The sequence below is a fragment of the Balaenoptera acutorostrata genome, chromosome 7 (genome assembly GCF_949987535.1).
Source record: "Balaenoptera acutorostrata chromosome 7, mBalAcu1.1, whole genome shotgun sequence".
In the NCBI taxonomy this organism is placed as follows: domain Eukaryota; kingdom Metazoa; phylum Chordata; class Mammalia; order Artiodactyla; family Balaenopteridae; genus Balaenoptera; species Balaenoptera acutorostrata.
The window spans coordinates 24,160,147-24,266,464 of record NC_080070.1 but is presented as its reverse complement, the minus strand read 5'-3'; the positions used below and the strand labels follow the sequence as shown (position 1 = coordinate 24,266,464).

The 106,318-nt window shown below is 40.8% G+C and overlaps 2 protein-coding genes across 7 annotated transcripts; one reads left to right on the top strand and one right to left on the bottom strand.

The window, feature by feature from the left end:
- The first annotated feature begins 991 nt into the window (after positions 1 to 991).
- IRF5 (interferon regulatory factor 5) lies at positions 992 to 13,090 on the top strand. Of its 3 annotated transcripts, none has more exons than XM_057550521.1 (9): positions 992 to 1,111; positions 6,371 to 6,576; positions 8,563 to 8,752; positions 9,189 to 9,253; positions 9,741 to 9,774; positions 10,001 to 10,222; positions 10,448 to 10,840; positions 10,930 to 11,048; positions 11,353 to 13,090. In XM_057550521.1, the coding sequence occupies exons 2-9, from the start codon at positions 6,382 to 6,384 to the stop codon at positions 11,596 to 11,598; spliced, it is 1,464 nt and encodes a 487-aa protein (XP_057406504.1). In that variant the 5' UTR covers positions 992 to 1,111; positions 6,371 to 6,381; the 3' UTR covers positions 11,599 to 13,090. The 3 variants fall into 3 exon arrangements, with proteins under 3 accessions (XP_057406504.1, XP_057406503.1, XP_057406505.1); XM_057550520.1 differs by having other exon boundaries at positions 9,953 to 10,222; XM_057550522.1 differs by lacking the exon at positions 10,001 to 10,222.
- Positions 13,091 to 16,502: 3,412 nt separating this feature from the next.
- Positions 16,503 to 99,641, bottom strand: TNPO3 (transportin 3). 4 transcript variants are annotated; one of them, XM_057550068.1, is made up of 24 exons: positions 99,500 to 99,628; positions 87,125 to 87,285; positions 72,196 to 72,396; positions 71,127 to 71,200; positions 69,675 to 69,831; positions 59,675 to 59,818; positions 57,028 to 57,203; positions 56,361 to 56,499; positions 55,002 to 55,148; positions 52,191 to 52,298; positions 50,393 to 50,484; positions 48,292 to 48,431; positions 45,389 to 45,580; positions 43,625 to 43,716; positions 42,661 to 42,737; positions 41,102 to 41,162; positions 40,088 to 40,228; positions 37,261 to 37,377; positions 36,300 to 36,394; positions 34,909 to 35,065; positions 33,219 to 33,386; positions 27,193 to 27,305; positions 19,337 to 19,428; positions 16,503 to 17,710 (listed from the first exon to the last, which is right to left on the bottom strand). In XM_057550068.1, exons 3-23 carry the CDS (start codon positions 72,316 to 72,318, stop codon positions 19,368 to 19,370), a joined length of 2,574 nt encoding a protein of 857 aa, XP_057406051.1. In that variant the 5' UTR covers positions 72,319 to 72,396; positions 87,125 to 87,285; positions 99,500 to 99,628; the 3' UTR covers positions 16,503 to 17,710; positions 19,337 to 19,367. The 4 variants fall into 4 exon arrangements, with proteins under 4 accessions (XP_057406051.1, XP_057406052.1, XP_007177244.1 ...); XM_057550069.1 differs by lacking the exon at positions 99,500 to 99,628 and adding an exon at positions 99,155 to 99,291; XM_007177182.3 differs by lacking the exon at positions 87,125 to 87,285 and having other exon boundaries at positions 99,500 to 99,641.
- Positions 99,642 to 106,318: the final 6,677 nt, after the last annotated feature.

Sequence of the window (106,318 nt, the reverse complement as noted above, 5' to 3'; positions counted from 1 at the left end):
TCAACTGATGTAAATTTCCTTCGTTTAAAAAGATTTTAATTAAAAATTACTATAGAAAATAGAAGACGAAAAGACAGGAGTGGTCCCTGAGTAAGCTGATTCCAGTGGGAATCAGACATTAAAATCCTAAGTGAAAACCAGCGAGGACGAGCCTCAGAGGTCGGGAACCCGACCTAGGAAGGGAAGTCAAGGTAAGCTTTCCAAAGGAGGTGATGCTGAAACAACATTTGAAGACGAGCAGGAATTCCCAAGCGAAGAATGCTCCTGAAGAGGGAACAGGATGTGTGAAGGTTGAGGCCAGCGAGGAGGCCCACTTGTGGAACCGAAAAGCGTTCAGAACGGCAGACGGGTAGTCAAGATAGCGGTGAGTGAAGAGGTGGGACAAGCGACCAAGGAGCTGACCCTGAGAGGCCCGGAAGGTGATCAGGGAGGGGACCTGGGGCAGGCAGGTGCGAAGGTTGAGAATTAGAAACGAACAGAGTAGCCTGAGGATCCCTGTCTGCAGGCACGTCGTGGAGGGGGTGTCTGAGTCTGGGTGCCAGCGACCCTCGGCTGGGTGCCGGCGATCCTCGGTAGAGTTCGCAGGCTGGCGGGCGAGGGCCGGGGGCTGTCTATCAGTCCGCCCCACCGCGCTGGTACGTGGCTCGGTTGATCGCCAAAGTCCGCACCGATCTTGAGCTCCCGGAGGGACAGGCTGGGAAGCTCCCGGGCCCAGCCGAGCACCGCGGCAGGGTGGGGTGGGAGGCTAGGGGTGTCGAACGACTATTTCGCGCTTCCCGGTTGCTGAAGGAGCCCAGTAGTCAGTCCAGGCTACCTCGCCGCCTGGCGTCTCCCCCAGGCCCTGGGCTGCAGGGGGACCAGCCTGGCCCGAGGCTCAGCCCGGCCCCTCGGTCGCTGGGTCTGCGCGGAGACCCCACGGTGGCTTCGCGGGGCAGGGCGGGGCGCTGCCCGCGCACCCAGGCTCGGCGGCCTCGGCCCAGGGGCGGGGGCGGTGATGCGGAAGTGCCGGGAGGGCGGGCGGACAGACAAGCGCGGCTCCGGGAGGGCGCAGTTCGGCCCCACCGCCTGGCCCGTGCTCCCGGGCTCAGCCAAGCGGGCGCACCGCAGACAGGTAGGTCCCGGCTGCCGCGCGCTCCTCTCCGCGCCCGCGGGGCACCCGCCGGCGGCGGGCGGGGGACCGGAGCGGGGCGGGCGGGCGGGAGGGGTCAGCGCCGGCTTCTCCTGGCGCCCGAGCTCGGTGGGGGTACGCGGGGGTGTCGCGTAAGGCAGGGCGCGCCCCGCCGTTCTGGCGGCCTCCAAGATGCCTCCTACGTCCTGATCAGCGTGGGGTGCCCCGCACCAGCAGCCTTCGTCCCGAAGGCGCCCGGGGAGCCCGGAGGCGCGGGCGGCGCAGTAGGCACTGCTGCCAGGGGCGCCAGCTCTGCTGCTTCTCTCCCTTCGTCTCGCCACCGCCAAGGATGGGCAGCGCCCGGGCGCCCGGCTTGGGCCATGGGAGGGGCAAACCCCGATTCCCCCTTTCTGTGCACTCCGATCCCTCTTCCCCTGGCACCTCTCATCCTTTCGAGTAAGAGAATGAGTTTTAAAAAGGTTCATCCTCCCTGGATCTTAAGGCCAATGGCAAGAATTCGGGCAGAGAGTGTGTAGTAAGATGGTGTCAGGCTGAGGCGCCGGCCGTCCTTCGACTCGTGGCCGAGAAAAGAAGGCGCTGACCCTTCTCTAACAGAGAGGAACCACGGGCGCGATACTTCTTAGACTAGTTTCTTTACGGCCTTCCCCCGAACTTAGAAACGAAACAATTAAGAGTCTAAAAGCGGAGGGAAAGTGAGACCAGCGTGACCGTGATGCGGGATAGGAGATGATGAACACCTGCGCCGGGGTTGTCTCCGCGACCCCAGAGCCGCCGGATCCGGCACTCGGGAGCAGGGGCGAGGCGGACTTTCCCGGCCACGCCGCCACCCTGGGCACATCAGAGGGGGGACGAGGGCGGGGGCGCCACCAGCCGGAGAAGCGTCCGAGAGGCAGACCCTAAGCCAGCGCCCGGGCGGGGTAGGGGGGTGGTGGTTTCGTGGGCTGGCCCAGGAGGCGCGGGCAAGCCACCCGGGGAGCACCGGCGGGGGCGGTCCAGAGGGCAGGGCCGGGCCTGGGTTCCACGAGCGCCCAGACCTGGGACGAGTGACCAGGACCAGTAAGGACGAGGACGGGGCCGATGGAGGAAGCTAGAGGCCCTCGGGAGGGGCAGCCGGGCCAGAGCAGAGCTATCGGGCTAGGGCGCTCGGGCTTCCAGCAAGTCAAGAGAAGCTATGGGAAACCACCCTTTTTTACCTAAAGGGCCTATCTTGGGGTTTTCCCCCTGCGCCTTGGCCTTACCCCACCGTGCCCCCGAAATGAAGCCGAGAAAAGCTTCTTTCGCCGCATCAGCTGCCCCAGAGCCTCAGCTATTCTCAGGGTGTGGTCAATTCACCATGAGGGGGCGGGGCTTAAGGTCTTGCCGGGGGCAGGGAACCCCTTGCCTTCTCCAGGAGCCTGGTGTGGAGACAGTGGGGAGACGTCTGAATCAGAGAAACTCGGAAGGTGCAAGGGCTTGCTGATCTGCCCACTATTGGGGGCTGCAGAGCTTCCTCCCCTAGGGGGTCCCTGGTGCCCACAATGTTCCAGGCTCCTCTGGTGGCTGGCTCCTGGGACTTCAGGAGATGTGGGGCCTTCCCCCCTCAGGAGGAGCTCCTGGGCTGCCCCTTCACCTCTGGGGGCTTCCTCGGGTCCTCAGCAGGCCACACCTCCTTTGATGTTCCCATGGAAGCACTTCCGCCTTTCCGCTCTCCAGTGCTCAAATCCACAAGGCTAGGTCTGAGGGCTGCAGACCAGCTCAGCTGTCAAGGAGTCAGGGCAGACCCCCTGACTAGCCTGACCTCTGATGGAAAATCAAGTCCTCCTCCCAGCAGCAGGTAGGGGGTGTAGGATGGAATTTCTCAGCGATGTGCTCTAGCTTCTGGGACACCCTGGGAATCTGGGCTACTGCTTCTACGTGGAGGGAAAGTAGGGATGGAGCACAAAGGCACTGAAATTCGGAACTCCTGGCATTGGGATAGTCTGAATCAGATCTAAGCCTGTCTCCCGGTGGGAGGAAGCCTCCTTGGGGAGCTGATGCTGAGCCTGGTCCTGGTGCACCTCGAGGCAGGCAGACCCCCTGTGGCTGAAGACACTTCTGTGGCATGCTGGACAGACTCTCTCTTGGCCCTGGTCAGGCTCGTCATGGGAGGCTCTCTCCACAGCCCCTCCCTGTACTGCTTGAAGGGGTTGCACCTTACTGTCAAGAGGTCAGAGTTATAATTTCAAAACCTTTGTGTTGAAGAGCAGTGTTGGCCCAGGCCAGGCAGTGTTCCTCGCCCTGACTTCCTTCTTGCCCTGGGCAGAGGACTCGACCTTTCTGGCCTCCCAGCCGCACCACCTTTGGCACAGCTGCGGGCTGACCATGTGTGTGGGTCATCAGGAAAGCTTGCCTTGTCCTCTGTGTCAACAGAGCTTTCCTCTGTCCACCTTCTCTTAGCCAGAATGGCCTGCTACTGGTGACTGCCACCCCTCTATTCTAGGACCCAGGCCTTTGGGAGGGTGGGGATGCTACAAATACATATTGGGTGAGGTTCTCCGGTGCTGTGAACCACACAATGTACAGTGCCTGCCAGCGGGCTTGGGGGGTGGGGGATGGGCTACAAGGTGAGAGATTGAGAATTTGGTCTGGGGGACCCGAATGTGATTTTCTCCACATCCCTTCCCTCCCCCAGCTCACAGTGAGTCAGGTTTCCGAGTTGTCCGGTCTGGCCACTTTCATTTCCCTTGGGGCTGGGTGGAGGCTAGTGCAGAAAAGGGAACCGAGCCACCCATCTTCTGAGGCCTGGGGGCAGGGCTGGACGCTCTCCCACCTTCCCGGTCCCGGCCCAGCGCTGGGCACTGCTCTGAGGAGAGGTCTGCAGATGAGACTCCTTAGCGGCGTGGAGGTGGCACTTAGCTGCCACAACCCAGCAAGGTACTGGGGCAGGGAATTTCAGGGGAAATTCCAAAGCAGGCCTGGGAGGATGGGGTGTGTGTGTGTGTGTGTGTGTGTGTGTGTGTGTGTGTGTGTGTGTGTGTGTGTGTGTGTGTGTGTGTGTGTGTTTGTGTGTCCCAGTGCAGGCCAGGAAGCCCGCCAGAGCTTGTGTACTCCCAGAAACCGTTGCTCCCAGCAGCAGTCCGGCCTGTGGTTGGGTGGCTTTAGCTGTTGGAAAGTTCTTCAACCTGGGTCTAGTCTGTCTCAGTGGAGGCTGTCCGGGTGTTGACTTCAACCCTAGTCTCTTTGTCACACGGTGGTACCTCTCATTCCCACCCCACTGAGTGTTCACTTCACCTACCCAGATACCCCATTTCCTTCAGTCATTCCTTCCCTGACAGGCCTGACCCCCCTGAGACCCTCACCTGCATCACAGCCCCTGCAGCCTTCCTCTTGGGTCTGGTCTCACCCTTGAGTCAGAGGAGGATCCTGGGGAGAGCAGGGCTGGTTGTGGGGCGGCGGTGGGGGGAATAAACAGCTGGAGGACAGATGCTTCCAACATCTGGTTGGTATTTCTTAAGTCCTATTTTGGTCCACTGAATGGCAGGGTGTCCGGGAGGGGGGCGAGTGGTGAGGAAGAAGAGCAGGAGGCACTCCTGCCCTCGAAGAGGTCGCCCACCCACCTGGAAGGTAAACAAGATGGGGAAGAGGCAGTGCAAGGCTGAGTAAGAGCCCCAAACCACTCACCTCAATGGAGAAGAGTTCAGGACCGCCCACGGCACTCTGGAGAGGGGCATGTGAGTGCTGGGGGGCCCACCCCAGAGGCCAAGTGTGGGCACCCTTGTTCCAGGAAGCACGGCCTCTGGGAAAGACCCTGGCCCACCCCATCCTCATTGCCACCACTCCCTCTCCATTACTTGTGGAGCATCTTCTGTGAGGGACAGTGGTACCAAGGAAGTGGGAGAGGAGCATGGTGCCGGGGCAGTGTGTGCCCTCTTACACACACGCTTGCACACCCACCTAACTCACATGTGCTCAGAAACTAGAGCCCCGGGCGGGAGGCAGCCTCATTTCTCATGGTGGCTCAGCCCTTTGTTCCTTCCTTGACCAGCGACAGAGTCCCCTCTGAGTCTCAGGACGGGGGTCTATGATGGCTCGGTCCTTTCTGTCTCTGACCCTGGCTCACAGGTTAAGGGCAAGGGCAGGGGAGAGACTACCCAGGAGTGGAGCGGGGCAAGAGGGGGCTCAGGACAGTGAAGAGAAGTTTCAGTCCTGGGTCTGGAGAGGGGCTGGCAGGTGGAGGGAAGGAGGCAGGGGTTCCCTGTGGCCAGCTGGCCTCTGACAAGGGAGGCGGAGACTGCGGCCCGGGGGGGTGGCACTCACTCCAGTGGGGACCCTGCCTCTGTGGATCCCACAGCACAGGGCCTGCAAACATAAGGTGCTTACTAGGTGCTGCTGAATGAATGCATGGTTGGTGGGAGGAACCAGAGTCTAGGAATTGATGACTTGAAAAGGGTAAGTTCTAAATTTGGTGGCTGCTGTCCTTGCCAGTGGTGCAGGCGGTAGAGGGAGTTGGCTGATGGGATTTCTCTCAAGCTGTCCAGGTCAGGGGAGGGTGGGAAGCTTCATCCCTGAGGGAAACTGAGGAAGAAAGGAAGCTCTGAGGACTGGGTGGGAAAACCCTCCCTGACTCACAGGTTCTACCTTTGTCTTAGCCGGCTTTCCTAGAAGGTGGTTTGGTGAGGGGTTCTCTGGAGGAGAGGGAGGGAGCAGGGCTGGGGCAGGAAGAAAGCTAAGCCAGGATGTGGACTCAGCTGGAGGCTGGCTTCAGCCCGAACCCACGAGGAGCCTGGAGTGCACATTTGCTCCACCTGAAGCCAGGGGACCAGCCTTCTGTCCCCGTGTGTCAGTCACCCACTGGCTGTGGGCTGTTCCCCCAGAGTGGAGGGGTGGGCCCGGCCCGGGAGTGAGGCAGCCGAGGGCGGTTCTCTGGCGACCGGCGGCTCTGTGCTGTGCCGCCCTCACAGCAGCTGGGGAATTGATGCCCTGCCTGGCACGGGGCATCCGGGTGGGGCACCCACAGCATCCACTAGAGCTGTACACCCCCTCCTTCCTTCCCCCCAAACACAAAGCCCACATGCAGGGACACTGTGACAGGAAAGCTGGTGGCTGGAGAGGAGAACTGACTTGAGCACCTGGATGGACGGCAGTGACTCCGGCCACCCGTGCTGGAGGAAGGGAAAGCCCTAACGGCCCCGTGCCTCGGCCCCCCGAGCGCCCCCACGTCCCCTGCTGCAGGGAACGGCCAGCTGACGTGCTGATGTGCTCCCCCTCTGCTCTCTCCGGCAGACGCCTTTGCCATGAACCAGCCTGCCCCCGCTGCCCTTCCTCCGCCCCGCCGCGTACGGCTGAAGCCCTGGCTGGTGGCCCAGGTGAACAGCTGCCAGTACCCGGGGCTTCAGTGGGTCAATGGCGAAAAGAAATGCTTCTATATCCCCTGGCGCCATGCCACGCGGCACGGCCCCAGCCAGGATGGAGATAACACCATCTTCAAGGTAAGCCCTGGACAGGCGTACCGCCTGGACCTCTGAGGCCCCCCTCCCTAGAAGAGAACTCCCTCTACATCTCAGGCTGGCCACTCTCCTAGCTGCCTTGCTGCAGGTGACCCCAGGCCTGGGCTAAGGGGCCACAGGCATCATCACAGTGCACATCTTTCTAACCTGATCCCCAGAGCAAGGTGAGGACTGAAGGACCCCCCAGGAGACCTTCCTGTAACTCTTTCTCTTCCTCCTTGTTCTTGTGTCATTTTTATCACACGTGAGTGCCTGTCCAGGGTGCACGTTTGGTGTGCACATACACTAAAAGAAGACCACAGAATTCCCCCTTAATCTTAATACTAGGAGGTAACTACTATGAATATTTTTTGCTTACATTTTCAGTTTTCTGCATGTGTGTGTATATGAAGTGCAAACATGGAATCAAACCATAGATTCTATTTTATAACCTGTATTTTTCACCCCACATCAGGACTAGCTTTCCTCTCCAACAAATGCCACAGCACCTTTAGTGACCACTGAATGTTCCATTGGAGGGGTTAGCACACTTTCGTCACCCAGTGCCAGTTTTTGGACACCTCAGGTGGCTTTCAGGGTCTCTTGTGTTGAAGACCACATTGCCATGGACGCCCTCTAAACTCTTACCCTTGGCACATCTTAAATGATTTTCTTTGGGGTTAGTTCCTCGTTAAACATTTCTGGGTCAAAGGGAATGCTTCGTTTTAAAGCTTTGGCTATGTATTTCTTAGTCTTTGCACTTGGTATTTACCTTTTCAAGGTTCCTTTCAAATCCATTTCTTATTTTTGAATAGGTAACATGGTCACACAATTCAACATTTAAGAAGTGCAAAATGGTTAACAGCAAAAAGTCTCCCTTATGGGAGACTGTCCCCCAGCCACCCAACCCCCTCCTATGGGGCAATTAGTATTATCAGTTTCTTGTTTATCCTTCCTGAGAGATTTTTGTGCATATACAAGCAAATATATACCTAGTCTTTCCCCAACTTTTGACAAAAATGGTAGATGTTTACATACTCTTCTGTACCTCATTTCTTGAAGATTACAACATGTTAGTATATCAAAACTTCCCTGTTTTTTTTTTTTTTTCTTGCTGCCCAGTATTCCATTCTATGGGTTGGCCATAATTTAACCAGCTCCCATTAATGGACATTTAGATTATTTGGGGTCTTTTTCTTTTGTAAACAGAGCTGCAGTGAATAACCTTGTATGTGCAAACTTTTGTGCGGATGCTTCTGCATCCGTAGGATAAATTCCCAGAAGTCAAATTGCTGGGTTAAAGGGCAGAAACATTTGCAATCTTGATATCAACCAAATTGCCCTCCAAAATAATAATACCAGGAGTTCCCTGGTGGTCTAGTGGTTAGGATTTGGCACTTTCACTGCCACGGCCCGGGTTCAATCCCTGGTCGGGGAACTGAGATCCCGCAAGCCGTGCAGTGAGGCCAAAAAATAATAATAATTATGATAATTATAATAATACCAACAGCTGAAGTGTACGGAGTCCACCCCAAGTGCAGACACAGTTCAGAGAGCTTATGTGCATTAGCCCTGAGTCTTCACCGCTACACTGTGAGGTAGGCACTGTGTTGGGGAGATCAAAGCAAAGAGAGGCAAAGTAACCCACCCTGGCACACAGCGGGCGGTGGCAGATTCTGGATTCAAACCCAGTTCTGCTCCAGATCCCATGCTCTTATCCACCATGTTACCCCATCCTCCTCAGAGATTGTACCTATTTGCCACCTTAGGACCAGTGGGTACAATGCCCTTCAAAGCACCTAGATTTCCTTTAGCTTGTTGGAGCCCCAAGGGACTGGCCTCCTATCTCCCACCTTGCAAACGGACACTTGGGCTCCACCAGTGTGTCGCTGAAGGTCTCACCGCACAGCAGCGACTCCCACTGGCCAGGAGGGGCTTTTGTGAGGGGTGAGGTTCTCTGTGGTCGCCTGTCTTGTCTTTCTGACCTAGGCCTGGGCCAAGGAGACGGGAAAGTACACCGAGGGGGTGGACGAGGCTGATCCGGCCAAGTGGAAGGCCAACCTGCGCTGTGCCCTTAACAAGAGCCGTGACTTTCGCCTCATCTATGATGGGCCCCGGGACATGCCGCCTCAGCCCTACAAGATCTACGAGGTCTGCTCCAATGGCCCCACTCCTGCAGGTATCCTGTCTGGCCCTGTGTGGGACACCTGGGAGGCTATGCAGGAAGGGCCAGGGGCCCCTCCAACGAGCAGTGGTCGGGGGCATGCTGCTAGGTCATAACATCCAGGGCTCCCAGGAGTGGATCATTTGTGAGGCCAGGATTGGCTTGGCATGGACCAGGCCCCCAGGTTTGTCTTCCTCAACCCATCCTGGTTCTTGGCTCTCGGCTCCAGTGAATGTAGGTCGGGTGGCCCAGGGAGCAGAGTGCCGTGGGGTCAGGGGCGTCCCTAGTGATTGCTGGTGGCTGTGCGGCCCTTCACTCACTCTGTGTTTGGGCAGCTCTGGGCAGGGGGAGAAGCCGCAGCAGGAGCTGCCACGTGGAGCCCTGGTGGCCTTCCTCCTCCTCCCCCACTGAACTCCCTTCCTGTCTTTCTTTTCTCTCCCTCACTCGGCAGAGTCACAGCCCAGTGAGGATTACACTCTCGGTGCAGGAGAGGAGGAGGAGGAGGAAGAGGAAGAGGTGAGCTCGGGGGCCGCTCTTCGCAGCATCTGCCTGCGCTGATGCGGTGGGCCTTGCTAGGGCGTTTCTGCTGTCCTACTCCGCTGTAGGATGGAGCAGTTCCATTCCTCTGGAGCCCTGCTGCTGTTTCTGCAGCTCTTCTCTGAGTTTCTTCTCTCGGGATTCTGGAGACAGGAACAAAGTCACCACCTTGAACCTCCCTGGGACTTTGTTGGTATAAAGCATGCTCACACATGGTCTCACCCTCAGCAGTTGGGGCTTAGTAGGTATTACCACCTGCAGAAGGCGGAAACTGGGGCACTGAGAGCCTACTGACATGCTTGGGATGGCCGAGCTGGGCCTGGAGGCAGGGTCTGGCCTCACCTAAGCGGAAGGCCAGGGAATTGCCTTGTGGGTCTCATTCTTTAGCATCAGATCAATTTAATAACCTGTCCTCCCTTCTCTCTCTCTGACCTCCTCCCTCCTCCTTTGCCCGTCTTCCTTTCAGCTCCAGAGGATGTTACCAAGCCTGAGCCTCACAGGTGGGGCTGGGAGGCGGTGTGGTTGGGGGTTTAGTATAAGGAGGAGCTGCAGGTACCCCGGGTACCTGGGAGGGGGCTGAAGGGAGGCTGGGGGGCGGCCCAGGGCTGGGAGTAGGTGGGCCTGGGAGGCAGCTCCTGGAAGTGGCATTGAAGCTTTGTCCGCCGCCACCTTCCATAGAAGCAGTGCAGCCCGGCCCCCCCATGGCACCCTATTCTTTACCCAAAGAGGATGTCAAGTGGCCACCCACTCTCCAGCCGCCTGTGGTGCTGGGTCCCCCTGCTCCAGACCCCAGCCTCCTGGGCCCTGCCCCTGGCAACCCTGCTGACTTTGGGGAGCTGCTTTCTGAGGTCCTGCCGAGCCCACAGCCTGGGACCCTGGCTGCCAGCCTGACCCCAACAGGCGAACAACTCCTGCCCGACCTGCTGATCAGCCCTCACATGCTGCCTCGTAAGGACCCCGGGGGGCTGCGCAGGGAAAAGCAGCGCTGGGAAGGTGGAGGATGACGAGGAGAACAAAAACGCCCACGCCAGTCCCTGCTTGGGTGGAGGAAGGAAGTGGGAGAGCTGACGATGGCCTGGCCATGGGGCAGAGAAGGCAGAGAAAGTCAGTGGGTTGCAGAATGGGGAGGTGTGGGGCTCACGGGCGGGGCGGGCCTGCCCCTCTGCCCTGCAGTGACCGACCTGGAGATCAAGTTTCAGTACCGTGGGAGGCCACCCCGGGCCCTCACCATCAGCAACCCCCATGGCTGCCGGCTCTTCTACAGCCAGCTGGAGGCCACCCAGGAGCAGGTGGAGCTCTTTGGCCCTGTGAGCCTAGAACAAGTGCGCTTCCCCAGCCCCGAGGACATCCCCAGCGACAAGCAGCGCTTTTATACCAACCAGCTGCTGGATGTCCTGGACCGCGGGCTCATCCTCCAGCTACAAGGCCAGGATCTGTATGCCATCCGCCTGTGCCAGTGCAAGGTGTTCTGGAGCGGGCCCTGTGCCTCAGCCCATGGCTCACACCCCAACCCCATCCAGCGGGAGGTCAAGACCAAGCTCTTCAGCCTGGAGCATTTTCTCAATGGTGAGGGCCCCACATCGTGTTCCTCTTGGTCTCCTTTCATCCAGGGGCATGGTGCCAGCCTCTGACTAAGGGTCTCAATCTCAATGCAGAGCTCATCCTGTTCCAGAAGGGCCAGACCAACACCCCACCACCGTTTGAGATCTTCTTCTGCTTTGGGGAGGAGTGGCCTGATCGCAAACCCCGAGAGAAGAAGCTCATCACTGTACAGGTATACTCCCACCCCCCATCCCCCAACTCTGCTTTGGTTTGAATATTGGGGAATCCTGGGGCTAGGCCCTTGCCCCAGGGTGGAGGCGCAGGGCCCTCTGGGTAGTGTGAACTCAGTGATCAGAGTTAATCAAGGACCAGTGCTGCCCACACATAAGCAGCCTTTTTATGAAGTAGAAGTTGGTGCCCTGTCTTCCTGGTGGATGCAGCCCACCCCCCGCCCCCTGGAGGACGCCCTCATGCACAACTGGATTGGACAGCCCTGCCAAGGTTCTCCCTGTCCTTTCTCCTCTTTGCCCCCCCAGGTGGTGCCTGTAGCAGCTCGGCTGCTGCTGGAGATGTTCTCAGGGGAGCTTTCTTGGTCGGCTGATAGCATCCGGCTACAGATCTCAAACCCAGACCTCAAAGACCGCATGGTAGAACAGTTCAAGGAGCTCCATCACATCTGGCAGTCCCAGCAGCAGCTGCAGCCTGTGGCCCAAGCCCCTCCTGTGGCAGGCCTCAGTGCTGGCCAGGGGCCCTGGCCCATGCACCCAGTTGGCATGCAGTAATGAGGCTGCAGACAGTGACTGGCCCAGGCTTCCAGGGTGGCTATGCAGACTGATGTGGAGGTGCAATGGCCTCAGTGGGCACCTGGTGGGCAGCAGGGTCCTACCTCTGGGTCCTCTGGAAGTGGATCTGGGTCACGAATAAGAGGGAAAAGAGGCCCGAGTTCCAGGTTCTCCTCAGAAGCTGATGGAAACTGGAAGCCAGTTTTGCTTTGAGGACTCTGTCTTCCTGGACATGCCTCTCCTGGGCTGGCTGTGGGGGAACTGAGCCATCGGCACCAGTGAGGAGGGAAGGAACTCCCCCCGACTCCAGGGGGCCTAGTTGTACAGAGGGAGTTGCCCCAGAGTGACCCATACTTGCGGTTGCCCCCATTTCTTCTGGCAAAAAGAGCCAAGTGCTGTGGGTCAGGTCTCCCTGGCAGGTCCTCTGCAGGGCATGGACCGGATATTGGGGTTCCCTAGCTTGAGCCCCACTTCCTCATCTTTCTTCCTCCAGAGATAGAGATGAGCACTTGGGTATTACACCAGATACTTAAGGCTGGCAGCTACCTCCCTTCAGAGTCCAAGAACCTGGGGTACAAAGTGGAATTTTACATATTTTTGGATTAATAAATATTAAAAAACAGACTCAGCTATTATTTTCCAGTACTGGTTGCTCCCATGCTATCCTACTAGACCATATGTCTCATACCAGCTGGCCCTCTTTCCCCCAGCACCTGCCCTCCTGCTCTGGGGCCGCTGACACAGGGAGGGCTTGCCTTCCAGGCTGATGAGTCAGTGGGGCCTTCATAAGCACTCAGGCTGGCTGGCTTTGCTTTCCAGAAGGAAGCCGGCTGAAGCAAGGGCGTGAACTTTTTAAATGTGTGCAGTCTAAAATCCTGTCCAAATCAATTCCCATAATAAATGGTGAAAAAGGAAGGGGTGGATTTCAACTAGGGACCATTACAATCTGTTACCCTCATGTATATTCATATGCTATTAAATATATTAGGACAATGCATACAAATTGGTAGCTGACTGTTTGAATCTGGCTCATAGATGTAATTTTCTGACCTGAACAATTCTGCTCTTACCTTTTTATTAGGGAACGTTTTAAACGTTTGTGAAAGTAGGGAGAATGGTATGAAATTCCCATGTAGTAGCTCCAACAATAATCAATTCATAGTCTTTCTCATCTAAACTCCCAACCACACCCCCACCCTGAGATTATTTTGAAGCAAATCCTAGACATATTTCAGGTATAAACAGTATATATCTCTAAAAGACAAGCACATCCTAAAAAACTACAATATCGCACCTAATTAATTTTTATCAAATATCTAGCATTTAAAAATTTAAGACAACTAGAGAAATTTTATTCCCTTGCCATTTAATTGTGGAAGAAATTGCATTTTTTGTTCTGCATTTTGTTTTCGCCTAGATGCTCCTGACTGCATCTGTTAACATATTTTGTCTCCTGTGTTTCCTATAAATTGGTACTTTGATCTGGACCCTGGATTCTAGAGGCTTAATTGGATACAGGTTTTTGTTTTGACTACCTTTGACTAGTGGGTATTGGAATTGTTTCCAATCTTTACTTATTATACATAACGCTGTAGTGGATAGGCTTGTGCATATTTATGTATTTTCATATTTTTGCCTGTATATCTTTAGGATGGCTCCACAGAAATGGGATTTCTGGGCCAAAGGATAAATATGTGTCTAATTTTGCTAGATATTGGCAAAATTCTGATAAATCTGTGAGTGTGGCTGTTTCCCCACTGTCTCAACAGATTATAGTGTCAACTTTTTGGATTTTTGCCAACCTGATAGGTGAGAAATAGTATGTCTACCATTTCTCATTATGAACAAGGCTTAGCATCTTTATATGGTTAAGTGCCCTGTGCAGATTTTAGTGATTTTTTTTTTAAATAAACAAATTTAGAATAGTCTCAGATTTACAGGAAAGTTGCTAATCGAGTGCCTATATAATCCACAGCCAGTTTCCCCAGTTGTTAACATCTTACATTATACCTTACATTACTATGGAACATTTGTCACAACTAATGAAACAAAATGAATACATCATTATTAACTAAATTCCATTCTTTATTCAGATTTCATTAGTTTTTATCGCATACTCTTTTTCTGCTCTAGCATCCCATCCAAATGATCACATTACATTTAGTCATTATGTCTCCCTAGCCACCATTGGTCTGACAGTTTCTCAGACTTCCCTTGTTTTTGATGACTTAGATGGCTTTGAGGGTACATTTTAGAATGTCCCTCATTTGGGATTTATCTGATGCGTTTCTCACGGTTTTTGTAAGGAAGACACTGAGGTTAAGTGTCATTCTCACCAGTCATATCGAGTTGATGAATTACAAAGCTTGGCAGGAACATCTGACTGACTTCTGCAACACTGCAGGCAGCTCAGTGGCTGCTGAAAATCTTCCTTGGGCTTCTACTTGTATTTTGATTTCTTAAAAATAAAACAAAAATGAAAGCAGAAACAAAAAAACAGCATACCTGGCCGTCATTTCTTGTAGATCTGTGTGTTGTAGCCAGTGGTGGATGAACACTACCCCTCCCCGCCCAAAATAACAGATACTGTAAGTTCCAGAGGTTAAAGGCAGGACAATGCGTTGCCATTCACTGCTCCCTAGCTATGCTAAAGTTCCGGTTGGTAGTGGCCTCTGCTAGTGTTTAAGTTGGAATCCACAGAATACTGATGCTCATGGCCCGGGGGATGAATATACCCCTCTAGCACCCTGTAGTTTACCTTACATCCTTCCTGCAGGCCCCTCATCCCCACCAAGTTCATCCTTGTACCCAACAAAATATTCCCTTTTAATTCAAGACTCCTTCCCCTTATTCAGCTTTTCACTGACCTAAAGAACTTTTCAGTCTTTGTCGAGTAGGAGAGAAATATTGACAGCTTTTCCCCATTTTTGTCAGAGGAATGTTCTCACAGGCAACTTTCTCATTTGCTAGTAATACATCTCACAAAAATCAGGCATACCTTGTTGCATAATCTTGAATGTTTAACTTCTCTGGATTTTGGCTTTCATCCCTGTAAAACGATTTAGTACCCGGGCTACACAAGATGGACACATACTTTGCATTCATGAGGTCTTGATGCCATTCAAAAGTTCCTGTCTTATTTACCCTACATTCTCAGTTATTGATCTTTATAGAACAGGTACATAAAAATTACAAGTTACTTTAGTTTAGTACAATCTTGCTGGGAATAGCCCCAGCGGGTGATTTGTGTTTCACATAATCATGACTAAAATTTCTTGGCTAAGTCAATCATGGAAATAAGGGAACAGATCCATGGGAACTTTCAGACTTAGTTAAGTTCAGGTGCAAGACTCTCATTCTACTTCCACTAGACAATGTCAAGCAGGAACACAATATCTACATTAGGGTACCTGATCCCAAACAGTTCCCTTTTAAATTGAAATTTAGGTTGGTATCCTTGCTATGCCCCGAAGTAACAAGACTTTGTAAGAATTCGTCTGAATCAATCTGTTAACACTGCAGAGTAAGCAGTGAGAACCATTAATAAGAGTTCTGGATTTCAAAGCTATAGCTGTGGAGAGGATGTTCTTGACATACACTAGGATATATATTCCAAAGGCTACTTTTCAGTGGCTGGGGAGAGTTATATTAACCCTTCCACATGTTTTCCAGTCCTAGACACAGCTTTTGGTGATAAAAGCCGAACTCCTTAAACAGAGAAAAGTCAACTGGTCGTTGCAAGGACCTAGGGTTGGACTAGGCTTCAAAGTTTTACTGTTTAACCAGAAAATGAGCAGGATGGTGAGGGCAACGTGCTGATCCCCAGAATTTGATAATCTTACTCCAAACACCGTTCCATATTCAAGTTATTTTCTCCCCTTCCAATATTGCCTTTTCAGAGAATAAAACTCTGAGTACCATTGATGTTATGCAGGGAGGTTTGTTTCATGGATTCCAAATACTAGATGTAACTCTGTGGTCAAGGTTATTAGCTCAAAGCCCAATTACTATAATATACTGTGTGATCTCATTTATATAAAACTCAAGAAAATGCAAACTAATCCACAGTGATGGAAAGCAGATCAGTGGCTACTTGGGCATGGGAGAGGATGGGAAGAGGCACGAGGAGACTTTTGGGAGTAAAAGGTATGTTCACTGTCTTTTCTCTTGTTGCGGAGCACGGGCTCTAGGCGCGTGGGCTTCAGTACTTGTGGCTCACGGGCTCTAGAGCGCAGGCTCAGTAGTTGTGGCACACGGGCTTTGTTGCTCCGTGGCATGTGGGATCGTCCCGGACCAGGGCTCAAACCCGTGTCCCCTGCATTGGCAGGTGGATTCTTAACCACTGCACCACCAGGGAAGTCTATTACCCAACACAGCCAAAAATAAATAAATAAAATAAATTAATTAAAAATAATAATTTTTTACATATATACATACACAGGTGTATCCTATGTCAAAGCTTATCAACTGTATACCTTAAACATGTAAACCTTAAACATGTACAGCTTATTGCATGTCAATGATACCTCATTACGGGGTTTTTTTTTTAAGATCAAATAAATACTCAGTAGGTTAGGAAACAATCTACTTGGGTGGCCACTGTAAAAAGAATATGCTACATTTTGTTTAATATGCCAAGTGACCCATCCTCCTTCCCACTTAGGCCATATGAAAGGACAGAATGTAGCAGGAGGAGTTTTAGGGTAAACCAGAAGAATAGAAGATGCAGAAAGAGCCACTCCCCTGAAATATGAAGGGTCTGGGGAGGTAAGGGCAGGGGCCTGAATTTCAAACTCTGTACCCAGACGTCTATTAGAGAACAACTAAGACTATTCACTTAGGAGGTTTAGCCGTACCATTTCAGATCTATAAGGCAGTGAAATGAAGTAAAAACAAACACTGATTAAATTTTTTAAATTTATTGGTTTTTTTTTTTTTTTTTGGTTGCTGTTGATTTGTTCTTGTGATGGCTACAACACCAGACAGAACAGTGCCCTAATATCTAATGCCTGTGCAGGGCTGCAACTCCTTTAAAATATTAGGACTTGCTTTGGGCCTCCCTCTTCTGCCTCACTCCCCATGAAGTCAAATAATTTCTGCATTTTTTAGTAAAATACAGTTAGCCCTGTAAACACTTTCTTCCATTCTCCCACCCTGTTTTCCTCTCTCATGTCTATGGGTGAAAAATTAATTTAAAAAAAGAAAAAAAAATCTTAAAAAAACTACAACTTAGAATACATATTTATATCCCATTCACCCTAATTTTGGCTCTTCTCTCCAAAGATGACGACAACCCAATGTAGGTGGGAAGTGGACTTAAGAGACTGAATAGGGTCAGGATGGGGATATACATGAATTTTGGCCCTGGCAGGTCCTAGTATCATTGATGTGACCATGATATAAAACAGAACAGGCTCCTTGCTTATTTCTCCTTGTCTGAAGAACTCTAAAGGTGAGAAGAAAACAGTTGGGACAGTAGGAAAAATTTCTACTCACTTTCATTAAAAGAGGAGGGGGAAAGGGAAAGAAGAGAGGGTGGGAGAGAAGGAAAGGACAAAACAGCAGAAAACCTTAAGAGATGATCCTGACCCTTTCTTTCCAATTGCAGTTATTTAATTCATTTGAATTCCCATCTTCCCTAAGTAAACGTTTTTGTTTCACAGAAAGTTTTGTACTTTATTTTTCTGTGTGCACACATGCGTGTTAGCATGTGTGTGTGCGTGCGTGTGTAGGTACGTGTACATATGTGTGCGTGTCATTTGCTACCAGGAGAATGTTTCAGTTCTGATTTCAGTTTAGTTTTCCTTTTTTTTTTTTTTCCTTTTTTATTTCTTTAAAATTATTTTTCCTTTTAGAAACAAGTTCACCAGGAAACCAGCTCACCTCCCACCACGCTGCACAGGCTGCAGCCATCTTTTTTAAACCGCGCTGATTTTCCCTCACACCCCCAAACAGGAACTCCTCAGGATGGCCTTGGAAGGCTGGAGTCTCTCCCTGTCTGGCGGGAGGCCCTGGTGGCGGTGAAGGCCCCTCTGCCACAATGGAGGTTTCTGATTGTGGGACACAGTCTGGTTTTTGTTTTCTTCCTGTCTTCTAATTAAAAAAGACATTCCTGACAAAAGAGAGAAGATAGTCAATAACTGTGGTCCAGGAGATAGCAAATACTTCAGAAAGTCAACCTCAAGACAGAAGTTTCTATACTTGCTCAGACACCTCATTCTGGCCTCTGCTGTAAGAACTCAGTTAAAAAAAAAAAAAGAAGTTGGATTTTTTCACTTGGATTTTAAAGGAGCTACTGTTTTAATGAAATACGTCTGTGGTGCTTTTCCAATTCTGAGTGTCCTCAGTGATAATATGTGGGGGTAAAGAGTAAGCCAGCAGGTCCAGGCTGCCCACTCCAAAGCCAACCAGAAAACCTCCACTTAAGTCTTTTTAAGTATTGGGGTTTCATGCAAGATTTTATTTTGAAAGAAGGCTTTGCCTACTAACAAAAGGTTTAAGAGCCACTGATTTAGACTCTATGTAAAGGGTACTATGTAAAAGTATTAAGTAGAGTGGTTAAAGGTGAGGACTCTGGCACCAGAAAAGTGAATTGTGGCTCTATCAATTACTGACTGTGACATCAAGCAACTTACTTAACATCTTCGAACCTCAATTTCCTCATTTGTAAAATGGAAATAATAATAGTAACTAATCCAGAGGACTGTGTGAGGACTATCTTATAGCTAATACATAACGTGCTTTGTACATAATACAAAGCACTCAGAACAGTATCTGACACACAGTAAGGGCTCCATAAACATTAGCTATGAACATCCACAGCTATGCACAAACAACCCTATGTGTATCAACGTTAGCTATTACAGACACTGCAAAACCTGAGGATCCCAAATGATATCACTACTCATCAAAGGACCAAAGTTTAGAAATAATTTCTGGTATGGTGAGGCATTGCTCAACAGCATCTTCACCCGCAAATGCATTTAATCACAAAACCACCAGTGAGAGGGCTGCACATTCATCGAGAATTGCCTCCAGGGAGAATAAATTCTGCTTAAGACGTCAAAGGGTGGGCTTACAGGAGAGATGCCTTTCTTCTCTCAGTCAAGAAACTGGCACCCAAACCCCACCACCCAGTCCTTTCCTTCCTCAGCTAAGCTTCTTGCTTTACTTCAGAATCAGAAGCAAACGGAGAAAACTGATGATCAGGGGCTAGACAAAGAGGCTAGCTCTTTTCCTTTACCTCCTGCCTTGGTCAAAACCCTAGCATTTCAGCGTTAAAATTGTAAAAAATGATAAGAACAAGCATCTTTATTTATCAGATCTGAAAGATCAGTTTTAGGAAGGCAGTGCCATGTATCACGGTCTACTTTAGGTCAGCACTGTTTTCACCAAAGTTGCCAGGTTGAAAAATATTCATTTGTTACCACACATACTTACCATCCTAGAGGTATCTGTAAAGAGAAGAGGGGAGGAATTTTCTTTTTGAGATATTCTGCAACAATAACTTTCTTATGGGGGTAAAACTGGCATCCAAAAGAAGCTGACAATTATTTGGCTGCCTTGACCCAAGAAAATCAGGCCTGTGCATTTCTCAGCTGTGCAGCAGCGTTCAACTGTTAAGTCCTTCCCTGACTCTAGCTATAGTACTAGTCCTATGATGGGCATTAAAAACCTATGCCCATCCCCAAGTACTCCCGACAGCCAGGGGAAAAGCTGGGAACTATATACCACTCACCTGGGTGACAGGCACAGTGCAGGAGTATGAGCTATCGAAACAACCTGGTGAAGTCTCGCAAGGCCCAGCAAACTTGTTTACATTCCTCAGCACTAGAAAAGAAAAGGTAGGTTGGTCCCTGACTGATGAGAAAGATATAATATGTTGAAAAGCAACCACAACCTTGAGGTATACTGAGAACTGTCCCAGCTCTGCTCTCTCCATCATCTCTTGACCCCGCTTTCAATCTTTCTGTAACTCAAGAGTAAATATTAACTATTGTACATGAGAATAATTATAAGCTGTGTGGTTGTTAAATAGTGGGCTTTGGAGAAAAATTGCTTAGGTCTGAATCTTGGTTTCATTGTGTCCTTGAGCAAGTTACCAATCTGCCTCAGTTTCCTCATCCATTATCTACCCCATGATGTTTTGAAGATTAAATCAATTCCTATATGTAAAGTGCTTAGGATAATAGAACAGTGAATAAAATAGTATTTGACAAATGTAGGCTGCTACAACAAGAAAACCTGGCTATTCCCTGGCGGTCCAGTGGTTAAGACTCTGCGCTTCGGACTTCCCTGGTGGCGCAGTGGTTAAGAATCCGCCTGCCAATGCAGGGGATATGGGTTCGAGCCCTGGTCCGGGAAGATTCTACATGCTGCGGAGCAACTAAGCCCGTGCGCCACAACTACTGAGCCTGTGCTCTAAAGCCCGCGTGCCACAACAAGAGAAGCCACCACAATGAGAAGCCCACGCACTGCAACAAAGAGTAGCTTCTGCTCGCCGCAACTAGAGAAAGCCCGCGCACAGCAACAAAGACCCAATGCAGCCATAAATAAATAAATAAAATTAAAAAAAAAAAAAAAAAAGACTCTGTGCTTCCACTCTAAGGGGCACGGGTTCGATCCCTGGCCGGGGAACTAAAATCCCGTGGCCAAAAAAAAAAACAAAAAACAACAAAACCTGGTTAAAGTCCTTGACATAAATAAAAGAAAGCCAGAACCCTCAAAGTAAAAAAGCAAGCATATTCACCTAAGGTTGATCATTTTAACTCTATGAGCTGAGCTAACTTAGGTACCCTGGTTTCCTCATTCTTTCCCAAGAGCAGATTTTGTTTATAAAGCCCAGTCCAGAAAGTGAGTCTCAATCAGCGATTTTCTAGTTGAACAGGCTGCTCAAGGTTTCCTCCTGTGGGAGGAGGAGGGAGAGGAGAGAGGAAAGGGTTAAGGCATGAAGAAAGGGAGGAGGAGGAAGCAGGTCTTGGTCCTCTGGCAAGCAATGAGATGCCTAGGTGGCATGAATAGCCCAATATTCATTTGACCCTGTTTTTTCAAAAGGCTTCCTTTATCTAAGATTGTCACCAAGAAACCAGCTGATGCCAGCTTCATTCTTTTGTGTCAGTCTTCATAATAGTTTTTGGTAACTGAACATGAGGCTAAGCTAAAAACAGTGGAAAAGAAAGCACATCCTGGGCTTCCCTGGTGGCGCAGTGGTTGAGAGTCTGCCTGCCAATGCAGGGGACGCGGGTTCGAGCCCTGGTCTGGGAGGATCCCACATGCTGCGGAGCGACTGGGCCTGTGGGCCACAACTACTGAGCCTGTGTGTCTGGAGCCTGTGCCCCGCAACAAGAGAGGCCACGATAGTAAAAGACCCGTGCACCGCGATGAAGAGTGGCCCCCGCTTGCCGCAACTAGAGAAAGCCCTCGCACGAAACGAGGACCCAACATAGCCAAAAAAAAAAAAAAAAACTTCCCTAAAAAAAAAAAAAGAAAGCACATCCTAATAATATGCTCACCCTTCTGTGGCCCTCTCTTTGGCTCAGAAAAACTCAGGGAGCACAGCCTATAGCTTAGCATTCAATGTCAGAAGAAAGTTCTCTCTCCTTCTTGTAATGGTTAAAAGTCAGGGAGGGAACCACTAACAGTGATTCAACATAAAAGAAGGTAATGAGAGCTATCTTCTTAAGAGCCTACATCTGGATTTCCCCAGCTATTATAGGGTCTGAAACATCACTAAGAACCTTGATTTAGACTCTAGGACTTGATTCAACAGAGGCTTTCTTCTAGTCTCCCTCCATCCTAAAAATGTAAGGTAAGTAAAGAAGGTCTTCTAGTTTTATTGGAATTCTGCCATTTGCTCTGTGAATTTAACATGCCTCAATAAAAGCATTCCATTTCTCTATTTCCAAATCAATACTGACTATAAGGAGGCAGCCTTGGTGAGTGAGCCCGATCACTCCTGCTTCCCAATGTCATGAAGGAGGAAGATACGTAACCCCAGAGAAGTCACTGTGTGGTGTATTATTATAAGGGACTAAGACGACAGGAGAGAGATAAACTTAGGATAATGCTGGAGACTCAAGATTCTTTTGCTATCTTAATGCCTTACATGTTGTTCAATACTACCCTTCTTCAACCAGAGATCGTGGTTAAATCTGGAAAAGAAATGATAACTCCACTCTTAGCCTCTTTCGTAACATGAGAAAAAGTACTGAAACCAAAATTCAAGTACAGGAGAACTGTCGTGAGACACGGTGAGTGAAATGAGCGATGGGCCACAATCTCTCAAATCAGCTCAGCTTCTGCTCCCAATCCTGTCAGCAACTGCTCTGGTGTCAAGCGCTTTAGCCAAATGTTTAACTTAAGTGTCCCTGGTGATTAAGCCCAAAGAAATGGATTTTTAAACAAACAAACAAACCTCCTTAAAAACTAGAACTATTTTCTGTTTCTGCCTCAGTCCTCCTGGCACTTAATATTTCTGGGTTGTTTTTATATTCATTTACACTTACTTATTTATATTCATTCATTCATTTAAAACTGCCACTATTTTTGTAGGTTCTATTTTCTGGCTTCTAGTCCCACCATCCCAATTCTTCCTATACTTTTTTTTTTAATTTAAAATAATCCAAGTATAGTTGATTTACAATGCTATGTTAGTAATTTATCCCTCCCTGATCCCCTTCCCCTTTGGTAATCATTAAGTTTGTTCTCTATGTCTGTGAGTCTGTTTCTGTTTTGTAATTAAGTTCATTTGTGTCATTAGATTCCACACATAAGTGATATCATATGGTATTTGTCTTTCTCCTTCTGACTTACTTAGTGTGATAATCTCTAGGTCCATCCATGTTGCTGCAAATGGCATTATTTCATTCTTTTTTAAGGCTGAGTAGTACTCTATTGTGTATATATCACATCTTTAACCATTCATCTTTACATGGACATTTAGGTGGCTTCCGTGTCTTGGCTATTGTAAATAGCGCTCCTATGAACTACTGCACTATTGCATGTATTGGGGTGCATGTATCTTTTCGAATTATAGTTTTCTCCAGATATATGCCCAGAAGCCTTCCACTACACTTTTGAGTAATTTTATGGTCACTATTCCTCAAGCCCCGTAATCCTAGTGGTGCGCTGAGAAATGCAGCCCTTTTCCTCTGATGTGCATAATGGAGAGTAACCAAGCTCTAAGTAATGACTTCAGCAAGAAGACACTCCCATACTGGCCCATTCTAGTGTCAATGCTCCCTATGCATGTCTTTGACTTTGAGATCCTCATGCAAGTGACAGTCACAGAATAAATACCAAGACAGAAAAATGGGAAATGATGGCAAAATTTCTTCTAGACATAATTAGTGGTATTTGGAAAGCAAGAATGATATTTCAGAATGAAAAATTCCAGCTTTCTTCAAGTTAGCCAACTAAAAATGCCAGGGAATTAATTAATTACCAGTACCATTTGAGAAACAGGCTTGGACTTGCTGAAATGACACTGAACCAGTTTACCCTCCCTGCTAGGATGGCAAACAAAGTAGCATGTTGAGGCAGGAGTAACAGGACCTTAAAACCAAAAGGGAGACTGAGTCATGCATGGAACAGAAGGTTCAAGGGCAATACACACACCAGAGAAAGAGAATTACTAAGAAGAGGTGAGCAATCTCAAATCCTTTCTCTAGCACCTCAACATTTCCTCTTACTTCTGTTCATTTCCCACCATTATGTCACAGCTTACTACAGGAGGAGTTGCAAAACTTGTTTAGTGGTGAGAGATCAAGTAGGCCAGGATGGTAAATACCTTATTTTCCCATATCACAGGACAAAGATCACAGATATCTTTGTTCAAAGCAATGCATTATTTGGGTTCATTTTCCTAGCCTCAAGATTTTCCTTACACTATGGAATGTCCATGACTTTTATTTCAGACTTACACTTTGTTTCTACCTGTCATATATTAGCCTGGATGAGGAAATATGAGCTTGGTGGAAACTTATTCCAGAATGTGTGGGTGGTTGCCTTACAGCTGAAGGAGACATGCTCTAGCTAGTTTTGCAAGTATGTAATGACATTCTGGCAGGTTCTTCTCCAAGGAAAAAGTTAACATTCACTGATCACCTACTATGTACCAGATCGTCTTTAAATTTCCACTTGGTATTTCACAATAACCCTATGAGATAGGTATTACTAACCCTATTTTACAGATAAATAAGCTGCAAAGTAACAGTAAGTGGCAAGATTCAAACCAACAGCCTTGACTCTAAGCCCAGTCCTCCTTTGAGGGTTCTCCTCAGGCTCTCATTCGCTCTAATCTAGAGTCAATATGATCCTGCCCTTCTAATGAACAACACTAGATAAAATAGAGCAAAACAGAAGCAGGGAGAAGCAACTGTTATACTTCTTTCCCCTGAGACAGTTTGTAGGTAGAATATTACTTCTACTGGGAAGATTCATAGTAAAAAAAGATAAAATAGTTTTTTAAGGTCATCCCAATAAATATATGTCTACCTAGTAGAGGGGAAATCCCCTCTTTTGGCAAAATGTGTCATGAAGGCAGTCACATGCTATTTTAAAGTCATGCATGTCACTTGATCTATGGCCCAAAGTCAGTTACTTCCGGGACATGAAGTTAGGCCACTTAGTAAACTACAAAAAAACAGCACTCAAAGATTTGGGATTTTACCATTAACAGAATTATTGGAAACTCTTGGGAATAAGAAAGTAAACCATTTTGGAGAGTGACAAGAAATCAATTCTCAGAAAAAAAGATTAGCATTTAATTTTCTCTCCCTTTTAAAAACTAGGTCTGGTTTTAATTGTAAAAGCATACCATGCTTATGAAAAAAATGCAAATAGCACAGGTTATGAAATGAAAAGTTCTAGTTATATATCTTTCCAGAAATTTACTATTCATAATAAAGTAGCTTGCATATATATATCACATATAATAGAATAGCTTTTAAAAGTACATGTTGGTTCATTTATAACAGCATCAAAAAGAATAAAATACTTAAGCTATAAAATGTTGCTGAAAGAAATTAAAGATACCAATAAATGGAAAAACATCTCATGTTCATGCACTGGAAAGCCTAATATTATTAAAGGTGTCAATACTATACAAAGTGATCAGAGTCAATGTAATCCCAGTCAAAAATCCCAACGACATTTTTTTGTGGAAATAGAAAAACCTATCCTAAAACTCCTATGAACACAGTTCTCCCAGTTGTGCTGGTATTCACTGTGGTCATGCAGTTACCTTGGCAACGTGTACATTGCTTTTTTGGCTTTTATTGTATAGTCAGTACTATAAATTTTCTGTTTTGAGTTTTGTAACTTTGTAGCATTTTAGATAATGTCGTGTTTGTACTTTGTTGTGTAGAGTAAAATGACTGTGTTGAATAAACCTAGGATTAGAGTGAAAAAAAAAAAAATTCATATGAAATCTCAAGGGACTCCGAATAGCCAAAATACTCTTGAAAAAGAACAAAGCTGGAGGTCTCAATTTACCAATTTCAAAACTTATTACAAAGCCATAATAATCAAAACAGTATGGGACTGTCATAAAGACAGATACATAGACCACTGGGATAGAATAGAGAGCCCAGAAATAAATCCCTTACATATATGGTCAAATGATTTTTCAATAAGGGTACCAAGACCATTCAATGAAAAAAGGACAGTGCAGGGAAAACTGCAAAAGGATGAAGTCAGACCCTTAACATACATCACATACAAAAATTATCTCAAAATGGATCAAAGACATAAATGTAAGACCAAAAACTATAAAACTCTCAGAAGAAAACATAGGGGAAAAGCTTCATGATATTATATTTTGTAATGATTTCTTGAATGTAACACCAAAAGCACAGGCAACAAAAATAAAATAGATATGGAGAAATTAGAACCTTGTGCACCGTTGGTGGGAATGCAAAATGGTATAGCTGCTACTGAAAAGAGTGTGGCAGTTCCGCAAAAAAAATTAAACATAGAGCTGCCATGTAATCCAGCAATTCCACTTCTGGGTATATACCCAAAAGAACTGAAAGCGGGGTCTTGAAGTGACATTTGTACACTCATGTTCATAGCAGCATTATTCACAATAGCAAAGAGGCAGAATCAACCAAATGTCCATCAAAGGATGAATGGATAAATAAGATAGGATATATACATATAATGGAGTGTTCTTCAGCCTTTGAGGAAGGAAATTCTGATACCTGCTACAACATGAGTGAACCTTAAGAACATTATGCTAAGTCAGTCACAAAAGGACAAAAACTGTATGATTTCACTTATATGAGGTATCTAGAACAGTCAGACTTAGAAAGTAGAATGATGGTTGCTAGGGGCTGGAGGGAGGGAGATATGGTCAGTTGTTTAATAAGTATACTTTCAGTTTTGCAAGATGAAAAAGTTCTGGTGATTAATCCCACAACAATGTGAATGTACTTAACACTACCAAGCAGTTCACTTTAAAATGGTTTTAAAAAAAAGGTTAAGACAGCAAATTTTGTATTTTATCAAAATTTAAAAAAATTTTAAGTACAAGTTGGGTTATACAAAATTGTTATTTTTTTCCCTTTATAATATATCTTATATATTTTTCTGTATCATCACATGCATTTTTTTCCTTCTTCTTTTTCACCATTACCAAGCTCACTGCAACAACTCATTCTTGGACCTATAAATCTTTCCACAATTGTATGAATATAAGCCATTGCCTAAAATTTAGTCAAAATTCTAAAGACTCTACATAGAAAAAGGAATATCAGAGGAAGGTAACACACAGTTACAAAATCCAATTTAAGTTGCTGTCATTAATACTATCAAGGACCATAAAAGTCTCATAACTTCTCCTTCAGTGATTGCATTTTAAGGAAAATAATCAAAAGAAGGAAAAGGCTAGACATTCAATATTATCCATAATACTGAAAAAATGAAAATTAATAGAGGCACTGTAAGGAAATCAATCAACACCTTATAGCTATAAAACTGTAATTAGGAAGACTATGTAGGTATATTTTAAATGTTTATTATGTTTACAGTAAAAAAATAAAAAAACCCACACATGTACAACTTAACATTTTAACTAAGCTGTAAGCAAGTGGCTCATGGGCCTAATGCATCCCAGAGAGATATTTTGGTTGGCCTGAATTAAATTAGAATTTGAATATCTTTAGGCACAGCAAAAATTTCCTAATTCACTGCATTCCACATCACTCTATAATATTTTACAACCAATGCTTCACCTATTCAGACACCTGCATTCTTGACCCCTGAATACGGATAAGAACTGGGAAGGAATTTAAAAAGATACAGACAGATTTCCTGAAGGGTAGTGGGCTGTTCAACGCACTGTTCTTTTGGAAGAACATCAGGATATGTATAATACATATGTACAATAAAACTGAGGCACACATGTACAGCATGGTGATACTTTCCCCCAGATTGGTTTCCAATGCCAATTTGTGCAATTCAAGGCTAAACAGACACAAAACTTTGAATTTACAAAGACACACAAAAAAATACTCCTGGGTACATCTATAACTAAGGTGGTATAAGAAACAAAGATATTTTTTCTGCATACCTCTGCTGCTGATCATCACTCACCTAGTGACTTGTTTGTGGAAATCTGTAAGTTGTTTGTGTGTCACTGTGACAGCTCCCACGGTTGTCTCCTTTGGCAAACCTTTCAAGGAATTCTCTAACCATCGACAAAAAGTCTGTACAAAGAAGAGGGAGAAGCGTTTTAAAAGAAGGCAGGGCTTACTCAACTGAGATCCTACAGGTGATAACCAAAACCCACAGGTTTTCCTTAGTAGCATTAGCTCCCCAAACTTGGAAGCAAGTAAAGGACTTAACAGAAGTACTATTTCTGGCCTTCCAACCCACTGGAGGTTGGAACAGCCTACAAAGGCATGCCTAGACTCCCTTCAAGGGGGCAGCAGGCATCATTTCAGACAGAGCCTTTCAACCTTGGAAGTGAAGTCACTTCTGGATAAAGCTATTGTTCTGTTTCTGTCATTAAACTTATGTAATATTTTAAAAATTAAACAGCTGCCAGAAAACTCTTGAGCTTAGAGATCAAAGGCAATCCAAAGCAAAAGTTCAGGTACCAGAAAGAGCAGGGACAAAAAGTAGAGTAAGTAAACATTTTTAAAAGTGTATACACATAATATGAATCCAGAATCTAAAGGATTTTAAGGTCACTTCTCTCAGTAGGAGTCATATCCAGTCAGTTCCTTTGTGATACCTGCCTGTTCTGTGGGTTAGAAAATTCTTTTTTTTTTTTGCTCACTCTTGTTGCTCTTTTTTTATTTTTCTTTTTTTTTTGGCCACATGGCATGCAGGATCTTAGTTCCCTGACCAGGGATGGAACCCATGCCCCCTGCAATGGAAGTGTGGATGGAGTCTTAACCACTGGACCACCAGGGAAGTCCCTCTTGTTGCTCTTTAAAACAATTTACTTACATCTGAGCATAGTCTCTTTATGTCTTTCATGTGTACAAAAACTGTTTGCTCCCATTCCCCTTCCTCTTCAAACTTAAAAATCAAAATTCTAGAGACTTCCTCTGGGTTCTTATTTTCATTTGAATTGTTATTCTTTGAAAAAGCTCTAATTTTTCTTCATGCCTTTCTTAAGTAGGATGTATGCCTTGGTCACAGTTTTCAGTTGTAAAATAACTTTTTTATACCTAAATTTTTTACATTATGTGTTTTCCCATTGTTAATTTATGAACACAATAGACTAGAGCAAAAGTAAATATTCCACTATAAATGCTTAAAAAGTACTGCATAATTCTCCAAGTGTTGCCCCTTCTCAGCAGAAGACAACATTCTACTCAGACAAAAACAAGCAGAGGCAAACAGCATGAATGAACCCTTAACTGACAAAGCTTTGGCATCCAAAACAACCCACGAGTTAACTATAAGTATCCCCCAAAACAAAAACAGTAAGAAACTAAACTATATACTGTCAACTAATATTTGACAAAGGAGATGAGAATACCCAATGTAGAAATGACAGCCTTTTCAATAAATAGTGCTGGGATAATTGCATACTCACATGTAGAAGAAAGAAACTGGACTCATGCCTTTCACCACTCACAAAAAGTAACTCAACATGGATTAAAGACTAAATGTAAGACCTGAAATCATGAAACTCCTAGAAGAATACAAAGGCCTAAAGCATTCTGACATGGGTCTTGATAATGATTTTTTGGCCATGACACCTAAAGCACAACCAGCAAAATAAAAATAAACAAGGGAACCACATCAATCTAAAAGCTTCTGCACAGCAAAAGAAACCATCAACAAAGTAAAAAGACAACCTAAGGAATGGGAAAAAATATTTGCAAACCATATATACCTGATAAGAGGCTAGTATCTAAAATACATAAAGAACCCATACCAGTCTAGCAAAAAGCCAAATAATTCAATTAAAAAATGGGCAAAGGACCTCAATAAACGTTTCTCCAAAGAAGAAATACGAAAGGCCAACAGGTACCTAAAAAAAACGCAAATTAAAACTATAAAGAGGGGCTTCCCTGGTGGTGCAGTGGTTGGGAATCCGCCTGCCAATGCAGGGGACACGGGTTCGAGCCCTGGTCTGGGAGGATCCCACATGCCGCGGAGCAACTGGGCCCGTGAGCCACAACTACTGAGCCTGCGCGTCCGGAGCCTGTGCTCTGCAACAAGAGAGGCCGCGATAGTGAGAGGCCCGTGCACCGCGATGAAGAGTGGCCCCCGCTTGCCGCAACTAGAGAAGGCCCTCGCACAGAAACGAAGACCCAACACAGCCAAAAATAAATAAATAAGTAAATTAAAAAAAAAAAAACTATAAAGAGGTATCATCTTAACACCTGTTAGAATGGTCATGATCAAAAAGATAAGAGATAACAAGTGCTGGCATGGGTATGGAGAAAAGGGAACCCTTGTACACTGTTGGTGGAATTGTAAATTGATACAGCCACTATGGAAAACAGTTTGGAGGATCCTCAAAAAATTAAATATATATACCATATGATCCAGCAATTCTACTTCTGGGACATATCCAAGGGAAACAAAAACACTAACTCGAAAAGATATCTACACCCCATGTTCACAGGAGCATTATTTACAGTAGCCAAGACATGGAAACAACCTAAGCGTCCATGGATGGATGAATGGATAAAGAAGTTGCAGTATGTGGTATACACAATGGATATTATTATTCAACCATAAAAAACGAGGAAATCCTGGGCTTTCCTGGTGGTGCAGTGGTTAAGAATCCACCTGCCAATGCAGGGGACACGGGTTCGAGCCCTGGTCCGGGAAGATCCCCACACGCCACAGAGCAACTAAGTCCATGCACCATAACTACTAAGCCTGTGCTTTAGAGCCTGTGAGCCACAACTACTGAGCCCACGTGCCACAACTACTGAAGCCCGTGAGCCTAGAGACTGTGCTCTGCAACAAGAGAAGCCACTGCAATGAGAAGCCCGTGCACCACAACAAAGAGTAGCCCCCGCTCACCGCAGCTAGAGAAAGCCCACATGCAGCAACGAAGAGCCAGTGCAGCCAAAATAAATAAATAAATAATAAATTTATTAAAAAAAAAAACAAACGAGGAAATCCTATCATTTCTGACAAAATGGATGACCTTAAAGGCATTATGGTAAGCAAAATAAGTTAGACAGAGAAAGACAAATACTGTATCATCTCACTTATATGTGGAATCTAGAAAAACAAAACAAAATTCATAGAAAAAGAAATCAGACTTGTGGTTACCAGAGGCAAAAAGTGGGGGGAGAGAAACTGGAGGCAGTGGTCAAAAGGTCAAACTTCCAGTTATAAGATAAATAAGAACTAGTTAAGTAAGTAAATCCTATGAGTTTTCAACAAAAGGAGAAAAATTTTTTCCTTTTTTCCTTCTTTTCTTTTTATTGTGTCCATAGGAGAAGATGAATGTTAGCTGAACCTACTGTGGTAACCATTTCACAATATATGTAAATCAAACCATTATGCTGTATGCCTTAAACTTACACACTGATGTAGATCAATTATTTCTCAAAATATTCAAGTCAAGAGACAAAGCTGGTACGTCATCTTCTACTGAAGAATCTGTGTTGAACTTTGAAAATGTATGACTGAGAATGTGCTCAAGAATGTTAATTTTCTTCAGACTTATACCCTTAGTTACGATTTCAATCAGTTTACAGAGTACAGACAACCTAAATTTATGTAAGAGTTCCTTTACAAAAACTCAGTTTTAAGTTGGTGTTTATAGAAAACAACCACTTTTTAAAAAAATTTTTTTATTTTACACTGGAGTATAGTTGATAGTTGATTAACAATGTTGTGTTAGTTTCAGGTGTACAGCAAAGTGATTCAGTTATACATATACATGTATGTATTCTTTTTCAAATTATTTTCCAATTTAGGTTATTACAGAATATTGAATAGAGTTCCCTGTGCTATACAGTAGGTCCTTGTTGGTTATCTATTTTAACAATCACTTTAAAATTATTTAGCAGGGCTTCCCTGGTGGCGCAGTGGTTGAGAGTCTGCCTGCCAATGCAGGGGACACGGGTTCGAGCCCTGGTCTGGGAGGATCCCACATGCCGCGGGGCGGCTGGGCCTGTGAGCCACAATTACTGAGCTTGTGCATCTGGAGCCTGTGCTCCGCAACAGGAGAGGCCGCGATAGTGAGAGGCCTGCGCACCTCGATGAAGAGTGGCCCCTGCCTGCCACAACTGGAGAAGGCCCTCGCACAGAAACGAAGACCCAACATAGCCATAAATAGGTAAATAAATAAATAAATAAATAAATAAAAACAACAACAAAAAAACCCATTCATTTGGCCCACTATCCCCTATTAAAAAAAAAAATTATTTAGCAATTCAGTGGGTACACAGTAAACTTAACAGCACAGGGCTACCTGGCTTCTATTCCTGCCCCAAATTGCTGCTCTCATTTTCTTCTTTAGCCCTTACGTGTATGCTTACAAACCCAAAATTTTTTGTAAGGTTAAATGTACATAATAAGTTTTTTGCTACCTGGAAACCAAGTATATTTATTTAAAAGTAAGAGTATGGAAATTTTATTTCTCTTATCAATAACGTTTGGAATAAACTTGTTGGTCCCCATGGGTTCACAGAATACTTTTTAGAAAAACAAAAAATACTACTGTATTAGATTGAAATAGAACAGGTGTCGTGAACAGCCAGCAAGGGAACTACAGGTACTATTCATTCCTGAAGCACTTGAGCTAATGGAAGAACTGCAGAGCTATTTGATGAAACCAAAGTCACACAGGAGCCTCACAGAGTTTGATGAGTAAGAATTAAGGTTCATGGAGGGGACTTCCCTGGTGGTGCTGTGGTTAAGACTCCGTGCTCCCAATGCAGGGGGCTCGGGTTCTATCCCTGGTCAGGGAACTAGATCCCACATGCATACTGCAGCCAAGAGTTTGCATGCCGCAACTAAGGAGCCCATCTGCCACAACTAAGACCCGGAGCAACCAAATGAATAATTAAAAAAAAAAAAAAAAAAGTTAAGGTTCATGGGGCTGTTTCTGAAGTAGAAACCTAGAGAAAATGTTAGAAATCCATTACACATCTACCATCTACCCTACATGTGATTGTTTTTCATTTGAGTGAGCTAACGATCAAGTAATGCATATGCCTAAGACAATTTACACAAATCATTGAATTTTGGAGATGAACACACAAATCCAAGACTAGGCAGAACTTTTGGCTCAGTAACATTAGGGCCTAAGAGTGAAAGTGTACTCTTTTTTTGTGAAACTGATGAAATTGAGGCTAAGAACTGCAATCAGTGATATAAAATAGGAGATAACATTAAGATGTACATGGACTTAAAAGTTATAAGATACTTATGTATCTGGATTTCTGTGGTTCAATCAAGTCAGCTCACGTTAGGTCCAACTGTGTACTTTTCTGAACTGCTTTTATATTAATATTACAAATTATAAACCTCATTTAAAAAATAATTTACAGGCTATACACTATATGCTACCATTATGCTCAAAACTTTCATGTAGTACACACAACCTGATTTATAATCATGCGGCCCAGTACTAAAATTAGTTGGACATTACTGGATAGCCTAAAAAAAACTTGCATGCTCAGGTGATAAAGAACCTGGTTCAAGAACTGAAACAGGATATAAATAAATCCAAAGGGGAAACAAATCCAGCTATAGATTGTAGGCTAGTTTTATATGCATATGCCTCCAAACGCTCTGGCTAGATTTATTACCAAGGAACCATATAGTGCTATTTAAGGAACCTGAAATGAATTAACACTTCTTGAATAACCTGTAATATGGGCATCTCTCACAAGTGAACAAATTTCCCACTGGCCAGCCACATAGCTGAATTCAATGCTTAGTATTCACTTTTGGTAATAAATAAACCCTATGACAGTGACACAAACATATTTTCAAGAACCCTTCTATAGGCCCCTTCATTTAACAATTAAACTTAGCAATATACCTAAATCAGGTTCCACAAACATACAACAGGACTGGTTTCAAAGTTATAGTCAGCCTCTCAAGGAACTGTTTAGGACTTGTTAGGGTTAGGGACTAACCCTAACTCTAACTCTTTAAAAAGATTATGAAAACAATCTTACCGGTCTGTCAACCTGCATGATCTCCCAGAGCACTTCGGCCACATCTGGTAGGGTGTATGGGGGGAGACAGAAGCAGCACGTGTGAAGCAGCTGGCTTACAAGTTGCTGTCCAAGCTGGTTCATCACCTGTCCAATCAGTTCTTTCCGTAATTCAAAGTCTTCTTCATGCTGTAAGAAAACAGAACAGGAAAATTCTAATTTCAACTTTCCAAAGAGCAAGTACTCTTTCCCCTTTAGTCTAGTAATCTCTCTTTCCCAGGGAAGAAAATATATATAACAGCTGGATTCACAAGGTCCACTAAATGTTCTGTCACCAGGAAGAAAACATTAAGAGTTTAGTTTCAAGGAAATGGGCATGGGCTTCAGCAGAGATTAACCTTAACCCTTAGGTTTTTTTTAAGTTTTTTTTTTTTAATAAATTTATTTATTTTATTTTTGGCTGCATTGGGTCTTCATTGCTGCGTGTGGACTTTCTCTAGTTGCACAGCGAGCGGGGGCTTCTCTTTGTTGTGGTGTGCGGGCTTCTCATTGCGGTGGCGTCTCTTGTTGTGGAGCACGGGCTCTAGGCACGCAGGCCTCAGTAGTTGTGGCACTCGGGCTCTAGAGCGAAGGCTCAGTAGTTGTGGCGCACGGGCTTACTTGCTCCGCGGCATGTGGGATCTTCCCGGACCAGGGCTCGAACCCGTGTCCCCTGCATTGGCAGGCGGATTCTTAACCACTGCACCACCAGGAAAGCCCAACCCTTAGGTTTTTCATGAATAGAACACAGAAGAGAAACAATGGTTAGAGATTAAGGGTAGCAATTTTCTTAACCTTTTTTTTCTGTTAAAAAATAATTTAAAGTATCTGTATTTTCTTTTTTAAAAAGCAACTGAAAAAAAGAAGACTTCTATCAGGTATCTAATCTCTATCAAAAAAAATCTTACTTATTTTCTTCCTTCTTAGTCTTTGAATATACATATTTCTAATATGTTGGGAAAAAAAACTTTTAAAGTGCCTTTCACGTCTAGTTATTTTCTTCTTTTCCCTCTTTTTACTGTCAAAATTCGTCAGTAATTAGCCTAGTCACATACTTAATTCTTCACTGCTCTCCCTTACCTTCAATTCTACTCCACATCTAGTCAAACCTACCTTTGAAAATTTTGTGAACCACTTTACTCCTCCAGCCAAAAAGGTCTCTTAAGTGTCTACTAGTATATTTAATACTATCCTGACTTTCTCTGATTTTGATTTATACCCCAGTTAGATTTTCCTCCCCTCTCCAATCCATCCAAATAGCTCCACTGAGGTCCTTCCTCTTCCAGAAAGTTATCCCAACCTACTTCTTTCCAAAGAGTTTTCCCTCCTCTGATCTCATAGCAATCATGACTTTTATCACTTATCTGACAATCAAATACTGCTTTGTTGCTGTTGTTTAATTCTTTATAACCGTATCTGTTTCTCTCTTCAATTAGACACCAAATGGCTTGGGAGCAGAGATAATTTCAGACTAGTTGATACAGCTTACAACACTTAGTACAGGTTGTCTTAAATCTACTAGTTGATATTTTGGTTACTGAATGATCCACTATGGAATATGCCTACTAACACAGATCAAATAAGGAGATGCTGGTTTTCCCCTAAGGAATGAGAAAGAGATATGAGAAAACAATGAGCTACAAAGTAGAAAGACTACATTGTTTATACTTACATCATTGGCTACCCCTGTGTGGATGAGGTCTCGTAGGAACCTCATGACACTACAGTTGGCATCCCGGTGGTCCAGGGTAGTAGAGGCAATGGCCCATTGTAAGATAGGGATGACAACCTGGCTCCTCAGCAAGGTAACAGGGCTACGCTGAATAAACCTGGTGTGGAAAGACAAGCTAGGTATAAATGACAGGATTAGGCTATAAAAGCAGCCAGTGTAAAAGGCAAAACTATGGAGACAGGAAAAAGATCAGTGATTGTTAGGGATTGAGGGAGTGGAGGGTAGGGGGATGAATAGGTGAAGCACACAGGATTTTTAGGGTAGTAAAACTATTCTGTATGATACTATAATGGTGGATATATGTCATTATGTCATTACACATTTGTCCAAACCCATAGAAAGAACACCACCAAGACAGAACCCTAATGTAAACTATGGACTTTAACAATGACGTGTCAATGGAGGTTCATCAATTCTAACAAATGGGCCACTCTGGTGGGGGATGTTGATAGTAAGGGAGGCTGTGGGGAAGGAGGGGGGAAGCTAGGGGTATATGGGAACTCTATACTTTCCACTCAGTTTTCTCGGATCCTCTAATGTTTACAGAGAATCTCCAAGAAAAAGATAAAACACAGTTCCAAATTTATTTTACCAGGCAACCATTTGTGTAAAGAGCATCTCTAGAGATTGATTTTTCAAGGAACACACCAGGAAAACAGGTTGACAACCCACCCAACAATTCTCTCATACCAACACACACACACACAAAGAAAAAAAAAAAAGGGTTTTCTAACTTGTCCAAAAATTAACAAAAAAACCAGTGTTCATTACTAACTGATCTGGTTCAAATTCCTGAGCTAAGGACTAAGAATGAATATAAATGTCAGTGTTACTAGTAAAAGGAATTTAAGCAAAAAGTGGGGTGGCTGGCTAGGGGTAGAGGTGGGAAGTACATACCAGATAACTTCTAAGGCACATTAAAAGCCTAAGGATTTTTTATTCTGAGATATGATTATATCTAAAGGATGCTAAGCTTCTCAAGGAAAAAGTTTAAGTAAAGCATGACATCATAGTACCATAAAATGTTAAAACTACATGGGATTCTACAGACTGTCTAGTCAAATATTCTTGCAAAGCTCATTTTTATTGTCTTGGGCATGTTCCCTCCTTCATACAAGGAAATCAGTTATTTTCCCCTGTTCTCATCCAACTCTTCTTCATTTATGGGAATATTCTGGTTCACGATTTAACTTTGGGTTATGAACCATTAATCTACCTACTCCTCTTATCTCACTTTACAGAGAAGGAAACAGTTAACTGTTAGGTGACAAGATCAAGCAGTGATGAGGATGAGCAATAAAAAAAAAGGGTTGCTCTTCAGAAGGACTGACCTGGTGGCTAGCCTGAATAGGTCGTCCACAGTGTCAGGGTGATTCTGGAGCCCATTCTGCTGTTCTAAGAGCTGAAAGGTGGGCATGCACAGTGCCTAGAAAAGAAGTGATTTTAAAACAAATGCTTGTAAATTAATGCCATGGGATTCAGACTTGCTAAATATCATAACATATACAAAGAGAACAAAGAGGGAAAGCACAGATAAGTAAGAAAAGAAAAAGACTTTGATGAGAGATCAAGAAAGGGAAGATATAAATCTTTCTCAGTTGACAAAAACAGTCTTCACACATGAAGTCCACATTTCAGAAGAGGTTGAGGGTACAGATTTCTGTGGATGAAACTGGGTAGATGTCACCTCAAATTTTTAGAAGCTTCTGAAAGTGAAGACTGTGCTTATGTACTAGATATGGTCTGGTCCACTAAGGGAGTAGTTGATGTTTTAATAATAATAACTATGAAATGTCAATTTTAAAGGGAAAGACGTCTTGGGAAAAGGAGCATTATGATTTAACTCCCTAATATATTTCCCCGCCCTGTGAATAGGAGAGGGTAAAAGCAGTGTATCAGGAGACTTTTCCAATGTCTGCTATTTACCCTAAGACCATCCCTCCTAAGTAAACTAGTTCATTGGCTGTTCCAGGCAAGAAATTAAAAACAGAATCGTGCTTGAGCTTAGAGATCCTTTATTTTAAATCCACTTGCCCACTTCCCACCCTCCAAAAAAATCCTATCTCTGGATAGCATAAATCAGACAGTAATAACTGTAATGACCAGTACATTTGTGTGGTCAATCTCTCTCTCATTCTCCCAAGCAGGCCTGTCCAGAGAACAACTAGGAAGTTCTACCTCCCTATTATTAGGACATCATCATGCCTGGGAAGGAAATATGAAGAAGCAACAGAATTAAAGACATGGCGAAGAACACACTGCTAGGCCTTTAGACCCTCCAAGAAAACATACCTGGAGCATGTCTAGTAGTCCCTGCCGACAGCCCTCTTCCATGCCATACTCATCCACAAGGATACTACCAAGGTACAGGAAACAGGAATGCTGATGTACATGGTAAACATTCACCATCTGCCAAGGGAAAACCCAATTAGTTCAATTCTTTACCCCTCAAAAAGTATCAGCTTAGGACTTCCCTGGTGGCGCAGTGGTTAAGAATCTGCCTGCCAGTGCAGGGGACACGGGTTCGGGCCCTGGTCTGGGAAGATCCCACATGCCGTGGAGCAACTAAGCCCATGTGCCACAACTACTGAGCCTGTGCTCTAGAGCCCGCGAGCCACAACTACTGAAGCCCGCCTGCCTAGAGCCTGTGCTCCACAACAAGAAAAGCCACCGCATTGAGAAGCCCGCGCACTGCAACGAAGAGTGGCCCCTGCTTGCCATAAGTAGAGAAAGCCCGCGTGCAGCAACGAAGGCCCAACGTAGCCAAAAATAAATATTAATTAAGTAATTAATTAATTTTTAAAAAAAGTATCAGCTTAGGTAGCTGTCTGGAGGAAGAAATTCTGAGATACACTGGTCTCTTCTCTTTAAGACAACGTAGTAAAGCTTGTTGGCAACATTTTCTAAAACATAGGGCTCAATTCCTCAATTATTTTCAAGTACTCTATTTAGAGTTCTTTCAAGCCTTTGACCTTTTTTTATCTTTCCAAAACAATGTTGTAGGAGGGTTGTGTAATATTTACTTCAAGCTGGAACCATTAAAGAGTTATTATCCAAGGCTTGTGTAACATTTACAAAACCCTAACAATATACCTTAATTTTCCAACCTACAAGTTGCTCTTATTTGCATCAAAGATAATTCTTTTTTAAAAAAACAACCACAGCAGGAACAAAATATCCAATGCCCTTCATATTAGAGGAGACTCTGAAAGCATTGTTTAAATTGGCTTCTAAACCCCTCTATTTAATCTTTTGAGTAAAAACAGCGTTTCCAATCAAGATATCTGAATCTCTACAGAATAAAAATTTTAATATAATATAAATATTTAAATTAAATTATTTGTTTAGGATTTTTACCCTACTATCCTCCAAAAATTAAGAGGCCACCGTACATTCATCTATTTAAAATGCCATCACATGGGAATTCCCTGGCAGTCCAGTGGTTAGGACTTTCACTGCCATGGGTCCAGGGTTTGATCACCGGTCGGGAAACTAAGATCCCACAAGCTGCGTGGTACAGCAAAAGGGAAAAAAAAAAGCCCATGCAACACGTATGTATTCATCTTATTATATAAATTCAATTCTTTGAGCTTGGTGGGAGCAGAAGAGTAGAGTAACTGGCGCTTATCAGCATATACCATGAAAAGAACACGAGATGGGAGCTATGAATCTGTTCAGTGTTGTATACTCAAAACTATATGCTGTACTTAACGAATGATATAAGTTACGGGTTGGCAAACTTTTTCTTAAAGGGCCAGATGGTAAAAGTTTTAGGCTCTGCCGGCCTTACAATCATTTGACTACTTAACTTTGCCACTGTAGCACAAAAATGGCCAATAAGCAATAATTAGATGAATAAGCATGACTATCTCTCAGTAAAACTTTATTTACAAAAACACGTGGCAGGCCCACTGGCTGTAGTTTACTGACCTCGAATTTATGGGATTTTTGTCACATAAGATGCTACCCTATGCTACTGGAATAAAAGAATAACATAAAAGTCATGAAGGTATCCTCCAATAGCAAAGGGGAGTTAAATCACATTGTAATGGACCCAGAACGTATTTCACTGAAGGGGACACTTGACCAGAGGTGGACACAGCCTAAATGCAAAACATATACTGTTGTACTCAGGGTACAGTAAATGCAGAAAATCACTAAAAATTAAAATTCTGTTAAAATATTTACCTGTACAAACTTTAATCAAATCTACAATTTAAGGAGGCATGGTCATGTAAGTACCGACTGACACTGCAACAGCATGACCCTGGCTCGGGGTAAGAGCTTCCTTAAGAGTGAGGCAGAACTTGAGGGGGCACTCACTGTCAGAGTCAGCCTGATAGATGCCCAGGTGGAGAAGGGTCACTTCAGGTTGGCTGGGTGGGGTCTAGCCTGAAGCCCTGTGGTAGTTCTCCTCACAGCATGAGTGCAAAATTTGAGAAGGTACTTGCTCAGAGTCCTGCAAATGCAGGACTGGCACTTTGCCTCACCTCCGTCAATTTTGTGCCCATGGCACCTCACTTGCTTAAATCTAGTTCCGGCCCTGCTGTAAGGTTCACACCAACATAAATTACTTAGTGAATTAAGTCACTAGTCATAGGTGTCTCATACAGAATATTCTAGACATGAATATGATCTCAGAGAGCCATGTACAGTGAGGCACACCATCATAATTACATACCAATCTTGGTGACTGAAAGAGTCAAATTTATTTCTCGACAAATAAGACTTATGTAAATAACTAACTATGGTGAAGAAAGAAGAATACCTCTTTGGGCCAGAAATAGCAAAGTTTGACTTGCCACATTTTTAAAAAGGAAATTAACATAAAATGCTTAACATGGGTATATAAGAGCTGAGCATTAAAGTCATTCCCATTTCTGAATTCCACACTGAAATGTGCTGCTATTTAGACTATCACTATACAGAACAGATTACAGGCTATTTGCCTTATAAATAACATACCTACCACAGGCACTACTTATCTCTTTCAAATATATTTTAGTTTGTATTTAAGAAATACAAAAATGTTTCATTTCATCAGCAGAGTTTTTGTTCTAAAAGGCTCCTATTTCAAAATTCTGTATACTCTACATTTTCCCTCTTGTAGAGAACTCACCTGTGTGACTAGTGGCTGCAGCAGGGCTGCAGATCCTTTGCCTACACAGCGAACAGCAAAACGGAGGCACCTGCAACAACGTTCTACAATCCGATTATCAGCCCGGTGCTTATTTAGAGTCTCAGATAAAACTGGCCATATCTGAGTCAAAAGTGAAAAGAGCACAGAAAGAAAATGAACAACTAAGTGCTGAAAAAAAATGCTCCCAAGTTGGTAACAACTTATTTGGCTTTTAAATAATTTGGAAAAATCTTTCTTTATAGAAACACACATGGTCTGATTCTGGTCAGTGGGTGTGTGTAAATGTGCTGAGGTTCAATACACTACCCATCACTGAAACAACCACTTCTTAACGGAAGCACAATGACTCTTTACAACACAAGAGGAGCATGTCTAACTTTACGAAAAGACAAAGATACATATTTTCCTAAATTCTGGACTTCCTGATTTAGGATGGGAAGAAGCAGAATGAATTATAGAGGAAGAGATATTTAAAGACAGTTCCAAGAAGTTGGAAGACCTTGAACAAAAGGACTAGAGCTAAGGAAATGGCAAGATTTGATATCACTGAACACTTAAGGATATTTGGTGTTTCCCCCCTGAGGTCTGAAAAGGACTTCTCAAAACATGCCCTCCGATCCTCACATTACCCTCAGTTTTTAAAAAAAGTACAAAGGAAGTACCTTATCAAAGAGGAAACTAACTATGATGGCTAACTGGCTTTGTCAAAAACATTTTGCCGGTAATGATCATGCCTCCCAGCAACAATAAGATTCACACAGTTAATCTCTCCCTACTTTGGCCTTTCAGTGCATTTCCCTACAGCCTGTTTTCTTACCAAATCTAAAATCAAAAATATTTATCTGGATGGTTCTGTTCCTCTTTTCATTGATATTTAAAGCATATCAACAAATTGAATCTTCCTGTGAACCTAGAAGACAGTACCTTCACACTTTAGTTACCCAGAGCCTTATAAGGAAAAAGGAAGCTCCACAGGCATACATTAGCACTTACTTCCTGTATGACTTTTTGGCACGGATGAGTCTGTCCATTTTCCACAATGGGATTGGTGTGCCTGGGGAAAGACAATGGCCCAAATTAGCGAAAGAAGAGCAATTTCATCAAGGACCCAGGGCCCTAATCCCTGTTAGTTTACTTAGTATCATTCTCACCAATTAAAGAAAACCAGAGTATTTTTAAGACTCAATACCTTTTTCTCCCACTCTGTTCAAACACAAGCACAGTTTTAATCATCCCATCAATTTTTTCTCACCTTTAAGCCTCTTCTACTGTAACATGTAAATTCAATCCAACTCTGGCTACGTGGCTGTGGGTGTGGGGCGCTACAACTATCCTTTCCATCTTTTTTCCCTTAATAAACCTGAATATGTAGTTTCTTCCAAACTAATAAATATATTCAGATTGTCTGAATCCACTATGAGAAACTAAGTACTGCTTCATTCCCAGCATTAAAAGGCAAAAGCATTAGGAACCCTAGTCTACCAAAGATGTTTCTCATGGTTCTAGTCTAAATCCAATGATACACAACATGGGCCCACCCACAGTATATCCAATCCAACTATTTGTCTAGTTCTAGAATCCACTAATTTGAAGGAAAGCAGGAAAAAACCAAAAAAAACAAAAAAACACTACGATTAGCTACCTACCTCTTCAAAGGAACAAAATTCTTTAATTTTAAAAAGCTCAATAGCAACTCAATAAAAATCTAATTTTTTAAAAATCAGGGCATGTCCACCTTTTGCAGATTTTCTTTCATTTATTGTGAAATAGGAGTTATTGTTAATAGGCTCTCAGAATGGTATGCAACAGGGCTCCCCTAATTATATAAGGAAAGCATTATACCAACTCAGAAAAAGATACTTGTAGACAAGAACTAAAAAGCTAAAACAACACCTCAGTTTTAATTTCTTCCACATAGGTTTTTATGCAACTATTAACTGATATTCCAGTTATACCTACAGGACTCACAAATTATGTTATGCAACTAAGAAAGGATCACTCTTTGAACACTGTCACTCTAATGCTGTTTTAATCATTACGCTCCTCTTGACTTCAAAGAAAGTTTAATTTCACCTGGTTACTGAAGAGGCTTCATTATTTTTTTGCACCCATACACTATATAGCAATGACTCTGAAAGTGTAGTCCTTGGAATAAAAAGCAACAACATCTGGGAACTGATTAGAAATGTAAATTCTTGGGTCCTATCCAAGATCCAATCCATCAGACACTCTGGGAATGCGACCCAGCAATCTGTTGCCTTGGTAATTTAAGTACTACAGGCAACTTTGATGCATGTTAAAGTTTGAGAATCACTGATCTAGAGACCTAGAGAATTAATTACATTTTAAAGGGTCTTTTGACAAAGGTCTACCAAAAATAAATTCTTAGTATTTGCCTTTGCAATTTTAATAGGACTAAATTAGTCTCCTGACAGAGGGAGTTTATAGGAGGTACTTGGAAGTTGGAGGAAAAAACACTTCCTTACTTCAATACATAATGGTCTCATTTGAGCTTTTAACCCAGGGCAGGAACCTGGCATCTCTCTTCTTACCTAAATATCACTGCAAGGCGATCTAAGAACACAGTGGGATCTGAGGATATGCCGTTGCTGGGCTCCTGAGACAACAGCTGAAGAGACAGATATTAACACCCAGTCATTACACATACAAACCTACAGCAAACACTGCAATATATACCCTTGTACATCAACCTCTGTCTCAATCTCTGATTATTTCCTTATAACAGATTCCTAAAAGTTACTCAAAATGGTAAAAACTTTTAAATTCATATTAGCAAATTATTTTCCTCCATCTTACTGCATCCTGGCCAGGAATGCATATTAACTTTTACTATATGATCATTGTGGAGTGGAAAACAGTATCATTTAATTTTTTCCCATTTACTTTTACAATGATTAGGATATTGTAGACATTATACATTATAATATAGATTATATGTATTATACTATATAATATATATTTATATTATACTTTTATAATATAAAGCTTCAAAATCATTATAGCTTTATAATATATTTTAAGAGGTAAGGCAAGTTGCCACCTCTTACTCTTCTTTCCTAAAATTTCTTAGATACTTCTACCAGCATATTATTAGAGATAAACTTTAGAGTCACTTCGTCAAGTTCTCCTAAAAATCCCACTGGTATGTTCATTGCTATTGTACCATAAAAGTAATATGAGAAGAGCTGACATTTTTACAACACTCTTCAAGGAAACATGGTAGGTTATGGTTTTAGTTGTTAACTTGAATGGTGTTTTTCCCACTGTCATCTTGTAAATGGTATTTCTGATACAGTGAAAATCTACTGATTTTGGAATACTTATTTCATATATATAGCTACTTTGATAAACTTATTAATTTTAATAACTTCTCAGTTCATTCTCTTGGCTTTTCTGGTTAGATAAAAGATCACCTGCAAATAAAAAATTTTGTCTTTTCCTTTCTAACATGTAAACATATTATATTTGTTTCACCCCTTACTTAATTGGACTCACCTTTTTCAATGCCATAACCTGAACAGAACATAGTTCACTAAGACATTCAGTAATCTTATCCAAAGGTAATCTGGCTAGGACAAGTGCTGTCCCTGAAAGACAAAAGAAGATACAAATGAAGAAAATAAAAGCTGAACTGAGGTAATTCATTGGTCTACATCATATAGCTAACAGAAAAGGCTGACTGGTTCCATTCTTTCAAAAAGATCAGCACTGTTTTTAAATTATAATAGTTTGTTATTTATGGTTGGGTTTTTCTTCATTTGGCTTAGAAGACCATACTGACTTTCACATTGACATTTACAACTGAAGTTAATATTAAACTATTTCTCCTCAGCAGCCATTGGTTTAAAGATGTTTAAATACATAGCCCCACTTCCAATTCTTCAAAGACTTAAATGAGTGCTTTGAACAGAAAAGTAATAGTTAAGTTTGTCTTTCTTTCATTTTTAAATAGTTGCAAAAATCTCCCCTCTCCCTTTTCCCCCCAAATAAACAGTAATAAATCCATAAACCTTCACATTTGAATAAAAAACTGAATGATTTTTCTTGACAGTCTATAAACCATGGACGAATTAGATTTTTTATTTAAAACTAGGGGGAAAAAATCTAACAAATACAATTTTCTCCTTTTAATTCATCTCTATAGAAAAGAATGTTACTAATAAGTTTCCTATATCTAGAAGATACCACTGATATAGCTGGGATGCCACATTCTACTATAAGTTAGACGTCACATTAGCATCAAGGTTAAATTTCACTAGAAAATGACAAGATGGCAGCGATACCCACTGGCAGTAGTTAAGAAAAATCTGACCTGATTTAATGCCAGAAAATGTGGCAAAAGAAGATTGAAAAGAAAAGAAAATCTGTCTTGAAAATGCATAGTTACATTGGCTGGTAGGGAACCTGACCGTAGAAGTGAGAAAGAACAGTTAGTTGACATTTAACAGTCATCTAATCTGGACAAGGCTGTCTGCCACTCACAGAGACTTAAAAGATGCTGCACAGGCCATATTACCCAATCTTTTATTTAATATACCCCAATAAAAGATTGCTCAATCTTTTATTTGATATACTAGCTTTAAGGATTTCACTACCTCACAGGACACCCCAATTTGTTTTCAGAAAGTATGGTTACAAAGCATTTTCTTTCTAGGAGCCAGTAAACTGTCAACAATCAATTCCTCATAAAATAAATCTGTTCCCTCTTTTCTAAGATAATCTTTCAAATATTTAAAAATAGCCACTATGTTAAAGTCTCCTCTAAGTCTTTTCCCCTAGCATAATATCTCTAGTTCTTCCATTACTCTGAGTTTCACCACCACCCTGGCTGTTTGCCTCTTGATCAGTGTAAACTGATCAGTAATGGTTAAAGACCATTAAGCGACCAGAACCCTTGGCTTCTAGTTATAGGACTGAGCCAGGCACACTAGCTTTAAATTTCCACTTACTTCTTTGGTATAGCAATGCTTATTTGGTCTCCGTTTTTATTCTTTGCCCCAACTCAAAAAGGAACTATGTTTAGTTCCAATGTGTTGTCTCCACCCAAAATCTAGGTTCGTGCTATAAATACTGTAAGCACTTTGTATTAGTTACATAGCCTTAAAATATTCTAAGAATGCATGTACACATAATCAACACCCTCCCCTCTGAGTGACCTTCCCCATAACTGAGTAAACTGCACTGAAAAGTGGGATACAACTGATATAACCCCTAGAATTGGCTTAGAGACTGTTCCTTCTTAATATCTTAAGTAAATACCTTTTAGCAAGCCCACAGCAGCTTCTGGAGACAACATGAAGGAATCAAGGGAACGGGCAATCTCTAGGAGTCCATGAAAGTGCTGAGCCATGTGGTCTCGGCAGACAGAGCAAATGTTATGAATGGCTTTGGCTGCAGCAGAAGCCAGAGGTTTTTCACACAGTCCTTTCATCAAATAGCCCAACACAGGGTCTAAGGAGAAAATCCATACGTAAAGATTACGTTATTTGAAACTCAAGAAAAATTTCTATTTGTTAGAACAAAGGTTTTACATTCACTTTTTTTTTTTACATTCACTTTTTAAGCAAAAGAACCATTTTTAAAAAATGAAATGTGTTTAAACTCCAATGTTTTTACATATAAAAATGGAGCTGATCTCACTGACAAGTGGTGTCAGAGAGTCCTATCTATTTATCTTCCATTTCTTTCCTTGTGGAAATCAACTGTTGCTTGTTGCTAGGGCTTCACAGAGCACGGTTTGAAAAGCACTGATTCAGTCTGAAACCACTGGTGGATATAACCATCAAGTATTAATAGGGTAATGTAAGAAAAACGATAAAGCTCAGAGAGTACCATTATACTCAGAGATTAGTCACTTTGTTAAAAAAAAAAAAAAAAGCAGTCTACATTAATCAGGACAATGACAGTTATCTAAAGCTGACACTTTTATACTTGCTTCTTTATAATTATAAAAGGCCCCCAAACCACACAGATGGATCTTTACCACTTCTAAAAGAATTAATTCATTATGTTTTACTTTCTGCCAAATGTAAGTGTTCTAAGAAAAGTGATTACAAAGGCGAATTCCTATAAAGCAAATCCTAGTTATCCTTTACCTTGCTTCATAAAAATCAGAATGTTTTTCTATGAAAAAACCCTAAGAAAAATCATACATGGTTAAAGAGCATTTTATGTGTACTACAGAGTAACCGCATACCAAACCTTATAAAAGAAGTAATCTCTGAAAGCCCATTTAAAAGTTATCTCCATTTCTAGTCTAATGACAAAAACAATGCACCAACCCAGCATGAACCTGCTCCCCTCCACAAAAAAAAAAAAAGGTCTGTTTAGCATGAGAATCAGAACTAGAATCTAAAACCTAGCCCACACAACTCTAATACTATAGGCTTCAATGATTCTCAAATTAAATATTTGTGTTTTTGACTATTCTAGAGTAAGTATGAACACTCAGCAATTTGTCTTCTAATTGAGGCACAAATTTGAATGAGATACTACAGGTGGTACTGAATGGTAAGTCTTAACAAACAGATAAACCCACTTAGTTTCTTTGTGGAAGAAGTGTTCAGAAAAGAAAGCCAAATTTTGAGACAGATAATGGAAGTGAAGAGATTTAAGAATTAGAAAATAGGTATTTTGAAAAAATTTGTAAATGGTATGTTGAACTTGAAAGTGGCTCAGCTATGATGTAATAAGCCTATCTATCTTATATGCTCTGTATACAGAAACAAGAAAATAGGAACACACACCTCTTTTTAAGTAAGAGTTTCAGTCAATAAAAAAAGATCACGTGTAAAATAAAATCAAGTCGAAAGGTGGCAATAAAGATTAGTACAGGGCTTCCCTGGTGGCGCAGTGGTTGAGAATCTGCCTGCCAATGCAGGGGACACGGGTTCGAGCCCTGGTCTGGGAAGATCCCACATGCCATGGAGCAACTGAGCCCGTGAGCCACGACTACTGAGCCTGCGCGTCTGGAGCCTGTGCTCGGCAACGGGAGAGGCCGTGACAGTGAGAGGCCCGCGCACCGCGATGAAGAGTGGCCCCCGCTCGTCGCAACTAGAGAAAGCCCTTGCACAGAAACGAAGACCCAACACAGCCAAAAATAAATATAAATAAATAAATAAATTTATTAAAAAAAAAAAAAAAGATTAGTACAGCACAAACTTAATGATATTCACGAATTTGAGAATTCTTAAAATTCTCAGAATATATCAGTCTTGAATATCAGGTGAACTTAATATATATTAACCTAGATAAATTATTTAGTCTCTCTGGATTTCAGTTTCCTCATCTGCAAAATGAGGGGATTAGAAGAAATTATTTCTAAATTTACTTTCAATTCTAAAGTTATTTTATATGATCTTTAGTTATTTTTTCAAGTCAGTAAAGGCAGCCAGAGGTTATATAACACAACATTCTTCATTCTAGTTTGTACTTATTTATTTTCAATAATAATTCTTGGGGCTTCCCTGGTGGCGCAGTGGTTGAGAATCTGCCTGCCAATGCAGGGGACAGGGGTTCGAGCCCTGGTCTGGGAAGATCCCACATGCCACGGAGCAACTGGGCCCGTAAGCCACAATTACTGAGCCTGTGCGTCTGGAGCCTGTGCTCCGCAACAAGAGAGGCCACGATAGTGAGAGGCCCGCGCACTGCGATGAAGAGTGGCCCCCGCTTGCCACAACTAGAGAAAGCCCTCGCACAGAAACGAAGACCTAACACAGCCAAAAATAAAATAAATAAATTTAAAATAATAATAATAATATTTCTTAGTTTTTAAATGGAGCATGTATTTAACACTGAAATAACACCCCCCACCCCTTTGCTTTAGCCTATTAGCAGCTTCTAGTTTAGAACTACAGGACAGTCTGATTAGCTCAAGCCTATGCCAAAGCCTAACAAAGACAGAAATAGTTATGTTGAAGCAGAGTACTAGTAGCAAACTGTTTCCCTATCTAGAGATCTAATCTTTCAAAGGTCCTTTCTCCAAAGTCTGATCAGATTATAAAATGTTGTATCAACTAAGCAATAACTCATATATTTAGTCTCAGTGTCTAGAAACATTCTACCTATCAATAAAAGAGAAAGTAGGAAAACAAAAGCAAATGTAAGAGAGAGAAAGAAAGAAATCAGAAGCAGCAGCTGCAGAGGGGAGTGTTCACACATACCAAGGAACTGAGGATTTCGATCAACCACTTCGCTCATCTCTCCAACCAATTCAATGCTGGTGTATCGCACAGCTGTATGTACGGTCTCTGGGAGACGGACAACTCCTTCTAGGACCTCCACAAGTGTTGGATTGTTCTCCCTGAGTTTAGAAGGCAAGTACTCAGAGTTACCAATTTCAGAGGTTAGGTTCTGGCTAAAAAACAGGCTGCAATGACACAAATCATTGCTAAAGGGTTTCTTTCTAAATAAATAACCATTTGGATAAAAGTGCTTAACATCTGGTATGAAAGTTTTTTAACCCTCAAAAAGGGGGAAAAGACAGAAATGGAAGATATCATTGTTTCAGTTGAGAAGCATACTACTGCTCCTTAATCTTCTGAATGTCAGTGAAGTGTCTAAAGACACATCCTGCTATCAAATAAGGCTCTTCAAATTGGAGAGGCAGGCAGTTACTGTGGATCAATGTCTTCTTTTAATGAATCCATTTTATTTATTCCTATATCTGCAGCACCTAGAACAGTGCCTGGCACACAGTGGGCACTCAATAAATATTGCTGAATGGCTAAATGAATGAATAAATAATTCTAGACCACTTGCTATTAGTTGTTATTCTCCAAAAGATTTCTTATAGCTGGATAATGGATACTTTAAGAACAGGTAAGCATGGGTAGGCCAGCTCACTAATTAAAGAAACAAGAACACAAGCTGTAGGAATAAAGGTGCCCTGACTTAGAACATGAGGGAAAATTAAAGTTATCCAAATACTTTCCACAGCTCCATGAATTAACTTTTTCCCTTTCCTTCTCTTTTTTTCACTCCCCAAGAATACTGGCTGAAGTTCTTTAAGCAGAGTGGAGGATGCCCCCAAAGTGGTAGAACGTAATCCAGAAATGAAAGATGTTTAAAATGCAAATAAATCCTGGATTAGTGCAAGAGCACTCCTTGCTGATACACTAAGTCTATTAAGTCCTTCATACACTAAAAAAAAATTGTAATCATGCAGTTGGCTTGAAATGTGCATAAACAAAAAACAAAATAAAATCTTCTCTCATTTATGCCTTATGCTTCCTATGGGCACTAAGCTAATTATTGAGACTCTCTTCCCATCCTTTCTCATACCAACACAAATCAGTTAGATTATTAGTGTAATAATCTTCAGACTGTTACTGAAGGTTCCGAAAGATACCAAATGGGTTTAAGAGCAAATAGTATGATATGTGATTCAGGACCAGAACTTCTTAATAGAGAAAAACAAACCTACTCTATCTCCTTAAATATTTACTGGATTAGAAACAACATAAGATTTCATTGACTAGACCCTGTAAGACAGCTAAGAAAGAAGCACTGTACATTTTATGAATACATGCCTTAACCATCTCTCCAACCAAGGCATGGACAGAGAGCTCAACTGCAGACATCTGATTACAATACAGGAAAACTTGACAGATACTAGCATCGATTTATAAACTCACAGAACAAAGTAAATTGTTTTTAAGGATTCATGTTGAAATAATAAATAGAATTTCTATGCTAAGCAATTAGAAATCAAACTCTAATAATTTAAAATTTTCCAATGACAATAAAAATAATAATTGCCCTTTAGAGTTTGCTATTCTTTTAGGTGAAATGGTACCTATGCCTTGCCTCTCTGAAACTTACAAATGACTCTCCAAGACCGGAAAAAAGGAGAACAATATAATTAAATATTTGTTAAGGATAACTCACCCAAGGTCACAAAAGCAGGTGAGAGACAAATTAATGCCTATTCAAATGCTTTTAAGCAAGTGCCAACAATTTAACAGTCTAACAAATTTTTGATTATACCAACTTGCACAAGGGAGCCTAGGTTGGGAAGATAAATCAGCATTCTTTTCCTAGCATCAAGAACAAAATAATTTTAACTCTAGGAAATGTGGTTAAAACATGGATATCAGCAATGCATGCTACTCTGGACTAGACTCTAGAAGTCAGAAGACTAGACAGCATTATAGAAGTAAGAAGTTCTAAGAGTTTCCAAACATATCCCATACGAGAAAAATGTTGTAATTTTCCTTCCTCTGATATTAAGAGTTCCCAGCAAAAGACTTATTAGACACTCACGGATCAACACTCTTTGCTATAGCAGCCATGATAAAGAGAACCGCTTCTGTCACCTCCCAGGGTGGGTTGCCTTCTTTCAGAGTAGAATATAACTAGAGAAGAAGAGGTGGATTATGGATCCATTAAAAGGAAAACAGAATAGAATTCCAAAACAAACAAAACAAAAAACTCTGTTAGTTAAAATAAATCTAGCCCCTTGTTTCTAAATTTATCTCTCAGAGCCAGGGAAAAATAGTATCTTCATTTCTCAAATCTTCACTAACTCTAAGTAATACTATTTTAATATTTGAAACAAACTCATTTAGGTCCCCAAGAGTATATCAAGATTATCGTCTACCCCCACAAAATGAGTATTATGGAGAAAACAAAACATATTACACGAGTGTCTTTTCCTGGTCCTGATAATAACTCATAAATACACAAACACACTTAAAAATGAGATATAATGTAAAACCTTGGCATATGCATTGGCTTTACATTTCTATTATTTTAACTACTTGTCTGCATCAACACTAGTAGCATAGATTAAATTCCTAAAAAGTAGCTGTTCTGAAGCACCCATTACAATACCATGTCCAAGCAAGGGGAGATGGGGAGAGACCAAGCAGAATACTCAGAGATGTCCAGAAACTTCCCAGGGTATATCCATCAGTGGAATGTGACTGGGTGTTAGTCTAAATCAGATTTCTGTAGTCAAATAACACACTGCTAGTTAAGATAAAATTAAACAATTCTCTTGTACGACTTCACAGAGCCTTTAAATATACTATTTAAGTCATTTTCCAGTTTTAATTGACAGAACTGTTTTTTCTGGCAAAGAACATCTCATGAGACTGGTGTCCCACAGTTCACATCTTGGACAAGACTAATAATTTATGTAAATTTGTAAATTGAGGTCTGGAGAAGAACAAGTAACTTGTTCAAAGCCGCAGAGCCAGGGAGAGAAGAGTTGAAATCTGAGCACAGGTCATCTGCCTGTGATCTGGGGATCTCACTAAATCTGCTTTCTAAGAATCCCCAACCCTTTCTAGTTAGGTCAAGAAACATACTTTGTTTAATATAAAGAAATATAGTTATAATTTTATTAACACTTTCTAGATCAGATGATGCCCCAAAATACACAAAATGCCTGGATTACCCATCCCCCCAAATTAGGTTAGTTCAGTATTGCTGACAAAGCATTAAAACTAGTATTTCAGGATTCAGAGCATGATCCAGCAATATGAAAACCACCTGACATTATGCTAATGTTAAGTGATGTGGAATGGTGATCACTGCAACCTTATGATGTAAAATGTTACTCACTGATTGTCAGGAAAACCACAGGACTATGATTCTTCTACTCTAGTATAGTCACCTCTGGGATGAAACTGCAAAGGAATCTAACCATAAATGTGAATAAAGGAAATGCCAAATAACTAAGAGTTGCCAGGAGTTGATACATAATTATTAAAGCAGAAAAACTTGTCTATTTTCCTGGCTAGGTCCAAATTCTCTGTAAGTATCTTGGGGGCTTTAAGGCTTATCCATGATCTTCCATTTCAACTGAACAAGTGGAACAACTCTCACTAGCAAGATTATAGTGTAAACCATAACTGAACTGTTCACTGCAATTGGCTTGTAAGATACTAAACAAACATAGCTACTATATGCCAGGCAGTGTGCTAGGCACCTGCATATCTACTGTTCCATTTAGCCATCAAGATTGAAGAAAAAGATGGAACACTTAGAGAAGACATAGAAGTTAACACAATTAAAGTGATTGGTAAAACTGCTAAGAATCTCCAAACAGGCTTACCTGAGCAAAACACTCCATAGACCCAATCAAGAAAATCAAGTCCTTCACCAGGTCTGACACCCTCATCCGAAACTCCCCAAAGTCATCAGTCTCCTCAGGAACCCCCTCCTGAAATTTCAAATCAGATAACATTTGTTTTAAACTAAGGCTTTCATTTACTTTATAAAATCAAGAATAAAAAAGCCATTAAGCAGTCCAGTCCCAATGAATAAAAAGATGAATCGCCTAAATCACAAAGACATTTTACTATAGAGGGTATTCCAAACTTTTAGGTGTGTCAAGTCAATACAACCTATCCTCTGCCTTGACTATTAGAAACGCTTCTCTTTTTTTGCATGTCCCAGCTACATCTTGCCTGTTGTTGGAAAAATCTGGAGTGATGGGGGTGGGAAGTGACCTACAAGAGGTGGTAACTTAAGAGTTTATTAGGGCTTCCCTGGTGGCGCAGTGGTTGAGAGTCTGCCTGCCAATGCAGGGGACACGGGTTCGAGCCCTGGTCTGGGAGGATCCCACATGCCGCGGAGCAACTAGGCCCGTGAGCCGCAACTACTGAGCCTGTGCGTCTGGAGCCTGTGCTCCGCAACAAGAGAGGCCACGATAGTGAGAGGCCCGCGCACCGCGATGAAGAGTGGCCCCCGCTTGCTGCAACTAGAGAAAGCCCTCACAGAAACGAAGACCCAACACAGCCAAAAATAGAATAAATAAATAAATTAATTAATTAAATTAAAAAACCGATTAAAAAAAAAAAGTTTATTAGCGTATCTAGATAAGGTCTAGCTTTTTATTACTGAATAAGCCTCTGAAGCTTTATGGTTCAAGATCTACCAAAATCAACCATTATCACAAGAACTAGACACAGAATAGAATATTAGACTTTAAAAAGAATTTTATATAGGTGGACAGATACATAATAAGACAGGTATAATAAAATATTAATGGTAGAATTTAGGTAGTAGGTATACAGATATTCACTTATAAAATCATTTTCCCTTTGCTGTATATTTGAAATTTTTCATTAAAAAATACAGAGATCGGGGCTTCCCTGGTGGTGCAGTGGTTGAGAATCTGCCTGCCAATGCAGGGGACACGGGTTCGAGCCCTGGTCCCGGAGGATCCCACATGCCGCGGAGCAGCTGGGCCCATGAGCCACAATTACTGAGACTGCGCGTCTGGAGCCTGTGCTCCGCAGCAAGAGAGGCCGCGATAGTGAGAGGCCCGCGCACCGCGATGAAGAGTGGCCCCCACTTGCCGCAACTGGAGAAAGCCCTAGCGCAGAAACGAAGACCCAACACAGCCATAAATAAATAAATAAATAAAATTTAAAAAAAAAAATACAGAGATCATTTACATTTCATGCTTAAGTTTTTCTTATTCCAACACCCTCCTGTGAGTAAACTAAGGCTTACCAATTGTGAGATGGTTATGGGCATGTATAAGAATCTTGGACCATGGGTATCTGGGAAAAGCCCTTAGTATTATTGCCAATTGCTGATCTAGTTCAACCTCCTTGCTTTAAGATGAAAAAATTAAAGTCAAGGAATGAGGAGGAAACAATGGCTGTCTCAGATGAGATAATGAATTATAAAGCACTATACACCTACAAGTGTAAGGAATTACCTGCCAGGGAAATGGTGTCACAGAACTAGCAAAGGGAAGAAACAGATCAAGCAAGCAGAGCCATTTAAACCAGAGTAGCCCGGCTTTTATTTACTTATCAGACTTCCAAGCAATATGTAGTTGAAGATAAGATTCCTTAGTTTAAAAAAAAGTAGTGAAAACCACTAAACTAAATCATCACTAAGGTTCTGTGGAAATACAAAATACCATAACTCAAATAACAACATTAACATTAAAATGAATAGACAGTTTTCATGTCAGATTTAATAGTAAGCAATAGGGAAAAAAACCCACTCCAAGTTATAGGTTGAAGGACAGGGATATTAAACCAACCAACCAAAAGAATGAAATAAATGCTACAAAATTTGAAGTGACTAAGCAAAGAATGAGATTGAAGAGTTTTCCAATGGACTGTTTTATAATATTTCTAGTATATTTTCTTCTAAGCAAATGGATTATATTTTATTTTAACTTATAAAATTAGTATAAGTAATATAAAGAAAAATGTGCACATATGTGTCAGGGGGGAGTCATAAGTTATTTTCCACATCCTCACACAAATATTTCACCTTTGTGTTAGTTTTAATCCAACCACATATTTTATGCTATTAAAAATACATATTATAAAATCTGACATTATTTTTTCATTTAGCATACCAACTATTGCTACCTCAAGTTATTATTTTTAACTGCTGCATTATGATCCATCAGAATGCTACATAATAATATATGTAACTCTTTTTCTTTTTTTTTGTGGCGGGGGGGGCCCATGCCACACAGCTTGCGGGATCTTAGTTTCCCGATCAGGGACTGAACCTGGGCCGCCAGCAGTGAAAACACCAAGTCCTAACCACTGCAGCACCAGGGAATTTCCTCTTCTAATACTCTTGTACGTGGGTTTACCATTTTTTACTTTTATAGATAATGCTTTGTACATAAAATAGCAATTTTTTTCTTCTGCATAATTATTTAAGGTGAATTCCCAGAAGAATTACTGGCTCAGCAGGATTGAGTTCTTTTTACATAGACCTAGCACTCTTCATTATACTGGTACTGACTTCTTCAGTGTAAGCTAGAGTGACAGAAAACCTGCAGATTCCATTAGCTTTATTCTCTATCTTTTCAGTTCCTTTTCAAGTTAGCATTGAAAAGAAGAGGAAATCAAGACTTGATTAAGTAGAGAAGAAAACTTACATGGTCTGGTTCCAGCTGGCAGTGGCGAGCCAAGGCATGAAGCAGCCTTTGAATGTAAGCTTTGAAGATGCCATGAATAACTTCATCATTAGTTTTGTATAAATGCTCCCCTAATCGGTACCAAAAGTTAAAGGAAATTTCTACTACCTATCAAATAAAAAGAAAGAGAAAAGATGGTTTATTTGAACAAGAAAAGAAGGCAGTTTTATTATTACTAGGGCCAATAGGAAAGAAACACTTTAAAACAATACGAGTGAAACCAGTTAAGAAGCCACCTTTTTTCTAGCAGATTTATTATTATCCTCCCAAATTATCTTTCCACGTTAGGCCCAAAACTCCATTTAGGAGATGACTGGCTTTACATTCTCTGTCTAGCCCTGGGATAACTTCTCCAACAGTATATTGGATTCTGAATTTAGAGAAACAGATACAGAAATGGAAGTCTCTTTAAAAGTATTTTTTCCTAAATTCTGAAATTATTTCATTTTATTTTTGAGATTAAAACACTTCTCACCAGATAAACCATCTACAAATACTTGTACAAACCACAGCTCATCCTACATATGGCACTGTTCAGAGGAATGATAATTATTAGGTAGTACAATATTTCTGCCCAAAAATGTTTTAAGTTTCAACAAAATCTAGATATCCTCATGAGATTACGTCAAACAAATACGCATTATCTTTTATATGATCAAAGAAAAAGGATTGAGACTCACAGGACTACTGAGCCCCACCCTAAGAGGGGCCCTACCATCCTTTCCCATCAATGATCTAAAATGGAGCAATTTAAATAGAGCTAACCCAGCTTGGGAGTTCTTTCTCACTTCTTATACTATTAAGAGGAGATAAAGCTTCTTGAAGAAGAGGAGGGTTTTTTTCTTTTAATCTAGCAAACTTAAAAGAGGCAGCATGTCTTAGAAATTTTGGGATGAAGAAGACTCTTTAAGTCCTTTCAATGCCATTCTCATTTTCATCCATAATTTGGAGAAAACTTTTTTATGTTAAAACTTGTGGAGGTACAGTTAAGATTTGGTATGCTTTCTTTAGCTATAAAGCGCTAAAGAATAACTGACGCTAGAGAGGGGGCCTCAGTGGAAAAGTAATAGGCTTTTTTTCTAACAGGTTCCTATACCAGTCAGCCCAGCTAACCAAGTAGGAAAATAGAAAAGAATCAAAGCCGAAGCCCAAATATGTATTTTTAAAAAAATTCAAAACAGAGGAAACTCCCCATCACATTAATTAAAAATAAAACTATAATTTCCCACAAATAAAAAGCTGGACAGGAGAAAATGGAATGCAGATAATATGTGACAAACAACTTGGAAAATAATGGCATTAGCATAGAATAAACACTACCTCATATTGAGGGTGTCCTGCACAGATAAGAAGCAGTTCTAGAGTTCGTAGGTCCCCAAGGCCTTGGCCTGGAGTACAAACAATTTTTTCAAGAAAAGTTTCACACAGTTCAGTGAAAATACGGCAGTAATTCAGAACTCTGTAAATGAAAGAGGAATGAGAACATCAAGTCAGAAATCTGGATATTATGTGTACATACTCACAGACACAGTTAATCAAATAAATAAAAGCAATCCTCAGCCTAAGGGACATGTAGTGATTATTTGCCATGTTGTATCACAATTTCCATAACAAACATCTTTCCTTAAATCACATACTTTTATACATATAAGCAAATGACTCATAAGTCAGTTAAAATTCTCAATTATTAAAACATCTGAATAAAATTCCCATCAAATCAAACTTGATACTTCAAAGGTCATCCCTAATTCTTAGAGCCTTACCCTTTTAAGTGCAAAAACTTACTACTCTCCATGATCACAACCTCTCCCTCTGCATTTGATTTGCCACTCTTGGTTCAGATGAGAATAGCAGAGCATCTTGAGGATGCAATGTATATATTTACACAGAGTCACGAAGAATCACAAAGGATAAATAATAAAAGGTGACTTAAAAGAACACCAGACTGTATATGAATCCAGGTCTACTGCCTTTAATAATTACTCACTTGTCTAAATCTTCACGTGCCACAGCCATATGATAGGCAGTCTCCAATGTCAGGACTCCTTGAAAAAGTTGCATGGCTAATGGCAAGTTGGTTTCCACATTCTCAATGGCGTACAGAGCTGAGCATACGCAGTCTGAAGCAGCTTCATGTAGGTTGGATGAGGTCTTATCCTGTTGCTGGGAGGTAGCAGGAGTAGGGAAGTAAGAAGTTTGATCATTAAGCTGTAATCCAAGTAACAGGAAAGCAATTATAGCCTGTTTCTGAACATGTACTTTAAATACGTAACAGCCTAATAGTCATGGCCTTCAACGAGACAACATCCATCAATCTTCCTATTTCTGACTATTATTTCCTTATATGCCAAGCAAATCAGCCTTTTTGTACCTCAATCATGGTCATATGACTTCTAAAATTCATATTTTCTTCCATACCAGTCCCTCCAAATGGAATTCCATGTGTTCCCTGCCCTATTTTAGTCTACGGAAATTTTCTCCATCTTTTTTCTGATATTCAAGTACTATCTAAAATGAAAGGGCCCAACAAGTATCAACACATCATTGTGCTATTTCAGAATACTAAGGTTAAACAGAGATTCTTAAAGCTTCGGGGGAGGAGAGGAGAAGATAACTTAGAAAGGAGCAAAAATCAGTTTATCCACCTTCTTATTAGCAATGATGCCTGCCAGTATATAAGAAAGCAAGGTCTTAGAAATTTTGAAGAAAAAAGAATAGTGAACCTAGAACTCTATACCTGGCTAAATCATTGTTTAAGAATGAAATAAAAACATTTCTCAGGAATGCATGCATTCAATATTTATTTCCCACATATCCTTCTGAGGAAGGTATTTGAGGTAGGTCAAAAAAAATGGTTAAACCAATCCAGAAGCAGAGTAAAGAGAAGTCCCAGGGTGACAGCTGGGGAGCAGATCAAAAGAGCAACTGATACAAATTAGAGAATATTAGAAGGTTCAAGGAGGGAGGCCTCCAGGGTTTCTATTAAGGACAGTACAGTTGAGAGGTTGGATAAATTTAGTGAAGGCATATTGGTCTTCTGTGAATAATAAAGAAAAACAAGGACATTTAGAATCTCTGCGGGGGGGGGAGCGGGGGGGCGGGGGGAGCTATAAAAGCAGGGTTGGGAAAGCACAAAGACACAACTTATTCATTAGGTTATTCTTAGATTGAGTGGCAGTGAATTCAAAAATATTCACTGTATTAACTATGTTTCAAAAGTTAAATGTTCAAATTTATTCTTTTGTATATATCAAGTATTATTTTAAAAATATTTTTTAAAAAAGAACTATAGGGGAAAAGTTATATAATAAGGTCGTGGTCCAAGCATAAAGCAAACTAAAATATTTAGTTTTATGTGGCATGATTTCGAACCACTGAAAAAAATGTAAGAACGAGAATACATTTGACCCTGACTCTAGAAACACTCTTAAGTAACAGAGGACCTAACACTGGATCAGTAGAGAAGACAATATAACCCTAGCACACTACTTAGCTTGTTCCTTACCCCGATCTCAGTTCCCAAGAGTCACTACTGTTTTAAGTTTGAAGTGTATTCTACACTGTCCTCCATTCATATGTAAACTTATTTACACACTTTTTAAACAAAAGTGGGACCTGAATTTTTTAATATTGACTACTCTTCACACAACTTGGTGAGATGAAAATCAAAATTACCATTATTGAGGTATGGCATCAATAGACATGGAGACAAAGACAATGATTAGCAAAACAATTATTAGCATCCTAAGTTTCCTGAATTTTAGCTTCTGATCCAAGAATGACAGCAGAAATACATGAACAACAGTACAATACCAAAAATGTCTCCTTGAACAATGTGTTTTCCTTTTCTTTCTTTAATTCACAGTGATATCAATCTAGTATCATACTAAATCTTCTAAATTATAGTGCACCAGCACACAACCAGTATGGAAACACAGAGTTTCCATACTAATATGTGTTCATGGAAGGAAAACCATCAGGGAGAAAAAGACAAAGTCACACCCACCTCCAAAGACCTGTTTAACATTTGTGCTTGAGGTATTGCTGTTTCTTGTTCTAAAAACTAGTCTTATTCTAAGCACTCACTTACTCTTTGTCTACCAAGACAGAGGAATTTATTACTAGGCAATGTTACTTTTAAAGTTTAAGGAACAAATGCACAAGTATATAGAAATACATTACTTCTGATCTCAAAAACCCAAAATTCATCCTATACATACCCTGATGTTTAAGTAAACTACCTCAATTACAAAGATAATACTCTGATTTGTAATTGTCTCAAACATCCAATGGCCATTATTAGAAACACACAACTTAACACTTTTAAAATAAGAAAAAGAGACCAATGGTTTTTTTGTTACTTGAATTTTAATATGTAAATCATTGATCTATACATATCTACATATAAGACTACTTTCCTCTTAAACCTAACTACATTTTATTCTGAGCACTAAAACTAATATCTTAATTTGGTACTTGGCAACAAGGAAGGGACAGTGTTGCTTTCTTACCATACACTTTCCACTCTCTGCATAACTCTGAAAACACTCTTATATCCCAGAAGGGCAGTTACCCTAAGTGACTATGTGCCAGAAACAAACAAAAACCATTTCATAAACAAAGCCATTACTTACCAAAACCTCAAAAAGGAGTGCTAGTAACTTATTGTTAGCCATGAAGTTACTGTCCAAAACTCCTAAGTTAAACCAGCTTCCCAAACAGCGAAAGACCTTCATAAGCATTTTCTCTTCTGTTCCTGCTTTTTCTACACAAGTCATCTGAAAAGAAGAAAAAAAAAAGTTACAACAAATAATGTCAATCTTTATATTTAAAATATTATTACAATCACCTTACAGGTGTAATGATGAGAAGGATAACAATAACAGCTAACAGTTAAAAGTGCTTTTTAATTGCCAGACACTGTCTCATCACTTTTTTTTTTTTAATTAATTAATTTTATTTAATTATTTTTGGCTGCGTTGGGTCTTCGTTGCTGTGCACAGGCTTTCTCTAGTTGCGGCGAGCGGGATCTGCTCTTCGTTGCGGTGCACAGGCTTCTCATTGCGGTGGCTTCTCTTGTTGCAGAGCACAGGCTCTAGGCGTGCAGGCTTCACTAGTTGTGGCACGCGGGCTCAGCAGTTGTGGCTCGCGGCTCTAGAGTGCAGGCTCAGCAGTTGTGGCACACAGGCTTAGTTGCTCCGTGGCATATGGGATCTTCCCAGACCAGGGCTCGAACCCATGTCCCCTGCACTGGCAGGCGGATTCTTAACCACTGCACCACCAGGGAAGCCCTGTCTCATCACTCTTAATTCACTTAATCCCCACTAAAACTGTATAGGTATGTACTATTATTATCTCCACTTTCTCAACTGGGAAGCTGAGGTACAGAGAGGTTATAGACTGGTTCAAAGATAGATAACGTTTCAGAAACAATTATCAGTATATTTCTTAGATCCAACTTTTGCATTAATGTAATCTTATCAATAGAATTGTCTTTAAAGTAAGACTCATCATCTCAGCCATGAAAAAGAATGAAATTTGTCATGTGAAACAACCATGGATGGACCTGAAGAGGGTATTATGCTTAGTGAAATAGGAAAGAAAAATACTGTATGTTATCACTTATATGTGGAATCTAAAAAATGAAACAAATAAATGAATATAACAAAACAAACAGACTCATAGATACAGAACAAAGTAGTGGTTACCAGTGGGGAGAGGGGAAAGGGAGAGGGGGGAAGATAGGGGTAGGGGATTAAGAGGTACAAACTACTATGTATAAAATAAATAAGCAATAAGCATATATCGTACAGCATAGGGAATATAGCCAATATTTTACAACAACTTTAAATGGAGTATAATCTATAAAAATTCTGAATTACTACGTTGTACACTTGAAACTAATATTGTAAATCAATTATATCTCAATAAAAATTAATAAAATAAATAACACATCTATACACTCAATTTTATAGAGTAGAAATAAGCTGGTTGTACTATTGTATATTGCTTCATGAAAAGCTGGTATTTCAGCTTCAGCACTGGAATACTCTAGCAAATATACCATCCACAGAAAGTGATATTACTATAAATATGATAGTTTATAAAAGATAAAATGAAAAGTCAGACTAAAACTCACCATTGTTTCTCTTTGTAAACTGCTTTTGTGATGTATACTTTTTCCAAAGTAAGGTGTAATGCAACTTTTTCTGGATAAAGAATGTTTAAAAATAGGGACTTCCCTGGTGGCACAGTGGTTGAGAATCCTCCTGCCAATGCAGGGGACACGGGTTTGATCCCTGGTCCGGGAACATCCCACGTGCTGCGGAGCAACTAAGCCCGTGCGCCACAACTACTGAACCTGCAAGCCACAACTACTGAGCCCGTGCGCCACAACTACTGAGCCCGTGTGCCACAACTACTGAGCCCGTGCGCCACAACTACTGAAGCCCGTGCGCCTAGAGCCCATGCTCTGTAACAAGAGGAGCCACTGCAATGAGAAACCCACACACCACAACGAAGAGTAGCCCCCGCTCACTGCAACTAGAGAAAGCCTGTGCGCAGCAACGAAGACCCAACACAGCCAAAAATAAATAAATAAATTAAAAAAAAAAAAGAATGTTTAAAAATAACTTTTGCAGGCAATGGATTAGAAATATCATAACTGCCATGGCATTTAGAATGCATGGGGGTGGGTGGTAGTGGTATGTAATCCCATAATGATCTAAATGCTGACAATTATACTTCCAAGTAGCCATGTTCCCCCTATGTTTGCAGTATCAGGCAATAATAATTACATACGTATTAATTAGTTTGAATTACACTGAACTGAACTGAAATGAATGAAGAAAAAAGAAAAGATTCAAGTAAGTGCATGGAAACCACACACCCACATCCACACCAACAAACACACACACCTAAATCTTTGAAGCTCTTGCTATAAACTCATGACACAATTGCTTGGCCTTTATGCTTCCTGAATGACATTTCAATTTTAGTAAGGCGTGATGTTTACAAATGGAAGGACTTGATTATACATTCTAACTACTGACTCAAACTTAAGACAGAATTTTGGAAAAACCCTACATCTAAAACTAGCTGCTCTGAAGAGAAGAAATTCTATTAATTAAATCAAACACTCACCACAAAGCTTCAGAACTAAGAGATGCCTTCAGTTTCTCTTTGAGAACTGTATTATTAAAGACTCTTATCTCTTACTAAAGTTAAGACCTCAAAAGCTAAAAGATAAATACCAGAAGAGCTCACCAGTAAAAATATAGCAGAGGTAAATAATAATAGATCTTGAATTAACGAAATGGAGAATAAATGGAGAAAAATATTAGAGGTCAGGCTCAGTTTAAGAGCAAGAAGAAGAATATTTTAAAAAATTATAAAGTTCAATACAATGTTTAGGAATAAGTCCATTCGAATAGACCACAAAAGTATAATACTGACAAGAAAATAAGATAGAATAAAACCATTAAAGAGAACGTGGGGGAACTGAATGAAAAGGTTCTAAGAAGCCTTTGGTATCTATTACAGCGAAATACCTATTTTTCTTGGTAACTGTGGACTAATTTCATGCTTTAGGTTCTATAACATGACAAGCTTCACGACAAAATTATAGATCTTATTAAGTACCACAAGGATATATTTTTCAGATTTCATGATGTTAAATCAATCTTAACACCTGTTGCCAATTGTGATAAAGTGCTAAGTCAAGTCCAAGTGGCTAACTGCACTTGCCCATCGTGGCAGTAATGATGACTGTAAGGACTACAGTGGCCACTGAACTTTTTTTAGTTCATTTGAGTGCTTACAAAAAATGACAAGCTCGGGTCGGTTAACCCAACTCAAGTCACAGTCTGAGAACTAGACAACTTCCACAGCAGCTCCAAATAAAGCTCTTATTTTTTGTAGCTGCAGGGCTAATACTGCTGGAACTCATATACAAAATTTAATTGTGTGGCTTGCTGAATTACAAACAACAGTTGAATTTATAAGTCTCACCAAGTTTCTCATGTGAAAGTTCTGAAACTGGTAAAGAATGGACTTCTGGGGGCTTCCCTGGTGGCGCAGTGGTTGAGAATCTGCCTGCCAATGCAGGGGACACGGGTTCGAGCCCTGGTCTGGGAAGATCCCACGTGCCGCGGAGCAACTGGGCCCGTGAGCCACTATTACTGAGCCTGTGAGCCACTATTACTGAGCCTGCGCGTCTGGAGCCTGTGCTCCGCAACAAGAGAGGCCGCGATAGTGAGAGGCCTGCGCACCGCGATGAAGAGTGGCCCCGCTTGCCACAACTAGAGAAAGCCCTCGCACAGAAACGAAGACCCAACACAGCCATAAATAAATAAATAAATATTTTTAAAAAAAACAAAAAACAAAAAAACAAGAATAGACTTCTGATGCATGGAATGGAGACATCTGGTTAGACCCTAATGAAACTGATAATCCTGAAACCCCAAGTCACTCTGAGTCTACCTTACCAATAAAAGTGGCCTGCCTTCCAGTGTCTGAGACTAGCCTTCCTCAGCTTGAAAGCCCTGTAATAACCCCATCTGAGACAGATGCCTTGAAAGAGGATGCCCAATCTCTTCAATACCTACCACAACCATCCCCTGTACCACTCATAACTAGGGTCAAATCTCAGAAGGTTCTAGGGGAACAGGTACATGCAGGAGGAAATAACTTATACACCAAGAGAACTGTAAAACTTTGCTTATATGTGTCTGAACAAAGCTGGGAAACATGCAGGAGTGTATTCTAAAGGTGTTAGACCAAGAAAGGCTGGAATATAACACTAGATTGAGCCAAACTCATTGATACGAGTGTACTTCCTTGAGATTCTGGATTTAATGAGTATATGGAGTCTCTGGGAAGTACCAATAGGAATGTCGTAGTGCAAATACCTAGGATTTTGGAACAAATCTATGCTCTCTTCTGCAGGTAACTATTTTCCTTTTGAGAAGCAGCTTCTGGTTTGCTACTGGGCCTTGGTAGGCCTATCCATAGGACACCAATCTCATCAACACCTGAGATTCCCATCATGAACTAAGTATTATCTGAACTACCTAGTCATAAGGTTGGGCATGCATAGCAGCAATCTGTCATCAAATGGAAATGATATGAGACTGAGTACGGGAAGGTTTGGAAGCTACAAAAACATTGCATGAGTAGGTGGCTCAGATTCCTTTGACACCCTCTTCTTGCACTGATTCATCCCCTTCAATCCATGCCTGTGGCCTCCTGGGGTGTTCCTTACAAACCAGATAACTGAAGAAGAAAAAATTCAAGCCTGGATTACAGATGGCTCTGCATAATATGCTGGTACCACCTGAAGGTAGACAGCTGCAGCATTACAGGCCCACTCAGAGGCTTTAGTGAAGGCCAGTGCTGAAGGAAAACCCTCCTAGTGAGCATATCTTCAAGCAATATGCATGGCTGTCCACCATGTCTGGAGTGAGAGATGACCAGAAATATGGATCTCCACTTACTCATGGACATTTGTCAATCATTTGGATGGATGATCAGGGATTTGGCAGAAACAGGATTGGAAGATTGGTGACAAGGAAGTCTGAGTAAGACGTATATGAATGACATATTTTTTGAATTTTTGAATTTATTTTTTTATACAGCAGGTTCTTATTAGTTATCCATTTTATATATATTAGTGTATACATGTCAATCCCAATCTCCCAATTCATCCCACCACCAACACCCCCACCCGCCACTTTCCCCCCTTGGTGTCCATATGTTTGTTCTCTACATCTGTGGCTCTACTTCTGCCCTGCAAACTGGTTCATCTGTACCATTCTTCTAGGTTCCACATATATGCGTTATGAATGATATTTAAATGGGCACAGTCTGTGACGATATATCTGTCCTATGTGAATACCCACCAAAGGGCATCCACTATAAAGGAATCTCCCAATGACAGATGGACAAAATGACAAACTCTATGATGTCAGCCTCCTTCCCTAGCCACCCAGTGCTTGCTCGATGGGCTCATAAACAAAGGAGCCATAGTAGCAGGGATAGAGGCTAAACATGGAGTTAACATGGATTTCCACCTACCAAGGCTTAACTGGTAAACACTACTGATGAGTGTCAAACCCATCAACAGCAGAGACCAACACTGAGTCCCCAGTGGCACCATTCCCCATGGGGACCACGTTCGTTGATTATACTGGACTTCCAACATGGAGGAAGCAGAGATTTGTCCAGAGGATTAGACCCATATTCTGGATATAGAGTTGTCTTCTCTGCTTGTAATGTTTCTGTCAGCACTATCATTCATGGACTCACAGAATACCACATGCAACCATCATGGTATCATAGCTAATCAAGAAACTCGTATCAGAGTAAGGGAAGTACAGCAACTTTGAGCTCTACTGGTTTGGAGATCTTGGTCCCAAAGAAGGAATACTTCTAACAAGAAACACAAAAATAATTCCAGTAAATTGGAAGATAAGACGGCCACCTGGACAATTTGGGCTTCTTATGCCACTGAACCAACAGGAACTTTACAGGCTGGAGTGAAAGATCCCAATTACCAAGGAAAAACTGTGTTGCTTCTATATAATCAAAGCAAGGAGCTCTAGGTCTGTAACCCAGAGGATTTTCTAGGGAGCCTCTTCGTACTTCCATGCCCAAAGTTAATGGAAAACTACAGAAGCAACAATCCACAAAGGCAGGATGATTGAGGGCTCAGACTCTTGGGGAATGAAGGCTTGGGTCACTTCACAGAGTAAAGAACCCCAAGCAGCTGAGCTTCTGGCTAGGGCAGGTGTCTTAGTCCATTCAGGCTGCTATTAACAGAATAACACAGAATAGGTGGCCTATAAACAATAGAAATCTTTCTCATAGTTCTGGAGACTGGAAGACCAAGATCAAGGTACCAGTATCTGGTGAGGACCTGCTTCTTGGTTCACAAACAACTATCTTTTTACTGTGTCTTCACATGGCACAAAGGAGAAGGGAGTTCTCTGGGGCCTCTTTTATATGGGCACTAATCCCATTCATGAGAGCTCCACTGTCATGACCTAATCACCTCCCAAAGGCCACATCTCCAATACCATCACCTTGGGGATTTGTTTTCAACATATGAATTTCCTGGGGCAGTGGGGTGGGGGGTTTGGACACACAAATGTTCCGCCTATAGCAGCAGAGAAAAGATGAAATGAGTTGCGGAAGAAGAAAGCTGTCGATACCAATTATAGCCTTTGTTAATCAATATATACTTAAGGGCCGTAGTAGCTCTGCATATTTCCTATTTGCTTATTACACCACTGTACTGGAGTTTAAATGTCTGTAAAAGAGTACATATGGAGCTTCCCTGGTGGCGCAGTGGTTAAGAATCTGCCTCCCAGTGCAGGGAGGCACAGGCTTGAGCCCTGGTCCAGGAAGATCCCACATGCCGCGGAGCAACTAAGCCCGTGCACCACAACTACTGAGCCCGCGTGCCACAACTACTGAAGCCCGTGCTCCTAGAGCCTGTGCTCCGCAACAAGAGAAGCCACTGCAATGAGAAGCCCACACACCACAATGAAGAGTAGCCCCCGTTCGCTGCAACTAAAGAAAGCCCGCGTGCTGCAACTAAAGAAAGCCCGCATGCGGCAACGAAGACCCAACACAGCCAAAAATAAATTAATAAATAAATAAATTTAAAAAAAAAAAGAATGTGCAGCTTCTTCAGCCCCAGACTCCTAGCTCCTCTGGTGCCAGCTCTTGCACTGCACTGACCAGCAGTTTCTCCAGCAGCGCCCTCCCTCACCCCCAAGAGTTTTATAGCAAAGTGCTTCTGGCTCCTAAGAAATGTGCAACTTCTTCTCCAGCACCAGATTCAGTGCACTCAGAGTCTCCAGTGCCTACAGTGCACAGTAGCCAGCAGCTTCCCCTGGCACTCCCACGCCCAGGTGATTTTGTGGCAGAATGCCTCTGGTGAGACACCTTCCCTAACAACTTTCTTGGGCTTCCTGGAAAGCAGATTTTCAGCAAGCTTGAGAGGACAGATTTTCAGCGGCATGCAGCACCACGATGACTTCTTTACCATAGCTATACCATCACCAACAGGGTCTGAATCTCAGTCCTGGGAGGGGGGTGAACTCTTCCTTCCTTGGAAACTCTATCTCAGCGTTAATGACTGCTCCTTGTATCTGTTTTATTTCTATATTCTTTAGAGCTCTCTTTACCTCTTACTAGACAAGCCCTCATTACTACAGATGCCTGTTATAGTTAAAGATTCTTTATATTAAAAAGCCCCAACAAATTACTAAGTAGTTTCTCTCTCCTGACTGGACCCAAACTGATACTAAAAGGAACTAAGGATTCTAGATCTGGGGCATGAAAGTAACTAGATGAATACTAGTCATCTTTTTCTGTTAGGAAGTAAAGAAGTGCTCCAGTAGCCAAAGTTACAACATTTAAAGCATCAGAAGAATAACTTAAGCGGACACCCTGAATCAATGAAAATTGGGTCCATGGGTCCATAATACAGCATAAAGAGAAAGCCAGGGGAAAAAAGTAACATTTAAGGCATCTTTAAAACAAAACTCTTATATTGAAAACAGGAAATTTAAAAGTTAAGATTCATCCTGCCTTTCTAGTGGGTACTCAGAAGAATGCTAATATATATGTAGAAGGAAAGACAGAATTAGCAAAACATTATTTTGCAAACCACAATGAAATTATTAAGGCAAGGATTATAAGCTAGAATTTAACATTCGTACAAACTGCATTATATTACAAGGGGGGGAACAAACTTTATAAATGGAAGAATCAGACTATCATCATCCTAATCCAGTCAATCCTAGCATCACTAACAGAAGGTCAACCAAAAAGTATAACTTCTGATAAATTGCAGCATGAAGTATCTAACAGGTTTTCTGGCCAAAAATGTTCAACCTTTTAAAATTAATCCATCAAGCCTTTCAGTCTTTCTTACCAGGGTTCTGGGAAAGAATTAAGTCCTGCAGAAAATGATCTGAGTGCCTATTTTCTCAATCATCCTATGGATGGTATATAGGAGAAAATTCATTACAAACAATGGGTGCCTTAGGGCATCTGAGGCTTAATTCTCTTGAGGAATTCCTACTGAGTAGGGCTGCTTTAGATATAACTTCCAATCAGAGGAATTACAGAGAATAGAAAAACAAACTAAATGAAACAAAGACAAGGCAACAGAAAATCCAGGAGGTAAGAAGATGCTTTATAAAACTAGTCCAATCTCTTCAACAAATCAGTGTCATTTTGAAAAAGAAGAAGAGGGACTGTGATTAAGTCGTAATAATTTGATACAAGGTATGGTTCTAGACTGGATACTGATTTGGAAAAATGCTGTAAACGCTATTTTAGCACCAACTCAGGAAATGTGAATATGGTTTAGGTATTTATTAGATGATATAAAAACTTACTGAAATAGAAAGATGAAGCTGGATGACTGGAAAAGCAGTCTGCAGAAGGGTAGAGCATATTTTCATTTGGATATTCAAAATCTGTATATATGTTCACAGAGGATATGTGCCAAAGGATTAATAAATAGTGTGATTCCAGGTGGTTTGAATGTAATTTGCTTATCTATATTTTCTAATTTTCTATTACACTATTTCTTTAATATAAATGGTTAATTGAAAAATACATTTAACTTTAAAAAGTTTCCAATGAATTTCTAACACCAAACTGAACACAATTTTAAACAAAATTTTGTTTTTTCAAATAAAAAGTTCTATGATGCTGAAGTACTGAAACACATTCCTGAAAAATAATCTATTATAAAGCACATTGTTGAGAAAATTGAGCTGGACAATAAAGACCTAAAAATGAGATGTGAGCTAGATAATCAATTTAATACCATCTAGTAGTTCAGAAATCAGCAAAATTTTTCTATAAAGGACCAGACAGTAAATATTTTAGGCTTTGCAGACCATATGGTCTCTGTGAAAACTACTCAATTCTGCCATTTTAGCCCAAAATTACAGACACAGACAACGTGTAACTGAATGGGCATGACTGTGTTCTAATAAAACTTTATTTACAAAAATAGGTGACCAGCCCATGGACCATAAATTTATCCACCCTGGTCTAGGGCATTAAAATTTCCACCTAATCAAAAATTAACTCTTTTTTAAAGGATGGTGTAGTATTAGCTAATCTATAATTGTGATATGGCTCAAAGGTTAAGTAAAGTCCTGTACCACCACCCTATCAAAAAATCTCAATTCATCCCTTAGAGAGGATCCTTTCCTTAAGTAAAGTAAATTTATACACACTTCCCTTAGCACAGTCCTTGATCAAGAGCCTACAGTCGGTGGCATGAAGAAGCAGAAGAGCAAGGGACATGTAATCAGAAGACCTGAGTTCAAACTCTGAATTAGCAGTGGTGTCACTCTAAAGCCTGTTTCTCATTCATAAAATGGAGAGAACACCACCCTGAAAGCATTACTTAGAAGCTCAAAAAGCTCAAAAGTACAGCTTCTGAAAGTACTTTTTAACTGTAAAGTATTATATAAATGCCACCGTATTATCATTGTCAAATTTTGCTAAGAAAGCTATTTCACAATAGTGCAATTGAATTACTAAATAACCACCAAGGCTTTTTGCCCCTAGGCAGCAACTCAGTATTTCAAACATACTCACCAATAGAGATACCACTGTACTAGAATAGAAGGCCAAATCTTCTATAATTTCTGTACGCCGGTTAGCTCCAATTCGTAAGGAACGACTATGTACTTCTTCAGGTAACACTGTAAGGATCTCCAGCAGAAAAGGCAGAGAAGTTACATCATTGCTATATCTAGGAAAGAAAAGAGGAGAGATATAAGTTATTCAGAATGTGCACCACACTCACAATCACAGCCCCACACAATCACATAAGATAACAACAGCCATCAGAATAACCACAACAACAAAAGTAGAATTCTCACTACTGTTAAAGGGGAGAAAAATAGATATACTTTTTTGGAAAGATATCTAGAAATCAAAATTTCAACTTGCATAATAATCTTTGACCCAGCAATTCCACTTCCAGAAATTTATCTTGTCAGAAAAATCTCACATACACATGCAGATGTATATGCACAAGTATTTTTTTATAATAGCAAAAATACTGGAAAAATATAAAGGTCCTCCATAATTAGACAGGATAAAAAAGGTTACAGATATCATACAATGGAACATATACAACCATTATAACAAGTACCTATGTCGTAACGTGAGATGTCCACAACATATTAAGCAAAAAAAAGGATATGAAACATATTTTTACATACAACTGAAAAAAATACATACGTATATGCATATTAATATATATGCACTTATTTATTTTAAAATGCTTAAAGGGAAGTCTAGAGGGCTATACAGTCAATCACCCATAGTGGTTACTTATAAAATACAGGAATAGGAAGAGGGGAAGGTATTTACTTTTTACTTTGAAAGCTTCCATACTGCTAAAATTTTTTCAAAGAGCATATATTAATATTATTAATAAAAAGTTTCTTAAAACAAAAAATAAATTATCCACGTAAAAGTTTTAATGACACACTATAGTTGGTGGTAAAAAGGACATCCACTTTGCTCAAAAATAATTTCCTAACCAAATGCCAAAATGCAAGCAAATATCAAGATTATCTTGCCAAGACCATGAGGAAATACTTTACTCAAAGCAGCAAGATCCATATATCTAAAAATAATACTGTCCCTTTTATAGACATGAAATAAACCCCAATTAGTAAGAATGTATACTCATAACAACTTTCAATTTAATATAATCTTAAACATTCTGACAATGTTTTTATAAAAACCACTGATATGACAGTGGGAGTGATCCACAAGGCAATGAAATACGTTGTTGTAGTTAATTCAAGAAGCGTGTGTGTGTGCGTGTAAACTATGAAATTCTTTTAAGTCCCACATGACATATTTCTGTAGTATTTAAATTTTAAATGATATTCTTTTAATCTAACAAAAGTTAATAAATAATTCTACATTAAGCGTTTTGGGGGAATAGTCCAAATGTCTAGCTATTGCTAACAGATTTCTCTGTGTAGGTTAATGGTAAACGCTAGCATATAGTCAATACAAGTTACTTACTTTTCTACCAATGTTTGTACACATCCCTTCCAGGAAGGCATCTGTAGAGCAAGGTCTGCTATTGCTAAAGCCAGCTGAGTAAAAAGAGATTAAATAAATGAATAGACAGATGAACAGAAATAGAGTAAGCATCAATATTAACTGGAAAGCAAAGAAACTAAATTTCTTCCAAAAAATATGACAACTAAGACTGTGACACCACCCTCCTTCTCACCCCCACAGCTACATATCATGTAAATTCTTCTGGGTTAACTATAAATTGCTGGGACTTAAAAGTTAACCTTTAAAAATGAAAAACCAAACCAAAAAAAATAACAAAAAGAAGTCAGAAAGAACAGACTCTAGATTTTCCTCAGAATATATCAATACTTACTTTTATTTGGCAATACCATAGAACTTCATGGACATATAAATTATACTCTGCCAAAAAGCCAAAGCTACTGACAAAGTCAGCCCTTTGACTCACTCCTCAAGTAATGGATTGCCATTTCCCTTCTCTTCATGTCTTATCTTGAAGGCTTATGCAAAAGCCTACTTCCCCTTCAAGGACACTTCTATGACAGGCAGAGAACACATGTGAGTATGTACTCACTGAAGCTTCCAGTTTTCCTTTCTACTGTATTTCCCTACCTAAGGTGGAAAGGCCAGATGCTCTAGTTCACCACTTCATTCATGAGACTTTTACTAGCCAATCAGTCTAGAAAGGATTTTTTTAAAAGACAGGAATGTAGACCTCTGACCCAGGACAGTACTTTACCAGCGAGGGGGGGGGGGTGGGGTGGGGTGTGTGTGTGTGTGTGTGTGTGTGTGTGTGTGTGTGTGTGTGTGTGTGTGTGTGTGTGTCACCTCCTCCACTTTTTGGTATTCAAGTTAGTTTGGTATCAAATGAATTCTAAGACGAATACAAAGATTTAAATATTCACTTTCTATTCACTTATAACAATATAGCAATGAGTCTGTAAAAAAGTTAACATCACTTCACATGGGCTAGCAAGCAATGTCAATCAAAATTAACTTGATAAATCCAAATGGTCTTACAAATTTTCCTAATGAGAAGCATAGGATTTACCTGAGTTACAATGACAGGTGACAAGTCTTTCAAGTTCTGGATATGGGTTAGTAATGAGTCCCGTAAAGAGGCATGAGAGTCTGTGGGGAGCTCATAAAATGAGGTCTGAATCTTCATTTTCATGGTCTGTGCAGCAAAATAGCATGATTCCACATCTTGCCGGATCTGTAACAATTGGTCTGAAATCTCCCATGCATGAACCTGAAAGTAGATCAGACAAAAAAAAAAAGTCTTAAAAACTACTCTTCTAAACAACGTTTATGCCATACAACCTCAATACATATACAAACTTATTTAGACCAAAGTATAATGAAAGAAAAATCTGACAAGCTAAATTGCCCACTAATTCAGCCAAAACTTCAAACTACGGTATATATTTATAGGCCATGCTCAACAAAAGTTATTACCTAAAATCTTCTGATTGTAGGAAGGCATGAGAGTTATCAACTGAATAAATAGATCTAATCTTGCTGACCAGAATTATTAATTGTGTAGGGGGGAGAGTATAAAGAATGTCCCAAAAGTTTCTACTAAAACTAAAATGTCACTGTATAGCTTCCAACCCTAATCTATAGGTTGGATGTTTCTTCTCTTTTCCACTTAAAATAAGTAAGCTTTTGTTCACTCTAAGAATTGAGTCTGGAAGCTATTTTAATATATCTATAAATAGGAGAATATATTTCATATTGGTCTTAATAGGCCTACATTTCAATCTTTAGTTCCTGACTAAAACAGTACAAAAACTATTTCACATACTTCAATTATTTTCTAATGTTTTTATATTTGGCACAGTGCTGTATATGCTACTAAAATCATTTCCACAGGAGCATCTATGGAAATAATAAATAGAACAAAAGCATAGAATTTGGTCTCTAACAGCTAGTCACAGTTATAAAACAAAGCCTTATTTTGAAAGATAACTTTCGGAACAAACTCATGCAGTATAAAGTAGGCAACTAATCAACAAGTGATAAATTCTAATCCAATTCTATACCAAACTGCCTCTTCATGGGAGTGGGAGCAGGCTAAAATGGGCTGTTAATAATGGACTGAAAATCGTTTTCAATCCCAATTCAGGAACAGAGCCAACTGTAAAGAAAGATCACATAGATTTACCTACTCAATTTCTTATGAAGACAGAGCACTTCACAAGTAATACACAATGATTCTTCAAGATCTTTCCAAAGATAAATGGCAAGTCAAGGAAATGGCCTGTATGAGTTCCCAAAGTAAACTGAAAAGAGACTCTAAAACTCACAATGACATGTCTATTGACATAAAACTTAGCTTTAATCAAGTAATAAGTTGGTGAAAAAACAAGCATGAAACATTAACTTCCTTCTAGATAAAATGTATTTATTAATTTTTTGTACTTTTTACCCCAGCATACTGTCACAAAAAACTTCCAAGCCACAGTTTTTAGCCATTCATTATCTAACCAGTAACCCAAGCACATCTACGATTTAATATGCCATCAAAATATACCACCCTCAAGTTGATATTTTAAAAAATAGTAGCAAATAAGCAGCCTTGGAATCACCATAAATGTCCTCATAAAAACAGAGCAATTAAAGAGCAAAACCAAAGCACTACGGACATTTACAACAAAACTAGGTATTATCTAATTATCTCCAGGAACCCCAAAATATAAGTGGATGGGGACAAGCCAGTGACATCTGTAAGACCTGTTTCAACTTCAGTAAAAGGCAGAAGCAGAGGGAAACAATAGGGTATCTAATGGATCTAAGAGCAGAGGATACCAAAAGAGTCAACAGGTATTCACTAGAAAGCACAGGGAACCAATCTGAAGACTGTAGTTGAAAACAGAAAAGGTTTTGCCCAATCCAAAAGCAAATGAGTTAAAGAGCCCTATGTAAGGTCTAAGGAGATGGAACAATCTAGCCTCTATGCATTCTTAAAACTGAAAAGCCAGAGCAGGGCCCCAAACTCAGGAGAAACTGCTGTGAAAAGAGTCAATACTATACAGGACAAGTACAACAGAGACAAAGGAAAAAAAGGAGAAGGTAATAACAAAGCTCGGAAATCTTAGAAATCAAACCACCATATCTGTAAATACTATCTGAAAACAACAGAAAAGGAAGCTCTATGAAGTTGGAAATACTATCCTTAACTATGCCTCCTTCCAAAAGTTCAAAAAACTAATTTCACAAGAAATAAGCCATTGAGCTCAAATGCCATATATATAGCAACTGGGGGTGGGTGCGGGTGCAGATAATGAGCAGAATAGCATGCTTACAAAGAAAGTAGGCCAGAAAAACATTTTAAAAACTAGCCTAGGAGCTTCCCTGGTGGCACAGTGGTTAAGAATCCACCTGCCAATGCCGGGGACATGGGTTCCAGCCCTGGTCCAGAAAGATCCCACATGCCGCGGAGCAACTAAGCCTGTGCGCCACAGCTACTGAGCCTGTGCTCTAGAGCCCACGAGCCACAACTACTGAAGCCTGCGCACCTAGAGCCCATGCTCCGCAACAAGAGAAGCCACCACAATGAGAAGCCCGCACACTGCAACCATGAGTAGACCCCGCTCACGACAACTAAAGAAAGCCCGTGTGCAGCAGTGAAGACCCAACACAGCCAAAAATAATAAATAAATAAAAATTATAAATAAATAAATAAAAACTAGCCTAAAGTCCAAAGGACATAGGAGCCAACTGAAAAAGCTCCCAGTGGCCTAAACTAGAAAACCTGGGAGTAACAAATTATGACAGTATTGGATTATAATTCAAAAACAAAACAGGGCTTCCCTGGTGGCGCAGTGGTTGGGAGTCTGCCTGCTAATGCAGGGGACACGGGTTCGAGCCCTGGTCTGGGAGGATCCCGCGTGCCGCGGAGCGGCTGGGTCCGTGAGCCACAATTGCTGAGCCTGCGCGTCTGGAGCCTGTGCCCCGCGACGGGAGGGGCCGCGATAGAGAAAGGCCCGCGCACCGCGATGAAGAGCGGTCCCCGCACCGCGATGAGGAGTGGCCCCCGCTTGCCGCAACTGGAGAGAGCCCTCGCGCGAACCGAAGACCCAACACAGCCAAAAATAGATAAATAAATAAATAAATAAATAAATAAATAAAAAAGAAAAGAAAATCCTTTAAAAAAAAAAAAACAAAAAAAAAAACAAAACAATATCCATGAGTCCATACTGATGTGAATAACAACTGAATAAATAACTGGGGAAAGGTTATTTGCAGGATATAAGACATCTTTTTTAACAGAACAATGTTAGTTAATAAATGTGGAAGGAATGAGGGAAACAGAAAATCACCACCATTAGAACACACCAGGAATAACTGCTACAAGCAAGATTCATGGATAAATGATAAAATACAACAAACTATCTCCCCAAAATATTCATTGGTTACTGTGGTGGTTTTAATATATGTCCACAAATTCTTTAACACTTACCATTAAGAACTCTGACTACTCTAGTGGAGAGACAACATGGAGACTTTGCTGGAGAGACAATGTAAAGAGACCTAACACTACACGGAAAGCAAGTGGAGCCCAGTTAAGTCAAGCCTTCCAGCCATTCCTACCAGAGTGTCAGGCATGTAAGTGAAGCCATCTTAGAACCTCCAGACCACCCATCCACCAAATGGATGCCTTTTGGAGCAGAATCATTCACAGAGCCTTGCTCAAAAATTTCCTCAAATTCATCACCACAAAGACAAGAGGATCAAATCTGCATCTCATTAAGCCTCTGGATCTAGCAGGCCATTTGCAGGAAATAAAGAGGAAAGCAGAACTGCATCCTAACTATGTAATCAACAAAATCAAGACTGTAGGAAACTCAACAGGTCAAAAGGCCCAGATTCCTCAACACAACAGGGAGAGAAAGAACCTGCAGATTAAAAGACACTCAAAGACCTACCTTAATTCACCAAGTTACACATTTGTTTTGTGTGGTTTTTCTGTATCTGTGTTTAAAAAACAAAATAGAACAAAACAAACAAAACTCAATATTGCCTATTAAATTAAACTAGCATGAAGTCTTTCTCCCTAGTGAAATCTAACTGTCAACCCACCAGGTCAGAACCCTTGTGAAAAAGTTCATTGATTGTACAGTGTCATGTTGTGCTTTAATTTGAATGGCAGAAACTAGCAAAAAAATACCAATTATATTATTCTTATTATCTGTATTTCTGACAAACATTTCTATCTCCTTAAAAGTAAAGATCTCAAAAATGAAGGGCAGAACCAAAAGTCAAAACAAAACAAAAATATTTCCTTCTGCGGAACTGTTAACCTGGGCGTAGGGATGCAAAGAAGATTTCTTTTTCAAGCACCTTTGATGATGTTTGAATATTTTTTAACATGTCCTTTGGAACTGTCTTTAAAAATAAATATAGATTTGTAGTCCTAATATGGAAGTATCTCCAAGATATACATTTAAAAAACAAAGATGCAGATGATATCATAAAATCCTTTTTGTAAAAATTTAAATTACACTTTTTTTTTTTGGAAAGCATAGTGAAGCTTTTTAACATACAGGAATTAGTTTTATACCTGAAGCCTTAGCGTTCATAGCATTCATCAAGTGTTTCAACTTTGTTTTTACCACACTAGCTGGCTGAACACCAATTTTCCAGCCAAAAAAAAAGTAGAAAAAAATTGATTAAATATCAAAAAGAACTTGTTTGAAGACATCAGAACTACCAAGACATCTAGAACATGAGGCCACAGATTCCAGAGAGTTCAGTCTAATATGTGGCTCCGCCTTTCCCCACAGGCATTTGCTTGTTTGAAAGTAGAAGACAAGAGGCTAAAAAGCTGAAGAGATTTGGGCAGTCACACAAGACTGTGGAGATGAAAAGTAGAATTCAGAGCCCACCAAGGAAGAGGGGGCCTGGAAAATAGTCCAGATTTTCAGCTGGGACCCAGTGCAGGAAACAGGAAATGTACCTCAAAAAGGCTGAAACTTCTCCAGGATAGACCAGATGTTAGGCCACAAAATAAGTCTTAATAAATGCACAAAGACTGAAATCACAGAAAGTATGTTTTCCAATCAAAAATGAAATGCAACTAGAAATTAACAGAAGGAAAACTGGAAAATTCACAAATATGTAAAAATTAAATATCAATTCTTAAACAACCAACAGGTCAAAGAAGGGAAATGAGAAAATATTTTAAGACAAATGAAAATGGAAATACAACATACCAAAACTTGTAAGATGCAGTGAAACAGTGCTAAGAGGGAAATTTATAGCTATACATATACACTTAAATTAAAAAAAGAAAAATTATCTCAAATCAACAACCTAACTTTATACCTTAAGGAACTAGAAAAAAAGAAAAAACTAAGCCCAAAGCTAGCATAGGGAAGCAAATAATAAAGATTAGAGCAAAGATAAATAAAATAGAATACAGAAAAACCATGATTTGATTCTTCAAAAAGATCAACAAAATTGACAAACCTTTATCTAGATTTTAACCAAGCAAAAAGAAATGAAACAAAGACGGGGACATTACTACTAACTTTACAGAAATAAAAAAGATTACAGGAAATACTATGAACTGTACACCAACAAACTGGATAATCCAGATGAAATGGACAAATTCCTAGAAACATACAATGTACCAAGACTGAATCGAGAAGAAACAGAAAATGTGAATAGACTAGATTACTATACTTAGTGAACAGACTGAATCAGTAATCAAAAACTTCCCAACAAAGAAACGCCCAGGATCAGATGGCTTTACTGGTGAATTCTACCAAACATTTAAAGAAGAATTAACACCAATCCTTCTCAAATTCATCCAAAAATTGAAAAGGAGGAGGAAACATTTCCGAATTCATTCTATGAGGCCAGGATTACCCTGATACCAAAGGCAGACAAAGATACTACAAGGAAAAAAAAAAAACCCTACAGACCAATATCCCTTATGAATACTAATGGCAAAAAAAACTTCAAAAAAATAGTAGCAAACTGAATTCAACAGTATATTAAAGAATTACACACCATGACCAAGTGGGATTTATTCCTGAAATGCAAGGGTGGCTCAACATACAAAAATCAAACAATGTAATGCACCACATTAACAGAATAAAGGGGGGGAAACCACATAAATATCTCAATTGATGCAGAAAAGCATTAGACAAAAGCTATCACTCTTTCATGATAAAGACACTCAACAAACTAGGTAAAGAAGGAAACTGTCTCAACGTAGTAAAGACTACATATGAAAACCCCACAATGAACATCATATTCAATGTTCAAAGACTGAAAACTTTTCAAAACTCTTTAAGATCAGGAACAAGACAAAGATGTCCACTTTTGCCACTTCTATTCAGCATAGTACTAGAAGTTCTAGCCAGAGCAATTAGGTAAGAAAAACAAATAAAAGGCATCCCAATTGGACAGGAAAAGGTAAAATGATGACTGGTCACATATGACATGATCTTATATGTAGATAAACCTCAAGATTCCCCAAAACCTGTTAGAACTAATAAACGAATTCATCAAAGTTGCAAAATACAAAGTCAACACCCCCAAATCAGTTGTTTTTATATACTGACAATGAACGATCTGAAAATGAAATTAAGAAAACAACTGCATATACAACAGCTTCCAAAAAGAACAAAATACTCAGGAATAAAGCAAGCTGTACACTGAAAACTACAAAATACTTATGAAAGAAATTAAAGAAGACACTAATAAATGAAAAGACATCCTAGGTTCAAGGATTAGAAGACTTACTACAGTTGTTAATACTATCCAAAGGGCTCTACAGATTCAGTGCAATCCCTATCAAAATCCTAAGGACTTTTTTTTGCAGAAAGAGAAAAATCCATCGAAAAATTCATATGGAATCTCAAGGGGTCCCAAACAACTAAGACAATCTTGAAAAAGAACAAAATTGGAGGTCTCATATTTCCTGATTTCAAAATTTATTATGAAACCACAGCAATCAAAAGAGTATGGTACTGGCATAAAGACAGATATATAGACCAATGGGAAAAAAACAGAGCACCAATAAATAAACCCTCAAAAATATAGACAAATCATCTTCAACAAGGATGAGAAAACTACAAGATGGGGAAGGGAGAGTCTCTTCAATGAATACTGTTGGGAAAAGGGATATCCATAGACAAAAGAAAGAAGTGGACTCTCATTTTACACCATATACAAAAATTAGCTCACAATGGATTAAAGACCTAAATGGAACACCTGAAACTATAACTCCAAGAAGAAAGCACGGGGGACAAGAAATATCATGACACTGGATTTGATGATGACTTCATGGATATGACACCAAAACCACAAGAAACAAAAGCAAAAATAAAACAAATGGGACTACACCAAACTCTAAAAACTTCTGCGCAACACAAAATCCAGAGTGAGAAAGCAATTTATGGAATGGGAGAAAATATTTGCAAACCATACATCTGACAAGGAGTTAATATCCAGAATATAGAAAGAATTTCTACAGCTCAACAACATAAAAACCAATAACCCAATTTTAAATTGGGCAAAGGGCTTGAAAAAAACATTTCTCTAAAGACAGTATAAACATGGCCAACAAGCATAAAAAGATGCTAACATGACTAGTCATCAGGGAAATGTAAATCAAAAGCACAATCAGATATCACTTCATACCTGTTAAGACGGCCACTATCAAAAGAAACCAGAAAATAAGTGTTGGTGAGGATGTGGAGATATTGGAACTCTTATGCACTGTTGATGGTAATATAAAATAGTGCAGACACTATGGAAAACAGTATGGAGGTTCATCAAAAAATTAAAAATGTAACTACCATGTGATCCAGCAACTCCACTTCTGGATATATACCCAAAAGAATTAAAAATAACATCTCAAAAAGATATTTGCACACCCATGTTCACTGCAGCATTATTCACAAAAGCCAAGAGGTGGAAGCAAACTAAATGTCCATCAATGGATGAATGGATAAAGAAAATGTGATATATACATGGAATGGAGTATCTATTCAGTCTTAATGGATTATCACTTAGTCTTAAAATCCTGTCATGTGCTGCCAAGGCACAGATGAACCTTGAGGGTATTGTGCCAAGTAAAATACGTCTGTCATAAAACGGCAAATGCTGCATGATTCCATTTATATATGAGCTATCTAAAAGTAGTCAAACTCAGGGGCTAGGAGGAGGAGGAGGGGCTAGGAGAGTTGTTCAGTGGATGCAGAGTTTCAGTCATGTAGGATGTAGGGGATTCAGGGGGATCCGCTACACAACATGCATGTGGTCAACAATACTGCACTGTATGCTTGCAAAATATTGCACTGTATACTTGCAAACTGTTGGGAGGTTGAATTTCATATTTTGTGTTTTTGCCACCAAAAAAAAAAAAGTTTAGTACTGGCATAAAGACAGACACAAGACCACTGGAACAGAATAGAGAGCCCAGAAATGAATCCATGCATATATGGTCAAATGATTTTCAACAAGAACAGGACATCATATACAAAAATTAACTCAAAATGGATCAAAACTTAAATGTAAGACCTAAAACTATAAAACTCATGGGGGGAAAGCTATATGTGCATTAAATTTGGCAATGATTTCCTGGATCAAAAGCACAACCAACAGGGAATTCCCTGGCGGTTCAGTAGTTAGGACTCTGTGCTTCCAATGCATAGGGCACGGGGTTCGATCCCTAGTCAGGGAACTAAGATCCTGCATGCCACGGAGCAAGGCCAAAACAAAAAACAAAAAAAACCCCACAAGCAACAAAAGTAAAAACACATAAATTGGACTACATCAAAATTTTAAACTTCTATTAATCATTAAAAGATATAATCAGTATGAGAAGGCAACCCACAGAATGGGAGAAAATATTTGCAAATGACGTATCTGATAAGGGGTTAATATTCAGAATATATAAAGAACTCCTACAACACAACAACAACAACAAAACCAAACAACCCAATTTAAAAATAGGCAGAGGTACTTCCCTGGTGGCGCAGTGGTTAAGAATCCACCTGCTGACGCAGGGGCCATGGGTCCGAGCCCTGGCCTGGGAAGATCACACATGCCACGGAACAACTAAGCCCGTGCACCACAACTACTCAACCTGTGCTCTAGAGCCCGCAAGCCACAACTACTGAGCCCGCGTGTCACAACTACTGAAGCCCTCACACCTAGAACCCATGCTCCACAACAAGAGATGCCACCACAGTGAGAAGCCCACGCACCACAATGAAGAGCAGCCCCCGCTCACTGCAGCTAGAGAAAGCCTGTGTGTAGCAATGAAGACCCAACGCAGCATAAAATAAAATAAATAAAATAATTTTAAAAAAATAGGCAGGGACTTCCCTGGCAGTCCAGCAGTTGAGACTCCACACTTCCACTGCAGGGGGCACGGGTTCGATTCCTGGTCAGGGAACTAAGATCCCACAGGCTGCAACGTGGCCAAAACAAACAAAACAAAAAATAAAACAAAACAAAAAAAACCAAGTGTTGATGAGGATGTAGAGAAATTGTAACAATGCACATTGCTAGTGGGAATGTAAAATAGTGCAGCCAATATGGAAAAGAGTATGGCAGTTCCTCAAAAAATTAAAAATAAAATTACCACATAATGCAGCAATTCCACTTTTGGGTATATAGCCAAAACAATCAAAAGCAGGGACTCAGATATTTATACACCAATGTTCATAGCAGCATATTTCACAATAACCAAAAGTTGAAAACTACTCAAATGTTCATTGACAGAAGAATGGATAAACAAAATGTGGCCTATACATACAATGGACTATTATTCAGCCTTAAAAAGGAAGTACCATTACATGCCATAACATGGATGAACATTGAGGACATTATGCTTAGTAAAATAAGCCTGACACAAAAGGACAAATATTATATGATTCCACTTACATGAGGTACCTGCAGTAGTCAAATTCATAGAGACAAAGTTAGAATTTTGGTTGCCAAGGGTTGATGGGAGGGAGAATGGGCAGCGTTATCATTTAATGGGTACAAAGTTTTACTTGTAGAAGATAAAAAAATTCTGGAGATTGCTTGTGTTGGTGGTCATAAAACAACATGAATATACTTACTCTCACTGAGTTGTACACTTTAAAATAGTTAGAATGGTAAATTTGATGACATGTATATTTTACAAAAAAGAAACACACAGTTTAGAATCTGCTCAATCCCTTCAGACTAAAGGAATCTGGTCCTATCATAAAGACCTGCCGGAAGCAAAAGAAATTACCTCAGGGGAAAAACATCATTTATTATCTCTTCAACTTTTCATAAACAATATATCCAGTATTTATCAAACGAAAGCAAAAAAGGGAGGGTTGGGGGTGGAAACAGACAATAGAAAATAACCTATCTAGATAACGGAATTATCAGATGAGGACTAAAATAACTGTGATGTCTCAACCAAAATGATAAAACTTAACATCACCAATAATGGGACAAACAGATTTTAAGTGACTCTTGATGTGATTCACTGAAAACAACAATTTTGCGTTCATGTAGTATTCTTCCAAAAACTGTTTAAGTTGAATACAATCATGAGGAAACAACCAAACAAAGTAAAATAGTGAGTGGGTCATATTAAAAACAAAGACAAAATAGGCCTGGATTTGTTTTTTAATGTCACTATCATAAAAGGAAAAAAAAAAAACACCCCAGGAAACTAAAGTGACATAACACCTAAAAGCAATGCATTATCCTTGATTGGATCCTGGATTAGGGAAAGAAAATTTTTTTAAAAGCTAGAAATCGGGGCTTCCCTGGTGGCGCAGTGGTTGAGAATCTGCCTGCTAATGCAGGGGACACGGGTTCGAGCCCTGGTCTGGGAAGATCCCACATGCCACGGAGCAGCTGGGCCCGTGAGCCACAATTGCTGAGCCTGCGCGTCTGGAGCCTGTGCCCCGCGACGGGAGGGGCCGCGATAGAGAAAGGCCCGCGCACCGCGATGAAGAGCGGTCCCCGCACCGCGATGAAGAGTGGCCCCCGCTTGCCGCAACTGGAGAAAGCCCTCGCACGAACCGAAGACCCAACACAGCCATAAATAAATAAATAAATAAATAAATAAATAAATAAATAAATAAGAAAAAAAAAATCCTTTCATAAAAGCTAGAAATCTGTAACTGAAACAACTGGGAAATTTGAATATGGACTGTGTATTAGATAATATTATTGTATATTAATGTTAAATTTCTTTAATGTGACAATGGTTTTAGTTTAGTAGAATGTCTTGTTCTTATGAGCTATACGTCAAAATGTTTAGGGGTACAGCATTATAAAATCTGCAATTTACTTCCAAATGGTTCCAAAGGGAGAGTAAGAAAGAAAAAAGAGAGAAAGCAAATGGAACAGGCAATTTGAGAAGGACTTACCATGGATCAGTGTTCACTATACAATTCTTTCAAGTTATGAATTTTTCAAAATAAACAGTTGGGAAAAATTAAATAGCTGATTAACGTATTCAAGAAATTAGAAGACGAATTGGAATTTGCATTAAGAAATGGAATCTAAAAAAAAGAATCAAAGGGAAATTCTAGAACTGAAAAATACAGTAACTGAAATTAAGATCCAAATGGAAGGCTTGAATAGCAAATCAGACAACTGAAGAAAAGATTACTATGCTAGCGAATAGGTCAATAGAAAATAAGACCTGAAGCACAAACTCAAAAAAAGAAGCAAAAGAAAAGAATAGAAGGTAAAGAATAGGAAGAATGCAAGTGACACATGGGACATAATGAAAAAGTCTAACAAACATGACTGAAATCTCAGAAGGAAAAGAAAAAAATGGGGCACTATTTAAACATAATGGCTGAGGAATTTCCAAACTGATAAGACACCAAGCCACAGTTTAAGAAACTCTGTAAACCCTAAGGATAGAAAAACCAGACCTAAGCACATCAAATAACACTGCTAAAAAACTGCTAAAAACAAAAAGGAAAATCTTAAAGGCCAGAGGAAAAAACATGTATTACCTTTAAAGGAACAATTAGACTGATAGCTGACTTGCCAAAATAAAAAATGGGAATCAAATATCTTCAAAGTACTGGAAGAAAATAATTGCCAATTGGTTACTTATACCCAGCAAAAAATCCTTCCAAAATGCAACAAAATTAAGACACTTTGGGACCAAAAGAAAAAAAATAGAAGGAGAGAGTTCATTACCAATAGAACAAAGAAGAAAATACTAAAGGGTGTTCTTCAAGCAGAATGAAAATAATTCTGGATAGAAACATGGAAATCAGGAAGGAATGAAGAGTAATGGAAAGGCTAAGTATGTAAGTAAATCTCTGTGAACACTGACTATATAAAGCAACAGTATCTTGTAGGGTTTAAAATAAATGAATCTATACACCTGAGAGGAATTTCACATTCTCCTAAGATGCAGAAAGTGGAAAAGAACATTGCTTTGGAGTTAATAAACAAAAGCAAATAAACTACAAAGTAACTTTTCTTAAATGCATCAGAAAGCTGAGGTCCCAGGACAACCAAGTAGACTGAAATTTAAAGAGACCTCACCAAGCGATGGCTCACCTGTGGCAGAACAAAGAAAAGAGATATGGGGCACCAGACGACCAGGTAATAAAAATTCAATTAAAATTATTAACAAATTGATTTAAAAAATTGTATATGTGTGGGCTAGTATGAACATATAAAACCCATGGGACTCTTGGACACAAAGGGAATTCACAACCACCTACAGGCTCTTATCCACACACCTCCACCAAATACTCAGGAGAAAGAATGGGGGTAGGGCAGGAGACCAGAGAAAACCTCTTTGGTGGTACAGTCTTGGAGGACAGGAGTAGCCACAATAGCAGAAAGGACACAAAAAGCTCTGACTAGACCCTTCTCCCCTATTGAACAAAAGCCTTAACTGGTATGGGAGGGGCAGCAAATCATGTTACCCTCAAGGCTTATAGGTTAAGTGAGACCCATTGCTGTTGCAGTAAGGGTAAAAGAAAAAAACCTCTACCCCTACAGGACAGGGCATAAAACCATCTTGAGCCCATGATACTATAACAATTAACACCACAGTGGTCTCCTACCACTGAAGGAAGGGCAAAAAAAATTTATCCTGCACAAGATCTGCCAGATGCAAGGCAGAGCATGAATGCCACAGGGGAGGACAGAATCACTGAGAAAGCCCCACCAATGAGAACACTGGACACTGGAACTGCTAAAGACTACAGTAGACAAGGGCAACAGAGAATATTACTGTCCCCCACCCCCCCAAACAAACAAACAAATGCTAAACACATCATATTCAAACTCCTGAAAGCCAGAAATAAAGAGAAAATATTGGAGGAGTAATCCTTTTTCCTTACTACCAAGGTACCCTTGACTGTAACAGCTCAATTGTAGAACTTTATATTGTAATTATTTGGGCTTTTGTTCATCTTTTTCAATAGACTGTAAGCTCTTTAAAAGTAAAGAACAGGGCTTCCCTGGTGGCGCAGTGGTTGAGAGTCTGCCTGCCGATGCAGGGGACTGTACAGGTTCGATCCCTGGTCTGGGAGGATCCCACATGCCGCAGAGCAACTAGACCTGTGAGCCACAACTACTGAGCCTGCGCGTCTGGAGCTTGTGCTCCGCAACAAGGAGGCCGCGGCACTGAGAGGCTCGCGCACCGCGATGAAGAGTGGCCCCCGCTCACCGCAACTAGAGAAAGCCCTCGCACAGAAACGAAGACCCAACACAGCCAAAAATAAATAAATTAATTAATTAATTAATTAATTAAAAGAAGAAAAAAAAAGAACAACCTTAATTATTTCTGCCTCTCTCAAAATCTCCTGGCCATAGAGCCATTTAAACAAATATATGTTAAATTATTAAATATGAAGCAAAATGACAAGATACTATCATCTCATAAATCTATAACACCTCTTTGTTTTCCCAAACATGAAGCCCATTCTTTCACTAGGTAGCTGAGATACTTACTGGATTGGGACTAAGCTATAAGAACAGAATCCACAATGTTTAGAGAGAGAAAGGGCAAGAGAAAACAAGCAAACCAGTTTACAGATAAAGAAAACAAAGGCCCTGAAAGGACCTTTTTCATTCAGAGTCCTCATTTGTAGAACTTTGCTTGCCTTACTTACCCAGTTGGAGCCTTGGTTCTGTTTTGTTTTAAATATATATTTTGCTTTAGCAATGAGAAGAAGCTCAATATTTTCCTAGCCAAAATCGGAAGATTTAAGAATCTCAGAAAAATTTCAGTGAAGGGAAACTTAAAGTCTCCCCAAAATGGGAGTCTTTTCTGGAATGACCTTACTTTAAAATATTACCAGTATTTCTGAAATAGAAAAAAAGGAGAATAGCAGTTAACCCCAGGCAACTAAACCAAATATAAACTTTGCATCTTCTAACACTCATTATGTTATCAGTTTTCTGTTTTTTAACTAAACTAAAATATAGATGGTAGCTATATGTATTTCCTAGGACAATTCTATGAGGAATCGGTCTTAGGAAAATTCCCATACTGCTCCTTGTGTAAATGTGTCAAGCAGAACCGAAGTGAAAAAAGAACTGTCTTCTCATTTCAAGCATCCTGATTTATCTTGACGCTGCCTCACCCACTGGTCAAATGTGCCTCTCTTTTCAAATATTTGTCTTTTGGAACAAGAACGAAATACAAAAGTGACCTCTAAAGAAACCTGGGAAACTTGAATATCACAGTCTACTAAGTAAACTGTCAGTGAAAAATTACCCAGGATGATACTGCCAGTACTATATATTAAGGGGTCATAATTTGTCCCTTTATTTTGAATTCCAGGAGGGTTTAAGAATTGTTGGCATCCAGAAAACAAGTAATCCTGTTTTGATCACTGAATCATTAAGAAAATGCAACCAAATCCTGATACCTCAGATACTACAGTACATTGCTCACTGTTCTTCCCCTCTGCTAAGCTGCAGAAAGAAGAAAGGAAAAGGGATTCTTTACAAGGAGAGAATAAAGCACTTACACTTCATAGGACTTTCTAGCCACAGATGCCAGGTGCTACCCACTGAAATCCAGGCTTGGACTAAGCTCCACATTTCTGAAAGGACCATCTCAACCGAAGCCTGGGGCTCAGAGTCAGCAGGAGGAAGCTGCAGCTCCCACTAGCAGCACATTTCAAAGAGGCTGCAACAAGAGAACATTTTCCATTTAAGCAACTAATTCCAATCTTCCATTTCACAAAGCAGTAGCAGAACAGGCCTTTATATCAGTCTTTTCAAAAGATATTTCCATGACTATGTGATGAATATGAAGCAGGCTATGGCCCAGCAATCCTTTCACTAACATGCTCTAAGTCTTTCATTATACTTCACAGCAGATCCTAAAAGTACTTGCCCTTTTTTCTTTAACGGTCACGACTGCTCCAAGACTCACTTCTACAAGACTCACTTCTACACTAACAGTTCTAAAACTGCCTAATCAACGGAAATCACTAAGCAGACCCTTAACATTGCATGTACACACCCAGATAGGGGGCCTAAGGATTCATCAGCTGCCAAGAATCAGAAGCAGACTAGAGCTGCTAGTTAATCCTATACAAAAACTCCTCAAATTAAGCAGCATTACCTAAAAATACTTCACTGAAAACAGAAGAGCTCTGGCAAATAGAAAATTAGGTTCTGGAAATACAAATATTTCAATGAAATTTGATAAGTAAGAATAAATGTGTAAGACTGCTGTACTTTTTAAAAACGTTTCAATTAGTGAATAATACATCTATTAAATAAAGATTTATAGTATACTGGAAGGAGGGGCAGACCAGGCAAGAGCACAGTAAAAAGAACCCCTAAAAAACAGTCAATCAGACACTGCAACATTATAGACACATGCCTTGTACCAATATGGTATAGAGCTAGAAAATCAGAATTTCCCAAATCAAGAAAAAGTCATTTTCATGAGACAGGTAAAGAACAAACTAGTCTTTATTAACCTGAAAAAGAGAAAGGAATTTTGTCAGTCAACTATCTTAAGTTTTTGTATCTAATCCTTTATGAAAATTTTACAAATTTAAGATAAATTGCTAGGTCTGTCACAAGTTACTTTCTGATGGTTTTCTTTTTTTTTTTTTTTTTATAAATTTATTTATTTATTTTTAGCTGTGTTGGGTCTTTGTTTCTGTGCGAGGGCTTTCTCTAGTTGCGGCGAGTGGGGGCCACTCTTCATTGCTGTGCGCGGGCCTCTCACTATCACGGCCTCTCTTGTTGCGGAGCACAGGCTCCAGACACGCAGGCTCAGTAATTGTGGCTCACGGGCCTAGTTGCTCCGCGGCATGTGGGATCTTCCCAGACCAGGGCTCGAACCCGTGTCCCCTGCATTGGCAGGCAGATTCTCAACCACTGCGCCACCAGGGAAGCCCCTGATGGTTTTCTTAAACAGCGAGGAGAGAAAATGATACGAATGGATATTAGGGAAAATATAAGCTATAGATCTCAAAAGAAAACCATCACTACCTAAAATTGTTATCTTTCAAAATAATTTGTTTTGCAAGATGGTCTGAAATACAGAAACTATGATGAAATGAAACTTAGCTAATACCTTCACCACAGCAGTGATGAGTAAACAACTCCCAACTCCAAAAGCAGAGCGTAAGTGAAAAATAATCATAAAGCCCCAAGCAAGCTCCCAGAACCATAGACTACCCATGTATGCATAAACAAGTTTTCTAGAAGCAAAAAAGCTCATTTATAGAGATAAGTTCAGCCAATTTACATTTTCACAGCCATCCCCATAATAACTGAATAGATAATTAAGAGGGAGATATTACTTCCCTTATGGGAGGAAAGAGATTCCTGGCTAAAAATAATTCTTTAAAACATCATAGGCTATTCAAATTCCAGGAGAAATACTCAAACACTCTTATCTTCAAGACAATGTTGGAAGATGGTAGTGCCCATATGCATTACTCTATCTTGATCTCAATGAAAGGAATCAGTAAGACCAAATGACTACAGCACTGCACGCTGTGGTCTCCTGAGTTTCTGATGAAATCCCAGTATTTCTGGGACAAGCATTTTCAAACAATCCTGTGTCATAATGGCCTCTATCAAATAAACTTTGGCTCAAATCTGTAGCTGTTGCTCACACATAATATGATACTAAGAAATTTTGCCAAAATTTTTCCTCAACAACTGTAAAGAATCCCTATCCATATTAAAAACCCTCAGCCACATATGCATGTGAATATTAACCTCAAGAACGGTCCTGGAAAAAGATAAATAAATCTGGATCCATAAGGTCAGCTTGGGTCTGAAGTGACTGAAGCATGCATTCCTTGATAATCAATTCACTGTGGGCCTTACTAATTATATTAGGCAGCCCTGCTTTAAAAGTAGAAAATGCCAAGCTTGAAACCATTTCATTTGAAGCAAATGGGTAGTCCATGTGAAGGCTTCCTGAAAGCCAAAATATAGAAAATGGATTTCCTTTAATCACCGGTCTCTATTCCTGCCTATCTGAGCAATTTTTATAACAACTCGTATAAACCTGGAGAATGAGAGTACTATCAGACATACTAAGCATACACTAACACAATGCTGAAGATTCAAGTTTCTTAATTGTATAGAAATATGAGATGTCTAGCTTAAGGTTTAATAAAAAATGCATTATAGTGTTAGAAAACTCTGAGTGCTTATGTAAAAACATGTACCTTTTTAAGACTAGTTCTAAGTGTATTCTTCTGCTTTAGGGCCATCTGTATAAATGGTATTAACTATGGCTGAGACAGAAAATACAAGTGAACAGTTAATACGGAGAAAAACTGCAGAGTGCTGTGGGCTTGAAAAAAAAAGTAAAAAATATAATGTAAACTCTGTTAACAGAAAATTTCTTACCAAAAGAAAAAAAATACAAATTTCATAATATTTTCATTTTGGGAAGTCTAACCAGAAAGAGGAAAATTAAATTGGTACTTTCAAGGGGTTCTGCATGCCAAACACTACAAAATTATCCCCATTAGCAGTACTGTGAACTTCCAGTAAAGAGAAATAAAGCTTCTCTCTGGAACTTCACCTATATAACAGTACAACACTCTCTGGTAATATTTCAGTACCAGGGTACAAGCTAGGGAAACACAGGAGAGGTAATCTGAGCAAGCGCAACTTTCTAAGAATTAAATGTTTTTAAGTTCAACAGAGCTTATGGGACTTCTCTGGCGGTCCATTGGTTAAGACTCTGCGCTTCCACTGTAGGACGCACAGATTCGATCCAGGTCGGGGACTAAGATCCCGCATGCCACATAGCTCGGCCAAAACAAAACAAAACAAAAAAAACAAGAGCTTAAAATTCTGTAAAATCTAGAAAATAGTATGTCAGTTCTTCAAAAAAAAACACAGAATTACCATATGATCCAGCAATTCCCCTTCTGGTGATATACTCAAAAGAATTGAAAGCAGGGACTCCAACAGATATTTGTACACCTGTGCTCATAACAGTATTCACAATAGCCAAAACGTGGAAGCTACCCAAGTGTGTATCAACAGATGAATAGGTAAACAAAATGTGGTACATACAATATTATTCAGCCTTAAAAAGGGATGAAATTCTGACACATTCTACGACATGGATGAACCCTGAGGACATTATGTTAAGTGAAAAAAGCCAGTCACAAAAGGACAAATACTGTATGATTCTACTTATATGAGGTACCTAGAGTAGTCAAGTTCATGGAGACAAAAAGCAGAATGGTGGTTGCCAGGGGCTGTAGGGAGAGAGAAATGGGGAGTTAGTTAACTGTGTTTAATGGGTACAGATTTTCATTTTTACAAGATGAAAAAAGTTCTGGAGATGCATGGTGATGATGGTTGCACAACAATGTGAATGTACTTAAAAGCCACTGAACTACACACTTAAAAATGGTTAAAGTGGGGCTTCCCTGGTGGCACAGTGGTTAAGAATCTGCCTGCCAATGCAGGGGACACGGGTTCGAGCCCTGGTCTGGGAAGATCCCACATGCCGCGGAGCGACTAAGCCCGTGAGCCACAACTACTGAGCCTGCGTGTCTGGAGCCTGTGCTCCGCAACGGGAGAGGCCGCGACAGTGAGAGGCCCGCGCACCGCGATGAAGAGTGGCCCCCGCTCGCCGCAACTGGAGAAAGCCCTTGCACAGAAACGAAGACCCAACACAGCCAAAAGTAAATATAAATAAATTTTTTTTTAAAAAATGGTTAAAGTGGTAAATTTTATGCTATGTGTATTGCACCATAATTTTTAAAAAGGAATGAAATTCTGACATAGTCTACATGATGAACCTTGAAGATATTATGCTAAGTGAAATAAGCCAGACACAAAAGGACAAATATTGTATCATTCTACTCATAAGGTAATAGGAGTAGTCAAATTCCTAGAGGAAAAAAAAGTAGAATGGTGGTTACCAGGGGCTGAAGAGAAGAGGGAATGGAGAATTATTCTTTAACAGGTACAGAGTTTTAGTTTGGGAAGACGAAAAAGTTCTAGAGATGGGTGGTGGTGATGATTGCACAACATGAATGTACTTAATGCCACTGAACTGTACGCCTAAAAATGGTTAAAATGGCAACTTAGAAAATGTAGCAGTATCCAGATCATTTTATATCCTGTTTCAAACTATTGACTCTGGTCCAAGGCCTGGGAAGATGAGAAATAAACTAATCCAAATACAGATGAATGCCACCAGATAACAGACTATCAGGCCAACAGAAATACCATCACAAATTCTCATTCATAAGCTCCAATACAGCAAGGACATGAAATGACTATATTTGCACTGTCCAAGACTTGGAATGTGGCAGTGCAACTAAGGAATTGATTTTAACTTCATTTTAATTAACTTAAATTTAAACAGCTACAACAGCCATGCAGGTAATGGCAATCATATTAGACAATATAGCCAGAGTGGTATACTATTCAGTTGAAAGGTCTTTGGTTTTCATCATTTACTTACACACTCCCATTTTCCAGCAATGCAAAGTATACAGTATTCCTATGTTCACTGAACTAACTGACCCTAAAGAAGTTGTACACGAACATTTTCTATTTTCTAGAAGGCTTGCCCTTCAAAAACATGTCTATGTTTTAAGAGTCACTTGACTGGAGGATGAGAGCAGAAACATTAAAAGATGTCTAGATTTTCAGGTAAATCAAATCAATGACTGCATTACTAGAGCAAAAACAAAGACTCTAGGTTTTAGAACTAGGCTAAAGAATCAAGAAACTCCAAAGAGAAAAATTACTAGGAAAGAAGTCTGAAGCTGATACTCCATGACCCATGACCTTCTTGATATATTTAGAAGAAGAAAATTCTCAAGGATATGTGATAAGCCAAATACTACAATGCCATCAATTCCAGTTGACTTATGCTTTTTTTTTCTTTTCATCATTCCTTTTCAGTTTACAGACTGAACTACGAAACTTTTGAGATAACCTCTAACCCACAGATGGTCTCTGTGAAAGTAGTCTCCTTCTTATAATCTAAATTACAAACTTAGAACAAATGAGTAGCACAATTAATTAGCCCTATAAAGAGATGGTCTTTCCTTCCATTGGTTTCTGCATTGTCTACTAATTTTGGTTACTAGAGGTGGACAAAGGAAACTACTAAGTATTCAGAGTAGTCCACTGTTAAATAGGCTTCCTTTAAGATCTGTCTCAAAATAATTTTTTCTTTTAAAACACTTTGAAGACATCAGTGATATCCGCCTATCCCATAAAACAAAACGATGGCTGTAGGCTGTTTCCAAGAATTTTGGGGGAAAAAAAGTTTAATGAATGTAGATTCTTCAGAAAATGGCTGTTTTATACAAATACCAGAGAAAGAGAAAAGATGCTAACTCATAGCATGGGCTGAACCATGTCCAAATTATACCGTTATACCAAATCTATTGTCACCAGGATCATTATAACTATACTAAATGACTCTAAGATTAGTAAGTATGGGGAAGAGGGAAGTAAGGATAATAGTTTTTCAAAACGTATATTATTCAAAGTGGTTTTGAAACAAACCAGGCAAATTCTGTTCCTTACCAATTTCATTTTTTTGTTAATTTTCTTAGGGACTGTACAGTTTTGGATGCTACTTTATATGGCATAATTTTAGTTACTACATTTTCTGTTTTCAACTAAAGTAGATTTTTTTTTTTTTCCCAGCCACGGTGCGCGGCTTGTGGGATCTTAATTTCCCAACCAGGGACTGAACCTGGGGCCCTCTGCAGTGAAAGCACAGAGTCCTAACCACTGGACCACCAGGGAATTCTTTACCAATTTCAAATTGAAAATTAAAACACTATGCTACTACACTGCATGTTTTGTGCCTATTCTAAAACAGATTTTTGGTTTAAAATGTCACTTAGTGACCACTTCAAGAAAGGCTTATTGTGTCAAAAAGTTCCTCTCCTTTTCTGTACTCAAGTCGTTCAAAGCATAAAATGAAGGTAATAAAAACTTATCTCATAAAGACTGCTTTTTAAAAAAAGATTGGAAAGACTGAAAACAGAGCATCATAGGAGGCTGAATAATATTGTTTATTTTCAATCATCCATGGATATGTTAGAGAGAAGCAGCAAAAATAAATGAAATTCATAGAAAAAGACAAATCTGAGTCATCCAACTGCCCCTCTGGAGGTGCTACAAGCAGCTATGCATTCAGGAACATTTTTAAGAAACTGTGTGTCTACAGACTGCCAACAAACACATGAAAGAATGCTCAACATCACTAATCATTAGAGAAATGCAAATCAAAACTACAATGAGGTATCACCTCACACCAGTCAGAATGGCCATCATCAAAAAATCTACAAACATTAAATGCTGGAGAGGGTGTGGAGAAAAGGGAACCCTCTTGCACTGTTGGTGGGAATGTAAACTGATACAGCCAGTATGGAGAACAGTATGGAGGTTCCTTAAAAAACTAAAAATAGAACTACCATACCACCCAGCAATCCCAATACTGGGCATAGACCCTGAGAAAACCATAATTCAAAAACAGTCATGTACCACAATGTTCACTGCAGCTCTATTTACAATAGCCAGGACATGGAAGCAACCTAAGTGTCCGTCGACAGATGAATGGATAAAGAAGACGTGGCACATATATACAATGGAATATTACTCAGCCATAAAAAGAAACGAAATTGAGTTATTTGTAGTGAGGTGGATGGACCTAGAGTCAGTCATACAGAGCGAAGTAAGTCAGAAAGAGAAAAACAAATACCGTATGCTAACACATATACATGGAATCTAAAAAAAAAAAAAAAAAATGGTTCTGAAGAACCTAGGGTCAGGACAGGAATAAAGACGCAGACGTAGGGAATGGACTTGAGGACACGGGGAGGGGGAAGGGTAAGATGGGACAAAGTGAGAGAGTGGCACTGACATATATACACTACCAAATGTAAAACAGATAGCTAGTGGGAAGCAGCCGCATAGCACAGGGAGATCAGCTCGGTGCTGTGTGTCCACCTAGAGGGGTGGGATAGGGAGGGTGGGAGGGAGACCCAAGAGGGAGGAGATATGGGGATATACGTATATGTATAGCTGATTCACTTTGTTATAAAGCAGAAACTAACAGACCCTTGTAAAGCAATTATACTCCAATAAAGATGTTCAAAAAAAAAAGAGAAACTGTCAGACATCTTGATCATTTCTTAATAATCATGGTTTATTCCTTCAACTATGGGTATCAGATTATATAAACATCTGAAAGGATCCTACTGTCTATTGCGGGAGACAAAACAAATTTTCAAAAAGGTTAAAAAAATGATAAATGCAATTAAAGTGCTTTTGGTGTTGAGGCAGGGGCAGAAATGACTTTCAGCGGAAGAGAATCTGTTAAGACTTTAAGGAGAAAGAATTTAAGCTAGCTAGGCTTTGAAAAGATGGGCTAGTTTCTTCATTTGAAGACAGGAGTGGGAAAAAGTAATAGTAAAAGTACAAAGGTAAGAAAAAAATTAAAAAATCATAAAACCAGACAAAGGCTGCATCCCCTCCCCACAAAAAACCATTTGCTTATTCTGGGAGATACTACAGCTGTGTGAGTGCTGATGGGAAGGATCCAGTAAAGAGGGAGTTTGAGGATACAAGTGAGACACAGGATAACCAAAAGATCAAGGTTCTTGAGAATTCAGATAATAAGATGCAGAGCACTAAAATCGGACAGGAGAAGCAACTGGATACACACGCTCAAGTTCTACCAAATCAGAGGTGAAGGGTTGGTGGTATATTGAAGAAAGGGATGAGAACGACAGTCCCTGGAAAAAGACAAGACCTAACAAAGAAAAAGGGCCAGTCAATGGAATAAGGTTTTGATGAAATTCAAGAACTAAGACTTCTGTTTAACACAATTTAACTGATTGAAACATCTGTTTGCCCTCAAATTCCCTCCAAAATCAGAGTAAAAAGATTTTTTTTCCCCCAAGGATGAGGGAACCCACAAGGACAGAAAATGGAAACACGAATGATATTAACAAAACTGTGAAAAGGAGAAAGCTGCTGGGTGAGTGTTAACTCTCAGAGCAGGTCTGAGAAAGCTAAAATTTGCCTGGTAGCAGGGAGGGGGAAGGGATAAGAATGGGGGAAGCCAAGAGGCAAACTAATTCATTTGCAAAATCCCAGTAAGGCTCAAGAATTAGAAGTACTGAGGTACACCTGAAGACAGATGCACAGATAGAACAAAAAACAAAGGAATGGCTTCAAAATCTGTGTAAGCAGTTTAGTTTCCTAGATTTTCTCCCTGACTCTGAGGGGCCAGGCTACTATACTATCCTCCCATCATCACAGAAAACTCAAGGTTTACTTTGGGGAGACTGAAGTAGAGGGACTCTGGACTCTTGGACAACAGACTCACCTAAGGACAGGAGTATCATACTGAAAACAGATTAAATAAACTAAAGTCTACATACTTAGCGGTTAGATTCACCCTCCAGTTCATTCTCCTACCTGCCACTGGCAGCCTAGTTCATAACCTCCAGGCAGAAGACTAGAGAACTCTCAGGGTAAAAGTGGTCCAAGAAAAAAGACCAACAATGAGAGAGAAGAGATGAAGGCTCCCCTCTCAATTATCTGTCAAATGAGGGAGTAATTCAAGAAAAGATCATGGGATCCAGGATTCAGCACATCCAATACAAGAAAGAAAAAGGAATTCCCTAGGACAGTGAGATCCCAGGATAATAATTATGCAAGAGACCTGGAGAACAGCCGGGCCAGATTGGAGCAGGGAGATGGAGGGCTCTCGGGAGAGGTTTCCTTCCACCAAAAAAGTAAACGGATTACCAGTGTGAACATACTATGAGGATATTTACACCTACTAACAGAGAGTTTGGGATGAATTACTGTAGATATATAGAAAATAAGGCAAACGTGAAAAAAAGAAAAAGGTAATGATTACCACCAAAAAAAAAGTTGCACAAAAAAGAAATTATCATGGTATACACACTTCATGATTCACAATGTGTAATGATTTAACCAGAAATGTGGTATACCTATGTTAACCAAAAATGTGGTATACCATAGGTATACCTATGAGTGATGGGGTGTGAGGAAGCGGAGGAAGTCTAAATCCTCATCTTTCATAGGAGAAACGATGAAACTGCTCTTTTTCTTCCTAAATCTTGTAAAACTATTCCCATTTTATAACTTTAGAAAGTTTTTAAAGTTTGGCTTAAATCTTTAAAATTTTAACAATAATAACTTTTATTACTAAATTAACAATAAATTAATAAGTTCTTAATTTTGATAAAATTAAAATTATGTAAGATTTCAAAAAAGTAAAAACTATTACATGACGTTACTTGAGATTCCTGAGCCAGCAAACTAGAAGAATTTCAGTTCGTTATGTGATCAGAGTTCAATGCGTGAATTAGTGATTTGGGGGGGGGGGTGACTTTTTAGCAATGACAAGATCCAAGATGTGACTGTGTGACCAGGTGGCTTAGAAAAAAGTAAAGGAATTAAGAAGCCAAAGTGTTAGCTGAATTGTCAATCCAGATGCTGAAGTTGCCTAAAAATGATGATGTGTGACTGTGCTATTTTCCAGGTCCACTTTTCCACTCTTCTCTACCATGTTTTCTGCCCCAGTATGCTGACCTCTATGGAACAGATCAACAGGTTCTTGAGTCCCCTAGATTAGGGTTAGGGTTTGCCCAATGGGGAATCCCAGGAGGAAGTTAGGAGAATAAGGTGTAGATATTTATTCCTCCAGCTTCCACCCTGCAGAATCACCTCATGCTGGCTATGTCCCTTCAACTGAAAACTACAATTCCTCTCAAGGCAGCCAACTCCATATTTCTCCTGAGAGTCCAAGAAGTAACCACTCTCTCTCTTGCCTCTTCTGGTTTAGGGCTGTTAACAGTTTGGCTACAGGGTACTACACTATCTTTTGTGGCACCCCATTATATCCACATCTTTATAAACAGTACCTTTATAAAACAAACCCTCCTCAAATTAGCCTATTTCAAGTGTGCCATCTGTTCCTGTTGGGACCCGACTGTAAATAGTGATGATAATGATGATGGTGATGATGTAAGGCTGTAACAGAGACTAGTGGAAACTAAGTGACTAATATTTAAATAACAATTACATATTTTGAGTTCTAGGTTCCAAGAACTTTGTTAAGCTCTTTGTAGGTATTAACTCGTTTAAACATCACAAATATCCTGTGCCAAGCAAAGATTTTTTTTGTCTGGTTCATTTCCATATACCAACACCTAGCAGTTGCTGGTACATGGTAAGCACTAAAATACTGATTTAAAATACATACAGCAATAAGCAGGTTTAGTAGGGAAGGCTGACTTTTGGTATGGTGTAGCATTCCTCCTATTTTTACTTTGAAAACTTTAAGATCAGGGACGTGTGGCTCCCCAGATCACAAAAACTAACTAAACACTAAGACAGACCACATATGAATGATTTTCTCGTGTAGCTTACAGTGAGTCTTATTCCTTTCCCTTCCCATGACGTCACCCAGGACTTGGGTTCCCGATTTTTTTTTTTAAGTGTAATATTCAAAGTTGCAAATTTTTAAATACTTATTATGCACTCACAGACTAGGAGCTGATTCAAAAGGGCAGAGCATCTTTAAGTACTAGTTATGAGTTTAAAAAAAGAAATGGGAGGGGAGGGAGCAAATTTTAAAACATACTTAGGCTATAAAATGCAAAAATAAGAAAGGTAAAGTCAGCAATATGACCAAGTACACATAATCACACTGAATTAAAGCACTGCAAGGGTAAGTAGGAAAATTAGAGGAGGAAGCATAATACACGAGATTCAAAGAACGCAGAAATACAATAAGTATAATAGGTTGCAATTAACCCCCTCATTGGATGCTGACACAATTATCTGTAATAATCAAGGCAGCTACGATAGCCGTATCTTATAAAGAAGCTAAAAATCAGGGGAAAGAGAAGGTTAGAAAACCAATATGCAGCAAAATGAGAACTGCAAAGATTTTCTGAAACGAGAACTGATTTTTTTTCTTTACGTTATGTTGCACTCCAAAACACGGGGAAAACTCACGTGTATAAGGATCTAGAAATCTGAGAAGTTTCGAGAATAATGTACTCAAACTAGAGAGAAAAGCAGCAAGAAACAGTGAGATGTAAGGCTATGAGTGGGAAGGAATTGCCGGAGTAACAGCTGGACACCGAAGAGAGACGGATAAAACATCCTTAAGTGGAAGACAGAGAAAGACTGGGATTGGATTTGGTTGAAGAAAGACAAAACGGAAAAGCAAGGCCTAAGAAGCAAGTAATAGCAAGGGTGAAACTTAGAGGACCACATCGAAGCCACGAGCGAGAAGTACAGGACCTACAAACCAGATTCTACGGGGTGGGGAAAGGGCCACTTCGCGACCGACCAGCTGCAACTAGTTTCCGAAAAGCCGCGTAGATGTAGCTTCGCAGCCCCACCCCGCGGCAGCAGCTCCTCCCCAAGGAGGACCTCAGGAGGCCAACGGCCGGGCGCCGGCTCCAGCCGAGGTCCCACCCCGCCCTTGCCCCGCGGCGCAGAATGGCCTCTCTCGGCCTCACCGAACGCTGCAGCTCCCCAAGCCAAAACGAGGCGCGCTCCTTTCCGCTGGGATCTGGGTCGTGGTAAAGCGCCTGCACTGCCTGGTACACGAGCTGCAATGTCGGCTTTGCCCCTTCCATGGTGGTAGCGGTGGTGGCGGCAGCGATGGCTCCGGTGTTTTCTCCCGAGGCTTCTCCGGCTGCTCTGCCTTCGCGCTTCCTCACTTTGTCGGCCACGGCCGCTCCCTGACTGGCGCCATCTCCTCTTTGGCCGTTACCAGGGCAGAGGGGTTCCCCGTGGAAGTTACCCCCTCGGAAACAGAGGTTAGATCGTATTCAAGTTCCTGGTTGTTTTTCCGATCTTACCACTAGACTCCAGACTTCTGAGTCTACACGCCGGTGCTCGCCTCTTGACCCGCTGACTTGCCCTCAGAAAGCTGTCCCGGCCCGACACAGACCATGCAGCGCACCTCAGCAGCCTTTACCCGGACCGGAAGCGGCAGCACCAAACCGTCGGCACACTTCCGCCTGGTGCAGCGTAAACTGCCTCCTTCCCCGCATGCCTCCTCTTGTCTCGCCGCCCCCTCCCGGAAGTGACCCTACCGGGCCGGGAGAAGGGAAGAAGCGGTTCTCTACTTCCTTACGTCGGACCGAAGCTCTAGGACCCTCGTGGTTCCCACACCTGTGCAGCTCTCCTCTCCTTGGCAATGGATCCGAGGTCTTTCCTCCCCCTTCCGACTTCTCCATTCCTCTACATAGACTCCTTTCGGACCCCCGTGGACAAGGCGCATCAATTCAACCATCTGTGGAGTGTCCACTGTACTGCAAATTCAGAGATGATTTAAGACAAGATTTGTATGCAGACCCTAATGGAGGAGACAGACACGTAGTCAAATAACTCTTGTACAAACCTGAAAAATGTGCCACACTGAAATAAATACAAAATGCCTAGAATCCCCTTTCCACTAAATTCTGACACCCAAAAAGGTATTTCATTCTATTGCCCAGGATGCTCTGACTGCAGAGTATTTGCACAAACACACTGAATTGTGTTTTAGTGTATGCTTTTCTTTCTGAATCAAACATCGATGGTATAACAATTCTCAATTCACAAAAGAAAATATAAATCTTGGAATCTGTACTATGGAGAAAATTTCCAAACATTGCTGCTTATCCTTTGCAATAATAAGTAACTACTACTGGGACTTCCCTGGTGGCACAGTGGTTAAGAATCTGCCTGCCAATGCAGGGGACACGGGTTCCATCCCTGGTCCGGGAAGATCCCGTGTGCTGCTGAGCAACTAAGCCCATGTGCCACAACTACTGAGCCTGCAAGCCACAACTACTGAAGCCCACACGCCTAGAGCCCGTGCTCCGCAACAAGAGAAGCCATCACAATGAGAAGCCCGTGCAATGCAACGAGGAGTAGCTCCCGCTCACCGCAACTAGAGAAAGCCCACATGCAGCAACAAAGACCCAATGCAGCCAAAAATTAATTAATTAATTAATTAAATAACTGCCACCGTTCGATGAATGCTTACAATGTGTAAAGCACTGTAGTTATGAGGTCTTATTTGATCCTTTTAACAATTATACAAAGTAAATCCCCATTTTAAGGAATAAGAAATAGGTAATTAATCTGCCCAAGGTTACACATTTCTTAAATGAAAATCAGGATTTGAATCCAAATGTTTTGCTCCAAAGCCTGTTAAGTTGTACAATCCCTGTCATCCTGTGTATTAGTTTGTTTCTGAATTGTTATTGTCAAAAGATTTTAACTACCAATATCACAATGAAAACAGTGTTACTGTACACAGTTGATATAATTTCTGACAAAAGGAAAGAAACGATATTTTGGTTGTCTAATTCATCCATTCATTAAAAATTTAGTAAGACCACCTTGGTCTCTGCCCTCATGGAGTTTACAGACCAAATGCAAAGAAAGACAAGTAACTCAGTACAGTTTAAAAGGTCTATGAATATCCACAAGCAAAAGAATGATGTTGGACCTACCTTGTACCATATACCAAAAATAAAAAAGAACCTAAATGTAAGAGATAAAACTATGAAACTCCTAAAAGAAAACAGGAGTGTATCTTCATGACCTTGGATTAGACAATGGTTTCTTAGATATGGCACCAAAAGCACAATTAACAAAAGGGAAAATAGTCCAATTTATCTATTTTAGTTCATCAGTTTAGTTAATCAAAACTAAAAACTTGGGCTTCCCTGGTGGCGCAGTGGTTGAGAGTCCGCCTGCCAATGCAGGGGACGCGGGTTCGAGCCCTGGTCTGGGAAGATCCCACATGCTGCGGAGCAACTGGGCCCGTGAGCCACAACTACTGAGCCTGCGCATCTGGAGGCTGTGCTCCGCAACAAGAGAGGCCGTGATAGTGAGAGGCCTGCGCACCGAGATGAAGAGTGGCCCGCGCACCGCGATGAAGAGTGGCCCCCGCTTGCCGCAACTAGAGAAAGCCCTTGCACAGAAACAAAGACCCAACACAGCTAAAAATAATAAAATAAATAAATAAATAATAATTTTAAAAAAAAACCTGAAAACTTCTGTGTGTCAAAGAACACTATTAAGAAAGTGAAATGACAACCCACAAAATGAGAGAAAATGTTTGCAAATCAAATATCTGATAAAGGGTCAGTATCCAGAATATATAAAGAACTCTTATAATTCAACAATGAAAAGACAAGATAGGGGTTGGTCACTTGAAAGACTAAGCATGTGATTAGAGAGTTTCAACTTTGGACCAGATTAAGTGCAATCACTTAACACTGATATAATCATCCATGCCTAATAATGAAACCCTGATCAAAACTCTGGACATTGAAGCTCAGTAGAGCTTTCTGGTTGATGAACAGGTTAATATGCCAGATGGGTGATATACCCTGACTCCACCAAGAGAGGGCATGGGAGTTCTGTCTTCTTCCCAGACCTCCTGCTATGTATAGCCTTTTAAATAAATCTTTAATTATATGTGTAGCACTTAACTGAGTTCTGTGAGTTGTTCTAGCATATTATCAAACCTGTGGGGGTAGTGGGAACCCCTGAATTTGTAACCAGTTGGTCAGTAGTGCAGGTGGCCCGGGGACCCCTGAAGTAAGGCTGATATTTGAAGTGAAGGCAGTCTTGAGGGGGACTGAGCCCTTAAGCCTGTGGAGTCTGATACTAACTCCAGGTGGTGTCAGAATTGACTTGCCCTTCACCCCACTGGTGTAGAAACAGAGCAGGTAAGATGTTCACGAAGTCTGTAATTTAGTTTAACAGATATAAGCCCTGTCCCCCCAAAAATAGATGAAACAAATATGTTAACAATTATTAAATGTAGGAGACAGGTAATTGTGGTCACTATACCATTCTCTCTACTTCTCTGTTTGAAATTTTCCAAATTAAAAAAAAGTCAAAACTGGAAAAAAATTGTCAATTTTTATTTATGACATGAAAAGATGTCAGAAAATATTATTGGAAAAAGAAACAGGTTATGACTCAACATGTGAAAATACTCATTGACATGAAATTATATCTATGTTTCTATATAGGTAGAGAGGTGTCTGGAAGGATTTTCAACAAAATGTTAACAAAGGTTATCTCCAGGGATGGGATTTTGAGTGGTTTCTACTTTCTTTTTTGTCTGTGTTTCTTCATAACATTTATCACCCCTTGACATATTCCATATTTTTATTATTTTTTGGCTACTCCCTACATTAATGTGTAGACTCTAGGTCACTGTCATATCCCCAGTGCTTTGAATGGTGCCTGACATATGGCAGGGACACAATAAATATTTGTTAAATGCATTAATAAAGCTATGATTTGAATTTTTCTTTATAATGATTATTTTCACTTTTAAAAAACACAGGTGTTTTTTCTAAACAGTGACACTATAAACTTGAAGTCATAATTGTCAGGAGCCAGTGTTGACTGAATCTTAGTGGCTGTTTGCCAAAAGGCTGCACAGCACAGACCTCTCCTGGCCCAACTTCAACCCATAGGGCACATATTCTATACCATATTCCTCCAGCTGCACAACCTGAGACGGCCATAAACCCAGCATTGAACAAACCTCTTTCCTTCAATTAAACCCACATTCAGGGCTCACGTGCTGAGGATATCGCCTTCCTTTGTCTGGTTCTTCAGCTCAGAACTGCCCTCAGTCGTGGCCAGATTTCCCCCCAGTTTCACTTGCAAAGCAAATTCAAACTGGTGAGAGGGGCTGGGAGAGTAGGATGGTGAATAGAGATCATGAATTTCTATGGAATACGGAGAGCACAAATTAACTGTCCACAGTCAAAAGGAGCCTTTAAAGTTTAAAGACGGATGTCCTGAGGGACAGTTCTGATAAACAGGGATGGGAACACAGAATAGGTTTGAATTTTTCTGAACATAAACAAAGTGAAATTCATTTCAGAAAAATAAAAAAAAATACTGTACAGAGAACCCAGGGGCAATGGTAGAGAAAAAACATACACAGTTCAGTAAAGGTCCAAGCTGCCCCAATTCCTTCTCCTTAATCCCTCACAAAGTCTTCCTTCACCTGTTGAACTCTTCTCTTTGGAAGCCAGACATAGAGGAGGGGAAAAGTAGCTTTCTCCCAACAAGATTAATTTCTATAAGTCATATTATATCCATAGGTTTTTGACTTTTAGTCCAGTTTTACTTCAGGGTATTAAGCAATACATTCGGACTGGTATGATATGGGTCAAACTGTAACCCACCCAGGCTGACAGATTACACTTCCCTCACAAATGCAGAAGACTCCATTTGGCTGTAGGGAGAAAAAAAATAACTCTCTCTTGTACGGCATGGTGGAAAGAGGGCTATCCTAAAAATTAGACCCCCTGGTGCCAGTCCCAGCACCACCACTTTATGGCCATATGACTCTAGCCAAGTAACTACCTTCATAAGCTGGAAAAAGGGGCATGATACCTGCCCATCCAACACACAAGGAGGACCAAGTAAGATCACGTGAAAGTGCTTTGGAATTGGTTCATTGTAAACAACTGTGAAGTAATTACCGTTTTACAAAAATATGGAGTCAAACTGTCACTTCTGGTCTTATTGAGATACTGATAAATATTGAGATACTGATATTGATAAAAATCACAAGTTTTTACCCCAAACCAACAGGCTTTTCAAATACGGGAGGAACAGTAGCTTAATGAGCTACCCAGGCTGTAAACAAGCCAAAGGCTTGGCTACTCCACCAGCCAAGCACCAGTAAACACTGTCACACCTGTCACAGTGCCTGCATCTCCCTGATTCCTGGGGTCAAAGTGTTTACCAGCTGGCTCTTGCTTCTGGAAGAATTTAGATATTTAGATCCACCTTCCCTCCCACTCTACTCTTAGTAGGCACTGAGCACGCACCTGCTCTGGTTCCATGCTGCTGGATCCAGACTCCAGGGCCTCTTTCCATGAACAAACCCAACGCCCTCATCATTGTCCTCCAGCCTTCTAGATCTCTCTACAGCCTCAGACATCCCAACTTCCCTCTTCCCCCTGTGCCCCAATACTTCACCTCCCAAGACTTCAACTCCCACAGCTCAGCCCTCCCTGATGTCACTTTGATTCTCAATGGTGCCTATCAACCCAGCTGCACATTAAAAGCATTTGTTTTTAATGGGAAATACCTCTCAGAGATGCTCCTGTGGGCTCCCTAGGGCCTCATCCCAGTGCTAGACTGGTTTCCATGGAGATAGAGGGCACTGAGGCTCCCCATGAGGTTGAAATTGACTCCACCTCAGGGGTCTCAGGCCAGCATCCCCCAGGCTGTCAGCAGCACTGCTGAGATGCTGTATTTCCACCCAATTCTGGGTATCAGTGTGTCTTGCAGAGTCTTGGATCATTAAAGATAAACATATTTTTAATGCCAAAAAAAAAAAGGAGGGAGGGGGAACTTCCCTGGTGGTCCAGTGGGTAAGACTCAGTGCTTCCAATGCAGTGGGCCCGGGTTTGATCCCTGGTCGGGGAACTAGATCCCCTAAGAAGTCTGCATGCCGCAACAAATACCCCACGTGCCGAAACGAATATCCTGCACAGCACCCCCAAAAAAAGAAAAAAGAAAAAAAATCACCTGGGGTGGTGATGCCTGGGCACCTCTCTAGACCAGTTAAATCAGAAACCCTGGGGCTAGGTCTGGGGCTCCAATCTTGGTACCTTAAAGCTCCAGGTGATTCTAATGTGCAGCTAGGTTGCTGGTCGTGCCTTCATTTTGTCACAGAAGGGTTTCTCAACAGGAGAGCTACTGGCATTTGGGGCAGGACGATTCTTCCTTGTGCAAGTCTGACTCAAGCATTGTGGAGTGTCGGTAGCATACCCCAGTCATGGCGACAACCAAAAATGCACCAACATCTCTAAATGCCCTCACTTGAGAATCTTACCAGCTCCTTCTCTTCCTTTTGTGCCCACCCCCAAGTGAAAGCCCCTCCCTTCCCGCCCCACCCTTCAATTCTCAGGTGACCAGTTCTAGTTTGCTCAGGACCCAGGGTTTTCCCAGGACATGAGGCTTTCAGTGCTAAAACTAGGAAAGTCCCAGGCAAACGACAATGGTTAGTCATCCTAGATTTTCTTCTCTTGCCTCCCATGAGGGATACCCCTTGTTTTTTCTGCTTCCCTCACCTCTTTTCTGGGAACGGGCCCTTCCCAATCCCAACCTTCCTCCATTCAAAGGTTACACTGGGAACAACCTTGAAGAGGTTGCTTACACAAACTGGGCCCCCTGAGTTCCTCCCCCAGAATTTGCAATTGGAAGTGGATGCTAGTCACAATTTGGCTAGTGCTCCAAAAGAGATTTAAATTCGGGAACGGTTGGTGGCCATTTCCTATCATGAAGACTGCTGTGAGGTGTGGGAGAGGATGGGCAGTGCAGAAAATCTGTCTGTAACAACAGAGGATACATGTGCCCTGAAAGAAACACATACAGAGGTGAGGTAGAAGCTTCTTGGCTTCTGCACAGCGCTCAAGTGATTCTCAAACTTGAGCCTGCATCAGCATCCCTCATGTAGAGGCGTCCTTAAAACGCTGTTTTCTGGGCCCCGCCCCCAGAGCATGTGATTCGGTAGGTCTGCGTGTGGCCCAAGGATCTGCTTTTCTAAGGCACTCCCCGGTGCTGTTGATGCTGTAAATTAGGGATTATGTGAGGACCCCTCCTCTGGGCCAGAGTTCCAGGGCCTCTGA

Coding starts and splice junctions, on each gene's coding strand:
- IRF5 (XM_057550520.1), top strand. CDS start 6,382: ATGAACCAGCCTGCCCCCGCTGCCCTTCCTCCGCCCCGCCGCGTACGG. Junction 9,775..9,952: donor ACCAAGCCTGAGCCTCACAG/GTGGGGCTGGGA, acceptor CACCTTCCATAG/AAGCAGTGCAGCCCGGCCCC. Junction 10,841..10,929: donor CCTGGAGCATTTTCTCAATG/GTGAGGGCCCCA, acceptor ATCTCAATGCAG/AGCTCATCCTGTTCCAGAAG.
- TNPO3 (XM_007177181.3), bottom strand. CDS start 99,274: ATGGAAGGGGCAAAGCCGACATTGCAGCTCGTGTACCAGGCAGTGCAG. Junction 59,819..69,674: donor GTACAGTGGTATCTCTATTG/GTGAGTATGTTT, acceptor TCTTCTTTTCAG/ATGACTTGTGTAGAAAAAGC. Junction 41,163..42,660: donor CGCCTTGCAGTGATATTTAG/GTAAGAAGAGAG, acceptor GTCTTTCCCCAG/GCACACCAATCCCATTGTGG.